Below are 102,781 nucleotides of genomic sequence, written 5' to 3'. Positions count from 1 at the left end.
TCCTCAAGTACACGTGATAAAAGGATGGCACACAAAAGCAGACAGCATTTTTGGTTTGGTGCAGGTGGACAATTTTGTGGCTCCTGGTGTTTTCTGTAGGAAACTGGCTCTTTATTTATTTATTACTTATTTATTTTATTTCTATACCGCCCTTCTCCCAAAGGACTTAGGGTGGTGTACAGCCTAATTAAAAACACAAAGACAGACAAAATTTAAAAATAATTAAAATTATTAAATAATAGGCCCAATTTGTAAAACCCCAAATTTAAAATCCCATTTAAAACCAATTAAAAATCTTTAGATTGATAGCCCAGCCTGGCGGAACAACATGGTTTTGAGGGCACAGCGGAACACACGGAGATCAGAGATTTTACGAATTTCTTTTGAGTGTTTAAGGTTGCTGACCCCTGAACAATGCCAATACCAAGCAAATTACTTTATGATATAGCCTGATAGGGGAAACTAGTCATTATGTTCATAGCACTTAATATTTTCAATAAAAATTATCTGAATTTGTTTTTCTCTAGGTACTTCTATAGACCTGCTTTATTTATTAAGCCTATCTGAACAAAACAACTTCAGTTTCCTAAAAGGGCATATTTTATGAAAAGAAATACATGTTTCTTTTTGTTTTAGTTTACCAGAAGCTCAACAACTGTACAAGCAGTCCTTGATTTATGTCTCTTTGTTTAACGATGATTCAAAATTTCCAACAGCCTTGAAAAAAGTGCTTTGCGTCCTGTACTCACACTTATGAACATCATGTCACCTCTGTGATCACATGATCGCAATTTGGGTGCTTGAAAATTGATTCACGTATATAATTGGTTGCAATGTCCTGCAGTCACATAATCATAATTTACAAACTTTTTTGCCGGTTTCTGGCAAAATAAATCCATTGGGTAAACTGGATTTGCTTAACAATCATGGGATTTGCTTAACCATGGATTCACTTAACAACCATGGCAAAAATTATGACTTATTTTATCATTTTCCCCCAAATTATGAGGGCAATTCCAGTCCCAACCATAGTTGTTAGTCAAGGATTACCTGTATCTCAGATTGCAAAAATAAACTTGGAACTTTCACATTCAGCAGTATTGCAATAAGAATATTTTTAGAAGAATAACATTTGTATAAACTGATTGCTTTTATTATTTATTTATTTATTTTATTAGTCTTATATGCCGCCCTATCTCCAACCGACTCAGGACGGCTCACAACAATAACACCACAATCCATAATACAAGTTAAAATGCCTAATTGAATCAGATGCAATTAAAAACCCGTAAAAAACCCCATCAGTCCAGGCCAGGGGACTCGAATAACCAAATTTTTAATTCGCCGCGAAAGGTGCGAAGGTCAGAGGCCAGCCGAAGCCCCAAGGGAAGAGGGTGGGCGCGCCCACAGAGAAGGGTCTACCCCTGGGGGCCGCCAGCTGACATTGTCTCGCCGACGGCACCCTGAACACGCCCTCCCTATGGGCGCGAACCGGGTTATGACCCAAGATGCTAATGAATCAGTATTGGCAAGCATGTATTTATGTAAAACTTATATTTATCCAAAGAAAACTGACCAGCATTTTTTTTAGTAATCTGTTTCATGTATATATTTTCAAATAACGGAGTAGTCTGTTATTTTTCAACTTTGGCAGCTTGAAAATGTGAACTTCACCTCCCAGAATTCGCCTTGCTGGAGAATTTTGTGAATTGAAGTCCACAGATCTTACAGTTTCTAAGTTTGAGAAGCACTTGGATAGTCAATGAAAAACACCAGATGTTGGTGAACTATAGTTCCCAGCAGCCATTTTCACTGGCTCTGCTGGAGTTACTAAGAGACTTATATATTTTTTTAATATAAGTCTAGTAAGTTGCTGTAGATGGAACAATTTTTATCCTATTTACCCTTACCCAAAAACAAGTACTTGCTGTGAAAATGTGGGTATCCTACTTATCTTTGTCTTAAAATTGATGATTTCATATGATTCTTAATGGATATTTAGCAGTTATTATTTTCTATTAAATATTGTGTTCTTTATACATCTAATTATGGGTATATGATTGGGGAAAGACAGCATATATGTTTTCTGCCATTCTTCATTAGGAAAATCATACTTATCTACATTTATCCAAGAAAAAATGTCTCAGAACTAATAAAATAAATCCTATACTGATTTTAAATATTTCAGATACAACTGATGGAAAGTGATGAGGGAAAAGAAATAATACCTAGGGAATGTCAGTATCAATATTTTAACTACTAGTATTCTGCTTTTTCAGATGCATGTCTGCACTTGTCTTAAATCTCAGTTGGCCTCAATGATACTTTCAACTAATTTTAAAATTATGTACTTTTAATTAGTTAATTAAAATATGTATATGTCTACCATCCTAAAGCCAAAGTTTGGAAGGCTCACAACCAAAGCATAATATAATATAATTAAATAGTAAAAACAGAAAACAAAAATAAATCTAGCAACAGAAGAACCTGGCACCACAATCAAACTTCCACAGTGCAGCTCACAATAGTATCCAACTTTGACTTCACCCTATCCCAATGATTGATGGAAAAACCAGCTCTTGAGTGCTTTCTGGATGGTTAAAAAGGTAGGCTTTCAAAGGGGAAAGTGTTCCATAGGACAGAGGCTGTGACAGAAAAGGCAGACTTTCTAATTCTTGCAAGATAGCAATAGACTTACATACTACTTCACAGTGCTTTACAGCCCTCTCTAAGTAGTTTACAGGGTCCGTATATTGCCCCCAACAATCAGTCCTCATTTTACCAACCTTGGAAGGATGGAAGGCTAAATCAACCTTGGCCCAGTGAGAATCGAACTGCTGGCAGTCGGCAGTCAGCAGAAGTAGCCTGCAGTACTGCATTCTAACTCTATGCCACCACAGCTCTTATGGAAACAAGAGAAAAGACCTGGACCATGCCTACTTTATCTGAACTTTTCAAGAGCCTTGGTAGCACAGTGGTCTAAAGCACCCTGTTATTAACACAGCTGCCTGCAATTACTGCAGGTTCGAATCTTACCAGGCTCAAGGTTGACTCAGCCTTCCATCCTTTCTAAGGTAGGTTAAATGAGGACCCAGTTTGTGGGGACAATAAACTGACTTTGTATGAATATACAAAAGTATGAAGGCTATTGCTTAACGCATTGTAAGCTGCCCTGAGTCTCTGGAGAAGGGCAGCATATAAATCAAATTAAAAAAAAAAAAAACTAATGAGAGAGGCAGATACCCTCTTTCCTTGAAAATAAGACATCCCCTGATAATAAGCCCCATCAGGCTTTTGAGTGCATGTGCTAAAATAAGCCCCCCCCCAAATAAGCCCTCCTTGAAAATATTTAAACGCATGCACAGCTGGTCCCCATTTCCTTTGGTTAGGGCAGTGGTGGGTTCCTCCCGGTTCGGCTGAGCCAGTAGTTGTGACGATATGATGTCACCAAACTGGTTCTGCCCCCCCACCCCCTACCCCCTCCCGGGTTATTCTTACCTTTTATTTGGCCCCACCCCCAATCTATTGCTGCCTCCTGAGTCCCAGCTGATGGCTAGAGGGAAAAAAATTGTTTAAACTCTTGCCGCAGGGCTTCAAAGGGCCGCCCTACAGCTGATCAGTGTTAAAAGAAAACAAATGAGTAGACCGGTGCCTGCAAAAATAAATGGGTAGATCCAGTGGTGGGATTCTACTTCCGTAGAACCGGTTGTTAAGTAGTTAAGTAGTTAAGCAGTTTGGAGAATCGATTGTTAAAAGAAATCTCCTTTTGTTTTTTCCCACTTTACAGGGTTAATCCTGTAAGGATTAATTACAACATTTGGTGTTGTTTCCTAGCCTAATCTTTATTACAGAAACTGCCTCTCCGGCAGTATGTCTAGACTTACTGTCACTTCCGGTTCTGGAGGCTGTTTTTTTGCTTGACTTTCTTAAAGGGGAAGGGTTGTTTTAAGCTTTTTACACCACTGTTGGGAGGAAATACTCCCCTGTTGGAGTTCTTCCAGCCAGGGTGCAATCATCAGCACTTTGAAGAAATAATTGAATCCTTTTGTGCATATGGACTACTCAGAGGGCTGAAAAAGTTATTTTTGACTGGTCCTCGCACTTTTGACCAGTCCTCAAACTTACGACTGTCCTCACATTTTACGTTTTTTGCCCTATCTTGTCATGGTGAAGAGAAGCAGTTGTGAAATGAGTGACATGGTTGTTAAGAATGCTGCACGGGCATAAATGTGAGGATGGTCATAAGTGTGAGGACCAGTCAAAAGTGCAAGAACCTGTTAGAAATGACTTTTTTCAGTCCTCTGAGTAGTTCCTATACATATAGCCATGGCCACCCGGTCACATGACCAGCTAGCCACGCCCACCCGGTCACATTACCTCCAAGCCATGCCCACAAAATAAGCCACGCCCACAGAACTGGTAGTAAAATATTTTAGAACCCACCCCTGGGTTAGGGTTAGGGAGACAGAGCTTGAAATCAGGTAAGACAGCAAGAAGAGACCCGTCTTGCTCCACGCGCCCCAAAATAATAAGACCTCCCTGAAAATAAGGCCAAGCGCTTATTTGGGGGTTCAAAAAAATATAAGGCAGGTCTTATTTTCGGGGAAACACGGTATTGTTAGAGCAAGGTGGCCCTGTTACATTTTATATATGATTTTTATTAAAACTTTTTAAAAAGAGAAAAAAACTAATGCAAACTAATTTATAAAGTAAGAAAGAAAAGACAAAGGAAAAAGTACCGTATTTTCCGGCATATAAGACGACTGGGCGTATAAGACGACCCCCAACTTTTCCTGTTAAAATATAGGGTTTGGGCTATACTCGCCATATAAGACTGCCCCTCTTCCAATGCACACCAAATAAAAATTAAAAAACATCAACTGGCTCACCTACAATGTAAAAGCAGCTGTGCTAGACCCAAAATGGCCCCTGTAACAAGCAGGAACCTCACACAGCCACAAAAAGCCCCCCCAAAAAACTTTCACACTTTACACACACACAACACAACACAACTGGCTCACCCACGATGTAAAAGCAGCTGTGCTAGACCCAAAATGGCCCCTGCAACAAGCAGGAACCTCACACAGCCACAAAAAGTCCAAAAAACCAACTTTCACACTTTACACACACAAAATTCCACATACAGCTTTGTGAGATTTTGTGTGTTTGTGTAGTTGGAGTGAAACACTACAGAAACACACTAAATCTCAGAAAGCTGCACAAATATTATTTTATTTTATTTTATTTTTATGTTTATATGAAAGCTAAATTTAAAACTTCCTAAACTTTAAATGGCTAGGTCTAAAAAAGAACAACTAAAAAAACCCCAATTGACTATTTTTTTTAAAGCTCCCAAAGGGGAAAAAAACTTACCCAATAGAACAGGGGTCTCCAACCTTGGCAACTTTAAGACTTGTAGACTTCAACTCCCAGAATTCCTCAGCCATCTTTGCTTTGCTGGCTGAGGAATTCTGGGAGTTGAAGTCCACAACTCCCTCCTTGCTTGATTGCAGGCAGGGAGTTGCTTGCTTGCCTGAATAGATTCAGGCAAGCAAAGCAAGGCAAGCGTTGCGACTAGCAGCTGAGGTAAGCAAGCTGGAGGGGGAAAACTTTTTCCCTTTTACGTGGTTTCTGGCGATCCCAGCTGAGTTGCAGGGAACTCAGCTGGGATCGTCAGAGCTGGGATCCTCAGAGTAAAAGGGAAAAAACTTTTTTCCTTTTACATGGTTTCTGGCGATCCCAGCTGAGTTGCAGGGAACTCAGCTGGGATCGTCAGAGCCATTTAAGGCTCGTCAGAGCCTTTCGGGCTGGTCTGCCTGATTACAGGAGAACGACACCCGGCGTATAAGACGACCCCCGACTTTTGAGAAGATTTTCATGTGTTAAAAAGTCGTCTTATACGCCGGAAAATACGGTACAAGGAAAAAAATTAATAGAAAAAAAAGATACAAAGAAGTGGCTTCTGATATTCCTCACAGGAGCTATATGCACAATTAAATTTTAACCTCACTCTAAAGTTACATATTGTTTTTTCTGTAATCTATCAAGGCATAAATTGCAAGTTTATTTTTTTCATTAATATACTAAAAGTAAAAAAAAGTTCTGTAGGCACAAATAAATTTATAATTCATAGTTAGGCTAAGATAATAGAAAAGTCAATCCCTTAATGCCCAATGTGGAATCCTCTTCGATGTCTTGTATCTCCTGTGGTGATCTCATCTGTCATTGTCACTTCCATTTGCATTCTCTCCAACTCTTTAAATTTTTCCAATCTCTTACTTTCTGCACAGAACTCAATCTGAATCTCTATGGTTTAAAAGTAAAAATCACTCTTTCCAATTTACCAGATCTAAATGGAATTTTCTTCTTCTGCTTAAGTTTGTCAGAAAATAATACATTTTTTTCTTACATACTCTAATTGGAATTTCCTTAAGTAAAAATTACATCTGTAATTTGTATTACGATTTCAGATGCTTTTCGTAACACAAACACGTGCCTTTATTTTAGAAACTGGTTGGATTAATACTGGCCAGCCTCCTAGTGGAGGGAGAGGCAGGAACACAATCTATGCTGTTCATCCCTTCAGCTTTCTGTATCATCTCTCACGTTGCTGCAGCAAATTTTTGAATCCTTCACTGTTACTTTTCATAGGCACACAGAACTGCAAGGATGAATTGCAGAGATGGCCTTTCTTCCCCACCTAACAGGAATTGTAAGTGCTTCTCTAATGCAATCCATAAAACTTACTTTGCAAACTATGGAAATCATCATTTTTGACTATAAACAATTTAGTACAATATCTGTCTTATTGATTGAGGAAGAAAAGGAATTCCCATGCTATAAATAAATGTTCTAAAAAGGAAGAGAGCTGGAGCTTTGTCCACTGAAGATTATAGATACTATCAATTAGGAAGTCTGAAGTTCTTGGAATTTCATTTTGCCAGGATTTGCATTAACACTGACTCCATTGATTGTGCCCAAGTGTAATTTTCTTCATGACTACATATTGTAATCTCTGTCACATAAGTATTAATATCTCTCAGAAGTAATATATTAATAAGATATGCCCGCAAGGTAACTGTCTGATAAGATGGCATTAAAATGTACTAAAAGTAAACAGTATTATTTCAAAACTACTTTAAAACAATCTGCATATTTAAAGTAAAATAAACTTTTAAAAAAATCTAAAATTACACCCAATATCTATCTCAACATTCAAGCTAGCACATTCCTGTTTTTTCTAAATACAAATTTCAGCAAAATATTCTAAAGACCTATGTAAATAGCAGCTGATGCAGCAGCTTCAAATAGATCTCCCCCTAGAATACTACTTTATTATTTGTTTAGAGACATTATGACATTTTCATGTCTAAAATTAAATAAAATCTTATAGAAAAATGTTGGCCCATAATTTTGCATATCAACTATACTCCCAATATGTCATTAAAAAATTGACTGGAATCCTTTTATGTGCAGTTGTCTATATATATTTATAGGAAAGGGGGCTATAATTTATGAAAAAGTCCTTTGGATTATTTATAAAAATGCTTATGAATTTACTTTATTCAGTCTCCTTAAAAATCTTTATAACATTTAAGATGCTACAACAGGCATTTGATTTATCCATGATAAAATTACTCTCTTGTATTTAAACTTAAAAAACAATTATATGATACATTATCGGTTGATTTCTATTTTTCAATGATTAAGTAACAGATGAAGAGGATTTTATTCCATGAAACATTATACTGTTATAAATATACACTATTTAGAGTGCAATAATATGATGTCAGCCTTTATAGTTTTAAGTTAGAGCATAAGATATGTTAAGAATATCAACATTTACAACTCTTCAACATTTTATGCTTGAATAAATGAGTTATGAATACCCCTTTCTGTCCTTGTCTCCACCTCCTGCATCCTTTCCTCCTGTTTAATTATTGCCTGTTGAAGTTCTCCAAGCTTCTCACCCATTTGTTTAACCTCTTCTCTGACTCTTCCCATCTCACTCTTAACATCCGTTCTCAAGTCCTTGAAATTCCTAAACAACATTTCCTGATTCTTGGTCATCGATTCCTGGATGGTCTGGAGCATGGCTTGGAGAGCCTGCATAGAGGGAGACTTTCCAACCGATGACATACCTTCAGCAGATCTTGTTGAAGCCAATGGATATGCAGATGCAGGGAAAGCTAAGATCTTCTTATTCACTTTAGTAACCGTAGACATTGTAGACATTTCTGGGTCATGCAAGAATTTCTTCCAAATCAGCATAGGCTATAGCCCTTAAAAACTATTTCCAACACAAGCCAATTAATCCTCTTTCTCAGTGACTCAGATTTTCTCTTCCCTGCTGTACCAGCTTCAGCCACAAGGTGGAAAAAAGAGCTCTTCCAGTTGTAGACAGCTCCGACAATAACGGTCAGAAAGCGAAAGGGAAAAATGTCAAGTCACTATGTATCCCTCAGTCCGGCATGCACCAGGAGCTCTTTAAACAGAAATCTCAAGAGAGTCTCAAATACAGTCAGGTCCAGAAATATTGGGACATCGACACAATTCTAACATCTTTGGCTCTATACACTACCACAATGGAGTTGGAATGAAACAAACACAATGTGCCTCCCACTTGTTAAGGGACCGAAGGTAATGGGACAGAATAATAATCATAAATCAAACTTTCCCTTCTTAATACTTGGTTGCAAATCCTTTGCAGTCAATCACAGCCTGAAGTCTGGAACACATAGACATCACCAGACACTGGGTTTCATCCCTGGTGATGCTCTGCCAGGCCTCTACTGCAACTGTCTTCAGTTCCTGCTTGTTTTTGGGGCATTTTCCCTTCAGTTTTGTCTTCAGCAAGTGAAATGCATGCTCAATGGGATTCAGGTCAGGTGATTGACTTGGCCATTGCATAATATTCCACTTCTGTCCCTTCAAAAACTCTTTGGTTGCTTTTGCAGTATGCTTTGGGTCATAGTCCATCTGCACTGTGAAGCGCTGTCCAATGAGTTCTGCAGCATTTGGCTGAATGTGAGCAGATAATATTGCCTGAAACACTTCAGAATTCATCCTGCTGCTTTTGTCAGCAGTCACATCATCAATAAATACAAGAGAACCAGTTCCATTGGCAGCCATACATGCCCACGCCATGACACTACAACCACCATGCTTCACTGATGAGGTGGTATGCTTAGGATCATGAGCAATTCCTTTCCTTCTCCATACTCTTCTCTTCCCATCACTCTGGTACAAGTTGATCTTGGTCTCATCTGTCCATAGGATCTTGTTCCAGAACTGTGAAGGCTTTGTTAGATGTTGTTTGGCAAACTCTAATCTGGCCTTCCTGTTTTTGGGGCTCACCAATGGTTTACATCTTGTGGTGAACTCTCTGTATTCACTCTGGTGAAATCTTTTCTTGATTGTTGACTTTGACACACATACACCTACCTCCTGGAGAATGTTCTTGATCTGGCCAACTGTTGTGAAGGGTGTTTTCTTCACCAGGGAAAGAATTCTTTGGTCATCCACCACACTTGTTTTCTGTGGTCTCCCGGGTCTTTTGGTGTTGCTGAGCTCACCGGTGAGTTTCTTCTTTTTGAGAATGTTCCAAACTCTTGTTTTGGCCATGCCTAATGTTCTTGCTATCTCTCTGATGGGTTTGTTTTGTTTCTTCAGCCTAATGATGGCTTGCTTCACTGATAGTGACAGCTCTTTGGATCTCATCTTGAGAGTTGACAGCAACAGATTCCAAATGCAAATAGCAACCTGAAATGAACTCTGGGCCTTTTATCTGCACATTGTAATTGGGGTAATGAGGGAATATCACACACCTGGCCATGGAACAGCTGAGAAGCCAATTGTCCCATTACCTTTGGTCCCCTAACAAGTGGGAGGCACATATGCAAACTGCTGTACATCCTACACTGTTCACTTGAGTTGGATATACATACCCTCAAATTAAAGCTGACAGTCTGCAGTTAAAGCACATTGTGTTTGTTTCATTCCAACTCCATTGTGGTGGTGTATAGAGCCAAAGATGTTAGAATTGTGTCGATATCCCAATATTTCTGGATCTGTAAATCTCAAATAAGAAGCAGCCTAATGATCACCAAACGTCTCCAATCTTTAACACACGAAGAGAATGTTTCCAGAAATCCAAATAAGAACCAAAAGGAAATAAGCGTGATTAACTCCAATCACTCCGCTGCCGCTGTTCCAAAAAATAAATAAATAAATAACAGCTGGCTCCACACCACAAAAGTCAAAAATGGCCAGTCTCCGCTCCAGCCGCTCACTTTCACTTGACCAATACAGTTCAAAGAGGCTAGTATCGTTCTCTTCTCTCCCACTCACTCAGCATGGCAATCTCAGTCCAATTGTTCACACCGTGACAGATTGGCTTCCCTCTCCAAGAGGATCAGTCACTGCTTCGGAATGGCGATCTGCCGCCCTCTTCCTACAAAGGCACCCCGGGGTGGAAGATGCCACCTCCATACACACCTTGGTATCTCCTCTCCTTCGCAAACCTCTCAGCGGTTTGCGATTGCTAAATAAAGCCGCCGTTTGTAGAAAAGGGAAAGCTGGATATAGAGCTTTCACACTGTCTAGCCATCCATTGCGTTGACGTCACCGGAAGTCCTCAGGCATATGCGGATGATTTAGTTTTCATACTGGAAGATCCATCAGAATCAGGATTGAAGCTATTACAGGTACTTAGGGATTTTGGGAGAGTAGCAGGATTGCTAATTAATGAGGAAAAAAGGAAAATATTAGTTAAAAACATGACGCAGAGGCAGAGATGTCAGTTGGAAGGACTCCTGGGGATGCAGATAACTAATAGAATAAAATATTTGGGAATTTGGCTGACAGCAAGGTGCTCATCGGTAAAGGAGGATAATTATGTTCCCCTTTATAATCTGACAGTTAGAGATTTGGAGAGGTGGAAAAATTTACAGTTATCACTTATGGGAAGGATTGCTGCCGACAAAATGTACGTCCTCCCCAAATGGTTGTTTTTGTTCCAAACTGCCCCGCTAAACTTGGATAGGGAATTCTTTAACACCTTGAACAGAGTTATTTCTAAATTTATTTGGCAAAGTAAAAAAATCAAGGATTAAGCTCAGGATAATGCAGGAACCTAAAATTAGAGGGGGATTTGGACTCTCAAATTGGGAGCTTTACCATCAGGCAGCTATTCTGATATGGGTGAAGGACTGGATCGCCCTGAAAAGGAGGCGGCTATTGGCAGCAGAAGGTTACGGCCTTCAACACGGTTGGCACCACTTTTTATGGCCAGGACAGTCAGCCCGATCGAAGTATTTTCTGAATACCTCGATCAAGGTATTTACGTAAGATCCTAGGAGATACCTGGGAAAGACTTAGGAGAAAGTTGTATCTGAAGATACCATGTTGGATCTCAATTCAGGAGGCCCTGGTATATCTGATGTTATATAAAGGAGAGAAGGTCTTGACCTAGGAAGATATTTTGTATACTCAGGGCAGACTGAAAACACGGGAACAACTGAGGTCGGAGGGGTGTAACATAGACTGGTGGGCCTACACCCAAATACACTCAAGGTGGAAGAAAGATCAGGAGAGTGAAGGGATATATCATGGAAAACAAGAATTGGATAAAATCTTATTAGGTAATGACAGGAAAGCCCTATCGAAATGCTATTCTTATCTATTATCACTGAAAGTGGGGGAGGAAATCGTTAAAGACTCCATGATTGCTTGGGGGCGAAATATGGGTTATTCATTGGATCTTCAAAAATGGGAGGAGATTTGGCTTAAAAATTTAAAATTAACTATGGCATCCTCTTATAAAGAGAATATTTATTAAAATGGTTTATCGATGACACCTACCTCCAGCAAGATTAGCTAAAATGTTCCCCGGGACATCTTCACAGTGCTGGAAATGTGGACATAGCAAAGGAACTTACTTCCACCAATGGTGGACATGCCCATTGGCAGCTAAATATTGGATGAAAATATGACGATGGTTGTTTGAAATTACACACTATAGAGTGGAATTGAAACCAGAAACTTTTTTATTGGGGGTTAGACCTGCAAATATTGGATTGACTAAATGGTATTTGATGCTGCACATAATTACTGCAGGGAGACTGGCATTCACACAAGAATGGAAGAATGAGGACTTACCAATGGACGCAAAAATAATTTATAAAATCATGGAATGTGCAGAGTCCGACAGACTTACAAAACTGATCAAGGGTAAAAGAGACTCAGACTTTTATGGTAGTTGGAATATGTGGTATGACTGGATCCAGAAACGATGGGAGAGAGACAAAGGATAATGTTGGATTATAATTATAGATGATTGTATATTTATGGTAATTAATAAGTATTGGAAAGGTAAATTTGTATACAAGAATCTGTAAATATTTTCTATTTTTACTCTCTGATTACTGGTGTGTGTGTGTGTGTGTGTGTGTGTGTGTGTGTGTGTGTGTGTATATATATATATATATATATATATATGTATATATATATATATATATATATATATATGGATATTTTGGCGATGTTACACTGTGATGTAACAAAAAATTACTATAGAAAAATTACTATACATTTGTTTTTGATTTTTCTTTTTGATGCTCTAATAAAAAAATTATTTTAAAAAAATGAGTTATGAATACCTATCACATCTACACAGAGCTAAAAATCCTCTTCTTATTTATTCAATCAATATGGTGGATATATATTGAGGAAGGTATTTACCCCCAAAAAAACATGTTTCTAAACCTGGAGGAAGAAACACCAGTAACTTGCACTAATGCTGATAACACTACTGATAGCTGAAAATGGAAGTGAAGTTCTAGTAAGGAAAGTGGAGCACAATGAACAAATGGGAGTAAGGCTAATTATAAAGAAGACCAAACTAATGACAACAGGACTTGACAGTACAACCTTGGAACAACCTTGGAATTGACAGTAAAGATATTGACAATGGTTGGTAGCTTTTGCCTTTAGGATTGACTCAACAATAAAAGAATCAGCCGTCAAGTAATATGCTGCAAACTGGTACTTTGTATGGTAGTAATGGAAAAAATTATTCAAACGTCATTACGTATCTCTAAACAGAATTATGCAACCACAGTATTCCGTGTGATACTCTATGAAGCAGAAAGTTGAAAACTGAAGAAGATAGTTGTGGCAACAACACAAAGCGAGATTCTTCCTTCCAAGAACAAGGACACTGTTTAGCTTTTTCACAGTTAGCCAAGGTTGGCTAAGGGCTTCTACTTTCTCTATGCATAATAAAAAAGCAAATATCTTCACAATTGGCTATGCCATCTCAGAGGAATAAAATAATGTTTTGACTAAATTTTAGCTTCTCATTTCCTAGAACCAAAAGGGGCAAATCTTTATGATTAAATTTATTTCAGTGGCTCTGCTATCATAACGATTGTCATAATTTGAAGCATTTGGCAGACAAAACATCTCTTAACAATATCAAAGTCCTGAAAATGGATATGGAGGCTGAAGCTGAAGCTGAAGCCCCAAGCTGATGGGCTTGATAGGAAGCCAAACAACCATACAGCACCCTTCTGTGGAGGATATCTGCATAGGACTGAGCTGATGTTTTGAGTTTGCCTATAAAACTCACCAGATTGCAAATTGAAGGGCAAGTTTTTAATCAATTCAAAAACTGCGTCTTGCTGCCCGTACTTTCAACAACAACTTCTAAATGGTTTCCTGCCCATCGCAACCCGCAGATCCAAGCGAACTTTTCATCGACTCAAATCAGCCGCTTCTGTTGCTAACGCGTTTTGCTGTTGTTGCTGGGATCTGCCTTGAGCCCATTCAGCCTTTTCGCGTAGTTTCTTCTACACCTCCGGGTGGCTCGGCTTCCTCTCTTTCGCCACCCCAACGCCTCCCGCCCCTGAAAGACTTTTTTGTTATTACCTCAAAGAACTGAGCGGGGTTGAGTTGCATCGCATCCTTATCCCACCTCTCTGGCCGAAGCGCATGCGCGGTCGGCCAGGCCCTGCTCTCCCTGCCTGAGCAGGTGCAGGGATGGGCCCCGCTATGGAGCGGAGGCAGCGAGGATGCTGCGGAGCCTCAGCCTGGGGGTGCCGTCGCCTGCTGCCCTTTCTCAGCGCCCTGCTCTGCGCTTGTGGAGACACTAGCGTCGGTCCGGTAGGGACGGGGAGCAGCGAGTTGCCAGCTATGGTGGGTGCTGTGAGGGACAAATAAAAGGAGCAGGGGGCCGCCCGGAGAGGCTTTCCATTGCGGGTGGGGGGGGAGCGCAGCCGGGCGTCGCCTCCCCACCCCAAGTGGTCGCCGCCTGGCCCGCGCAAGATGCTCACCAAGCTGGGCTGAAGACAAGGCAGGTTGAGTCATCCCTAGTGATGGGCGATAGAGCCATCCATACCAATTAGCCTTCTCCTGTCTGGGTATCAGGGAGGGGTTGGTGAAGATGTTCCCCTTTTCTCTGCCAGCGTGGCTCTGTCCTTACCTAAATGGAGGGTGGGGGGCAGATCGTAGTGCCCCAGTGCTTTGGTGGCCGTGGCTGCGGCTGTGGCTGTCTTCCTATTTCTCTCTGTGTTATAAAGAGGAAGGGGAGCAAGGGGAGGGGGGAGAAACAAGGACAGGGAATATTTGGTTGGGTACCACCGTCCTGAATGGGTTGGAGGACTTTACACAGAGGCAGCGATGCAAAACAGTGGAGGGTTGAGTGACTTTCTCCCAGTAGGAAAGAAGTGATGATGATACTGCAGGTCAAGGGAAAGCTCAGGTAATTGAAGCTCAGGGATTTAGGGAAAGTAAAGGCAAATGATTTCATAGACCTATGAAACCAGACAGATGGGCCGTACTTGGTGAGGTGGGGTGGGGTGGTAGACTGATAGACTGAAAACATTTCCTATATATCCTTAAGGATATGCTTCCAGTTTTCTATGGATTGACCTGCCAATATATCACTGTATCTGCATGTTATTGAATGAGTTAGTATTGCTTTGTGATAAGCAATAGGAAAAAAAAACACAAAAAGGAAGTCTAGCTATGTCTTCAGATAGATTGGGGTTTTTTTTGTGTGTTTTTTGTTTGATAATTATTGATGATGTGCTGATCGTAGTTTATACTGGTATTTCGGAGCTTTTCTGCGAGCTTTGATCGCATTGATGGTTTTGATGGTGAGACTGCTTCCAGTGGTATCAGCTCAGACAGACAAAAAACCGTGATGAAAATGCTGCTGTTGAAGATTTGCAGTGGGAATAGTGTAATCTATTTATTAGATTGTTATACTGCCTTTATTAGTTTATAAGTTACTCAAGGTGGTAAGCATGCAAAATGCTCCCTCCCCTCTCCTGTTTTCTCTACAACAACAACCCTGTGAGGTAGGTTGTGCTAAAAGAGAGCACAATTTGGCTTTCATGCGTAAGATGAGACTAGAACTCAGAGTTTCCTGGTTTCTAGGCCAGCACCTTTATCACTATACCAACCTGGCTATTAAGAAATAACGGAAAAGTTATTTGTACCATTTGTATTACTTGGAAGTATATATTGATAACACACATTTTTAGTATTTTGAACAGTATGAAGAAGGGTGCAATTTTGTTTCTATTCTTGACATTCTTGAATATATTTTAAGGTGGTATAAACTTATGATGGATCCCTATAAATAATAGGAAAAGGTAAACAAAGTCCATTTTCAGATTTTATTTGTATCCTGCCCTTATTATTTTTACTAATAACTCAAGGCAGCGAAGATATCCAACACACTTTCCTCTTTTTATTTTTCCCACAACGACAACCCTGTGAAGTTGGTTGGGCTGAGAGACAGTGACTGGCTCAAAGTCATCCAGCTGGCTTTCAGGCTTTCATGGGACTTGAACTCATGGTCTCCTGCTTTCTAGCATGGTGACTTAACTACTATTTCCCTTGGCTCTCCTAATAAACTAAGGAGATATAACAAGTTACAGAGGAGTGGTGGCTGGGCCAGCTAACCTATATATAATTCTTAATGCATGACTGCATTCGTACGACTGAATCTTCCAATGGAAGCTGATGCTATACCCTAAAGTCTTGCAATATGATGTTCAATAAACTTATTTTGAAACTAAAGAAACTTCCTAAAAACAGTTTGAAATAAATATTTGGCAGGAGAAAGGGCCTGCTGCTCAAAAAAAGTACTGTAATTTTTGGTAGACATGCCAAGTAATTATTTGGATCACATCTTTTATATTAAATAACAAAATGACATTCTTCTGTTAAAATAAGAAACAAAAATTGTAGCTATTCAGGTAGTCCACAACTTACGACCACAATTGAGCCCAAAATTTCTGTTGCTAAATGAGATATTTGTTAAGTGAGTTTTGATCCATTTTATATCCTTTCTTGTCACCATTCTTGTCAACAATCATTGCAGTTGTTAAGTTGTAACACAGTTGTTAAGTGAATCTGGCTTCTCCATTGACTTTGCTTGTCAAAAGCTGATCACATGACCCTGGGACAATGCAACCATCATAAATATGACCCAGTTGCCAAGCATCCAAATTGTGATTATGTGACCATGGGGATGCTGCAATGGTTGTAAGTGTGAAAAACAGTCAAAAGTCATTTTTTTCAGTGCTGTTGTAACTTTGTACGGCCAGTGAACAAACTGTTGTAAATTGAGGACTACCTGTACTCGATTTAGTAGAAAAAATGCTGATTACAAAATGATTTGTAATGATGCTTTATACATGTGGGGGGAAGAGATAAATGCTATAATTGATGGTTTAGATGTGGCTTCAATATGCTTTTTGAAGTCTAAAACTTGAAGAAGTCATATTTTGGCCCTTTTGACATAAATGGAGTATATTAAGCATAAATAACCTAAGTACAGATAGTTCCCAGTTTAAGAATGAGTTCTGTTTCCAAGGTTTGTCTTTAAATCGGATTTGTATGTAAGCTGGAATAGTATTATTGTACAATACTGTAAAAGTAGTATTGTGAAATGAATTTGAACCATTTTGCATTTAATTTGAATCATTGGGTACTTAACTTGAATTTTGCTACAATAAGCTCCATTCCTAACTATGAGTCGTCCTTAAAGCAGAACGTTCTTAATCTGGGGACTTGTATAAATAAATTTCTTTGGATGGAAATAAATGATTCTACAAGTACAGAAATTGCTGTAGCATGTAGGCTTTTCCAGTAATAGTTTTGAGTGACAACTAACTATATTCACACATTTAACCTAATACATACAAAAATAAATTTAAACTAGGGATGTCAAACTCATGTTGTCACTGCGGCATCACGTGACATATCAGGACTTTCCCCCCCCCTTCATTAAACGGGGCGTTGGCATAGCCAGCATGTGACGGATCTGGCCCATGGGCCGGGAGTTTGACAGCCCTGATCTAAATGATCTGGATATTTGATGTGGAGAACTATCAAATGAGGAAGAAAGAAAAACTATAAAAATAATTGCTGTATTTTGACTGAAAACTATAGTGGTTATACTCTAAGAATTCTATTCAGGTAGCTGGCAGGACACATTTGAGTGATGCTCTTCTGTATCCCTCAACATTTTAAACATTTGCTACTTGAACTCTAGAAGCAGCTAGTCTTTCTTTAATGCAAGATAATTTACTAACATAATTTGATAGTATATTGTGGAAGTTTTCTCTGGAACATAAAGATGGCAATATTTGGATGGATTGGCTCTGGATTACTGAATCCTAGTTTGTAGAATCTTTCTCTACTACTCATCTCTGCCACTTACTCAGCTAGATCTTCTCAACATTCAGGTGTATTCTCGTCTCCTATTATATTAGAGAGATACCATGTCATAGACTTTTAAGAAAAGCATCAACAATGGAACCAATGGAAATGAGAAGTGAATGCATTGCCTAGGGAACATTAACACAGAAGAGCTTTATAAGTGGGATTGTGAGAAGAATTGGTGAATGGGAAGAAGGGGTTGACTATTATTAGAAGAATCATTAAACTGAAACATTAGTTGAATTCATATATAATGCCAAACTAGAATTTTTAAGATTAAGGCTTGTTGAACAAGGTATAATTGATGCATTCACATAATGTAAAGCCATTGTGGTTAAATTCACACATCTTGCTAATCTGAAAACAAAGAATAAGGAGTAACTCAAGTCCTTTAGTTAGTCAATAATAGCTTGATGTAATAACAGCTACCTACCTGCAAAGTGGTCCAATAAGTAGTTGCCTTCACTAAAAAGAACCTGAGACTATCACTAATTTGAGTGTATTCTGCAGGATCCAATCTGGGTTGGTCATCGGGACCAGAGGTTTAGTCTTCCGAGCTTTCAGACTCGTGCTGGAGCCCATTCTCAGGGAAATTCTGATGAGCTCCAGAATGAGTCCGAAAGCTTGGAAGACTAAACCTCTGGTGACCAACCCAAATTGGATCCTGCAACATTCTCCTGGGAAGTGTATAGTCACCTTCATTCATAAATGTATTCTTTCCACAACTTTAAATTGGACAGATAGAATCTATGTAAGTTGACATCTTTCTTTTCTTGCCTCTAGAAATCTTCAGATAAGCTCCATAAGTACCTTCAGGAAAATGTTACGTTCGAATATATCAAAATACATTTTCTAGAGGGTAGCTAACTTTGGAACACTTTCTCACAGGAAGTTCAACTAGGACCAACTTTGCAAAGCTTTTCACACTTGGTCAAGGCTTTTTTATTTATCAAGGCACTTAAAAGCTGATGTGATTGCCTCCATCTTCATCATAGTTTGATAATATTACTACATTTGTCTATAGTAATAGTTGCATGAAATACTTTTAACAATTAGTAGGCCATGCAGTTCTTCAGTTTCAGTATCCAAAAGGTACTTTGGAGGTGGGGATACCAACATAACTCTTGACAATGACACTTGAAAGTTTCTAGGTCATTTCCTAGGATTCCATAGTGGTTTTAAGGTGTTGTAAACAGGTCCTGCATTTGCACTCCCTCAAACTCTGAACCACTTTTGGGAGATTGAATCTGAAGTTGTGTAGAGCTCTAGCAATTAGCCTTTGGTGCTGTTTTTGTATGCATTTGTTAAGTGGAGATCTATTTCTTGTAGATTGAAGCAACAAATCAAAGAACATACATTGAAATTTTTGTATACATTAAAATTAAATAGCATGTACCCAGATTCTCCAATTGGCAGACAACCTTTGAAATGCCCTAGAAAATTTTTTTAATATTATAATCAATATTTCCTTCTAAAGTAATATACCAGGAGATGTAATTCTAGAGAAGTAATTTACTAGTTGCAAGGGGCAATTATTGTTATATATATATATATATATATATATATATATATATATATATATATATATATATATATATATATATATATATATATATATATATATATATATATATATATATATATATATATATATATAAAGACAGAATGTAAGAGGCACAAAACAAATGTTACATACATATAGCTTGTTATTGTAGAAAACCTTTATTTTTGCTTTAGGCCATAATATAGTTTTGTAAACATTTATTGTAATGGAGCAATGCATTTTACATTTCTAGATGCTGTTCACAATTGTTACTTTGAAAAGCATATATTTTTCACTACAGTATCTATGAAGCCGCTGGTATCAAAAACACCTATAAAATTGGTTCTGTCCACTAGAAAGTTGCATCACAATCCTTCCCACACAGCAACTGGGAATTTGAACTAATATAATTTTTGGTGAGGATAGATTTTTTGGAAATTGGATAATTATTTTCAGTGACATATCTGTCTGTGATATTAGCCGAATATCCTATTTCATGGTATTATGCTGGCACAGCAGTCAGTATATTCCAAAGAGATTTGTCTGCTGATGCAGCAAGTATTAGGACTGGCTTGTTAGTCATTGAGGCATACAATCAAAAATGCACTGTGCTCAGAGTTTACATTATAGTTTAATTATTTTAATAGCTATAAAACTGAAATGGTTGCAAACCAGTAGTGTATGTCCTGTTCAATCTGCTGATCAGTTCTGCTGCTGACTAGTGCTTTGCAGAAAAAGAAGATGGGGAAAGTATTTATACATTACAGGTTGAAAGATATAGGTTTTAACTTGGGAATTGCTTATGATAACTTTTATATTTTGGTTTTAATCCATGCCTGACTATGACAGAGGAAATCTCTGCATCTGATTTCACCTCCCTTAGATACAAAACTTTTATTCTCTTGATCTTGTGCTGTGTAAATGGTAATTATGGTAGTACAGTTTATGAAAAACCTTTAGATGACTAGAATGATGAATGTGAAGGACCTTGCTGTAGACATCAGAATTGCTGCTTATACTTTGTAATTGTCATTGCTTAGTTTTTAGAGAGCTATTATTCATAGTCTTGTGAGGATTTTAAGTTTTTGACCTTTAAATACCAAACCCATAACCCAAATAGATTTACAAATTTGCTTTTGTTTCAAAAACCATTTGCAATCTATGTAAATTGGGGGAAGTTACTGTTGTTGAAAAATAAACACCAAACTCCTTTAGGCACATAAACTAAGATATTAGCTAAAGTTATTCTTATAATGTCTAATAAAGCAATACAAATATTATCATCCATGTATGAATTTTTAGTTCATGCATAAAATTTGCTATATTATTTCTTACTTTGATCAAGATTTTAACCTGATTGCCATTCTATTTCATAATTATTCTAAAGTATTTATTCAAATAAATAAATAAATGATGGCAGTTCTTATTTTAATGATGAAAAATGGGAAGCATATTTCTAATTACAGTGATGTGATTTCTTTGCAATTATCTATAGTTTTACAATAATTTGGGGTATTTTTTAGAGTCTTCAAGTCATTGTTGATTGCTAGTGACTGCCTGGGATAGTCCCAATTTTCTTGACTAGATTTTTTGAAAGTAGGTTGCTGTTGCCTTCTTCCTAGAGTTAGAGAGACTGGACCAACACACCTGGCTTTGTGCCTAGGGTGTGACTAGAATCCCCAGTCTCCCAGTTTCTAGCCTGGTGCCTTAACAATATCACCAAACCAGCACTATATTTTATAGTAGTCCATAAGTTTATAATTCTTCTTCTGCTGCATCTTAGGAGAAAAATGGGAACGCTTATGTTTATTTTCTTTATAGTAATAATTTAAATAGAATAAATCAAACTCTTCTTTTGTACCACCAACAGTTCCGATTTTAAGCTCACAGCCATACAAATATTTTAAACGCAAACATACATACTTGATCATTATAATAGATTATTATTTGATAGCCAGGTTCAGTATTAATAAATGAGAATAATTGCTTTTAGATACTTAGCATCCTTGCCTCTACTCCTATCTTTCCCATAGGTCGTAATAAGTCCTTGATATTGCATTTACTACAAGCAAACTAAAAGGCTTATCTTAGAATAATATGCCTTTATTATCCTTTGTAAGGACAAATAAAGGCCCTTCTCCATTATCTCTAAATGGACAGGTCACCTATAAGGAAACTTAAGTAATATTCATGACAGGATATTCTATGATGGGAAAATAACCAGTCAGCGGTTTAAAGGACTTTATAGAGGACAGAGTGTCTTTGTACATGTGAAAAATATAAACTTTAACCTTATAAGGCAAAAGCATACATTACACCAAGGGGAAATGGACACATTGTCTCATCCATAACTATCCTGTTGCTAGTTTTTGTCCCTAAAGGACAGGGCTATTGTTGGATCTCTCTTTATTGGTTGGTCTCCTCTACAGGTAGCCCTGACTTTACGACTGGAATTGTGACTGGAATTTCCATTGCTAAGCAATGCAGTCATAAAGAGCAATGTCATGTGATCCCAGCACTCCCTGCTGATGTTGTTAAGCAAGGATCACAGATCCTTAAGCAAGTCCCAGGTAGCTTGACAGCAGGCAAGTAAATGGCTACTGTTGGGTCAAGGAGGGTGCGTAGGTAATAGCTTAAACATGGCAGGGTTGGAGGTGGCTACTGCCAGGTAGAGGGGGGGGCTAGCCATTGAGGTGAAGTGTATAAGTGCAGCTGGGCTTGTGGGGGGGGGTAGCTGCTGTCAGGCAGGGGATGTGTAGATAGCCAGGAGGAACAGTGTGACCATGGCAGGACCAAATGCAAGCAACTTCTTGAAGCAATTTGAAGCCTCCTGCTGTTTTCCCCATTGATTTTGCTTGTAGGAAGCCAACAGGGAAAGTCACAAATGGCACTCACATGACTGTAGGACATTGTGACCTTTGTAAGTATGAGCTTGTTGCCAAGCTCCCAGAACACAATCACATGATTGCAGGAGTGCTGGGACTGCCAGAACTTTGAGGACTGGTCATTAAGCACCACTCATTCAGTGTTGTCATAACTTAGAATGGTCACTGAATGAGGGTTTTGTTAAACAAGGATTACCTGTATTCATTGGACACAGAATTAGTATTCCAGAACATGGTATTAGAAGTGGAATCAGAAGTGTTAGTTAATAAATTGTTGGGAAATAGGATCTGGTGAGTGATTGTACTCTTAATCACCTTTCCCTCATTGATTCCCTTCTCTCTTTGCTTCTTCAGTAAAGAGAATTATGTAAAGAAGCTAAGTGCCTGAGATTAAGAGACTCTTTCCCAAATCAGGAGAGTAAGTCAGAGAAACTCATAGGAGCAGTGGATCACCTCAGTCTGTACTCCTTCCAGCAAAATAGGGTCATGTGAAAATAGACCTTCAGTGGAGCTCAGTCCAATGTATGCAAAATACAGCAAATCATGCAATCATTAAGAAAATCTGGCTTCACTGACTTTGTTGGAGAAGATCATGAATGGTGATCATGTGACTTTGGGACACTGCAACTGTCATCAATACATGCTGGTTGCCAAGCATCCAAATTTATATCACTTGATTATGGGGACACACTGCAGCGATTGGAAGTATAAAGAACAGTCATAAGTCACTTTCTTCAGTGCTCTCATAATTATAAATGGTCATTAAATGAATGGCCATGAGTCAAAGACCACCTATATCCAAGAATATTACAAACAAGCCTTTAAAAGCATTTGAATGACATTCTGGCATTCCAAAAGCATTACAAATGATCTCACTAGCTATTATGGCTGCCTTTGTAAATGTTCTCTTAGCAAAAGTTTCCCCTGAAACTAAATTTATGAAAGCTAGTTGGGAAAGCTGAATTCATAATGACATGCTGGGTGTTGCTATTTGTTGTGTTAGAAAATTACACGTCGTGTAGTTTTAATATAAGGGCCAAATTTTTAATATATTTTAAACTGTTTTTTTAAATTGTGTGGGTATATGTTGTTTTAATATGGCTGTACACCGCCCTGAGTCCTTCGGGAGAAGGGCGGTATAAAAATTAAAAAATAAATAAATAAATAAATAAATAATTGGGAATCAAGAAGAAAAACGATAAAGAATGCTTTCTGGAACTCCAAACCATGTCCCTATAACAAATTAGAAGTCCTCATCTAACCATCATGTTCAAAATTTTCCCCACATGTCAGAGGGTGGGATGCAGTGATTTCTGCTTCTGTCTTGGAGGCTGGCAGTTATATCGTACAAAGTAACAAGCTTGTGTTGGGGGGAAAAGTGGGACACCAAAAAGCCCAGGGCTCTTAGAACTTTATCCAGCCTCCTCAAATGGTGTTGCCTTCCAGCCTCAGCAATCTATGGTGCGGTTGGGATTTGTCCAATAGAGCTGGCTCAGGAGACCTCTGTTTCCTCTTTGGCTTCTTGATTTCTCTGCCTCCCTTCCCCTTTTGGAGGATGCTGCCTTGTTTGTTTCTTCACTCTCAGCTATTCCTCATGTGGCACTACAATATAGTAAGTGCTGCTGTTGGTATTGGGAGTCCATCCATGTGTCATCAGGCTAACAGCTCAGTGGCTATTGTAATTTGACTTTGTCTAAGGAACCGGCTTTGTTTTGGGTGCTGATTTCCCTGTAAATTTATTGGGAAAGGATTTGCTTTGTTTTATTGGGAGTGGATTTGCTTTGTAAGCTTGGAGCATTGGTGGTTTTTTGCACCGAAAAGGCTTGTATTTACAGGCCCAGAGGAACACCCTAATTCAGATCTTGCTCTGATCTCTATCCTGGCTTCCCTTCCCTTTTTTGTTTTTTTATCCCCTGATTTCTCCTGATATATGTTCTTTCCTTGGCTTGCTTGGATTTTGATGTCCCTGGATTTTAAATCTTGCTTTTGAAGCTTAACTCTATCCAGTCTATTCTTTGATGAGATGCCTCTTTGCTTTGGATTGAGGGCATGGCCAAGTATTTTGTCATTTGAAATAAGCATTGCTTCTATCTCTGTCCTTGGACTCCTTGATTATTCTTTATCCTTTACCCTGTTTAGCCATGAACATGTGATACAGTTCTGGTTTCTTTGTTTATCCTTATGGTGACTATCTTCACCCAGTGATGTACTACCGGTATATTTACAAGTTAGATGTGATCGCTGCTGCCTTTCCACCTTTCCATCTTTGTGCTGTTCAAGCTGTGACCTTTTTAATGGACAAATTCTCTGAACTTCTTAGGGGATCTGTCTAAACATATAGGCTTCCCCCTGTGGTGGTAGGCTTCTATCTTATCACTCCCCAACAGCTGAGCAAATTGGAAATAGCACTCCTAAACTCTCCCATTGTTACTGTTATTAATTCTTCCTTCCAAGATCCTACCTTCCATTTACATCCTCAACTTACAACTATTCATTTAGTGACTATATCCTTACGATTTATATTGATATTGTTTCCTGATTGCTTATTTGTACCCTATGACTATCATTAAGTGTTGTACCTTATGATTCTTGATGAACGTATCTTTTCTTTTATGTACAATGAGAGCGTATGCACCAAGACAAATTCCTTGTGTGTCCAATCACACTTGGCCAATAAAGAATTCTATTCTATTCTATTCTATACGAAGTTATAATAGCACTAAAAAAAGTGTATTACAACATTTTTTCACACTTATGACAGTTGTCGCATCCTGTGGTCATGTGATCAAAATTCGGACATTTGGCAACTGACATGTATTTATGATGGTTGTAGTGTCCCCAGGGTCAGGTGCTCACCTTTTGTGACCTTCAGAAAAGGAAAGTCAGAAGCCAGATTCAATTGTTAAGTATTATTAATTTAACAACTGCATTGATTAACTTAACAACTGTGGCATAAAGTAGTAAAGTCGTAAAATGGGGGCAAATTCACTTAACAACTGTCTTGCTCAGCAATAGAAATTTGGGGCTCAACTGTGGTCATAAGTTGAGAACTACCAGTACCCTATCTTCTGCTGAAAGTTTTTCCACTCATGATAGTTTTTTTTATTGCTTATTAACTTCTTTCTCACCCTGATATTCAGTAAAACCCTACTGCAAGTGCTGATTTTTAATTTTATACTTACGTCACTTCTTGCCACCCTGGAAAACATGGTGCTGGATATGTGGGTATGTTCTCCTTTTGAATGTGTGTTAAATTAAATTCTTTGCTTCCCTTTGTTTCTGCTCAAGTTGGTGAGTTACATGCTGTGACTTAAGCTTGTCTTTTAACCTCTAGTTCCTCTATTAATATTTATACAGACAGTTGTTATTGTTTAGAAACTATATCACTATGGCCATCTTTGCCAAAACCATGGGTTTCTCACATCCTCTGGTTCTTTGATTCAGAGTGCTGATTTGTTTCCAGTTTACTTAGGCCATTCTTTCCTCTGCTGCTGCTGTATTAAAATGAAAGGCCATTCTCAGTGGCAATGAACTTGCTGATTCTTGTGTTAAATATACTGGTCTCCTGTGGTTTCTATACAGTTACTTCTTTTGCTGTCTGCTCAAAAACTGGACTTAGCCTGCAAGAACTAGATGCAAACGGCATATTTTCCTAGCCCTTGTAGAGCTCTTCGGGCTCCAGATGGTTTCCTAGTCTAGGAGTGTCAAACTGGTGGCCTGGGGGCCGGATGTGTTACACGTAGGCCACGCCCACCCCAGCTCTGCAAAGGCAAAAAACATTGCGCTATGTCACGTGACATCAATGTGACACGGCACAGTTTGATACCCGTGTAAAATGATCCCTCACATTGGTCTATCTCTCCATTTAAGCTTAGGCAGAACATATATTTTGTTAATGTAATGTAGTGGCATTGTTACAATACTGGCAAAAGGATTTTAGTTTGATTTGTGATTGATGGTGTTTATAAGTTAAAGAGTTCTGGCTTTTTGGAATAAATTAATGGGGGATTGACTACAAATAACTAAAGTAGACTGATGCTCTTTTCTTTGATTTAATATTCATGGACAGTTTTTAGATATTCTTATAATTGTATCTACATTTATCTGTAGAAGTTTGATCTTCTAGGTCAGGGGTGTCAAACTCAATTTCATTGAGGGCCGCATCAGGGTTGTGTTTGGCCTTGGGGGTCAGGGCGGGCGTGGCCAGGGTGGATGTGGACAGCTCGATGTCACTTGTGTCCAGGGTGCCTGTGGTGACTTGAGTGCTCTGCCAGTAAAAACGGGCTCCCGAGCTCTGTTTTCGGCTGCGACAACCTCCTGCAACCCTCTGCTAGTGAAAACGGAGCTCGGGAGGGCTGCACGCAGCTCTCCGGAGCTCCGTTTTCACTGGTAGAGGCACTGCGGGCTAGTCCTTCGCTATTTCCAGGGGGGGCCCTCAGGCCAGATCTAAGCACTCCGCGGACCGTATCCTGTTCCTGGGCTTTGAGTTTGATATCCCTGTTCCCTTATCTTCCTCTATAGGAAGATATACAACTATCTCAGGGGGTATAGGAAGAATTGGTATCCGTGATGCTTTTGTTCATGAACTATATTAGTCAAGCTTCAATGTGTGATGTTATTTGTTCATTCTTTAAAAGATATGAATTTCTGTTAATAGTCAGTGACAAAAAATCCGAAAATGCAAAACTCTACTGTACTGAATATTCAACATTTCCCCTTGAAACCTTAGAAATCTTGAACTTATTACTTAAGCAATGACTGAAATATTTTGCTTAAAATTGGATTACTTAGTTTTTATTCCAGGACCATTAAAAACACACAAATATATATTTTTAAATTGTACTTATTAATGAGTAATTGTTTCATTACTGTCAGTTATTTAGGGAATTTGTATTATTTATTGAAGACCAGTCGAATTTGATGGCAAAGCAAGAGGTGTTAGAATCTGTATCTTTTCCTCAGCTGCAACTAAAGATTTTTTTGTAGTTGAAAGGACTACTTTTGCTGTCACCTTTGTAATTTAATTTTAAGTATATCTTTTTTCTTAGCAAGTATATCAAAGCATGGATATTAAACACAATAGCCAAAACCCAGATATTCTTGATAAAACCATGATTATTGTGATCTTCCTAGTCAGTTCTTGTTTTTTATTCTTGTGGTCCAAATTGAGGCTAAGGAAGCTACAATATGAAGCAAGACAGCTCATCTCTAGACTTTTTTAATCTCAGTCCTTCAGTACTGCTGAAATCTCTAAGTTGCAAAAATGACAAGAGTTTGAAGTTTTTGCATCTCTTTGCTGCTGTCTGGTGGGTATCTGGAGTTTACATGCAGATCTGGTAACCAGTATACCAAAAAATTATTTTTGAAGTTACATATGCATCACCTGATTTTGTTAAGTCCATAAGGGTTATTTTGCGCTTTTTTAAAATACATTCTAATAAGGGTCATGAGTGATTTATCATATGGTATTATGGTGTAGCTTAAAATGTTTTTTTCAAATCTAAGTAAAAATATCCCTTACCTTGACATGTGATTAGTCAGGACAGATTTTCTCCTCCTACGAGTGCATCTGCTTGCTACTAAGAGGCAGATAAGGAAGTATATAAGCAGGTCATTGATAAAATCCCTTAATGTTCTATCAACCTCTTATTTTACACTAGTTTAGTGAGAAATATGTTGGATTTATTTAACTTGTGGTCTTTCTCAATGCTTGACAGACCTGCAACCAATCCAATACAAGGATTTGCAACTACTGTATATTTTATGCTGGTGATGCTTTTTATAGAATACCTAGGTAATGGTATCAATTAATTAAAATTGCTAAGTTCTCACACCAGGTTTGATGCAGTCAAAATGGCATCATTCGTGTATAGGTAGAAGGTATTACCAAGCTTGAGAAATTCCCAAGATTTTCAGAAACATAAAAGTGTTGTTGGAGAAAGGGATGGAGAAAATTTGGATTGGTGCAAAGGTTTCAGAATCTTCCCAGTGTGGAATAGATATGATCAATGGATGGCATGCTATTGGCATTGCTGGTGCAAAGGAAGTAATAGAAATTTGGGAGGAATAGAATGGGCTTTCTTCCATCCCTGGAATCTTGAAAAAGATAACACTGGATTATAGTTGCCATTTCTTCTGTACTATTACCAATTTTGAATGATTGAAGTCATACACTTGACCAGACAATGACTTCATATTATAAAATGGGGGGGGGGGGTTTGATATAAAATGCAGATGGAGTGAGTTTAAGAGAATATAAGTGCATTAGTGGGAAAATCACATTTATCTGTTACGTAGATTATCATCCTACCTTCATTTATCCAGACATTTGTTGAAACCTGGGCTTTCTGAGAGAGAGAGAGAGAGCAATTTGGGAGATATCTGTAGGGAGATATGGCACAGGACTGGGAAAAATTAAGGGTCCCTCGCTCATCTTGCAAGCTTTCCTTTAAAAAAACTCATTCCTTAGCAATATTTGCAGAAGTAGTTTGCCATTGCCTTATTCCTAGAGCTGAGACAGTAACTGGCCCAGAGTCAGTTGGTTTCTAGCTGAGTATCCTTAATCACAATATCAGTGTTTCTCAACCTTAGCAACTGTAAGTTGTCTGAACTTTAAGTTGTCAGCAATTCTGGGAGTTGAAATCCATCCATCTTAAAATTGCCAAGGTCGAGAAACACTGTACTATATCAAACTGGCTCTTGAATATAGTCTTAAATGATTTTGAATATTCATATTTCAATCCATTGTTTCCATTTTTGTCACATCTTCGGTCATATCATACCTTTGGTTTGATCTAGTATGCCTTCTTAGTGCTGATGTTCCTTAGCCAAACCACAATATAGAAGCCACAATATGTGAAACGCTCTCTTAGGAGACTTTATATTTGGAAAAATGTTGGACAAACTGAATCTGTAGTCAATCATATTTTTATGCATAAAATAAGCATAGCAACTGAGCTGAGAATTGTGTTCTGATAAAATATCTAAATTTGCACACATAACCAGAAAGTTAACAACACCTGCAAAGTTGGTAGGATAACATTGCCTTTTGCAATTATTCTTGTTGTCCTATGGTTATCCTCATATATTAGAAAGAGCAAGAAAGGTGAATATATCAACAATTGTGAATTCACGTTTCAACTAAAAAGGAAACAAGCCAATTTTATATATATATATATTATATATATACTGTTAAATTGGGCTGTGTTTTAAATCTGGGTTTCCTTTGTCTTATTTTTCAGAGTTGGTTAAAAACCTACGGTTATCTGCTTCCATCTGATACAAGAATGTCTGCTCTGCTCTCAGGAAAAGTTATGCAGTCTGCAGTCACCACTATGCAGCAGTTTTATGGCATCCCTGTAACAGGAGTGTTGGATCACACCACTATTGAGTAAGAATGATTTTTGCAGATACTGGAAAATAATGTTCTTGCCCAGATCATTATCTATAGCAGAGATGGACAACTGTGGCCTTTTTACAACCTGTGGACTTCAATTCCCAGAATTCCTGAGACAGCCAAGCTGGCTCAGGAATTCTGGGAGTTGAAGTCCACAGGTCATAAAGGGGCCATATTTGCCCACCCCTGATCTATAGCATCATGAAACTTTAAAATGTGAGCCTAATAAATTTACTTGGCATATGCATATTCTCTAAGAATGAATATGGTCTGAAATCTGAGTCAGATTGCCAACCGTGCCTCTTTCATCACTTAGATCAACATTCTCAACCTTGGCAATTTTAAGATGAGAGGACTTCAACTCCCAGAGTTCTCAGAATAGGCAGAGGTAATTAACTTCACATCTCAAAGAATTCATCCAAGGATTTGTACTGATTTAACAATTGATTTAGCAGATACTGCATAGGTCATCAGATAAAATGGCAATAGAAATTATATGTTGTATGTAATGGCGCTACCTTGATGGCTATTCATAGGTTTTAAATGTTATTGTATATGTGTACAGGTATTACGGTCGTATACTATAGTCATTCTATATAAAAGTAGTCCTTGCTTAATGACCTTAATTGGGACCAGCAACTTCATCACTAAGTGAAGTAGTCATTAAACAAAACATCACACAACAGCCCCGCTTAGCAACAGCAGTTCCGACAATCCCAGTTGTGGTCCTTAAGTAAGATACCGTATACAATTGCATCCTCCTGCTGGCTTCCTCCACTCACTTGCTTATCCGAAGACAGTTGGGAAGGTCCCAAATGGTGATCATATGATTGTAAGATGCTGCAACTCTTATAAATGCATGACAGTTGCTGAATGCCTGAATTGTGATTACGTGACTGCAGGGACACTGACTGTCATAAGTGTGAGTGCAAGTTGATTTTTTAGCACCATCATAACTTTGAGCAGTTGCAAAACAAATGATCATTAAGCAAGGATTATCTGTACAAAGAAGAACTATGTGCATGGAACCTGGTTTGCACAAGTCTTTTTTTTCATTTCCACCTGTGAATTGATGGTGTCAGCAGAAATAATGCTTTTACTGTGCAATCCACAATCTCAATTTTTTTTTTTAGAGAACCCAGTTTCCATTACCTTCTGTTACAACTTTCCTATTTTCCCCATAGTTTCATCCACTGAAAATCCATTATGGAGAGAAAGCCCATTATGGACTGGCTGTTTATCTATCTGAAAGTATTATAAAATTATAAATTTAATAATTATATACAATGAAGCAAAGCTCTCTACTGCCACACACAGTTGAAGTTCCAGAGATGGAATTTTTCACTTTCTTTTTGGAGGGAGAAATCTTGAGCATAGCTGCTACCTTGTAGTCTGTGCCAAACTAACTAGCTCCAAAGCTCAAACTTACTTCTCTAACCTACTTCAGAATTGCCATTTTAATCTATTTTGGTACACATTCTCTAGACTGGCCAGAATTTAGTCTCAGCCCTTACCTTGACCAACAGGTAGGCAAGCAAGCATGTCTAAATTGACTGGTGATCTATTTTCAACTACACCAACCAACCAGGCTGAAATGGCCCAAAGCCCTATTTTTGTACCATATATTCCTGACTCATCAGGAATCTTTTTACTTTCTAGGTGGATGAAGAAACCTCGCTGTGGTGTTCCTGATCATCCCCATCTAAGCCATAGACGAAGGATTAAGCGATATGCACTTACTGGACAAAAATGGAGGCAGAAGCATATTACCTACAGGTATAATCCAATATATTAAAAACCTTAATGGAGTTTATGCTTTAAATATTATGTACAGCCACCAGCCTTGTCATTAGTTCATATTCCTTGCTTGAGGGGAAACTTGACAGGGAATTCTAGGAAGTATAGTTCCAATACATCTGGAAACTTGAAGTATATTTTTTTTATTGTGGTTTCCTGTGAGCTATTTTATGGAAGTAACACTTCAGTTTGGTGACATAGCCTTTTCAAAAAGTGCATTTTTAAAAGCTTTAGTTTTTCTAAATTTAGCTTTCATTAAAAGAAAGTTTCAGATATTCTTCTACATAAAGATTAGTAGTGTTACTTGGAGTCTTTTTAGGACTGTAATTAAAATCAATATATAATTAAATAGTAAACATGTAAGAAAAAGAGGAAGAATAACAAATAATGTATATTCATGTGGATCACATTTCATTTGCCTATTTTGCTATGTCTGTTTCATGGCTTTTGAAGTAATTAGTCAAGATGCTTGCGTGCTATACAAGGGAGAGCCGAAGTATCAGTTAAATACTATGATAGGTAAATTTATGCATTTTATGTTCATTTAGACCATGTGAATTCAATGCAAATTTTTGCTGCCTTCTCTCATACAATTATAATTTGAGAGAGGCAATTTACCCAGCTAATGTCCCAATTGCTACTGAATGATTGTGTCTTTCTCCCTTTCCTGGTCTTAAATAAAATGTATTCAATTTTTTTAGTGTAAAAATGCATTTGTTGAGTAGAAGACAACTATTCCAAATGCAAATTTGACTGTTTCAACCATATTGATAGTGCTTTTTGCTCAAAACAGTGGAAAACTAAATTTTAAAATGGGGCATTTGAACCCAGGATTGCTTAATACTTGGATATATTTGTTTGTTTGTTTCCTATCTTTATTGTTTTCCTAAATAACTCAAGGCGGCTAACATACCTAATACTTCTATTTTTCCCACAATAACAACCCTGTGAATTGGGTTGGATTGAGCTGAGAGTCAACTTTCATGCTTATAAGACAAGACTAGAACTCAGTTTTCTTTTTTCCAGATGGATTCTATAACCACTAAGAATAAGAGATAGAAATACAATTAGAGAAAAAACTTTTGGATCACCCAAACTACTGTATTTAAATGATTAGGAGAAACTTTTAACCTTTAAAATTCTACATGGTATAGTTCTAAGTATTTGAAAGGCTGTCCTGATATATGTGCATGTGTTTCTTAAGATCTTTATGATATCTCTCTCTCCCTCCCTCCCTCCCTCTCTCTCTCTCTCTCTCTCTCTCTGTGTGTGTGTGTGTGTATGTGAGAGAGAGAATTTTAAGGGTTGTCTTCTGAGCAACTTTCAGCAAGTTCTGTTGGTTCTTGTTTTAAAGTAAGCTTCAAAATGGTTTTATTTTATCTACTTTTTAAATGAAAGCTTTTAGAGAATGCATTGATCTTTTTGCTTTTTTTGGTCAAAGATTTTATGTTGTTATTCGTTTAGTTAACTAGTTTACTATATTTAAATTACCTGATTATACATTTTTAATTGAATTTGTGTGATTCCTACTGTAAATTGATTTGAGGATAGCAGTCTGGAAAATATTTTAAATTTATTTTTGTAAAGAAAATTTCCCTCACAAATTGGTTTTCAACATGGGTTTTGTGAAATTTTGCAAGTTGCATAAAAGGTAGAATGTACATGTTTAGGGAACAGTGGTAGAGATCTTTATATCTTACTTACTATAAGATTTTTTTAAAGCTGTTTGATGTTGGAAATAAAAGTGAGTAAGCTATATGAGTATTCAGTTATTATTCAGTCATCTACTGTTGAAAGAAGATTGCTTTGGTAACATATCATCATGATATGTGCTGTTGTCATAATTAGTAAAAGCTTGAAGATCAGGTTTGATCAACTGATTTTGTTCAAAAGACAATGTCACAATGTGACTCTTCCTTTTCTTTTTAAAGCTCTTTAATCTTTTATTTTTGCTATCTTTGATTTAGTGTCTGACATGTTATTCTTTCTAAATATAATTCAAAGGTAGCTGTTTTCTCTTAATTTATTCTAGATTTGCAAGATAGAACTGATTACAGTACCAAGTGTCCTTCAGGGAAAATGCTACATGTCAATCTATCTAAACCAGGGTCGGGCAACTATGTCCCTTTACAACCTGTGGACTTCAACTCTCAGAATTCCTGAGCCAGCATGGCTGTCTCAAGAATTCTGGGAATTGAAGTCCACATAAAGGGACCATAGTTGCCCACCCCTGATCTAAATCAATAGGCTCAGCATGCTAGTTGGAGAATTCTGAGAATTGAAGTCCACACATCTTGAAATTGCTGAGGTTGAGGAACACTGATCTAAATGATGGGTATTTGTAAATGGCTATATATATTTTAGTCCCAAAATATATAACAAAGACAGAATTTTGTTTCAGTATTACCTTAGATTTAACTGAGATTAACCAATCCCATTAGTGCTAGGAGTGAACGATCTTCTGAGTGTATGAAATTATCTGTTGAAGCTGGAAAACATTCATGAAAAAACTACAGATTATCAAAGGGCTGAAGTAGCTATCCAATGAGGACATGTTACAATTTTAAACTTTGCACTTTATGACAATTTATGTGAGACCAAGATAAAGGCATATGCTATTAAGTATGATATATAATAAGTAGCTAAGGAGAAGCCTCCCCACCCCCAACAACATGTTGTTGCAACATGGGAACCAGTCACTCGCAAGCAAGCAAGAACCATTAAATAAACATACTAAAACCACTTGCCTTCAAGGACCCTCAGCACCACTTGAAGTCTGTTCATTCAGAAGAAGAAAAAAAGTATTGAGTTAAAACCTTGAAAATATATAGAAGTCCCAAACATCTTTGCACAGCAGTGCACAATCAGTTATTGTGAGGGTGGCATCCCTCTTGTCTGCAATAAAAATTCAGATTTAGTCAAGCAGCATCCACTAAGAAGGAAGGGTGGAGAGACCAGTGACTTGCTCTCAATTCCAGGAGTGAAAGCTGTCAACAAAGTTCACATTTAGGACTGTGCCATTGAACTGGTTGGATATTCAAAAAAGACAAGATGAAATATTTATTTTTGCATAGTTAAAGTTGCCAATTTAGATAGTTTTAGAAGTGTTTGGAAAAACAGTACAGAGTACTGTTGTTCAGTTTATAACTCAATGGACATAATATCACCCTGTTTATTTATTACTTGATTTTTTGACCGTTTATCAGTTATCAGTGTTATCAGTAGCTAGCCACTTTGTCTTTTGTCAGTCTCTTTTCTGATTGCTTTAAAGTATCAGGGGTTTCTCCAGCTTTTATATTAAGTGTCCAAAATATTTAAGCTTTAGCTTCATAGTTAGTTCTTCCAGTGAAGGATCTGCAGTTACATCTGCTATAACTGAACCATATGTTTTTTCTTCAGGTCCAAGATATTTTCTAGCATTACAATTCGAAGGTATCCTTTTGATTTTTCAACCTTTCTGACAATTCAGCTTTCACAGTCATTTGTAATAACTAAGAAAAACATAGATCTGATAATACATACTTTGTTTGTCATTGGGTTCTATTTTCATTTGTCTAGGCTTCTTGTAGCCTTCTTCCAAGTAGCAGATGTCTTGTTTCTTTCATCATCCCTGTGAAATTTTGAGCCTCGGAAGATAAAATCTGTTACTGTTTTAACTACTGCTAATCTTTTTCTTCCTTCTCCCCCTTTTTCTATTTGCATTGAATTGACATTGATTAGTGACATAACTTAGTTTTTTTAATATTTATATAATATGTATATATAGTAAGCATTAGAGTAGCTTTTGCATTCTCTTCTTTCACGTTAACCTTCAACAAGAGATTCCTTAAGCCTTCCTCATGTCTATTAGCAAAGCAACATCAGTATATTTGGAACTGTTATTTCTCCTTGCAATATTAATGCTAAATTACTTCTAGTCCAGCATGTATTCTGCATATAACTTAATTAAACAAGGTGACAGTATAAAACTGTAGCATTCCTTCCCCAATTGTGAATAATTTAGTTGCCTCATATTCCATTCTAACTGTTGCTTCCTGATTATCATGCAAATTATTCAATAGATCAATGGGATGGCCTGATGCATCCGTATGTTTTAGGACTATCTATAATTATCCCCCTTCATATAATCAATAAAGCAAAAATTAGCATATTTTAAGAACCTTCTTTTCTTTTCTGTTGTTCATCAGATGTTAGCAATGTGGTCTTTGATGCTCCTGCCTCTTAAATTAGGCTTATTGTTGAAATATCAGTAGCAAAATTTCTATCATTGTCTTCAGGCAAGGGAGAGAGCCATACTATGGTAGTTAAATAGCTTGAGCTTCCTTTGGCACTATTTTTTTTTAAATATTGGAATATTGGAATAAAAATGGATCATTTCTTGGCTATTGCTATATTTTCTGTATTTGCTTATGAACCATGAAATACTTTAACTGCATCATCTTGTAAGGTTTTAAACAGCTTTGCTACTATTTCATCAACTCCTGCAGCTTTGTTGCTAGTGATGTTTTCAAGGGCCCATGTAACTTCATTTTCCTGACTATCACTCTCTAGTTCAATGGTCACATTTATTTTTGATTTAGGAATTTTAAAAATAATTATTCTTCATATTTACATGATCTCGTCTTTCTTTTAGTCCTATTTGTTTTATGTTGTACCTATCGTTGCATAAAGGTTTCCTTGATTTCTGTGATTTTCTTAGGAAATAAGAAATAGAATTCTTTATTGGCCAAGCATGATAGGACTTTGTCTCTTGTGCATAAGCTAAATCTCTTGGCCTTTCCATTCCATTATTATCCTCAATTTCCTTGCAATGCTTATAATATACAACTATTTGCTTTTCTCGTGAATATAATATTTAGCTGGGCAAATTTTCTTCTCTCTGTGTTGCCTTTTGCTTTCAGCCTTTATTCAGTTATTTTCAGTGAATCAAGAGACAGCTGGAGGGTTCCTCCTCCAGTATCATGTTGACACTGTCCTGGTTGTAAATGTCTGTTTAGTTTTTTGGGAAGAATACTGGAGGGTATTTATCATTTTCTTATTCAATAAATTGTTTTTACTCTGACCCTTCTGGGAATATACATTCCAGTGATAAAACTCGTAGTATATTCATTGGAGTGTGCATCTCCTTCTCCATTATAAGATAAATGCCAGACCCAAGCAACCAGAATAGCTCCGAGGTTTAGGTCAAGAGATTTCTTTATTGTTTACAACAATCTCACCAGACTGTCTGCCTTCCCTTGAGAAAGCCTGAGATAGTCCTAAGTGTTTGATTGCAAGTGGTCCCTCCATTTTATGGGGTCCAAACTGGAATATCTCTTAACTCCTTCTACCAAAGCCTCCTTCTTTTCAGTCATTGATTCCACCACAGATAACAATCCATGTACGAAAATGTAGGACAATATTTGTTTAGGAATTCTAATATGAAAGACAGTTACACTTTTTATAAAAAGGTTTTAGTAACACAGTGAAGAGATGGATCAGATTACTTTGGTTTGTTTGGTTTATTACTGCATTTCTTTATTGTTTTATGTTTTCTACATAACCCTGTTTACTCCAAAAGGAAGTATAGTAGTATAGGTATATATGCATGTATGTACAGTATGTATGTATGTATGTATGTCAAAAACAGTATGCCTCTCAACGCATACTCACTATTTTTTGAAAACACGAATGAGGAGGTACTGTTGTTAAGAATTGCAGTTAGCCATATGGCAACTTAATGTTAGTCTGCTGTATAGTGGTGTTAAAATCCCTTAATGATGTTAAATCCCTTTGAAGACCTCTATATGGTAACTCCATACAGAGTTGCCAATTCCTCCCTGGAATGTTCTGGGACATAATCAATATGCATAATTTTATTATGCTTTAACCCCAGTCTTTCTGGTGTGCTGTGAGTATTTAGATTTACAGGAAATATTTGATGGCCAGAGTCCAGTTGCTGAATAACTTAAAGTTACAATTGAAGCACTGGAATTCACTAAAATATCTATGGCATGTACTTGGTTATCTAGAAGATGTTATAGATACTCCAGTATGAATATGATTATCTAATGCTAACAAATAATTTAACATCTTTCTGCCATCTCCATATTATTCTCAACATCACGATATATCTTTTCGATACAATTAAGTATGGACAGACAGATAAAAGCTATTAGATAAAAGTTGACGAAAACAGTTCTGTGGTATATGTTTCTAATAGAATATTTTATGTTCAATATTATATTTATGGATTTGAAATGGTTTGAATTAAAAACATTTCACAAATTTCTAGTTTTCTGTGACTACTTTTATAAGTGCCATTTATTCTCTTTCCACCCCCCTCATATGAATAGGTCAATTAAAGGTCTGAATCAGTTATGCTTATCCATACAAGGAACCCAATATTATTCCCAGATTCTGCAGTAAATATGTGGAAGGCTGAGCATTGTGGTAATTTTGCTGACCAGCCTTGTATCTTCCAAAAGTTTTAGACTTGAATCCTTAGGTACCTTTCAACCTTATTGATTTAGTCCAGTGTTTTTCAAGCCTGGTAACTTTAAGATGTATGGAGGTTAACTACCTGAATTTCCCAGCCAGTGCGGGATTTGAAGTTCACACCTCTTTAAATTATTGAATAGAAATTCAGTGCCATATTTCATATAGGCTTTTTTACATTAACCTAGATAAGAAACATTATAAAACTGTTAATACATACCTGAAATACTTTCAAACAGTATTAAAAGTTACCAAATTTAATGTTGCAATTGTATTAATCCAAAACTTGAATGAAAGTTGATCATGAAGAGCCTTGGTACTACAGTGGTTTAAAGCACCCTGTTATTAACACAGCTGCCTGCAATTTACTGCTGGTTCGAATCTCTCCAAGGCTCAAGGTTGACTCAGCCTTCCATCCTTTCTAAGGTAGGTTAAATGAGGACCCAGTTTGTGGGGGCAATAAGCTGACTTTGTATAAATATACAAAAGGATGAAGGCTATTGCTTAATGCATTGTAAGCCGCCCTGAGTCTCCGGAGAAGGGCGGCATATAAATCAAATTAAAAAATTAAAAAAATAAAATAAAAAAAAAATGTAAGAAAGCAATCCTTTATAAGTTTTAAATAAGCTCTTCTTCTCCTTCTTACAGTGTGCACAACTACACCCCCAAGGTTGGAGAACTTGATACAAGGAAAGCCATCCGACAAGCATTTGATGTTTGGCAGAGAGTGACTCCACTTACCTTTGAAGAAGTTCCTTACCATGAAATAAAAAGTGACAGAAAAGAGGCAGATATCATGATATTTTTTGCTTCTGGTTTCCATGGAGATAGCTCTCCTTTTGATGGGGAGGGTGGATTTCTAGCTCATGCTTATTTTCCTGGACCAGGAATAGGAGGTGATACTCATTTTGACTCAGATGAGCCATGGACACTGGGAAATTCTAACCATGATGGTAAGATCCTGTGTATATTGATATGCTATTGTAGAAGAAAAATTTTAGAAGATATTCTTGATAAGGCTTCAGATTTTCACAAGGAAAAAAGTACCCTCACTCTTATTATAATGGGATTTCTGATGTGAACTGAATCCAAATGTTGAGAATGCTACTGGATAAAACCAGAAAGAGACTTATTTGATTGCAGTCAGAAAGAAATATAACAAATAATTACATAGCATTCAGTCTTCCAGGCAAAGTGCTATATTTATAGATTGCTAAAATGTACAAAACCATGGTTTTATTCCCTTGAAACGAGCAAAGTGAACATGTAAATCCAACTGACATAAACTGTCAAACATATGATGTGATACTATTAAATGACCAATCTCTGATCTGTGCGTGATAATTCAGAAAAATTATTTATTTAGAATAATTATCCATTTGAAATATATTACTTGTAATTACTAAACACTTACCGCATAAAATGTTTTAATTGTTTTTTAGATTTCAGAGGCAAAACTATATGTGATACTAAATTCATTACTGAAAGCATGTTTATTACTTATTTAGTAAATGGAGTCAAGAACTGCAATTTTAATTCAATAGATTAATGAGTGGGTATTGTTATTTTTAAAAAAGAACATTATATGCTTCAAATTCATTAATCAAAAAATATCCTTTCCACCAACATGGTTAGTCTCTGTCTTCCTTAATCTCGGGTCCTCTAGTATGAGTGTTCTGCATAGGATCTTAGCTGTTCCGAGCACTGCAATCTTCTGAACAGAGAATTCTGATGTTTTTCCTCAGCTCTGTTTGAGCCACTCTCCCAGCTTAGGAGTCACAGTCCTGAGTGCTCCTACCATTACTGGGACCACTTTGGCCTTTACTTTCCTCATCCTCTTCAGTTCCTCCTTCAGGGCTTGGTACTTCTCCAGTTTGTCATGCTCCTTCTTCCTGATGTTGCTGTCATTTGGCATAGCTACATCTTTCACCACTGCTATATTCTGGTCTTTGTCTACTGACACAATATGTGGGTGATCGGCCAGTACTTTCCTGCTTGTCTAGATCTGGAAATCCCATTTTGAGGAAATCTTATTTTCCTCAACCTCCTGTGGAAGTTTCAATTTAGACTTAGAAGCGTATAGCCCATGTTCTGTACAGATGTTCCTGTACCCAACGCCAGCTATTTGATTGTGCTGTTTGGTGTATGGTATTCCTGCCTGTATCTTTCACCCTGCCACTATGTGTTGGATTGTCTCTGAGGCCTCTTTGCATAGTTTGACTGTGGGTCCTATCTTGTGTGGTAGACCCCTCTTCTATAGATCTTCTGCTTAGTGCCTGTTCTTGTACTGCTATGATCAGTGCCTCTGTGCTACCTTTTAGCCCTTTCCAGCCACTGGTAGAATTTCCCAATGTCTGCCACTTCAGCTAGGCATCAATGGTACATTCCATGCAGGATCTTGTCTTGCCACTGCTTGATCTTCCTCCCACATCTGCTGCTGCCTCAGACATTCTCTTGGCAGCTCATCTTGGGGTGCCATCTTACTGATGGATACTTTGGGTTTCATTCATGACAGTGGCTTTGACACTCACCAGACCCCCAACTGTCCTCCTTCTGCCTAGTGTACAGCCTCTGGATATTGGACTTGGGGTGGAAACCTCTGTACATTGTGAGGAGCTTCCAGGTTTTCACATCGGCAGCTTCCATGTCCTTCTTTTGCCAGCTCACTATACCAGCAGGGTATCTGATGAACGGTAGAGCATACGTTTTGATGGCATGGATCTTATTCTTCTCATTGTGCTGGGTCTTCTGCTGGATCCTTTGATGGTAATAGGATATTGCTGTCTTCCTTGCCTCCTCATTGTAGTTCCCGTGGATACCTAGGCACTTGTAATGATCTGTATGTCTGCTATGTGACCCATGATTGTTCTATACAGGAATGCACACCTTACTTGCTTGTTTTTCTGTTGGGTTTTTCTCTGAGAAGTAGTATTAGAGTCTTCTCCATCCTTTCCTGTACTTTTAGTTTGATGATTGTGTTTCTTCCTATGATTATCGTTTCTCATTTTGTGCATCATGGTCATCTGTTTCCTGGACCATGCAATCCTGTGTATAATTCTGGAATAGGCAGTGTATTGCTAAAATCGAACACATGTAATTGAAACAGAATAATGAATTTCTGGATTTTAAAAAGGAAGAGGGTTATAATTTATATTTATATAACTTGGAGAGTAAGCATATGCAACCTGTACTAATTTTCATAATTCAGAAGTCACTAAGGAACAAAAATACTAGATGTTGTCCAAGAAAGCTAATCCCACATGTCCATTATGCTTAGTATGATGAGCAAGGAAAATATTGTCCATTTGGATCTGAAAGTATGATATCAACCTCCCCCACCAAATCTAATTTGGAGAAGCAGTACCCTGTAGTTCTGCCTTTCCAGAAATGCTGGGCTATAAATATAGTTAATTTTTTTAACAATGCTTCTGTGTAAAATGTTCTCTAATTATGCTGATTATATTGGAAATACAGATCCTTTAAATCCCTAGTATAAGATTCATTTCTGTAATACCACAGTATGAAGTCAGCCACCCTCTGAGACTGTTTCACAGCACTGGTGAAAAATAATTGGACTTAAAGTGTTCAGCTGTGCTCAGAGTGCTACAGCAAAATAGATTCTTGATTGTTTCTGGGATTTAAAAATTATTTTAATAAGTCTCTTAGTTTCTTAATTTCTAAGAACCATATTTGTACTTCTAGTTTCATTTTACATATTTTCCTTTTTGCATGCTAACTTTTATTTTGTATATTGAGGTTGCCTTGCTCTGTTAAAGATGAAGAAAGTATAGAACAATAATAATAATAGGTGGGCATGGAATATTGCAACTAGATGATGGATGAAGAAGAAAAAAAATGTATTGGGATAATAACTGAAGGACAGTGAAGAAGATGCACTGAAGCCAGTGGTGGGATTCAAGTAATTTAACAACCGGTTCTCTGCCCTAATGATTTCTTCCAACAACCAGTTTGCCAAACTGCTCAGAAAGTTAACAACCGGTTCTCCCGAAGTGATGCGAACTGGCTGAATCCCACCACTGACTGAAGCTAATATACCAGAAAGGCTTACTGAGTACTGGAAAGACCAAACTGGTTCACAATAAAGAACAAACGAAGAACAGAAAACAGACATGGCAAGACAAGGTGTTACATGGTCAGCACATTAAAAAAATAGCAGGCAAAGCAGATAATAAGACGTAGCAATGGCTAAGAGCACGGGTGTCAAACTCAATCACATCTTGATGTCATGTGACGTATCGTGAGGTTTTTTGCTTTTGCAGGGCTGGGGTAGGCGTGGCCTGAACATGATGCATCTGGCTCACGGGCCTCCAGTTTGACACCCCTGGCTAAGAGCAGGAAAGTTGAAAAAGAGACAGAAGGGCTAATTCTGGCTGCACAATACCAAGACTTAAATGCATACAAAGCAAGAATTGAGAAGACAGAAACCGACAGCAAATTCTACCTCTGCAAAGAAGCTGAAGAAGCAGTAGATCACCTGGTTAGCCACTACAAGATGATAATACAGACTGGCTATAAACAACAACATGACAAAGTAGCAGCAATGATATATTGGAGGATTTGCAAGAAATACCATTTGCCTGCAAGTAAAAACTGGTGGGACCACAAAATAAACAACATAATAGAAAATGAAGAAGCTAAAGTGTTCTGGAACATGAGAATTCAAACAGACACATAATACCCCACACTTAACAATTGTCAATAAGAAAGACAAAGAAGTCTGGATAGTGGATGCAGCAACACTTGGAGACAGCAGAACAGAAGAGAAAGATAACAAAATATAAAGACTTGAATTCATTCAGCGACCATTTGAAGTTTTATCACAGCGCTGAAAAAAAGAGACTTAGCACTGATTCTCAATGTTCAGGCCATCACAGAATCCCACCTCCCCCAGTCACCTGATAGTGATCTGATGCTTGGCCATTTGCTGTTACACCAGTTGCAGCATCCTGCAGTCACATGATTACCAATAGGGAAGTTGGCAGGAAAGGTCATAAATCACCCATTAGTTGCTTGCACCGTTGCTTGCGCCTCGCCCGTAGCCTCGCCACGTTCATGCTGCTCCTTGCTGGCCACTTATGCACCCTCCCCCAACTGGCAATAGCCACTCCTTTTGCCCTGCTGCACTTGTGTCAGGTATCAAGCCTTACTGCCTGCCATCCTGCTTGCAAGCTTCCTGGCGTTTGCTTAATGATCCATGATCCTCCCTTAACACTGGCAAAGGGAGGTGCTGGAATTGCTGTTGCTAAGCGATGTGGTCATGTAACATCACATTTTATCACTGCATTGCATACAATGGATATTCCAATCTCAATTACTGTCTAACTGTGGACTTTATGTAAAGTGCTGCCTGAATCTGTATGTCAAATATACAAACAACTTTCTGCCCTAAATAACTTTGCAGAGCAAGTCCTTTCAGAGTTCTTCTTTTTAATTAATAATGTAAAGGGGTGTGTGCCCTTTTCTTTGAAAATTCTGTTGTGTGCTTTGATCATTGATATACAGACGCTTTGATCTCTGCTTTGATCTTTAATATACAGACTCTTATTTGGTATAGACTTTTTTGCAAGGGAAGAGAATAGATCAGTCAGAATGCTTTAGATTTCTTGATTGATATGTAATATTGGATTTCAAAATGCCCTGCAACCATACTGCATATTATACAATTCATTAGTTCATTGTACAATTGAGATCACAGAAAAAATTGACTGTTATCAAATCTGATGCTTTTACACGCTTCTATCCAGATGAATATCCAGATGAAACTTTTATTGTTTGTGGAATCTTTGTGGATCCATTCAAAACATTCTTTCATTGACCACAAACTAGGCAGAATTTTCTGATGGATAGCATTTGGAAAGTTACATTTGTAAGCACAGCTATAGAGGCAAAGGATTATTTTGTTAGGTTTAGGCACCCAGAAAAATGGATCCGTTTAGTCCATTACATTTCCCACATATCAAGTTAATGATGTGAAGAAGCCTATTAAAAATTCTGTAAATTAGATGGCTGTCAAGGACTGCCAACATTGAAAATGACTGCCAGGAGTGGCAAGATGCCCCTTTTCCTGAACTATATTGAACTAGGAGTTTATGCTTATATATACTTTAGTGGTTCTGCATTCCTAAATCTGAGCAAGTGTTGATTTGATAGGTTGCTTTGAAATAAAAACAGGTATATTAGTACTGCTTCTTTTGAACTGTCCATTTGAGCATTTATATTTTAGCTTTTTTATCCATGCTTAATACTTTCCTTTTCTATTGTATAAATTGATTGCATGTGCAATGTGCATGTTAAATACATGCATGTGTTATACAGGTATTTTTTTATTATTCTATAAAATAAGCAGTTAAACAAGTCTCTCATTTATTTCAACATGTCTGTCTCCCAGTCTCATGTTTCCTTCCTATTTGTGATATTTCAACATGCTGCACCTAGACTAGGATCGTCTAATGCTTGTTTTCAACATACACATCTGAAATACAATATATGAAGAATTTGGCTAACCATACTATTATTATGATAGCAAAAGTTAATATAGCTAAATAACCAAAAAATATTATAGGCAGATTAGAATGGTTTATACGGATTTTATATAATTATAGTTTTGGTATTATTCCTATTCATACTAGGGATTAATTGTATTGCCTGTTATTTTTTCTTCATTTTTAAAATTGGTTCTCACCTATTGATTTACCATATGCTAACCCGTTCCCAGACACGTTTTCAATTAGCAAAAAATATGCAGATTCCCCCCCCCCTTTTTTTGTTAAATGGTGTTTCCTTTTATGTTTTGTCTGCCTGTCAATTTAAAGCCTAACACCCCAGCTGTTCCTGCAGTTAGCTAGATAGAGTTGAGAAGGAGCAGCAACTGAGAAGAATGGGCAGGAGGCACATAAATCTAATAAATAAAAATAAGTAAATAAATACTTGCAGTCTTGCCATTTAGGCTCTCAAGATAATTTCTTACATTTCAAGATGTAGACTTAGTAATACAGCAATGAACCAGAGTTACAGAATTTATATAAGACGTTTGCTGACAAATAATGGCACATATACTATTATACAGAAATACTTGTATGCAAAAAACATCTGAAGGACAATTATGTTGATATGTTAATTGAAACATATTTCTCATTTTTTAAGATGACAAGAAACAAAAAAGTGCTGTGTTCCACTGTTTTTATTTTGGAATACATAATAAAATTAAGAAACAATAATGTAATAGAGCATATAGAGGTTGTTAGTGTTTTTGTGTGTTTAGTGTTCACTTACACTTTTAAAAATGTATATTCTTCTTCAATTTGTTAACAAAAATTATTTTCTAAACGACCTAGATAAGTTCTTCCATTTAGGGAAGTCCTGCAAACTATAAAGATACAAGTTAATCTGCTAGAGGTCATTTGCAATAGTATTTTTATTGTTAGCTTTGTTTAACATAACATTAATAGAATGCACTCCCATATATATTTTGATGCTGTACTGAAAAATCTGCAACTTCTACACTCTTATTATAAATTCTACAACATTTTGTAGCAATATATTAATGTACATTATTTTGTGTTCTTCCCCCCACTCGCATCCCAAATGTTAGTTGTTTTATGCATGAAATTTTCTGACGCATAATGAGAATATTATATACAAATTAATATTTCATGCTATTTTTTCTATTGTAGACAGCTTAACTTATACATGTGCCATTATGTTTTAGAAAGCCAGGAAACTTAATCATAATTAAAACTATTAACTGAAAAGCCTAAAATACAATATGTTTTTGAGAAAAGTGTGCTAATATTTGAATAACATACTCTCTTAAAATATGGTTTTGCTAAAGTCATTAGATGATCTTCTTTGCTGAGTTGTCATTACTAAAGTCAATTATTCTTATTTATTTGAATTTACATTTTCCCACTCTTATGGAACATGGAAAAATAAGTTAGATACGTGTTCCATTGTGAGTCCTCATGTAGACATCAGAAAGCACTAGATCACTTACATATTATGTGTTTTACATTGGATACAATGTACCTACATAAGCATCTTGAAAACCTCTAGCTCTATAGATTTTAGTGGCTTAAGGTACAAAATAAGAATGAATGCCTAAAACTATGGTAAAAGAAAAATTGATATTGGGCTGTCTCATAGTATTGTAGGATGTCCTCTTTATTCTAAGTGCTACTAAGAATATTTTTTCTAAATTTTACCTGGATATGGGGCATAATATTATAAATTTAGGTTTCATACTTTGTCTTTTTGGACTGTACATTTCCTAAAACTGCCTGTTTATATACTCTGTGGCTTGATAAATGATAAACAGAAGACACTTTGACCTCTGAAATTCTTTCCCCTCGAATTAATTGTACATTTTACAGTGTAATACAACTAATGTCTTTCATAGCTTAGTCACATACTATCAGCAGCCTTTTGCAAAATCTTGTTAGCAAGAATCAAATTATCTTTAATGAGCAGCATTGCTTTGTGGTATGCTTACTAAGAATGGTGTAAGTCATAGTCCCAAAACATGTACAGGGCATCATATTAGAAAATCGTCTATGAATCTGAACTAATTTGCGTAGCTGATACTGGTTTTGATATTGTTGCCAGGACTATTGAGATGATATTGACTCAATTAAATACACAAAAATTGTTAATTCTATTATACAAATAGAAACAGCATACAAAAGACACAATAACAATAGATATTGCAATTATATTCAGATGTAGCCTGAGTTTCTTTGTAAAGCCATAACTGCTATACCGCTATAATGATGTGATAATAAGAATTTGTGAAGCTTGTGATTGGAACTCTTGTCCTATTAATGCAGAAGCTAATAGTTACACACTTTGCCTCTATAGGAAATGATCTTTTTCTGGTTGCAGTACATGAATTGGGTCATGCATTAGGCCTTGAGCATTCCAATGACCCTAGTGCTATTATGGCTCCTTTTTATCAGTACATGGAGACACACAACTTTAAGTTACCCCAAGATGACCTTCAAGGAATTCAGAAGATCTATGGTAAGATAAATTCCTTATGCCATAATTTCAAATAGTTTTTCTATAATTTATAGAACCAAAATTGTGATTCTGAAGAATGGGGGCATTTCTCAAATTTGTTTCATGAAATTTACTGTGGGAAAATTGTCAGTTAAAATAACTTCATTTTTATTACCAATATTTGATGGGCTAACACCTAAGACATCCATTTTACCTCTTAAATTGACCTTAGCCTCCTCAAATGTAATTTTCTTGCTTTCCTGGTCTGCACTGCTAAGAGTATCATGAACCCCTTGAATTTCACACCACTGAAATAAAGGCATGTCTTCAGAAAACTGCTCAGGCACTTCAGGTTCCACATTCATTATTGAATTTAAAATGGTGTCTTTAAAAGTATTCTATTTTGATATGAGATAAACAAAAATTCCTTCAATAAAAAATATGCAACACGGAGCTGGCTGCAAATGAAGGTTGCCTCTATGAATGCATCAATTGTAAGGAAATGACATTTTGTCAAGCCAAAACAAGCTGTTGTTGGTAGCATGCTATTTCACCACTATAGCAAGGACAACTATTGAGTATAAACCATAAAATAAAATGCAGTTACTGAAATGTCACAAACATTTATTGACTAGCACATGTAACATTACATAAGGCAAACTTGGCACCCTTTGTCCTTATCTCATACTTGGGTTAGTATTATGACCAAAAATATTTAGGCTGCTTTGTCAACAAACCTCATGCCAAGGGATGGACTTTTAATGCCATTCCTCATGGAGTTTCTTTCATAAGACCATATTTCTGTTTCTTGATCCTTTCTTTCCTCCCTATTTTCGTGTAATCACTAAGAGTTCCCTTCTGTAGTATTGGAACAATTTTCCCCTTCAAAGCAATAAGGAAAAGAGGAACAGAAAGGAAAAGCTTTAAAAAGATTAAGAGCTACAGCTTTCACCCTGCTTTGTACCCAACAACCTCTGTGTAGCAAATTGTTGAAGTCTGCAGGGTGTAAGGCTGGAAGTCCCAAAACTGCGTCTCAGAAGCCCTGATCCTGCTCTGGAGTCATGGCCTGGTAGTTTCTGCTACTACTGCTTATCTTCTAGAGAGCTTCACCCATCTGGCATCCAATTTATAAGCCCAATGTATTTAAGAGATAGATCTCTTCCGCCATTTACTGCCCTTCTGCTTAAGCTTTTAAGAGGAAAAAAAAAAGCTTTCTAACTTTAAATATATAAAACTACAAGCATTTCATTGAAGAAGATAAATTGCAGACATGCCTACCTTATAGTAATACCACACCCAGGAAATCAATTGCAAAATGCAAAATAAATATAATGCTCTGGATATACCACAAATTGGCCCTTGTCTGCTATAAGCAAAGCACCCTTTCCTGCCTCTCCATGCCAATATCTCCACATCTCAGTACCCTTAGTCCATCCAAAATTATAATTGAATGACAGCTTGCAGTACCATGGCACTTCTATCTTGCATTAGTGTGCAAAAGCACTGCCAGGTTGTAGCAATCCAATATAAACATGTCCCCTGAGCACTGGAGTGACTCATAACCCAATAAATATCTTCTCCACACTTGCAAGAAAATAATAAATGGCTTTAATTTTTTAAAATTTTCTTCCAAGCCTTACGCACATGTGATCTGCAATACGTTCCACAGCAACTATAAAAGGGTTGCATCCATTGATAATTAGACTAATAGCTGAAGCACTTTATGTAGAAAAATCCAATATTGTTGGTAATTATATTATCCAAAAGTATAAATACAAGATGCTGCAGGACACTGAAAATTATATTGCAGTTTATAGACAAAGGAAATATTTTGATAAAATCTTTAGAAAAACATGCTCAAGCTGGCTGACAATGTTTAATGTAGTGGGGAAAATACTCCCAACAGCTTTTTGATTTCCCTCCTTCCTTTTTTTGCTTAGGTCCCCCTGCTGAGCCGCTGGAACCCACCAGACCTTTACCAACCCTTCCTGTCCGCAGAATCCATTCGACTTCAGAAAGAAAACATGACAGACATTCACGGCCTCCTAGGCCTCCTTTAGGGGACAGGCCTTCTGCTCCAGGCAGCAAACCCAACATATGTGATGGAAATTTCAATACTGTGGCTCTGTTCCGAGGAGAAATGTTTGTTTTCAAGGTAGGAAGGACTGTTCCAGAAGGGCGGTTTTTATTAACCTCTATGTACTACAAAGGAGTGTATAATTGATTGCCTGTCAATCAAGTCATTTGGTGTTTTGATATCACTAATCACATTCAATAATGGTTGACTTGCAGTGAATTTGCCTGCATTCTTTGTCTTAGGTTACTTTGATATAGCAGATGACACAATGCCTTTCCTTCTCAACTAGTTAGATAACCTAAACCTAAACATTTTTAATCTAGAATAAGGATTGTTTTCACATTGTTTCCAAGAGAGTGCTGTGTTCTGTTTTCGGCTTGTTGATGTAGCAATTTTCTGCCTGTGGGAACTGCAGTGCATGTGAAGAGTTCTTCCAACTTAGAGTATTTCTGTTTCACAAATGGGGCCTAGGTATCTCCAGGGCATGAGGATGGGGTTTGTAGCAAGACAAGTATTTTCATAGCTGATATTTTGCTTTGCAAACATGAGAAGTAATGATGCTATGCTTTTATATTAATTTTCTGAAATGAGTTAGACCGTTAGAGCAGTGGTGAAATTCAATTTTTTTTACTACCGGTTCTGTGGGCATGGCTTGGTGGACGTGGTGTGGCTTGGTGGGCGTGGCAGGGGAAGGATACTGCAAAATCCCCATTCACTCCCCACTCCTGGGGGAAGGATATTGCAAAATCTCCATTCCCACCCCACTCTGGTGCCAGCCAGAGGTGGTATTTGCCAGTTCTCCGAACTACTCAAAATTTCCGCTACCGGTTCTCCAGAACCTGTCAGCATCTGCTGGATTTCACCTGTATGTTAGAGGGTATTTGAACCAGAACAGACCTCTTTTCTCTCAGAAAAATCTGTTTCCTGATTAATTTCTCACTTTTTGCTGATTTTCTAATTGAAAAGTTTTGTATCAAATGATTTTTTTAAAAATCAGAATATTAAATCTTAACAAAACAAAGGACCATAATGTACTGATCTTAGTATCACTGATATATCAAATTGTCTTACGTCAAATTGCTTACACAAATAGAAACAAGTTTGCATATTTTTCTTTGTGATTTGGAAAAAGCAAGATTTTACAAGTACCATTACATCCTATTCCAAAGGGCAAACATTTTACAGTAGTCATACTCTAGAATTTATATCATAATATGTAAATCTGCTGAGAAAAGCAGGATGTATCATTAAGCTGAGTAAGCTGTAGAGTTCAAATGTATTTCCGGCATTGGTTTAATTGTGAAAAAGGAAACTGATTGCTGCTTCTTTCAAATGTTCTCTTGAACAGAGTATCTGACTCGGAAAGAAAGATAGATTAGTCATGTCCTTAGATAAAGATTACAGATCTAGGCCAATGGGTATTCATTATATTGAATGAGATGATAGCCCAAGCTGCTAACATTTTGAATTGTTGCATGTTTAATGTCTCCATGATCAGGGGTGGGCTTCAAAAATTTTAGCAAAGGGTTCTCTGCCCAGTTGCTGGGTGGCGTGGCCATGGTGGCCATGGCCTAGTCGGCCTCCTGCACCACGGTGGGATGGGGCATTTTTGCTGTCCTTGGGCTCCAGAGGCTTTCCTCAAGCCTCCAGGAGGGCGAAAACAGCTCCCCAGGTTCCGGAGGGCCCGTTTCCGGCCTTCCTGAATTTCCGGTAGGCCAGTTTTTCACCCTCCCCAAGCGTCTTTGCGCGCCCTGCACTTACCTGCATCCAAAACGGGCCGCGTGGGGACTCCTGGGAGGGGAGGGGAGGGGTGGGGTGGGCGTGACCAGCCAGGAGTGGGATTTGGGGGTTCTCCAAACTGCACAGAATCTTAGCTAGAGGTTCTTCCAAACACCTGCGAACCCCTAGCAGCCCACCCCTGTCCATGATATTCTTTTAAAAATCTTTTAAGAACACTTCACCATCTTACATATGTGTTACTGTTTCTTTCTGTTTTTAAATATTGTCTTCAATAAGGGTTTTTATATTGTTTAATACTGTAAACTCTTTTGTTGCCTTATGTCCTGTTCTGAATTTCTTTAAGAAATTCTTTAAGCCTTTAAGTAAAATCAATGGGAGTGGAAGGAGAGCAAATTTGTGCATCATTTGATACTTGATTTGAATGTAAAGATGAACATAGAATGTAGAAAAAGGAAGGATATGGATTTGAGATGGTTTTCTTTTGGAAATCAATGTTATCAAGTAATCTTAGAGGTGGGGAGGAAAAGACTGGAGTCAGGAGCTAGTTCTATTATTAGACAGAGTGAGATAGTCCGTCTTAATGTTTTACTTCCAAGGAGAGACAGGTATTGATGTTAGAAATAATACAGATATCTAATAAGTACCACTTTTTCTGGAAGTAAAATTCCACTAGTGCCAAAATACCTGGGTGGGCTTGAGTCCTGTGCAACTCACCCAGCTGCTGTGCCACAGGTAGCAAAATGTCTTGCAGTGCTTTTTTAAAGAATGCAGTATAAAACCTGCTTTGCTGTTTTGTTTCCTCTTATCGGAATCTGAAGTATAATCCTAGGAGGTGGTTTTCTTTTTTTAGGACCGCTGGTTTTGGCGCCTTCGTAACAGTCGAGTACAAGAGGGTTATCCCATGCAAATTGAGCAGTTCTGGAAAGGGCTCCCAGCAAAAATTGATGCTGCCTATGAAAGATCTGATGGAAAATTTGTTTTCTTTAAAGGTATTTTTATTTTTATTTTTATCATGGAAATACAAACAGTTCTACAATAATATGAATATTACCCTGTTTTCCCCAAAATAAGACATCCCCTGATAATAAGCCCAAAGAGGCTTTTGAGCGCATGGCAATAAGACCAAGCGCTTATTTCAGGGTTCAAAAAAATATAAGACATATAAGGTCTTATTTTTGGGGAAACACGGTATCAAAACAGATGCTAGCACGCCTTGAAAACCTGATCTTAATAAATTTTTGTTCAGTTTTTCATTTTTGATGATTTTTGAATAATGAAGAGATTAAAGAAGGTTAGTCATTCTAAAAAATGACTTTAAAATACTGTATATACATAAGAAAACATGTATGTGAAATACAATATGTCATCGTAGTAATGCATGTATTTATATGTATGTTTTCTTTACCTTCAAAATTTCAAAACCTGGCAATATTTGGTCAGCATCTGTGAAAATATATCACCTAAGTCTTTTCCTTTGCAGTTTCTTCCTCCATTATTGCTAGAGGAACAACTAGCAATAATATTGTTATAGGTAACAATTTTCTAAGGAAGATACTTTTAAAGGCCTTTGTTTATATTTCTCTGGTCTTTTCAGGCTATATCTAGTTTTCTTTGGGTTTTTTTTTTTATTATAAGCTATATCTCAGAGAACCTTCAATTTTCAATAAACTGCTGTCAGCTTGGTGTCAATCTGTCATGTTCTTAAAATATTGTTTGTATAGCATGAGAAGCAGAAACAGTAATGTAATAGAAAAATAAATAGTGTGCGTTGCTTGCAAAATTGGGTTGTTGTATTGAGAAAGGCATAGATTATGAATTAAGGTATTGAATTCCCAAATGCTTTGCAGTAAAATGGGTCTATGTACCATAGAAAGTTCTGTCTAGTTTTGAGTGGGAACTGATCAGAGCTCTCAAGATAAAGAGAAAAGAAATTTATGGAAGCAAGTCCTTGTTGACCTCGGTGATGACTGATCCAGCATGGGTTTCTTTAAATTACATCTTACCATTTTGTTAATGGGAGAGACACTTGTCTGTCTCCTCTAAGACAGAGCAAAGAGCAGGTCCCATCACGGTATTTTTATTATTTAGAAAATTTGGTGATGTTCAGGTGTTTTTATAGAAATTAAAAGCATAGGCAAAGTGTTCTCATTGTGAAGTAATTTTTTTTTTAAATCTGTTCTTTAGATAAAAAGATCATCTTTACCGTAGCCCATATTTGCATCAACTTTCTGAATTGTGGATTATTTTCCAGAAAACTTTTAAAATTTCCAACACATTGCAACCAAACAGTCAACTTTATGGAAGGCAGTTTTCAACTGCAATTTGTTACTACCCAAAAGATTAAGCTCTCTGGCTGATTCAGCTATCAAAAAACCCTTTTGAATCAGATAAGGAAATCAGTGAAAAATGATTGCCTGCTATTTTCTGAACCTCTAGCAGAAAAAAAAAACAGCTAATGATTTTATTAGCTCTTAGTAATTATGTATTATGTGTGTTCTTTCCTCCTCAAATCTAGGAGATAAGTATTGGGTTTTTAAGGAAGTGACAGCAGAACCAGGATATCCGCATAGCCTAGTGGAGTTGGGCAGCTGTCTTCCCCGGGAAGGGATTGACACAGCTTTACGGTGGGAACCTGTAGGCAAAACATACTTCTTCAAAGGAGATAAATACTGGAGGTATAATGAAGACAAGAGAGCAACAGATCCAGGCTACCCCAAGCCAATCACTGTATGGAAAGGGATTCCACAAGCTCCACAAGGGGCTTTTGTCAGCAAAGAAGGCTGTGAGTATAAACATTTCGTTTATAACATTTGGTTCAGTATTTTTTGCTAAGCAAAGTGTTTGGATTGCTGTGACCAAGCAATCGTAATAATGCAAAGACACATGCTTATAAATGGATTCCTGACCAGGCAATACATATTCTGTTCTTGGAAATTTTGGCTAGACTTCTGATTCACTAAATCCTGTATTTCAGCTAGCTGGATTGATTTCATCAGTGGTCCTTAAACAATAAATGGATGCTTATTCCTATCCTCATTCTTTCGGATGCAAATGAAGGAAATATAATTGTCTACATGTAGGAAAAGCTAAATACTGTCTTTTCCGGCGTATAAGACGACCCCCGAATTTTCCTGTTAAAATATAGGGTTTGGGCTATACTCACCGTATAAGACTACCCCTCTTCCAACGCACACCAAATAAAAATTAAAAAACATCAACTGGCTCACCCACAATGTAAAAGCAGCTGTGCTAGACCCAAAATGGCCCCTGCAACAAGCAGGAACCTCACACAGCCACAAAAAGCCCCAAAAAACAACTTTCACACTTTACACACACACAACACAACACAACACAACTGGCTCACCCACAATGTAAAAGCAGCTGTGCTAGATCCAAAATGGCCCCTGAAACAAGCAGGAACCTCACACAGCCACAAAAAGCCCCAAAAAACAACTTTCACACTTTACACACACACAACACAACACAACATAACTGGTTCACCCACAATGTAAAAGCAGCTGTGCTAGGCCCAAAATGGCCCCTGCAACAAGCAGGAACCTCACACAGCCACAAAAAGCCCCAAAAAACAACTTTCACACTTTACACACACACAACACAACACAACACAACTGGCTCACCCACGATGTAAAAGCAGCTGTGCTAGACCCAAAATGGCCCCTGCAACAAGCAGGAACCTCACACAGCCACAAAAAGCCCCAAAACCCAATTTTCACACTTTACACACACAAAATTCCACATACAGCTTTGTGAGATTTTGTGTGTTTGTGTAGTTAGAGTGAAACACTACAAAAACATACTAAATCTCAGAAAGCTGCACAAATATTATTTTATTTTATTTTATTTTTATTTTTATATGAAAGCTAAATTTAAAACTTCCTAAACTTTAAATGGCTAGGTCTAAAAAAGAACAACTAAAAAAAACCCCAATTAACTGTTTTTTTAAAGATCCCAAAGGGGAAAAAAACTTACCCAATAGAACAGGGGTCTCCAACCTTGGCAACTTTAAGACTTGTAGACTTCAACTCCCAGAATTCCTCAGCCAGCTTTGTTTTGCTGGCTGAGGAATTCTGGGAGTTGAAGTCCACAACTCCCTGCCTGCTTGATTGCAGGCAGGGAGTTGCTTGCTGATGGAATGGATTCAGGCAAGCGAAGCAAGGCAAACGAAGCAAGGCAAGCAGCTAAGGTAAGCAAGCTGGAGAGGGAAAACTTTTTTCCTTCTCCTTGGCTCTGGCGATCCCAGCTGAGTTGCCTGATTAGCAGATCGTCAGAGCCATGTGAAAGGAGAAAACTTTTTCCCTTCTCCATGGCTCTGGCGATCCCAACTAAGTTGCCTGATTAGCAGATCGTTAGGGCTTGGATCATCAGAGCCATTTAAGGCTCGTCAGAGCCTTTCGGGCTGGTCTGCCTGGTTACAGGAGAACGACACCTGGCATATTAGACGACACCCGACTTTTGAGAAGATTTTCATGTGTTAAAAAGACGTCTTATACGCCGGAAAATACAGTAATTGTTTCTTTTTACTCTTATCTTCTGAAGTATGGCTAGTGTTGCCATATGCATAATTCTCCACTTTATCTCTACTCCTTAGCATGCAGATTTTCTATACCCTGACTTGCAGCAAAGCATTTGATAAAATACTCCATGACATTTTGATTAATATAACAAGCTAGTTAAGTGTGGATTGCATTGCAGGACAATTAATTGGAATTGAAAACTGTGATTGTATTCCAAACTCTGTTCAAGGTATTCAGAGTTCTCGGGAATAATTTCTCATTCAACTATGTTGAGTAGGGTGTCACAATCAGTTTGGGGTCCTCTATTTTTCAGTATTTTATTTTTTGGTTAAGATGATGAAAAAATACAACAGATTTGCAAATGATACAGTATTGACTACAGTAGTTAATAGTCTACAGGAGAGAAGTAAAATTTAAGATTATGCTGATAGATTTGAGAAATGGGCTGAAAGTAAAAAATAAATCTTAAAAAGACAAGTGAAAAGTTATTCACTTATGAAGCAAAAATAAATGCAGATGTGTACGATGATGGATAGCTGCCTTGTTAACAATAGTCACAAAAAAGATCTTGGAATTGTTGTTGATTGCAGACTGAATATGAGCCAAAAATATATTGTGGCTGGAAAAAACAGCAATTCAATTTTAGGCTGCATCAAAAAATGTAATTACCAAATCATAAGAACTATCGTAATCATTTCACTCTATTCTGTTTATTAGGCTCCACTTCAAAACTGTGCCCAATTCTGGACAGCAATTTGTCTGAGCAGCTTTAATTTGGTTTCCTATACATAATGGCCTCAATGACTGATTCCAACTGTGATTCTAGTGGTGCATAAATGAAGTAATCTCTGCTTTCTTTTTCAGTTTATACTTACTTTTATAAGGGTAAGGAATACTGGAAGTTTGATAACCAGAGGCTGACTGTGGAGCCAGGGTATCCTAGGTCGATTCTCAAAGACTGGATGGGTTGCAACCAGAAGGAAGTTGAACGAAGCAAAGACCGACGCCTGTCTCATGATGATGTTGATATTATGGTAACTATAAACGATGTGCCTAGTACCGTTAACGCAATTGCAGTTGTGATCCCCTGCATTTTATCTCTGTGTATCCTTGTCTTGGTATACACAATCTTCCAGTTCAAAAATAAAGAGGTCCAGCAAAGCGTGACATACTACAGAAGACCTGTCCAGGAATGGGTATGACAAGTTCAGTAGCTCATTTGGTTCATGAGATGATGATGATGGGCTGCAGACATTAGAAGGCGGTTTGATGGATAGCCTGCCAAACAACTTCTTCAAGAGATGTGAGTCAGAGAATTCTGGGACTGAAAACAAAAACAAAAATCAACTAAACCCAGGTGGCCTTGCACTGTAGAGCCGCTTTCCTTCTGACTGCCTCAGTGCCGTGTGTCTCAGTATGACATATTTGACCAACCCACTCAGTGAGTGTTGGGAGACCTCAAGAGAAGTTTGCTTCAACCTTTTTTCAATTCACTTGAGCAATCTTCTTCAGTGCCCTCTTTTAAACCCAGCATTTGCCAGTGTAGCCAACCACCTATTGAGTCTTTTTTTCTACACTTGCCTCATAAAAAGAGACAGTTCTGTGGGTCACAAAAGGAACATTTCAGTACCTTCTGAAGAGGACATTCTGAGGCTTAGTCATTCTGAAAGATTTTAATTTATTACAGGATCCAGGCAATTACCTGAATACCATTTTTTTTCCAATACCTGCTGGTCAGATGTTTTGTACATTCATGGTAATGTTTCCACTCTTCAGCAACAAACACAAGAGCTCTTAAGAGGTAATTTTGTGTAGACCACAACTTCCAACAGCTCTGTCATTTCAGATCACCAAAACTAACAGAAATGAAATTTCTGAATTCAACTAGTCTGCAAGACTAAAAAATTGAATTTACAAACACTAATGATGTGAATGCAGACCTTAATGATCTTGTTTTTAATAACGTGTCATGTAATAAATATTTAAATGTCATATTACCACTATTTTAAGTTGGCAACAATAAATTGTTACCATTATAAGATGAAATGTATGTTCCATGATATTTTCACCCATTTATATAAGAGAAAATAAATCACATATGCATTAGAATAGTAAAATTTGTGGGCAAGTTTGCAATGGGAATTTGGTTTGCAATGATGGAAAGGGTGACATAAATCAAGAAAGATATTTTAAAGCTTGTAATTTTAAAATTTGACAGTGTAATTAAGTCACTGTTTATTGACATTAGTATATTTAAATAGAAGGAAAATTAGGAGTGCAAAACATGACTAAGGGGGAGATAAAGCCCTTCAGAAGATTAGAACTGGATAGAGCCCTGCCTGTCAATATTCTTGGCTTCACCTGCAGCCTGCCTTCCCTAGTTCCCGTTAGGTGTTGCAGCCCAGAATGGGACAATTTGCCATGGCCAACTTGCCGCTGACAACTTCCCATGGCCAACTCGCCACGGGACAACTCGCTGTGGGACAATTTAACCATTCAATCTAAAATAATTAAAAAATATTTTATTTTTTGCCATTCACATTTCATTTTGCCCCTCCTTTTGCATCCTTTCTTTAATGATTCTATTCTACCATTTCTTCGATATTAGTGTACCTCTTGTCCTGCAGCGAGTTGCCAATGGTGTTTTCTCATGGAGAGTTGGCTGTGGCAAGTTGGCCATGGCTAGTTGTCCTAGACCTGTGATGGCAAACCTATGGCACATGTGCCACAGGTGGCACACGGAACCCTATCTGTGGGCACACGAGTTGTTGACCTAGGTCAGCTCCAGCGCGCATGCGTGTGCTGGCCAGATGATTTTAGGCTGGCCTCGCCCACGCCGCCCCTCCCCTCCCAAGAGTCTCCACATGGCCTGTTTTGGATGCCAGGTAAGTACAGGGCTCGCGTGGAGGCTCTGTGAGGGCAAAAAACAGGCCTCCCCAAAGTCCAGAAATGGGCCGTTTCCAGCCTCTGGAGGGCTGGGGGAGGCCGTTTTCACCCTCCCCAGGCTCCAGGAAAGCCTCTGGAGCCTGGGAGGGGGGACGAAAAATGGGCCTACCGGAAGTCCAGAAACGGCCCGTTTCCGGCCTCTGCTAGGGAGTCTGCTAGGCCCAAAACAGGGCACCCGCAGGGGCGGGGGGGTGTTGCGCGTGCATGCACTGTGTGTGTGGGGGGGGCATTGCATTGTAGGTGTGGGCATGTGCAAGACGCGTTTTCGGTACCCAAGGAAAAAAAGGTTAGCCATCACTGTCCTAGACCCATTGCAGCCAATGTCCAAAGATTCAAACACAGCTTGAAGGAAGTAAGAAAAGGAAGGTGCTGAAGTCAATGGAATTAAATTTACGATTTTTGTTTTATATGGCATTTTATTCAATGTCTGTAAATTGCCCTCATCTTTGGTGAAATGGGTGGCATACAAATTTGACAGATAAATAAATGGATAGGCCACCGCATAAATGGAAGAGTGGGAAAGAGAAGCAGGCATACCAGCCTTGCCCTATTCAGTCTCCCAGTAGGCCTTCTCTGGAATTTGTCTCAGCCAAAATCCTTAAACCTCTAAAATTGCAGACACTCAGGCAAATTAGAAAAAATTTATAAGTCAGTTTCATATTCAATACAAAATATTTTGTTTTGGATAGTGCTTAAAGAAGGCAATCCTAAACATCGGTATGTTAGATCCAATTCGTGAAAAGGTAATGGACAAAAGGTAATGTTTTTGTCATGTTCTCATCCTAAAAACCCTGCCTCTTCCAAAGGAATGCTGAATGGACTATGTTATGGGATTATGGGAATCTCCCCAAGTGGCATAACAATTTATGTGACCAAGTTCTCACACATGGAAGGTAGTATGGTCCTCTCCTCAAAAATCTTTCTTACTCTTGTCAGAAAAGTTGAACTAGATGGTGGCTACACAATGCCAATTCTATCAAGACAATAGGAATATACAATCCCTTAGCAGAATGAAGGCTGTTCCCAGATTTTGTGATTTTTACGGAGATCTACTGAAATTAAAGTGGCAAGTTTTTAATGAATGCAAATATATTGCTTTCAATCTTTCTACTAGGCAATAACTAAATAAAGAATGAAAAGGTACAGCTTTTCCAAATTTTCACTGATTCTATTCTATAAATCCACTCCAAGCTGTCTTTTTTCAGCTGGGCTGAAATATTAAGGCTCAGCTGGGAGAAAATGATTGAAAATTATTCAAGAGAAAAGTTAAAGAAAACAAGATATGGTAAAGATTAAAGACCCATAAGTATTACAGAAAAAAAAAAAAACTAGAATGGATAGTTTGTTTTTGAAATTGTTAATTCTGTCTCAACCCCAACATTGGAATTAGTAAAAATTATACTAATTTATATATATGTTATAACTGAGAACATACCAAATAGTTTAGCTTTAAGAAAGATTGTAAAGCATTTCTTTAACAATGCAGATTAAAAGGCAATGGTTTTTAGGGGAAGCATGTTGATGTAGCCTTGTGGATACCTTTTTTGTGCATTCAACATGAAATGCAGTACAGAATGTACGTGATAGTAATGTGCTATTATTATGTACCAAATTGGTATGAGCACACCATCATTTCAAGCACGATATGAAAGAAACATGGGTTAATAGCACATGCATTTTCAGTCCTAATGGTCAAGGTCTTCAGCCATTTCATTTCAAAGACATTTTAAAGATTTGGGCAGAGTAATACCCACTTATGTTGCAAATGTTAATCTTGGTTTTAGGCTCATTTGTTTATAAGATTTTACTGTACCCGAATGCTATTAAGCAATCTTTCAGTATATTTCTAGACCTGTATGAATTGATCTAAATATAGCTCATACTTTGAAATTAATCCAGTTGAGACTTAGAAAATGACCATAGCAACTTTTTCATAGAAAATTTAAGAACCAGCTTAACCGTTTTTCTTTAGACAATTTATAAAGTGGGTATGATTGAATTTGATCACTGAGAAGCCAAAGATTTCAAAGTCCACCATATTCAAAACTAGTAAGGTCACTAGAACCGTATTTGTTTTCTTTTTCAGCTTTTTTTTTGAAAAAAATCCAATCGGGTTTAATGCCAAGTTATTAAACTACAGTGTTGGTTAATAGAAATGTATGCTGATTTGATATTGCTTGGGGATCAAGTTTGTACATCCTCTCTTTGATATTGGGTTTAGTATAATTGGCTAGGATAGTGTTGAGGGGTCATATCTCCCACCTTCAGAATACAGGTGTATTGAGAATTGCTGCTGCAATTTATAGAAATGGAGTTCATCTCAAGCCTTACATCAAATAAAATACTTTATGTACTATGCTCATGCTTGGTTTATAGTACGAACGTGGATTAAATTATTTCAGCCTTAGTATTTCTCTCCTTTCAATCAGATAGGACTTAATAGACGTTTTCTGTTTTCAGCGCTGCTATGAAAAGGCCTGCTTGCACATATATCCCAAACTAGCAGCTAAACCTTTCTTCAATGATATTCTATCAATGTTCTTGAAATATTTTTCCTCCCCTTAGTTTTGGGCCCAGATTAAAGCTTTGTAAAATAACTGATTCATTCCTATTTGGTATAGCTGTAGTTATACTATAAATAGTATAGTATAAAAACTTAAATATAGGATTGGTAAAAGTGTTGCTATTATCCATTTCACAAGCCTCCAAAGTGGATAAAACAAGTACATAGCTTGTCTTATTTTTATGCAGAGGGACAGAGGGAGTAAAGTGGGTGCTCTAAGTCTTGCAGAGGTTAAGATGCTCTTACAAAAATTAGGGGGGGAGGGGGAAACCACAAACATTGGAAGCCTGACCTCACCCACTGTTAAGAATATGCCACACACCAGATTCGGCTATTAACAAAAGCTGTACACTTCTACTAGGATACAAATGAAATTCTCATGAAATCAAAGACCAATATATTTATTGAAAGAATTTATTTTCCAAAGGGCTACAATTTTGTCAAATTCATTCTATATCAAATATCTGTACCACCTCATTAAAATTCTTTAAAATCTATTAGAAGGCTGATTATTAATGGTCCAGGAAATCTGTCAGTTTCTAAGATGCAAGTTTGCTGTTTATTTTTCTTTACTACCATAGCAAAGATGTGAATTTCAGTTTACTGCTTTTCTACTTATACTCCGCAAGTAGAGCCAAATGATGGAAACAATGTCTGGCCCTGTAAATTCCCATTTAAAAATACAAACATTTCCCAGATTATGTACAACCTGATTTACATACACTCAGCTTTACTGAACATTTTCTAAATGCATACAAATGTGAACTTTGCACAGAACACAAAATAGTATAGCATCCAGATGAACACGCAACCTGTAGAGTTATGCAAGGTTTTCCAGAACAGTACATAAATTGGGAATTGGCCACTGGACTCAATAGATTCAGTAGTTAGATACTGTGGTTTATGTTGCAGCCTTTAATCATGGTCAGAGCCTTCCTTGGGTGCAATATATAGTTAGCAACTAATTGCTTTCCTTGATATTTTAGTTAAAGAATTGCGATACCTACAAAGGAATTTTTTATTACAAAAGTGTAATTTATCTCTGTTGTCATCCTATAATCTTAAATTACTAAAAGTCTATATTCAATTATATTGGCTGTGAGTTAAGTCTTTCCTAGCTTCTCTCAGCAGTGTCAAAGTATGAAAACTGCAGGAGTCCACACACCAGTCAAGAGAGCAAAGGTCAATTTTGTTGAAAGAGGCTATGCAATAGGCAGCAGTTGAAGGCTAAGTATGTAATATTTTTCATTTACCCCCCAGCTTACCCCATTCTTTTATCTATGTGTGTCATGCATAAGCTACACAGAGAACAGGTGACTCAGAGTCAGTCTGATCACTTACAGCACAAGTATCATCACTTCAAATGGAAGATACAAGGCAATTCTGCTAAGGAATACATATACAGCAATGAGAGTTTTTATCATTTTAGTGTATGTTCAAGATAGCCAACTACGGTACATTAATTTGGTAGAGGATTGATAAAGCAAAAACTGCAGTCTAACATGACTTCAATTTGATACAGCTCTTGTTGTTTCAAGTCCACCTCAGTGTCCATACCAATTATTTCAAGGATTAAGGTTTATTAAAGCTTTAACCTGACTGTGTTGCTATCATAAAAGTTCTCCAATTCCAAATTATATAACTGCAAGTTCTTTTTTTAGCAACAACAAAGATTGTATCCTTGGCTTTAAGATTGGAGCAATATATTTTGATATTAAAAGATAAGCATGAAGGCATCAGAAAAAACCGTTTCAATTTAAATATATTTTTCCTGATAAAGACTTTCATTAAAGAACATATGAGAGTTCTCTTTGGCTTTTCAGTGACTTCACATATGGACAAGCCGGATTCTATTTACGTAACTTCCTAGAAATCTTACTTACTGAATGTTTGGCTTTGCTGAAATATTCCATAGATTCTTTCAGCCCCTTAAAATATTATGTTCTGGATACAGAATGATGCATGATAGTAACATGCTACATTGATCTGGTCTTGCTGGCTTAAGTGAAAGTTATCTTGAAAACTTCCAGACTGAAACCACACAAATGCCAGCCACTTCTGAACAGAAAAAAACCAGCATTCTTCAGGAAGTATTCTAGTGAATACTGGAAAAAAATAATTCGTTTCCTTATTGTGATTGCATGTATGTATTAAGTTCCAAAATTACCTCATGAATTAATGAAAGCAAAAGAACGCATTAACAAAACAAAGGGACATATTGTTTTTTTTTTCTTGTTCAAGTCTGGCTTGCCAGAGGGAAGGGAATTTAGAATAACATAATTTTGAAACTATGACTGTGGTAGAGAACTTCTTCTTGGACTGGAAGAATTTGCTTTAGTGAGCAGTCAAGATCACAATTTGGCATTTCACACCTGCAGTGTTCCTGGAGCACATCATGTCAAGCTATAAAAGGGAAAAGAAATTATTAGCAAAAAATATACTTGAAGGGTTCCAGTTTTAGTTTCATGCTTGATCTATAAAATCAGAAAAAATCCAATTGAAAACCCGTATCCCAAACTAAAACTAAGTGAGATGCATATAAAAATATCAAGTCTCAAAATTAGGAGAGAGCCATTCTGCACACAGAAATAGTAGTTATCAGTGCAGTACTTGTGGTCCTCACTTGATGGCTGCCCTATTTAGCAACCGTTCGAAGTTATGACAGCACTGGAAAAGTTGAACTCTGTGGTTAAATAATTAAGATTCCAGTACTTTTCAACCAGAGAGTTATTTAACTGTCATAGCTTTCCACAATCTAGTATTTGCCATTTGCGCACTTCACAGCCAGCTTTTGAGTCAATGGAGAAGCTGGCAGTAAAAATCACAAGTTGCAATCGTGCAATGTCTCACTTAACAATCACATCATTTAGCAATAGAACTGTTGATCCCAATTTTGATTATTAAGTTAGGACTACTTGTAATAATAATAGTAATAATAATAATAATAATAATGCTGAACTATTTCTATCCAGTTGACCTGACATATCATATTAATGCAATTTCCCAATTGGTTTTTCGCCTTTACCAGCGATTAAACACTATGTGCTCTTCTTGGGAGCAGATACAAGCAGGTGGAAGAGGGGGAAACCCATTTACATATTATTAATGAGAAAGTAGTCTTATACATCTTCTCAGAGTGCTGAATCCCTTGGGATTTCCAGAATATTAGAAACATAAGACTGAAGAAAGCCATTGCTAGTATAGTTATGTTCTGGCTACTATCAATTGCTAATAATTTTTGAAAGTAGATTAATGTCTGACTTACCTGTCAATCAAAGAATCTCTCATGGTGGTAGCAATGGTACTTGGCTGTGCTTCATTAAGTTTGAAGACACTCTCAATAACAGATAATTCTGTGCTGGTTGTGTCCAGACCACAGAAGGCACACCAGTCATTCACAACCATTCCAGCTGCAATCACCTCACTGCCACGATTAACAGTTCCAGCCTGATAAGAAAGATAGCTAGTGTCTTAAGAACTTCTTTCTCATGGGTATTATCAGCTCTTCTTGCTTAAGACTGCATGAATATAAACCTTATTTGTAACTATTTAGTAGATCAGAGGGCCAGGCCTTTTGTAGGCATGCATGATATTCCTGATGTTCAACATTGGCAGTTTTCTCCATTTTCTAAACCATGCATTCTAGCTTAGTGTTATGAACACAACCACTCTGGCTTATTCAATAGATCATGGTTAGAAATCATAGCTCAGCAAAATGTGTGAACCACAATTACCATCATTCCCACTGGATGATCTCATATGCTATTAAATACAAGTAACACAACTATACCAGAAGTATTTCTCAATGTCTCCACACTGGCATTGTTCATCTAAATTTTCACTGCTCCTAATTTTATGGTTCATTTAGGATTACGCTTCAATACGTTATGCATATTGGGAAATAATTGTTTTGCTGTCTATTTCTTTATACTGAGAGGATCACATAACACTATTTAAACCAAAAAGAAGTTGAAGGAAAAATATTGAAACAATTAGAAACACCATAGAAAGAGATCTCCTGCATTGAGTTACAGTGTCTATGGAGATTCTGTCATCCAGGTCATGATTGTCCCAAAGGTACTTTTTCAAGAGGCAACTGGACTTTCTGGTTTTTCTTTGAAGACTTTTCATTTCTCATCCAAGAAGTTTCTTCAGCTCTAAGTTACAGCTCAGTTACAGTGGCATATAGATGGATGAAACTGTGGATGAGTATATTCCCAAGTCATAAGATATTAAAATTCTATAATTTGGCTCAAAATATAGTTTAAAGTAACTGAACATTCCAAAATTTGAAAAGAAAGAACATTTACCACAAGAGGAACTTGCAACAATGAGGAAAGCTCATCCTGATCTTCTATAGATGTCTTAGGATGTACCAATCCTCCCTGGTTGCTGAATGTGCAGTAACTTCCCACAAGTACTTGGTCTGCTATTGTCTGTCTGAATACTTCGACTTTTAATACATCAGCTAAAATCTCTTCTGTCTCCTGTGGAATAAAATTAAAATAGGGTTGTTAGAACACATTTGTCTGATTTTAAGTGATCATAAAAACTAATTGAAATGCCTATTTAGTGACAGCACTGATTAGCTGTCAACTAAATCTTGTAAACCTATTTCAAACAGATTTTCTATCTTTAGATTGCTAAAACATGAAGTATTTTAAAGTTCCAGCAACTGACAACTGTATTGAAGCTCGATATCCTTCAAGTTGCATTCATTCCGAAGTCTGACATTTCTTCAGTTCTTTGCACCAGCCAAGTGCTATAACAATCTGAAGACAGGATGTCAAAATATAAATATTGGGCATCTGACATTAAAGGCACATCTAGGAAGTCCTTAAATGAAATTTAAGTAACTCCCAAACTTTCATTTTTTATTCTATTATTTATTATATAAGTCCTATTTCTAGGACTTGTGCCCAAAATCATCACACTTGAATTAATTGTACAATCCATTTTCACCCTGGCTCAAATACTAAATACTTTTGATACTGCTTATGAAAACTATTCCATTATTAGGATCAGTCATGCTTGTACTTGTTGGTCTACTTGTGCAATTTTTTCCAGCTGTACTTTTTCCAATAACCCATGAGTGTCAAACTGATGTATCATGCTGCTTTTTGCCTTTGCGGAGCCGGGTTGGGAGTGACCTGCACATGATGCATCCGGCCCATGGTCTGCCAGTTTGACACCCCTGCAGTAACCTAACAATGGATACAACCTTCCGGCCACATCCTTCCAGCTCAAGTATTCAAGAGAATTAAGAGCAAGGTCACTAATCTAAAGAATATAATCACTTCTCCAAAAAGGATTTCTTAAAAAAAGAAGCCACCTTCCATAAAACGATTCATCCATATGTATTTACATATGCAGATGTGTTTACATTCAGCTATTTTGTACTGATTGCATACTCCTGATGTCTGATACCTAATAATTCAAAGATCAAATAATCATGAAATATGATCACATACAGAGACTGAGAAAATATCCAACAGGGCATGTCAGTAAAGGTAAGAGACAGAAGATTTCCATTTCCCACTTTTTATTTCCCAATTCTTTTATTCATGTTCTTACAAGTTTTTTTCTGGTATCATAAAACTTATAGCAACGTTATTTACCTGGTTAGGTAATAATTACGAGCTTCTTGGAGACTGCGTATGCGCAGGATTTGCCTTCACACCTGCTAGTGGGACACTTCAACTACATTAGTCCTCTTCATTCACTTTAAAAGTGAGGCTGAGTGAGCAGAATAATTGCAGACTTCAGCAAAGGGTGGAGTTGGGTCCAGCGTTGATAGAGCTTACCTACAAGTCCAAACTTGCCTCCTGCAAGGCCTTGCAAAGTGCCAGTAGTTGCCTCAGCTGGATGTACCCTTCCTCCTGTAGGAGTGGCTCCAGCATCCACCCAGAGAGCCTATTGAACAATAAGGTCTTCAGAAGCACTTCCAATGTGAGCTGCAGAGCACGCACTGCACCTCTGGAAAGCCCCTGTCCCTCTACTTTGTCCAGTTCTGTCGCCATCCCAAATGGCACCCACACACAGCCACTACCTTCACCAGGGAACCGTAGCCTCTGCTGCCTTGCCTAGCAACAGAACATGCTGCATCTCGCCATTCCATCCCACTGCACTCTGCACAATCTGCAGGCTATTGCTCCTTGTGCTATGGCAAATGTAGCTCTTCTGCAGAACCCTACTGGTTCTGTCCTGCTGCTTCCTCCTGACTGGGCCAGGCAAGTTCCCATCTGCAGATGAAGTTCTGCCACCCTGCTGTGCTTGCTGCACATGATCTGGGCCCAGCACCTGGATCCAAACCATCAGCAGAAGGAACACAGCAAAGGTCAGTTGGAATGGGAGGCAACAGAAAGGTGGCATAGTGCAGGACAGTCAAACAACAGAGATAGTGGGAGAAAGGCAAGCGAAGAAAGTTGAAGCAAAGGCAGTTTTGCACAGGGCAGAAGGATGTGACCTTGGGACACTGCGAAGATTGTAAATGTGGGACAGTCATCAACTGCCCAAATTTCAAATGACCATGGGGGTGTTGCAATGCTGAAACCTTGAGGACCAGTCTTAATTATCGTTCATTCAGCGCCATCATAACTTTGAATGGTCGCTGAATATGTCAAGCAAAGACATATAGCAAATGCTCAACAAAAAATATTAAACTGTTGTTCAAGTTTAGTTACTGCAACTATAATGTTTAGTACTAGGATTTATTTTTATACTTACTCTGTCAATGTCTGGGTGGGCAAGTGCTACGTAGTCATTGCATGCAGTGACATTGCCCAATGCAGAAAGACGTTCTTCCACCCTCTGGATTCGCACTGAGTCAGGAAGGCAGTTTCGCATATGCTGAAGTTCCTGGTCAGTTGTATTGTTTGGGACTAGTAAACCATGCCGGTTACCTAAAATATAGGGGGAAAAAAGCCTTCAATTCCTGTCTCCAACATTTTATGTCATAAAATAATATCTCAGGACATGATGAATCTAATCAATGTTCTTTAACAGCATCTGACCTTTAATAAAGTACTGCTAGAGTTGGTCTTCTAACAAAATACATCTGCAGCACAAATGCAAGCATATATTTTTTAAAAAAGAACAATATTCTGCTTACCTATCACCTCTCTCAATTCCACTATCACTGTTAGGCATAAAATTGAATTTAATAAAAGTACTGTCAGCATTCCAGAAAAACCTCTGCTCCAATTAAAAACTCTTGAGACAAGCATTTTCTCAAAGTTCCATTTATTAGAGTAGGTATACTGGCACATCTTGGGAAAACCCAAATCTGAGAGTTCCAGGTTTTCTCTCAGTAAATCAAAACTCCCCAAACCATCCCCTCACTCATCAGTCGATCAAGTGCTCCAATCACCATGTGTCCCATCTCGAGACAGCATTCCAACCCTCCTTCTCCAGATGCAGGCTTGTCCTGACCTTGACCGACGGGAAGAATGCTATTTTGTCTAAATGCAAACCCTCAATTAAATCCCCCCTTCTACTTTCCCACACATGAAAAGGTGGCAGCTTGGAAGCTTCTGGCCTAATATGGCTTCCAAAGCTGACAAGTATTATAGCTCAACAACAGATAGTAAATGGGAGTGGGCAACCGTAATAAATTTAAATAAAGATGATTAATCAGTTTTATATTATAAAACACATTTCTATTAGTACCTCTTACAATAGATTAATATAAGATTTTGAAAATAAATAAGGCAGTGATGAGAACATCCATCCCATCCTCCCTATTTAGTCTCTGTAGGCACTTAGATAATAAGTTTTTCCATCTTCCCAGAAACTGTAGTAATTGATGCAATGAGAACCCGTAGATATATGAATAGACACCCCCCCCCTTAACAGAAAAAGATTGTTGAATACAATCCCATATTAATGTTAATATTTCAATTCCAGAGCTTGTATAATTTCTAATGGTAAGCAAAAACATTTAACCTTTAAACTTTTTCTAATGATCTCATTCAAGCTATTGGGATAAACATGTGCTGAACTCAACAGTAGTTGAGTTCTGTGGTCCACCCCGGATGTGCAGATCTGGATGGGGAGAAACAGACTCAGGCTCAACTCATCCAAGACCGAGTGGCTGTGGTTTCAGACATCCCAATATAGTCAGTTGGTGCCATCACTGACTATTCGGGGCGAGTCATTGGCCCCCATGGAGAGGGTTCGCAACTTGGGTGTCCTCCTGGACTCACGGCTGTCTTTGGAAGAGCACATGACGGCCGTGGCCAGGGGGACTTTTTATCAGGTCCGCCTGATTCGCCAGTTGCGTCCCTTTCTGGATCGGGACTCGTTAAATACGGTCACTCATGCTCTTGTTACTTCCCGCCTGGATTACTGCAATGTTTTCTACATGGGGCTCCCCTTGAGGAGCACCCGGAGGCTCCAGCTTGTCCAGAATGCGGCCGTGCGGGTGGTTATGGGAGCGACGTGGCACTCCCATGTGACCCCCCTCCTGCGCGAGCTGCACTGGCTCCCGGTGGTCTTCCGTGTGCGCTTCAAGGTTTTGGTTACCACCTTTAGAGCGCTCCATGGCATCGGACCGGGGTATTTACGAGACCGCCTTCTGCTACCAATAGCCTCTCACCGACCAGTATGCTCCCATAGAGAGGGGCTTCTCAGGGTGCCGTCGGCCAAACAGTGTCGACTGGCGGCCCCCAGGGGGAGAGCCTTCTCTGTGGGGGCACCTACCATCTGGAACGAGCTCCCCCCAGAGATACGGAGGATCCCGGACCTGCGCACGTTTCGTCGTGCTCTCAAAACTTTTTTATTTCAGCAGGCTGGCCTGGCCTAACTCTCCTCTTTTAAATTTTTAATTCGTGTGATTTTATAAATTGGGTGTTTTAATCTATGTTTCGGCCAAAATATTTAATAACTTTAAGGGATTTTTTAAATATTTGTATTATCTGTATTTTATCTTGGCTGTTCACCGCCCTGAGTCCTTCGGGAGTAGGGCGGTATAGAAATTGGATTAATAAATAAATTAAATAAATAAATAAACAGTACGTTTAGGCCAGGGTTGAAATGCTCCCAGTTCGGACCGGATCGCCTGATCCAGTAGCGATGGCAGCGGGTGGTTCGGAGAACCGGTAGCAAAAATCCCTGCGCCCCCCCCCCCTCAGCCCCCCCAGCTGAGCCGCAAGATCATCAGAGGCTTTTTTTTTTTACTTTTAAAAGCATTTTTTCTACAACCTCTTCCGACAAAAAAATGCTTTTAAAAGTAAAAAAAAAAAAAGCCTCTGATGATCGCGCGGCTCAGCTGGGATAGTCAGAGGCTTTTCAAAGCATTTTTTCCTGCAACCTCTTGGCCGAAGAGATGGTAAAAAAATGCTTTGAAAAGTTAAAAAAAAAAAAAGTTGGCCACGCCCACCATCACATTAACCCCCCCAAGCCACGCCCACAGAACCGGTAGAAACAAATTTTGCATTTCACCCCTGATTTAGGCTTTATAAATGAAGGGTGCAATAGCAGCTTGTGTTCCTTTTCTGAAATATTACAAACTACATAGTCAAACTGCTTGTCACAATATATTAAGGGATGAGAATTCTGCATTTTAAGGGAAACTCAAAATAATTTATATGAAAAAAGCACCTCACCCACACACATTCTGCCAATGATTCGACATCCAGCAATAGAAGCATGAATTACAGGAATAGTGTCAGAAAGCTCTCCTTCGAACACACTAAAATACAATAGAATAAGATTTAAACATGCAAGGAAGCTTCAAAGGCTACATTTTCAAAAAGTTTAATAAAGGAACAATATGCAGAGTAGTAGTCTCACTGGCATCTTGTGACCTAACCTATTCAGTACAGGTAGTCCTCGACTTACAACAATTCATTTAGTGATGGTTCAAAGTTACAACGGTACTGGAAAAAGTGACATAACGATTTTTCATACTTATGACCATTGGTCATGTGATTTATTATTATTATTATTATTATTATTTATTAGATTTCTATACCGCCCTACTCCCGAAGGACTCAATTTAAATTCAAATGCTTGACAACTTGACAACTGACTCACACTTATGACAGTTGCAGTGTCCTGGAGTCATGTGACCTTTAGTGATCTTCTGACAAGCAAAGTCAATGTGAGGAAACCAGATTCGCTTAACAACCATGTTACTCATATAACAACGGCAGTGATTCACTTAACAAAGGTGGCAAGAAAAGTTGTAAAGTAGGCCAAAACCCACTTAACAAATTTCCCATTTAATCACGGAAATTTTGGGTTCGATTGTGGCCGTAAGTTGAGGACTACCTGTATAGCTCAAATAAAAGAGCTGATCACCTGTGCTGATCCCTGATATAGCCCTCAATACTGGAGGGAGGTTGGAAAGTCCCACATCGGAATCTCCTCTCACCCACGGGTGTCACTGGGCCATTTTTGTCTGCTTGGTTTTGCCCAACCCAACCTGTCTCAAAAGACGCTGAAAGTAATAATCACAGAATTGGGGAGGGGGAGGCCCAGTCGTGCTCTTTCGGTACAAAGGAAGAACCCTGCAGCCTTTCCCACTTATTCTTGTTTGAATTTATTGATTATTATCGGATAATCAAAGCAAATCCCGGCTAAGACCCGGAGGGGAAGAAGAGAAAAGAGGTCGAGATTCTCTATAATGACCTGTAGAAGCCCTCGGAGCCTCCAATGGCCACCAGGCAGTAGGCGTTGGTGAGCTTCGCGAAGCAGCCGATCTCATTGTTGTTCTCGAAGCTCGCCCGGACCGCCATAACCGTCAAAGGACCGGCAAAAAAAAAAACAGGAGGAAAAGGCAGAAAACGAGTCGACGCTCCGACACACGAGGACGGGCCTCTTCCACCGCAGCCCGGAAACGGACAGTGACGTTATTCCGTTTGTGATGTCATCTCTCCTGGATTGATGCTGATTGGACGATTGCAACCGGGCCTTGGCTCTCGTTTTTTTTCCTCCCTCCTCCCGGAAACTTCCGCCCACCAAACTGCGAAAAGATGCGGGAGGGAGAAGGGGGGGGTTTATGAGGGAGGGCGGCGGATTTGGATTGCGAAACTGCGGGCGCCGCTGGATGAGAGCAAAGAGACGGAGCCTTTTTACTCCACCTGTAGAGGGAGAGACGGTCCGCCTTTTGGCTCCTCTCAGAGACTTCGGGCGCAGACGGCCAAAATGAGGATTAGATTTTGTCACATATACATACACACCATATACAGAGACATCATAGAGATGAGAGAGAGAATGTAAATGTTTGCAAATATGTATTTATTTGTTCAACTATTTAACCGCACATCTCCCTCATTTTTAATACACACACACACACACATATATATATGAAACAACATAGACAGACAGACAGATACAGATATGTTTGTGTGTGCATGTGCACATGTGTATAAAATAAATATATGCCCAGACCACTATATATTGATTTATATTTATGTATTAGTCAATGTGTGTGTGTGTAATATTAGGTATGTTCATCACCTTGTTCTTTATAAATTAAAGGCAGATATAAATAAAGGTCAGCTCAAGGTGGTATTTCCTATTTCCCCTCCCATCCTGTGAAATGGGCTGGGCTGAGAGAAAGAGAGACTGGCCTGAAGTCACATAGCTCTCCTAAACTGCCACCCCCATTAATCTCTGCTGGATCCTTACATGCACAGTGGCCATTGCTGCCTCTGTCCTTCTGGGACAGCCACTTGGTGGGGAAACTGACAGGGATTTTCTAATGGGAGAAGCAGATAGCCTTTTAGCGAATTCTGCTAGGAGAATTGCTGATACCAGCAGTAGCAATAAGGTGGAAGAAGGGAAAAGGATATTAATAGAGAGGAAAATGTTTTTGTATTCTGGTTGGTAGTGCTCACCACCTGGGAACTATCTGCTAGATCAGTGATAGTGAACCTTTTCAGCACCGAGTGCCCAAACCAGAACATGTATGCTTGTATGTGCATGTGTGCACATGTGCTGGAGTGTCAGAAATCCAAAGACCCGTTTTTGGGCCATTTCCCAAAAAACAGCCAAAAAACGCCTGGAAAACAGCCTTGAAAATGGGCAAAAAACAGGTATGTGCGCGCCAGCCAGCTGGTCTTCGGATTTCCGACACTCCGGTGCACGGCTTGTTATGGGAGCACTTTTTGGGCCGTTTTCCAGCAGTTTTCCAGCACTCCAACACCTGTGAAGACCATGCACCCTGGAAACCAGAAGAGCAGCTGGCAGTGGCGTGGGTGCCCACAGAAAGAGCTCTGCATGCTACCTCTGGCACGCGTGCCACAGGTTCACCATCACAGTGCTAGGTCAAAGAGTGAATCCTGTGTTTCTGATGAAAACTTAAGGTACTGTTTTGGAAGTGAAACTTCATCATTATAAAATATACTAGTACAAATTTGGAACTAATTATATTAAAGAAATAGTTTTTAAAAAATCATTATTTTCTGCCTCCATCATGATTCTCCATACCAATCATTGAGAAGGTGGCTGAATTGGCCCTTGCTCTGTCAGAGTACTGCGTAATGCAAGAGCTGCCTGCTGCAAGCCTTGTATAAGCATGTTTGATTTGAGTTAGTGTCCCTCAGTGGTCGGTTGCCCCCGGTTCGCACCGGTTCAATAGAATCGGTAGTAAAAGCGGCGGGAGGCTCCGCCCACTGAACCTGACATCATCACGGACCCGTTGTGAACTGGTAGTAAAGGTAAGTAGAACCCACCCCTGGTCTTCCCCCTTTGTCCCCCCACCCCACCCAAGTGCTCCAGACATCTTGGATTACAGATCCCAGAGACCTGATAGGGATGACTTGTGGACATTGTAGTGTTTTCAAACTTGGCAACTTTAAGATGTGTGGACTCCAACTCCCAGAATTGCTGGCTGGGGAATTCTGGGAGTTGAAATCCACACATCTTAGAAATTGACAAGTTTGAAAAATATTATTGTAGTTCAATGTAAAGGAGGGCATAGGGACTTTTTTTGACCTGCATTCAACAGAAAGGGAACTTACTGAGCTGTACCTAATGCGACAGAATAATGTAATATCCACTGAATGACATCCATTTGCTGGATTTGAATTGCTGAGTTTGTATAAGAGTAAAATAAAATCTTCTTGACTAGTTTGTGGCTCAAATGTGTTGTGCTAACTAAGCCATTGCCTGGCCAAACTGAGGAGACAGGTTTGGGCTACAAACAGATACTGTACTCTCTGTAGTTGGGAAGAATGTGTTTGTTGTTGTATTTATGTAACCATAGTTTAATAACCTGGTTGGAGGGAAGTGTGTCTTTTATTCCCAATTGCCCCTTTAAATCAAAGAGTAAGTCATCTGCAGCACCTTCCTAGCACAAGTTACTTAATCACGCAAATAACATACATTGATGTAAATACCAGAGAATTTTTGTTTTTGTTTTTTTGGCTTGGGAAATCCACTGTATTACTTTCACTGTAAACCCTCATATAGTACAACTGAAGTTGTGTTTGCATGATGCACTAAAGTACACACTAGCCAATTACTATTTAGCTCACTATACTGAGTAAATTAGTTAATGCACTGTGTTATGCAGGCTTACGGCATTGGTTAAATTACTATTTTATAATCCTTTAATTCGGACTAACCATAGATAAATGTATTATATGGAAATATGCTTACACTGTATGCAAATAAAAAATCACCTCATGCCTAATAAGAGTTACAATGGAAAAGGAGAGAATGGACTCAGATATAGAAAAGCTGATTTCAAGAATGGATTAATGTTATGCTAATATGACTATAGCCTTAGGCTTTACAACTTTTAGCTCACTTGTTTTGGGTCAAGAGCTGCACGTGGACTGATGTGTATCTGGTCATACTCTAAAAATTATTGGGTATACTAATCTGCTTTGAGTTCATGTTCTTTAATTAAAATTGTTATAATGAATATAATTATTTCCTAGTCACAAATTTAATAGGACTGTGCAATGCTTTAAAGTCTGCATCAAAAGGATGCATCTGCCTATAACTACACACCTTAAAATTGCTAAGGTTGAGAAACACTGATCTAGAGTTTCACAGTCCAGGTATAACATCCCTACTTATTCCAGGGCTTATCACAATGTGAATGAACCCTACTTGTGCATTTATGATTTGGGAGGCAGGTTTGCTTTTACAAATGAATTTGGAGAGAAATAGCACAAGTTGGAAGCTGGAAGTTGCCACTGAGTAGAGATAGTTCTCAACTTACGTCTATTAATTTAGTGATTATTCGAAGTTACAATGGCACTGAAAAAAGTGACTTATGACTGTTTTTCCACATGATCAAAATTCAGACATTTAGCAACTGATTCATATTTATGATGGTTGCAGTTTCCCAGGAACATGTGATCACCTTTTGTGACCTTCTGACAAGCAAAGTCAATGGGGAACCATGTTACTAGCTTAATTGCATTGATTCCCTTAACAACTATGGCAAGAAATCTTCCCATCTTTGGTAAGTCTACCACTCCCAGTCCACCTGGTATTGCTAATTCTCGAAATATGAAGATCATAGTTGTTAAATTTGCATAGCACTTATGAGAGTTTCCCACATTGATATAAAGATTGAACTTTCCATGTTACAATTTGTGTTATAAATTTTGCACTAAGTATCAATCTACAATCAACCATTGTATGTCCTTTCAGCTTTATCCCAATGCCATCATGCCATGGTTTAACATTTCATGCTGTTGTTGATTATTATGATTATCATGTTCATTGCAGTTGCTATGATCACTATAGACTTTAAGTTTGCTTGCAGTTTCTTTAGCAATTTTTAGGGTTTTTTTTATGGGTAGGAGTGCTAACCCTACACCCAACCCTCCTCACTTTATCCGGACTTGGGACTGGCTCGGTTACCTCAAAACTCAGTTGTCCCAGGTGGAGTTATTTATTTTTTATAGCCTATATTATTTGCATATAACTACTATACTTTATTTAGTAGATGATAGTTAAATAAATTACATAGAATACTGTTTATTTCAAAAGCACCATCAGATTATACATTGTCAAAGTTATGATTAACCAGAGAGAAAGAGACAAAAAGAGCAAGAGAGAAGAAAAAAGAAAGAGTCCTTAAGGCATTTATACATTAAATTGCTATTGACAGAACTACCAGTTTTTGAAATTAAAGCAATGTTACATTTATTATTAAAATAATCATAGCTTTCCTTGTGATTCCTTCATGAAATCTCAAAAATCTAGGTTAAAATAAACTCCCTCAGGAAGCATATCAAATCTTGATTTTCAGAAATAACAAATGTCAATAGTGACAATTTGTTCTTCCATACAAAATAAGACCAATTAATTAAAATGTTTAACTGCTGACATATACTTAAGCATTCAAAGAACACTGTCTTTGAGTTCAGAGGATTTACAAGAACATCACTTTGGCTGGACAGAAAATGGCTTCTTCTGAAGTTACTTATAGTGGAAATAAATTGAGCTCGGCTTTGATTGTATAAACACATCATTAAAATCTGATTGACCACTTTGAATTACAATATTATATATTAATGAATTTAAAACATACAACATATGAACAGAATTAATGCAGTGTATCTTAATTTTCCAGTTTGTAAACAAAATTTTAAGACAAAAGTCTTATTATTCATATTATTTATCGTGATATAATGCAATCATTGCAATATTATTGACATTTCTTCTGTATCTGCCAAAACACTTTTGCAGATTTTTTGCTGAGGCAAAGAGATTAGATTTATTAATTTCATAGAGTTAATGTTCTGATATTTAAACTAAGAGTTGCATTTTATTTGTCTTTTCCTATTTCTGTCATGTTTACAACAGAAGGAAACAACTGAGAAGGTTTTTTTTCTATGTCGGGGTGACTGTAATTTGGATTCCTGTATTGAATATGATGAGCTGATCAATTGAGTGAGCAGCAATATTAAAAGGAAGTTAGGAATTATGTAATATGATTTCTGCAGTTCTTTATTTTCTGCTACTTTGGTAAATGGATTTCTGTAGTTCTGTCTTAAACAGAATTGCAGAATAATCCACATTTGGCAATTGAGATGTGTGCTTTTATCAAAGAGATGCCTTATAAACTCTCTACCAACCCTTTAAACCAAATTGTTTGTACTGTACATTATATATCCGATTTTATTTACATAGTGATAATCATCAAATAGTTTAAATTGGTAGGTAGTTCCTCTCTCTCCCCAGAGCTATTAAACTGAGAAATAGTCTTGTTCTAAACATGCCTCTCCAGTATTTCAGGAATTCTGAATTATGAAGAATCCTCATTATTTCTGTGAGGCAGACAATGTTTTCAATGTTCAAAATGCATGTCCTTTCAAATTAGAGGTTAGTAGTAACAATCTTAAATCTCTTTCACAGGTATGTGATTATTTTTCTGCCTTCATTAAAATTCTTTAAACTTTCCCAATATTTTTGAGCTAAATCTGATGTATTATCATAGTTTCATTCTACATTTGAAATATTTTTGTTAGATTACATTTCAAATCGACTATGAACGGCTTTTGATTTTGATTTGTTATAGTTGGTAATCAAATCCAATTTGCTGTGACCAAGAGTCATCCTTTTTTCACCCCTATTTATATTGCTGTTGTTCTCCATTGGCATATCCTCAGAGGCATCAAAGTATCTAGGAACTGTGCTCTTCATTTCATAATTTACAGATTTAATAGGATTGTTAATGAATTCTAATTTGTTGTATCCATAAGTTACTGGTTTGTCATCCTTATATAATTTGCTTGCATTTTCAACTGGTTGAGTATAAAGGAACTTCTTGTTATCTTTTGTTCCCATATTCTCAGGAAGATGTCCATTTCCTATGTTGTCATCTAATATCGGTGAAGATACTGATAGTAAAGATGTCTTAAGCTTCAATAAATTAGAACCATCATTGAGTGGAAGCTTTAATTTATCTAATACGCCGCAGTTAGAGTCTAGCAACTCCCTGGGCTGGTATCTCAAGTCATTATGTCCCATTAAGCCTGAGATGGTCTTTCTTGTTTCATCTGGAGTTAATTCCTTCTTTTCACAGATTACATTGGACTTTGTTTGGTTATGATATGGTGATTTCTTGATGGTCACAACACTGGAATTTGAAAGGGTACTTGACGGACTGAGGGCTTCATACTCATTCCGTTGAATATGTTTTAAAATGGGCTCAAATTTCTGCATGGTCTTGTAAGGAGAAGGTGTGGAATTTTCAGCAGTGGGGATTCCAAGTTGATTCACTGATCTAGATTCAGCATATATACATCGGAACTCTCTGTCAAAATCATCAACAATTTTTCCTTTGAAGTGCATCATTAAACAGGTATGTACCTGGCTGCAGAGCCATGTAAAACTGAAATGAAAATAATTCAGGGACAACATGAAACATCAACATATAATTAAATTGTGCACATTTAAAATATTGAAAATTCATTGGACAATAAAATTCATTTACAACATTAGTACTATTTTAAGTATCAGTATATCTTTAGCACTATTGCTGCAATACAACAGTGTACCATTATTATTTTAAAGCCTTGAGAAAATAAGTGGAACAGTCTGATGGTCAAAATCTTAAATTAATGTATATGTATGTTTATACTATGTTAGGCAATAAATGAAGATAATAGTCAGTATGCAAACAAGTTATTATGGTTGAATTGTTATAGATAAACATTTAAATGACAGACTCATAAGAATTATAAGGAATTGGGGTTGCAAGTTAATTATAGATTTCAAAGGTCATACTTATGGCTCAAGAGGAGGAGCTCTGTAGCCACCCAGTGTGACTGGAGCTCATTTAGAGAAGAGTTACAAAATGACACTGTTGAGAAGAATTCTTGAGCATTTAAAAATGGTATAGAAAAATAATTTTATTAAACTCAGAAAATATAACCCTTGGTGGGGGATTTTTTAATCAAATTATCAGTGATATCTAATCCCCAAATCCCTAGAAAACAGCAGACTGCCAAATTATATAACCATGGTCAACTTCCTACTGGAATCTTTTTAAGCTGACATTTTGGGCTGATATATTTTATACAGTAAAATACTTTGAGATGGCGTAATGTGGTGACATGGCATGGAGTTGGCAGGCTTCCTGTAAGTAAAGAGGGAGGACAAAGGTAAAGCTGCTATTAAATATTTGTGTTGGTGAGTCAAGTGTAGATTGTTCAGGTGGAAGAAAGACAGTGTACATTATCAATCAAGGAAGTAGTTGCAATTAAAGCAAAGAAAAACCATTTCCTTTCAAAATGTAGTCAAAGGTTTGCTAACTAAGGCAAAAATAACTGAAGGTTAACTAGTACAATATGTAAAATGAATATTGTGCTGCTGTGCTGTATCATTTCTTGTGGGGGAAGGGTACTTGAAAGTAAATGTATTGACTGTGTGAGGTGAGACTTTCCCAGGCCGTGTTGGTTCATGATCCGGGGATTCTCCTGGAACAGGAGGTAGCTGGACCAGGAGACCTTTCAAACAAATATGTCTAGTGTGCTATTCTGAGGTGAGGAGGCACTGCTCATGGTTAGTTGCATCTTAGTCATCTCGCAGTTGGACTGTTGCAACACACTATATATGGGGCTGCCCTTGAAGAGCATTTGGAAGTTGCAGCTGGTCCAAAATGTAGTGTATTGGGTGCATCACAGTACACCAATCTAATACTGCTGCTGTGTGAGCAGCAGTGACTCCCAGTAGGCTTCCATATATAATTCAAAATGCTGGTTGTTACTTTTAAAGTCCTACATGGTATGGTGCTGGGTTACTTATAGAACACAGGTGTCAAACTCACAGCATCACATTGCCATCACGTAATGTATCACAATGTTTTTTCCCTTTGCGGAGCTGGGATGGGTGTGATCTGCATGTGACACATCCAGATTATGGGCCGCCAGTTTGATAGCCCTGTAGAACAACCTATCCCCAATGATTTCCCCTGTACCACTAGATCTGGAAGAGGAGAGAGGCTCCAGGTCCTATCAGTGAAGCAGTGTTTTAGGAAGCATGACTACTTTGTCATGCTGTCCCCAAGAGATATGCACAGCTCCAACTTTGTTGGTTTTCCAAAGGAGGAAAGACTTCTCACCAAGCACTGAGGCCAAATTGTTAATAAAACTCTGGCATGCGAATGTGCATCATGTTGGCAATGAGCTTTTTATAGGGACCTTAACTTGATTTTTTAAAATTGATTTGGACTATGTACTATGCTTTCACTTTTGTTGACTGCCCAGGAGCCATTCATTAGATGAATAGCCCTGTAAATTATTTACAGGGTTGATCCTTCTTGGAGGTATCTGCCTGTTCTACCAGATGAGATAGGGTGGCCATGTTCCAGGTACCATTCCTTAAATGCCATCCGGTAGGACCTTGGAGACACATCTTTTCCATGGCTATCCCAGCCCTTTTTAAAAGCCTCCCCCATGAAATTTTGACACCCCCATCCCCCCATTCTTAGCCTCAGATGCTGTGGCACTTTGGTGGGAAATGTTACATCTTTTGCAAAGGTTTGTGGGTTTATTTTTTTGTTATGGAATGTTGCTATGAGCCACCTAGGATTATCATCTATGTAAGATAGGCAGCCATATAATATTCTTTTTAAAATAAATATATGAATATTAAATAAAAAAACATATATAATGACTTGATATGAGTCAACCAGGATGTATTTTTATGTGAAAGTTTGGGTCACTGTGGCCTTATATGTATTTACTTGGGAATAAGTTGGGGAGATCCTGAATCACTTCTCAACCTAGTGTGTTGTACAGGCTTGTTTTTAAGATAGGAAGTTGTATATAGGTAGTCCTCCCAACAACCATCTGTTCAATGACCATTTGAATGTGTGATGATCTTGAATGAACGATATTTATAACTGGTCCTCAAAGCCGTTGTAGCACCCCTGCGGTCACATGATCAGAATTCAGAGTTTTGGTAGCCCACCCTTTTTTACAACCACAGGGCGCTTTTCAACTCTTTTCAAAAGAGCCTTGGTAGTACAGTGGTCTAAGGCACCCTGTTATTAAGCTGGTTATTAAGACCAGCTGCCTGCAATTACTGCAGGTTCGAATCTCACCAGGCTCAAGGTTGACTCAGCCTTCCATCCTTTCTAAGGTAGGTAAATTGAGGACCCAGTTGTGGGGGCAATAAGCTGACTTTGTATAAATATACAAAAGGATGAAGGCTATTGCTGAGCACATTGTAAGCCACCCTGAGTCTCCGGAGAAGGGCGGCATATAAATCAAATTAAAAAAAAAAAACTCTACCCACGCACCTAACACCCCTCACCATCTCTGCTTTTTGACTGTCCTGCCCTCCACTGCCTCTGCCACTCCTTGCCATCCCGGGTGATTTTTCACTTCTTCCTCCTGCTGCTGCTGAAGCATGCCCAGCCTGGCCCTTTGTGAGGCAGCAGCTGGTCACACATAGCCTTCTTGAGGCCTCCAAGAAGGCCACATGCAGCTTCGGGAAGCCAGCAGCTGCCTCACAAAGGGCCAGACCAGGAGCACCTCATCAGTACTGGGAGGAAGAAGATAGCCAAGGTCGGCTGCGGGTAGCAAGGACAATGGAGTGTAGGGTGATATGGGTGAAGGCAAAGTGCAGGGCAGCCAAAAGAAGATAGATGGGTAGAGTTGAAGGAAGGTGACCATAGCAGGGCAGGAGAAGCATGATGTCCTGGCCTAATGACCATATGGTCCTGGCCTAATAATGACAATAAGGAATACTGAAACTCTAAGCAGTGCAGTCATGTGATATTTTGCCTAATAATTGTTTGCTTAGCAATAAACATTCCGGTCCCAATTAGAGCGATTAAGCAAGGACTCTCTAAATGCTGCTCTCCATTCCTTGGAGCTAGTACAAGACAAACATGTAATATAATAATTAGGGGGATCAAAATTCTCTAGGATTTGTTTCACTTTAAGGATATATATATTTGCAATATTACAATGTGTTCCTGTGCTTGTTTTTGGGGTGGAAATGCCATAGCACTTAATAGGCTTTTATCCTAGAATACTTTTCCCTAAGCATATTCTTTCCAATTGTTGAGATTTCTGCTTCCATAACCTTCAGTTGACTAGAAAATTATGAAAATTCAGAATCTCTGAGAAGTATTAGACTGTGGGGCTGGGGTAGGAGTTAGAATGTGTTTTTCAATTTGGAATCCTAAACTCCTGTTATAGGAGACACATTTAAAAAAAATAATTTAAAAGAACTGAACTTTTTTATATATGTTTTAATATGATTTTTTTGTACATTTACATTCACCATTTGCAAATTTCATTTTCCTTCCACTGAAATGGAAGATACAGTTTTGTGTAGCACTAAAACAACCTTAGACACCTGACCCGTAAGAAGGATACAAAGCACTATAATTTTAAATAAAAGTAATTTAAACAATAATTTAAATAATTTGCTACATTTGTTTAGTCAAGAGTATCTAAAAGGCATGGTTAAAAAAATCAAGTTGCTAGCTGTAACTGTGCAATAGAAACTCTGGCATCTTGCCTTTTTTTTTAACCATACCCTGCAATCACTCTGAGTTAGGACATATTAGTCCCAGAAATCTCTAACAAAGAGACAGTGCCCTTTGCAAATGACATTATTCTGAAGTATATTTCTTATGTCTCACCTGTAAGACCCTGCAAGGACTTGTTCACAGTCTATCAACACAAATTTCTCAAGGGCTTGTCCTGTAAGCTTCTTGCCAGCTTTACTATAGTATGTATCTCCACTTACAGATCGTATGCGCATATTCTAAAATAAAAAGAAAAGCATAAGAAAGATTCAAAACAGATACTGCTGACTTTCTGTGCAGAGCTTATATATGCTGTACTATGACTGAATGTGAATCTTGGAATTAATGGTTGCAAAACATACCTAAATCAATAAATGTTTTAAAAAAATATTGTAAAATCCACCACTTATGCTTCGTTGATGGTATTTCATTTTGCAGCACACATGCTTCCCCATTATTTTTAATTAAAAGAATAAATAAAACAATAAAACTAGGTAGCATAGAGTATTTGGAAAGCACTAAGTAAGAGGTTGGTGGGCACACAGTAGACTGCTCAGTCTCTGATGATGGAAAATTAGAAATCAGTATCATTTCAGTAATTTCCAGCCCTTATTTCAATCTTTGAAAGCTGCAGTTTCTCTGGAAGAATGGAAAATTACTGATAACAGACAAAATGACAATGTTCCAAATGGCAGGGGTTGGGGGTGATGGAATAAGATGATGCTCTTATAGAATAGAGTATAGTTAGTCCTCTAATTACGACCATAATTGAGCCCAATTATATTGCTAAGTGAGACAATTGAGTTTTGCCCCATTTTAGGACTTTCTTGCCACAGTTGTTAAGTGAATCATTGTAGTTGTTAAGTTAGTAATTCAGTTGTTAAGTGAATCTGACTTCCCCACTGACTTTGCTTGTCAGAAGGTCGCAAAAGAGAAACACGTGACCCCAGGACACTGCAACTGCCATAAATATGAATCATTGTCAAGCACCTGAATTTTGATCACGTGACCCTGGGGATCCTGCAATGGTCGTAAGTGTAAAAAATGGTCATAAGTCACTTTTTTCAGTGCTGTTGTACCTTTGAACAGTCACTAAATGAATTCTTGTAAATCGAGGACTACCTGTAGTTAGTAGTTAGGCTTATACTCACATTGAAAATGCTATAGTTACCCAAAAAGAAGATATCCATGAATTGAACATAACTCTTGTTCAACTAAAAACAGGTTGAACAAATATGCAATATAAATCCAAATTCGAAGTAATACTTTACTTCCCATCCTAGGTTTATACTCCAGAAGAACAATCCCAGAGATTCTTTTTCCCCTGCAAACACATGTATGAGAGCTCTGCATGTGTGTTTGTGTGTGTGTGTTTGTGTGTAAAACAACCGTATTTGATTAAAATTGTTTGCAAAATACAGTACCCTAATAACAAAATTAATTGATCTTCCATTTGCAAATGCCAATCATTTTCACTCTCAGATATAAATGTCACTGCACACACATTCCTTTGCCTTTTAAACAGAAACAACAGCAACAACAGCAACTAGAATAGATAGGGTAAATGGAAATGACGGTTATTTTGACTCTTTTAATACACACACACAAACACACCCCACACACACGAGACATACACCTGCAGATCCTCCTGATCTGTTTGAATACAGTCTTATGCCTAAGGTATCTTTCTCTCAATTTTATTGAGCATCAGAAGTAAACTTTGCTCCATTTGTAACATATAAAGGTGGCAAGCCTGGATATAAGCAAATGTGTCTGTGCCATCTTTAATTTTGCCTCAGCCAATCAATTAAAATAATTGGATGAAAGCAACATACTTTATACTGAAGCACAAGGTTAAAAATATGGACAACTGTGATTGTGCATTGCTTTTTTCAGCAAATAAGGTTCATATATTAACTTCAGGCACTGTTTTGCTCTGGGCTTTTGTTTGTTCAATGGGTATGTGAAAGGCAAAGGTTGGAAATATGATATCTATCAGCACATAATTCTTTGAAAAGAAATATTTAAAATTTCTACTTGCCATCCAGTTGCACCTTATGCTTCAGCCATGTTGTTTTACATGGAAAATAGATTATAACACAACCTTCAATCATCCAATAAAGCTGTATTACTGATATCATACCACTTAACAGAAAAGGGGTAAATATGCTTCAGAAAGTATCCTAGAACTGATGTTTGATAAAAGAATCATTACAGATCTCCAAAGAGTCAATGGTCTATCAAGGACCCTAGGAAGGAAGGAAGACCTTATATTGCTATTGTTGTTTTTGTTGTTGTTGCCCTTTGATTTCAAGTATTGCCTTTAGCTGAACAAACCAACCCATCTTCATCTGAGTAATGAGAATGATTGAAATAAAAGCAGATTTAAAATTGTCTTTTTTCTTCACTTTCATGTTCCATTACATCATATTTTAATATTGACATTAAGGAAAAAAAAAAAAAAAACTAAAACTGATTGAAAACATACCAGCAAGTCATCCATGGTGACTTCCATTTTATTGCACATTTCTGTAAACTCCTTTAGGTTTTTTTCATCAAGGATCAGATAAACAGGAACACGACGTTTGTTTGAAGCTTCTATCAGATCACTGAGTATTTCCATATCTGTGAATTGATCCATCACAATTGCAATCACCTGCACAATTTTTTGGTAGGTTGGGGTAAAATGGAGAGTAGAACAGAAGACATTGTCAAAACATGATCAGTGGATCTGCCCTATTAAACAACCCAAATATAAGACCCTTTTTAAGTGCTTCTGGCTGCAATTTTTAAAAACTTTCATCAAGGCTTTTTCTGAGTAAATATGCATAGAATTGCACTATCAGTTTGCTTTAATAAAACAAGGGCAAAAATAGTTAGCACCTAAAAGAGTTTCAGTTTTGAAACTCTGTTTCATAGTGCTTCCTCATTTGTTATTATTTCTGAATCTTTTTCTTTTTTTCACTCTGCTTTTATGGAGAATCCAGAGAAAGCTATGGGCAAATGATTGCATTCCAAAGTTAATGAGCTTTCACAACATATATCTTTTCTATCACACAGAATTATGAGAAGCTATAATCTAGTGACACTTCCCCCTGCATATGCATGATGTAAGACACCTTGCATGTTATAAGCTGGTAGATTTGTTCCAGAATTGCTTTTCATGTCCATTAACATTTTATAATGATGAAATTCCAGATGACAGCATTCCAGGAAGGAACCAAGTAATTAGTCTCTATTATAAATCTTGATTACCATGAAGTGTATGTACAAACTGGGAGTGCACCTAATCCTTCTACTCTTTCTACATTTTCCTGCTGCTTTCTCTTCTGACAGAACATTTCCAGGAAGAATTGATGGAAAACTTGGCTATAAATGTAGTAGAATAGGATGGCAACATTTTGAAGAAATTACAGTGATGTAAATATTGTGAAGATGGAGAAGCAGTTGCCTTGGGGCCCAGAGATCCACTGTGCTTCCTCTGGCAGAGCATTACTTGCCCCTTGCCTTCCACAGCCTTAATTAGATGGTCAGGAATGCAAAGGAACGAGGGGAAAGGAAATAGTTATATCAGGTCTGAGCTGCAAAACTCCAGATGCCCACTAGCAAATTCTCGATTTTGAGAATCTTGCCTTGAGGTCCAGAGAGCTCTCCTTACATTTCATTTTAAATGTTTTCCTATATTGAAAAAAATCTTATCAACTAAGAAAACAGTTCAGAGGACAAAAGCTAGGTTAACTTTGTCCTATGATAAATTTATTTATTTATTTACTTATTAGTCATATTTCTATGCTGCCTATTCTCCGAGGACTCTGGGCGGCTTACACCAAAAACAGTATACTAAATAGCATATTGCCCCCAACAATCTGGGTCCTCATTTTACCCACCTAGGAAGGATGGAAGGCTGAGTCAACCTTGAGCCAGTGAGATTTGATCCACTGATCTGCTGAACTAGCAGTCAGCTGAAGTAGCTGCAGTACTGCACTCTAACCACTGCACCACCTCGGCTCTTTGCTTTGTTTTCTATTTGCAAATAATTTCAAATGTAGATGAAGTATTCAGAAGTGGCATCTCTTGCAATTTAAAATTATCTATAATTATCCACTCCAAACACACAAATCACATAGAACTTCTTTTAAATACTTTTCAAAGAAGAATTTAGGCAATTTTCTGACTCTTGGGATTCTAATATGGCATGCCTGAACACCACTTTAGCCAGTGGTGAAATCCAATTTTTTTTACTACTGGTTCTGTGGGCATGGCTTGGTGGGCGTGGCATGGTGGGCATGGCAGGGGAAAGATACTACAAAATCTCCATTCCCACCCCACTCCTGGGGGAAAGATATTGAAAAATCTCCATTCCCACTCCACTCTGGGGCCAGCCAGAGGTGGTATTTGCTGGTTCTCCGAATTACTCAAAATTTCTGCTACCAGTTCTCCAGAAACTGTCAGAACTTGCTGAATTTCATCCCTGACTATAGCCCATAGTAATCCTACTTGGGGTTGCTTAAACTTCTTGACCTACCTATGGGTTTTTAGAAATTGTTTTAATTAAATCAGCATTCTATAAAACAGAGTGTCCATCTCAAACATTGTTCTTACTTTAAAACATGTCTCTGTATTTCACACTGATCCCAGAGACATCAAAAAAAAAAAAAACCTAAATAATTTGTTTGGAAGGTGCCTATCCACCTCCCTCCACAAAAAACTCTTGAGTGAAATGAAGTGGGAGAGAGCCTATTTGAATTAGTGGGAGTGGCAGAAGCTAGTAAAACTTCAGTGTTTACCTGCTGGTAAATGAATATTTTGACATCATCCATGCCTTTCCTGCCTCTTATTTTGTAAGACTTTCCTGTGCCATGTTGTCAAAAAACCACACATGCCCACTGAATCCAAAAAGAGCCGAGGTGGCGCAGACTGCTAGTTCAGCAGATCAGCGGATCAAATCTCACCGGCTCAAGGTTGAGTCAGCCTTCCATCCTTCCGAGGTGGGTAAAATGAGGACCCAGATTGTTGGGGGCAATATGCTATTTAGTATATTGTCTTTGGTGTAAGCCGCCCAGAGTCCTCGGAGAGTGGGCGGCATAGAAATATGAATAATAAAATAAAAAAATAAAAATAAAAAAGTTACAAATTCCTGCTCTGAAGATTTGATTTTAGACTCTTATCAATCAGAGAACAGTCTCCACCTCAAATTGATGAAGCCCTGATTATATAACCATTCATTCATGCCTTTCTCTTCCGCCTACCAAGACTGAAGATGGTTTACATTTAGAAAGTAAAATCACTATCATAACCTAATTAAACTATGGCAACCTATTTACCATCTGTGCCAAAACATCCTGGAGAAAAATTTGGATTGTGGTGCTTAATCCAGAGCAAAAATTTGGGAGCACTTCAACTTTCAGGAGGCATCCTGCCTGCTCATTGCCTGTGGGAATCACACCCTCTCTGAAAGAATGTACAGAGCAGCCTAGATTTAGCTAAGAAAGAGAATCCTATAGGTATTTAATCCATCAGGTTTACTGGTTTTGGCATTGGCATTCATTCTGCTTTGTTTTGACCAACATTTCTGTCAGCCCGGTTACAGCCCCCCCCCCCCCCCGCCACACACACACAGACAGATTCTCATCCTGTGTATTTGAGATAAATTTATAGGAGTAAATTAATGGATAGGAGAAAGATATTCTAAATGTCTCTTTTATACAGAAAGCCTTTAAAAATAAAATCCTTATGTCCTTCCATTGGGCATTTTTCTTCCATCTTTTCTTCCATCTGATTTTGAATTATTCAGAATTTCTAAGGAAAAGCCATTTGCAAAACAGAATTATACTTTTTAAAATAATAATTCCCATTTATTTTATGCAGTATTCTCAGACGTAGTTGTAATGTATAGCATTAGCCTCAAATAGTATTCATTATTTTTAATTTAAACTAATTTTGTTGAGTAGACTAACTATGCTAATTACCCAAAACCTTCCAACATTGACTGAATAAAAATCTATTTAAAATTCAAATCTCACACATCTCTTACAATTTCCCATTAAGTAATTTTAATAGGGACATGAATAAAGTCTGGAATATTTGTTTTGATGTAGCTGTCTCCCTTCCACAGAGGTTTTGAGTGGAAGTGCACACACACACAGGAATATTTGGGGATGATTTCTATACAAATATATATCAGTTTGGTGTAATGGTTAAGATATCTGGCTAGAAACTGGGAGACCATGAGTTCTAGTCCCACCTTAAGAACAAAGCAAGCTGTGTCATGTCCTCTCAGTTGGGGGAAGGAGGCAATGGCAATCCACTTCTGAAAAACTTTTGGAAAAAAAAAATGCAGGGACTTAGTCCAGATAGTTCCTGGAAATTGGATACAGTTGAACTAAAGAAAAAAAGCACACACATTTATAGAGCATATATGTGTGTATGTTCTATAAAGTATGCCAAAGTGGGGAATCTATTTGGATTTTGAAGCAAATATCTTGGAAAACAAACAAAAGAAATTTGACAACTAATTCATAGACATTCCCTGGGAAAGTCACATTGTATGCAGTGGTGGGATTCAAGTAATTTAACAACTGGTTCTCTGCCCTGATGATTTCTTCCAACAACCAGTTTGCCAAACTACTCAGAAAGTTAACAACCGGTTCTCTGCCCTGATGATTTCTTCCAACAACCAGTTTGCCAAACTACTCAGAAAGTTAACAACCGGTTCTCTGGAAGTGGTGCGAACTGGCTGAATCCCACCACTGATTGTATGCAATGTTTTCCATGTTTATTACTCATCAAACTACTCCTTCAAAGTACTTCTTTGTTTAGCCTCAGCTGACTGTAACAAAGGCTGCCAAATTGAAGGCTCAATAATTAGGTGTGTCTATGGAATATTTTTATCTACCACCTAAGGGCTATACCTACTTTAAATATGCAGTCATAAGCATTTTCCTCACAGTTTAACATAATATGGAAATTCTGGTTCTAAAACAAAGAGCATATTACTCCTCCGATCTTTGCATAAGATAGCCAGGACATGCTCAGACTCCTTTGCTCCATAACTGTGAAGTATAAATTCCAAAGCTGCTATGATTTCATTTTAACAAATAATATGCAATGTAATCATTGGGCCATCAAACATTGTTCTGCTCCTAAACTTTTTTGAACAGTCTTCAAAATAAAGTGTGTCCAGTTCTGCTCACTTATTATTGCGAACATGTTCCAACATAGCTCAGAAAATTAAAAGTCAAAGAACAAAGGAACAAAGAGTCATCTGCATAGCTCATTTCTTTCTTCATATTTGTTAAATATAAAACTCATACAAACGTAACAAAAATAGATCCGTCAAGTAATACATTAAAGGTATATGCAGAGTAAGAATTTTTAAAAAAATAAAAAGGGGAGCCAGTAGTTTTAATTTTTTTATATATTTTGAAAACCACACCAATTAGCTTTATCTCCTCTTTTTAAATGCCTTAAAATGTTCTACTTACTGTCTTGGCCTTGCTTATTAGAGATCGAAGTAATTCTTTCACATTGTTTGCTTTGTCCCTTTGGAAATACAAACTGACTTCCGTTCGGTTGAGTGCTGTGACAGAAGGTATCATTGGCCAACCGAGCTCCAGTTGAGGGGGATCAATATCTGACATGAATGGGAAGTATGTCCCAGATGTCACCTCAGAGAGGAGAGATTCCCTGTCCATGCTGTCAGCTCTTGAGAATCCTGCCTCCAGCCCCTTCTTTGGAGATTCTGGGATGCTTTGGATGTGCTGGCTCATGTAAGCCATATCCATTGTGGAGAGGAAGGGTAGTTCTTTTTCTTTAGCGATGACTTGCAGATAGCCAGCTTCTCCTTGTTCCAGAAAGGCATCCACAGCTAGCCTGGCGGTCTCACTATGCTGTAGCATTGAAGGGCTGGCTTCTTTCTTCCAGGGCTTTTTCAGATCTTCCAGTCGATTTTTCAGTTGCCCGGTGCTCCCTTGGGAATTCCCAAGGCTTTTTGAGAACCAACTCATGCCTCTAGAGCTGGGTGATAAAGCACCACAATCCTTGGTGTTCCCTTGTCAGAGGGATATTCTGAGCTTGAGATGCTGTCTTGATTTTATAAATCCTTGCGATTCCACAATGAAGATGTCGAGATGAAGAAAAGTCACCACAAACAATTTTGTTTTATTCCTGGTTTTACTTCTGTTTTTCTAGATATCCCCCTGTTCCTAGTGAGAAAATTAGCTCAAAATTCTAATTTCCATGGCTTGTTTTGATGCTGTCTTTCTTATGGAAACGCTAAGGAAAGTTTCTTCATCTTCTTTATAGGAACTTGCTGCTTTTAGGTACGCTTCCTCAAGCAATAAGACTCAGTTATGTTCCCGCCCAAAAGTGATTTTTCTCTTGTAGTCAAACCACTGAAACCTGTTTTGTAAGTTTTATTGCCTTGAGAGGAAATGGGAATGTTGAAACTTGTTCCAAGGTCAGTGTGGTTTATGCAATACCTACAAACATGCATAAATGTTAAAACAATGTAATAACCTGAAAATGAGAGGAAAACTGCAATGCATTTATTAGCATCCATTCTATTTTTCTACTGTATTGAAGAAACAAAATGAGAATCGCCAGTGCCACAAGACTGCAAATTGCTTTAATTCAGAGTAGTTGTTGTTAGTTGCGAAGTGATGTCTGACCCATCGCAACCCCATCGACAATGTTCCTCCAGGCCTTCCTGTCCTCTACCATCCTCTGGAGTCCATTTAAGCTCATGCCTACTCATTCAGTGACTCCATCCAGCCACCTCATTTTTTGCTGTCCCCTTCTTCTTTTGCCCTCAATCTTTCCCAGGATTAGGCTCTTCTTCAGTGAGTCCTTCCTTCTCATTAAGTGGCCAAAGTATTTCAGTTTCATCTTCAGGATCTGGCCTTCTATGGAGAAGTCAGGGTTGATCTCCTCTAGGACTGACATGTTTGTTCGCTTTGCAGTCCAAGGGACTCGCAGGAGTCTTCTCCAGCACCCTAGTTCAAAGGCCTCAATTCTTTAGTGCTCAGCCTTTCTTATGCTCCAACTTTCACAGCCATACATTGCAACTGGGAAAACCATAGCCTTGACTATACGCACTTTTGTTGGCAGGGTGATGTCTCTGCTTTTTAGTATGCTTTCTAGATTTGCCATAGCTTTCCTCCCAAGGAGCAAGCGTCTTTTAATTTCTTGGCTGCAGTCCCCATCTGTGGTGATCTTGGAGCCCAGGAAAATAAAATCTGTCACTACCTCCATTTCTTCCCCATCTATTTGCCAGGAATTGAGAGGGCCCGATGCCATGATCTTAGTTTTCTTAATGTTGAGTTTCAAGCCAACTTTTGTACTCTCCTTTTTCACCCGCACCAAGAGGCTCTTTAGTTCCTCTTCGCTTTCTGCCATTAGAGTGGTATCATCTGCATATCTGAGGTTGTTGATATTTTTTCCCAGCAATCTTAATTCCAACTTTTGATTCATCTAGCCCCGCCTTTCTCATGATGTGCTCTGCATATAAATTAAATAGGCAGGGTGACAGTATACAGCCTTGCCAGACTCCTTTCCCAATTTTGAACCAATCATGGTTCCGTGTCCAGTTCTCACTGTTGCTTCTTGACCTGCATACAGGTTTCTCAAGAGACAGAGAAGTGTTTATTCACAATGCCCCAAGCCCAGATTTTGTTGAAATGCCACAAGGAGGATCAGGTTGTTTAACTTTAAATCCTCATGTAAATTTCCTTCTCTAATTTGCACTCCTATTTGTCTCCTGCTTCCATATGTCTCTCTGTATGTGTGCATAGAAAGTAGGACTATAAGCATGATACAGAGATTTGTGGAAAAAAAATAACAAATTTGGTTTAGGAAATTTAGATAGAAAGAAGGGATTATGATGCTTTCTGGATTAAATTTGCAGCTTCCACCAATGAGGAAAAATCAGGAGCCCAAGCATGCTATTATTGTTAATAATTTCTCAGTATTTTTACCATCTGCTAGGGGCAGGGCTGGGAAACAGAAATTTGAGTGTGTTGGTCTTTACTGAATAAAAATGATGGAAGCTGTGCACCATTTGTATTCTTGGTTAACACTTTAATGTTTATATGAATAATATTGGGTAGAGTGAATAATATCTTCAATCTCTTCAATAGACTTGGATCTGAAGGTTTTGCCTTTGTTGTGTGTGTGTGTGTGTGTATGTGTGTAAGTGTGAATGTGTGTAGCTCTATTACCTTAGGCCAATCACTTTCTCTCAGTCCTAGGAAGGAGCCAATGGCAAAACACTTTTGAAAGCTTTCAGAAGAAAACTGCAAGGACTTGTCCAGCCAGTCTCTGAAAATTGGACGTGATTGAATGGAAGAAAAATATTGATATGAGAGTCCAGGTTTGTCCAAAATTGTAAAAGTTGCTGATTTAAGAGTTTTAAATTCCAGCTATATCTGAGCTAGTTCTGTTTCCTAAGTATGGAAGAAAATGCACTCTGGACACGCTTGGAGATACATTGTTCCTATCCTGAATGCAAAGCTTGACCCCATTTCAAATTAAATTTTGATTAAAGCACCGAGTATAGAATGGATGAGCTAGAAGCCATATTGTGAAAGTATGAAGCAACTGGACTACTGATGGACAGATTTGGATTTTCAAGAAGTTCCCATTGAGTTTACCATGTGTCAATGTGTTGTGTGGCTGGTTGCTCTGCAGCACTTATTAAGATGATAGAGATAGCTACGGATGACCAGCCTTTGTCAGTATGAAAATTACTCTCTGGAACAAAAGTTTTGAGTGAAGCAATAAGTAGTTGAGTGAATACCATTTTAATATTCTCAGTCAGTCACGATTAGTCATAAAAACTAGAGAATTTGAAGGAAAGGGAGTGTTTGGACTGCACTGTGGTGGAAAAAACATTCTAAAACTCCTTAAACCCAAATGTTTTTTTTTCCCCTTAAGATTGTGTGGCAGCTGCAGAGCCTTAATAAATCTATCTTGCTGAGTTAGACCCACCAAGCTTGAAATTTTATTGATAATTTGCATGTTTCCCCATCTAGCCTTGTGTTGGGCTACAGTTCTCATCACCCACAAGCAGCAGGGTTTTATGTATTGTAGTGTTTTGCTATCTTCATGATTGACTCAGATTGCTATCATACAACAGTGGATATCCTTTCTTGCCATTTCATTTATCATAAGTAAGAAAGATGCAGAAGTGAGAATGACTTGGCTGGAAATGCCTGTTTGAAGATCTTATTAGGATTTAAGTCACTTTTCCCAAATTATTGATTATCCCCCAAAGCAAATAGCAGCCACATCTTGCTCTGACTGGGATACAGTGGATCCTGCTATGGACAATAGAATATCTGAAGCAAATAGCACAAGATATTGAAGAAGAATTAATAGGAATGTCAGAGGCAATCAGCCCCGTTACCTTCCTGGGGTAATTGCCTGGATCGTGGCATTTTCTTTGTGTATACTCTTGAAAAATAAAACCGGAATACATTTCTTCTAAGAAAACTCATTTATTTGTAAAGAAGAAAATAAAACACCTAACTGATCTAATAAGTTACATTTTGAATAAAAGTTCGTGCCGGCTGCTTCTCAGCCAGACTTATGGCAAGAGAACAAAAGAAAGAGGAGTGTGTGGAAGGAATGCAGATACACGTAGCTTACTGATAAGGATTCTTGGCAAGCTACAGAAAGTCTGATAGTCCAGAAATGAGAGCTCAGCTGGTAAATACAAAAACTCAGTGACAAGGAACAGTCTTTAAAAGAGAAATGAAGGGCGGGAGCAATCAAGGTTCTTATGTATCATGAACATTGTCACACAAAGTAGATAATTTTCTAAAAGGAGTATTTTCTTCAGTTTTTGACAGAGATTTCTAGATGCTAGTATATTTATGAGTAGATAAGGCCACTACAGTAAATTATAACTGACTTGAAGAATGAAGAATTATTGTATTAAATCATAACACCTCCAATGAAACATCATATCTGAACTCTAACTGCAGCCTCCTGCGTTTTTTTATCCTTGTATCCCAAATAATCCAAACAAGCAACTTTTAACAAAATCCATCCAAGAACCAGTATTTACACCTCGAATATTTTCATATGACTTGAGAAAAGCTATGAGTTGATTGAAGTTTGATTGAAGTTGATTGAATGCTGCCACACAGACAGCATTCTTGGCCAGACATTAATATAATCTGCCTATCGAATAATTATACTTGTCTCTAAACAAGATGTTAGACCAAACTCAACATTTCAAAGGCTTGGCTATGAATCACCAAATCAAAGAGAAAGAGAGAAGCCTTGGAGTTTATCTTATAGCACTTCTCTATCTAAGATCAGAAACAAGCAAAACATGTTATGAATGAGTACACTGAATAAAGCTAAACAAGTTCAAAGTATGTTTAATCTCTATTCTCCAGCAAAGAGATGAAATATAGAAGAGGCAAGTAAACTCAGGAAATAATAATTGTCCCACCCACCTCCTGTTTACGGGAAAGAGGCTTTTTCCACAGCCTATCTATGTTCTGAAGGTTCTGCCTATGACTGCTCTTAATACCTGATGTCCTTCTGGACTTTGAGTGATTGCAGTTCCCAGTTGCTGTTTGTCAATTTCCTAGTTTTAGCAGATAATTCCAGTGTGCCGCCAGACAAGATTTCTTACCAGGAGCTCAAAAATGGACACACTCTCTCTTTTTTAACAGCTTATGTTGATAATCAAAAATTGCAAACTGAAATCATTTCATCTTTCATAATTTCATCGGGCCAACAAGAAGAATTAATACCCCAATCAAGGAACTTCCAAACAAGTTAACAGTAATTAGCCCAATCGAAGAATCTCCAAAACCACTCCCATCAACACTGACAGGGCATGCCACTAGAATATAAATTGAGAGCAAACCCCACTCCTTACTGGCACTGATGATGTTACCAAATCTGGGTAATGAAATGTCTGCAAGCAAACAACCAAGCTCAGAGGCACCAAGGCCCCCTCATTTCACCCTGAGCTAGAAATATTATCCTTTATCAATTTCATCTTTCTGAACTGAGTGCATTTACTTGTAATCTGGAATTTAAAGGGGTAATTTTAATTTTTTTCCCCTTGTGCAATCTATGTTTGTTTGCAGTTGAACATTTCCCGGCTGAAGCATTTCCTCCTCCTGTGATTAATTGTTCTTACCTATAGCCTAAAGTCTAAAGATAAAAATTTTCTTTCTTCCTTTCCTGATGGAAACCTGCATGAGTAGGATGAGGAAGGAGGATGTATTCTCACTTATAACGTGAAGCTCTTCTTTTTTTTTTTCCCCAATAGACAGAGACTGCCCACCTGAAATTAAGATTTAAAGATTTTCCCCCTTCTCTTCGAACGATTGGGTCTCCTCAATGAGTTGCTGTAATTGGTAGAATTTTTTTTAAAGGTTAGGGTTTATTGTGAACTAGCCCCATGTCCTCATACTTATTTATGGACATAAGAGCAGTTGCACTGGGAACATTAAGGATTATTCTTTACAGCATTTTATGTCTTAGTCATGCAATTATATCATTGTATAGAAAGTTGAACAAACCTATGGAAGGATTAATTCTCTTTTGGTAATTTGCTTTTTTAATTGTGTGAATTCCACATTTCCTGTTTACGGGGGAAATGCCCATTTCTTTTATGTATATTGTCAACTTCTAGAATTGCTCTAGATATGACTGCTAAATTATTAAATTTGATTCCATTGCCTTTTATTTATATGGCATTGTATTATCCGCTAATGCAATTGCCTTGCTTTAGTCCTTTGTTAATTTTTCAGCTTTTTTTTTTAGTTGTTTTGACTCTAATACTTTTAATACTATTGAAAGCAACTATCTTCACTCATTTCAACAGTTTTACAATTGGTTTGGGGACAGAAATAAATGCTTTTCTTAGTTTAGTTGACTTTTGTGAGGAGCATTATACTGTAGATGACAGTTCTGTTGGCCTCCTATCATTTTTAATACTATCAGGTATGGCATCTTAGTAAGCAGCCTTGCTAGGAAGGGAACGTGTCACTTTTGCAGTAGCCTGAATCCTTCTTTTCATTTCAATCTCAGAAAGTCCTAAAGATGTCTCTTGCCCATATAACTTGTTGCTAGATCACTGCCTATCATCTGTGAAGTCTAGAGTGTCACTCTACTGAGGTGATTCAATGTGTAACATCTCAACTTTCAGTCCATAGAATGACCTATTTCATTAGTTTGTGAGAAGTGTGCCCAAAGATTGAAAAATACTCAGCAAGTTAATATGTACCATATACTAGCAATGGACTGAATTCTCTAAGGTGGCTGGTATTTTAATAATTAATTATTTCTTTTTGATTGAATAACAGAAATTACTTCAGATTTTAAAAAAAATCAATAAATTTGCACTGTAGCAGAGTTTTTGGAACAAAACTCAGCCTCTGATTCATCATTGCTAACTGAAAATAGTATCTGTATGTCACCTTGACAAACATATTGCAGATATATTTCATATTTGTTTTGTTTTAAAATGTAAGAAATATCTCAGGATCAATTGTGTCATCTGGGTTTTCCCCAATTGAATTGAGGACTCTTTCAGGAAGCTTAATGACTATTTAACTGCAAGAGGATGTACTTTCAAAACCAGATAATGGGATAAAAATATAAATAAAAATGGTTAATTACCTAAGTATAGGAAACCAAACTTTAAACATGAGCACCTGTCTGCATAAACAGAGAAAGTGATATTACTGACTCCACTTCTTTGATGCTACAATAAAGGCCGTGTGTTTGTGTCAACAAACATTTTAGTCATAGGTTAGTGTTTTGTGTATATTATATTTAGCATTTTAATGAGCCAAGTATTCTATTATTTTGACATACCTTGCCAGTTATGCTCAGCAAAGACATTCCAAAACCAAGATAGTACTCTGGGCAGGGCATCCTAATAATATTTATTGTTTAATGTTGCTTTGAAGATTGGACCAGATCTAGAATTTCAGACATGCACAGTGGAAAATGGGGGAGCAGGGGTGGGGTTAATAAGTAATAAGAAAACTTACTACTTCAGTTCCCGAAATTCATTCTTTATTAAGAGCAACTTTTTAGAAGGAAGGTTTTTGGATTCTGATCTTGATTCCCAGTTAAAAGCAAGTAACCTCAGATCCAGAATTTACACTTGGACTATCTGACAAAGATAGATAGATAAATAAATGGATAAAGGTTACACAGCTGGAACAGAGATCCCTGTAGAAAACGTGGCTTTAATTCAAACAGTATTGAGCATCCCCCCCCCAAATTACCACATAACAGCAACCCATTTCCTAGATCTAGGTTATTTCCAAGATCTGTATTTTGTAATTTTATTCTGTTTTCTAAATGTCCATGTGTTTAACCTAAGAAAAAGACTGCCACTCTCATTTTTTTCTAACCTGGCAATTCACTACCATTCATTGAGAACAAATGCTGACCATATCACATTGGATTTTTTTTACAGTGAATTTATTTTTGATGTCGGTCACTTTAGTTGACAATAATCAGATTATGTTTGAGGTTTTCCTTATTTTCCCCCATTTTTCTTCTGGAGAACCCTAACAAACAAGAACCAACATAAGGCAATTGTTTTGTGCAGTCTCATGAAGAACTGAGGCATTGGGATGGTAACCTACTCCCATTTATTAAAAATTGGAGTATTTTTCTGAGTAAGAGTAGAACTGTGATTTGGGTCTAATTAAAAATACTACTTTACTGGTACATATGTGAAACATTTAACCAGCTATCTAGAACTCTGGCCAAAAGAAGAATCCAGTTTTTAATGATACTGGGCTCAGAACTGATCAAGAAATACTTTCTAGGGTTTATTTTGTTCAAGGTATTCCATAACTCTGCCATCTAAACAGCTTAGTTTAAGATGCATCAGGCACAAGGAACCAGAAACAACACAAGGAGCTAATCAGAACGATATATTTATTGCTACTTGGCCTCGTGACAGGAATCTCAGCAGACAAATGAACTCAGTACAGAAACTAGATAAACACTGAAAAGCTTTAGGGCAGATCACCTTTCAGCCACTTCCTCCCCGTAATTCAAGGCTAGTTAGCCATTCCATTCCTCCCCTCAACTCAGGATTAGTATTAGGCTAGGCTCACATATCACTCAAAGCTATGATTATTTAACCTTAGTTGACTAAATTAAGAGTTAGCTAGTTACTTCCCAGTGCTTTGTTGTATGTAAAATAAACATGTTGCTCTATTCTAATATTTATCTACATTATCTTTCAATGTTGCCTATGAAATGTGCTTGTTTAGCTTTTTTCATCTTTATAAGAATCTTATACATATGCTAAATTTTCTTAAATTAGTCAACCATAAATAGGTATATAAGCTAATACTGCACACATCTAGTGAAGTGCACTAGTTTTGATTAGCTGCAGGCAATATACAAGTCCAGGCAATATATATTGCCTGCTTAAAATCAAAGATACTTGGGAACAAATGGGCCAAATATTAGTTATTGACCTGGAGGATCAAAGTTCAAGTCCACCATGTGATAAAACCTTCTTGGGATACTTAGAGCTGCTCTCTTCCTCTCAACCTAGCCTACTTCATATAGTTATATAGAAAACATGGAGATAATGCTCTCTTGAACTCTTGGAGAATATTGACTAATATCATAAATCTATTAGTTCTAATTTATCAGAGTCAGTTTGGTAAAGTGGCTATGGCATCAGGCGAGAAACAGGGAGAATGGGAATTCTAATCCTGCCTTAGGGACAAAGATAGCTGGATGGCCTTGGGCCAGTTACTTTCTCTAGGAAAGAAGCAATGGCAAACCACTTCTGAAAAACCTTCGCAAGAAAATTGCAAGGACTCATTCAGGGATTCTGTGAGAATTGGACACGATTTAATAGAAGGGAAAATGGTTTTACCATATTCAAAATGCTTAGTATAGTTCTGCTTTCCAGTATACTGAGGCTCTTGTGGGTATTATCATATAGCCTGTGTTCATGGGTAATACTAATAGGCAAGGAAACTGAAATATGGCCCATTTTTCCTTCTGTACATATTAATTCAGCCAAGATGTTTATGTGCAACTTTGTGAGCTTTATACAGATAGTCCTCAATGTACAAGAGTTTGTTTAGTGACTGCTTGAAGTTACAATGGCACTGTAAATAACTTGACTGTTTTTCAAATTTATGACCGTTGCAACATCTCCATGGTCACATGATCAAAATTCAGTTGGTTGGCAACTGACTCGTATTTATTACGGTTGTAGCATTCCATTGTCATGTGAACATTTTTGCGATCATTTTTTGACGAGCAAAAAAAAAAAGTATGGGGAAGTCAGATTTATTCAACAACTGTGTTACTAATTCAACTGCAGTGATTAACTTAACAACTGTGGCAAAAAAGGTCATAAAATGCAGCAAAACTCACTTAACAAGTCTCATGCTCAGCAGCAGAAAGTCTGGGCTCCATTGTGGTTGTAAATTGAGAACTACCTGTATTGTAAATTCCTCCACACACCAATGTAGAAAATATTACATAGCAAACTTTATACATTGCAATGTTGTTTTGCAAATCACTCTTTTATTTGCATTCCCACATATAACAATTAAGATAAAAAGAATACTGTAGTGTGCTCTCTGTCCCTAATCTAAATCTGCTGCTAAAGGGGGGGGGGGGAAATAGATGTTGCACACAAAAATTTTCCATAACAATATTATTACCAAAGTGACACTGTAGGGGTTCCGATGCTCTCGAGTTGCCAGACATTTTCCTAAATTACTGATAACATATGTCATTGGCTTATCCCCCCCCCTCCGTCCTGGTGTTGTCTTCCAGGAATCCTACTATACCTAAAAATACCCACAATAGTGAGACAACTTCCTGAAATTGTGACCAAGCCCTCTCCAGTTCTGGTTCCTTAAATTTCCCCTTATGAAAAATATAGAAAGATGGCAAAAGCCTCCAACATTTTAATTAACCTCCATGTCTATCTTTAATACCAGGAAGGTGCTGTATAATTCCTGGTTCCCATGATCTTTGGTTATTTTTGGGACATCTAGCAAGCTGAAGCAACATGGATTGTTCTACCCTTCTTTCTGTAACACTCAAATATTTATTCACAATAAAATCCTTTTTGGCACTTTGGCCTATTTATCCCTAAATCCTAAAGAACCTTAGCTCCTGAAGTGCCACCAGATGGCAATATATCTATATACCTATATCCTTTTTTTTTTGGTTAAGCAGGAAAATTCTAAAATTGTTTTGGAGCTAAAGCATTTGTAATCAGACTATCCCAATCCATATAATAAGAGATACCATTTATATACAATCTAAAGCCAAACATTCAAAGCTCAGGAAATCTTGGGTTCTGTATGGTCCCAAGTGTAGGAAAGAAACTTCAAGGATTTTGGTTACAGACTCTACATACCTATTTTTTTGTTGAACTTCTATCACACCTTTTGTCCAAGAGTTCAAGGCTGTATAGATTCCTTTTCCAAATTTTTCCCACTTCAATTCTGTGTAATAGACTAAGATAAGAGAGAGTTCCTGGCCCAAAGTCACCCACTGAGTTTCCATGATGGTGGACTTGAATTTGAATTTTCTATTTCCTAGTGCAACATTTTAAATTACTACACTTAACTTGTTCCAACAATAAATTGTTCCAAGACTAGTGCCTCTCAAGTCACTTGTGTTGACCGGCACCAGCTAAAGAAGTCAACTCTGAACACAGAAAGGGAAATATTTTAATTAATATCCACATTAAGAATTAATGTATTCAATTTGTTCATTTTTTCTGTGAATTCACAGAGCAACAAGAGACACAGTAAATTTATTTTGGTTCTTCATTTATATTAAAAAAATTAATCAGCTGTTTTTTACACAGCTAGGCCTTGTTTTATAAATATAATACAGCCATAATAAATTGCAAGGTATTACTCTCACATATACTCTGCATAGTATTTCATATCTAAGCTATATAGCACAGCTTATGACAAAGGCATCTTAAATAAACTGAGGAAAAAGTGCTTGATTTGTAATGTTTTTACAAAAGTAGAATGTAATACATCATTTTATTATAGATTTAGCTGAGTAAGCTTTATTTAGAAAAAAAATAATTTAAATACTTGGGGCTGCATTTAGCGGGTTTAGTTTTTGGGCAGAAAGGAAATTGACCAATACAACAATAGAGCAACTAAAATGGCATATTTGCCCCATTCAGCATAGAGAGTTTTGCAATTGGATTTACGGTATCTTCCTTTCTATTCAAATGGTTAATATAATTGCTTACCATCATTAACAGATACATTAGTGAAAACTCAACCTTTTCCAAAGATGTTCCAATAATACATGTTCTAGGAGCAGATTATGCATTTGAATTGAATTACAGATATTGGCTCTTTAGTAGAATTTCCATTAATTTTCTTTTCTCAAATATAGCATCTTCTGTTTGGCTTTTTACATGATCATCCAGAGCAAAATATATGCAATAACCCAGTAACAGCATTGCGTGCTGGAAATTGTATTTTGAACTCCTTAAACCTCTGGAAAGAATTGGTCATTTTCAAAAGTCTTGCCTCACAGTTCATGTAGAAAAGTACAACAGCAGCTCAAGAGCTTTTGGAGAATATATAAGAGCAGAAGGGCATTGACAGAAATTTGATTACATATTACACAATTGTAATGCAGATATACATCAAGCTATAAAATGTCTGGAATGAAGCACTGCTTAAAATGTAAAACAGACAACTATATTTTAGTATATTTAGTGGCGTCAGACCCTAAATTTGTCGAGAATAAATCTCTCCCAATTTTTCAATTAAAGCAAAACAAAACCCAAAAGGTGAAATAGGAGGATATTTAGTGCTGCCCATGACAACAAAACAACAAATTTCTCTTCTAAAAAGGAATAATGTGTCAACTTGCTTCATATGAACAATTCAGGATAATTTCTAAATGAAATTTGATAAGCATTTGATAAGCAGCAGAGAAAAAAAGCCTTTAGAGTTGTCTTAATAATACCAAACAATGGACCTTGATACTATAATTTCTAGCCATGGTAATAGGACCAAAGTAGATGGTAAAATTAAAAAGTTGCAATGAACATAGATTTTTTAAAAATGCAAATCACATCTGCTAGAAGAAAAATCTGATCATTGCTGGGGCTAAATTAATTTGGCCTTTTCTTTTCCTCCTATAGGCCCTAGAATAATCATCCTTTGAAGATATCAGTAGGTGAAATTTCAATAGAGATTACTCTTTCAAAGCAAATACTAGCTTCAACAAATGAGTTTTCTCCAAAATTAGAAGGGGGAGGAAAGATATAAATTCTACTTCCCAGACATCAGATGAATCCAAGCTGATTTTATTTGCATTTCTAAAAAACATTCAAGTCATTTATAAATGCTCTTTTAATAATTACCTCCAGACTGGTTGTGAAAGTTATGACTTCTACAAGATCATTAAAATGTTCTATTCTTGAATTGCAAAGTAAGAAAGTGTTCCCCATTCTATATATTACCTTGGATATGATCTGAGACGGGAAATTGCAAGCAATCCTTTAAGAAATTTTATTTCAATCCTTGCAATTCCCACGATAACATTTGCCTACAGACAGACAATATTTATACAAAAATAT

General features: G+C 37.6%; 3 protein-coding genes across 5 annotated transcripts; 1 reads left to right on the top strand and 2 right to left on the bottom strand.

The window, feature by feature from the left end:
* The first annotated feature begins 13,985 nt into the window (after positions 1–13,985).
* Positions 13,986–57,318, top strand: MMP24 (matrix metallopeptidase 24). Of its 2 annotated transcripts, none has more exons than XM_034414140.3 (9): positions 13,986–14,196; positions 29,406–29,554; positions 31,220–31,336; positions 38,483–38,787; positions 46,709–46,870; positions 48,790–49,004; positions 51,517–51,655; positions 53,182–53,448; positions 56,066–57,318. In XM_034414140.3, exons 1-9 carry the CDS (start codon positions 14,041–14,043, stop codon positions 56,401–56,403), a joined length of 1,848 nt encoding a protein of 615 aa, XP_034270031.1. In that variant the 5' UTR covers positions 13,986–14,040; the 3' UTR covers positions 56,404–57,318. The 2 variants fall into 2 exon arrangements, with proteins under 2 accessions (XP_034270031.1, XP_034270032.1); XM_034414141.3 differs by having other exon boundaries at positions 14,015–14,163.
* Positions 57,319–61,110: 3,792 nt separating this feature from the next.
* EIF6 (eukaryotic translation initiation factor 6) lies at positions 61,111–71,677 on the bottom strand. 2 transcript variants are annotated; one of them, XM_034414139.3, is made up of 6 exons: positions 71,343–71,596; positions 70,316–70,401; positions 67,437–67,612; positions 65,021–65,197; positions 63,976–64,157; positions 61,111–63,113 (listed from the first exon to the last, which is right to left on the bottom strand). In XM_034414139.3, the coding sequence occupies exons 1-6, from the start codon at positions 71,447–71,449 to the stop codon at positions 63,104–63,106; spliced, it is 738 nt and encodes a 245-aa protein (XP_034270030.1). In that variant the 5' UTR covers positions 71,450–71,596; the 3' UTR covers positions 61,111–63,103. The 2 variants fall into 2 exon arrangements, with proteins under 2 accessions (XP_034270030.1, XP_087745401.1); XM_087889275.1 differs by lacking the exon at positions 70,316–70,401 and having other exon boundaries at positions 71,343–71,677.
* A 3,959-nt stretch (positions 71,678–75,636) lies between these two features.
* Positions 75,637–90,554, bottom strand: SACK1C (scaffolding CK1 anchoring protein C). Its single transcript, XM_034414138.3, has 4 exons — positions 89,658–90,554; positions 84,662–84,829; positions 82,288–82,412; positions 75,637–78,018 (listed from the first exon to the last, which is right to left on the bottom strand). Exons 1-4 carry the CDS (start codon positions 90,177–90,179, stop codon positions 77,154–77,156), a joined length of 1,680 nt encoding a protein of 559 aa, XP_034270029.2. The 5' UTR covers positions 90,180–90,554; the 3' UTR covers positions 75,637–77,153.
* Positions 90,555–102,781: the final 12,227 nt, after the last annotated feature.

This window comes from Pantherophis guttatus, chromosome 3 (assembly GCF_059756535.1).
Source record: "Pantherophis guttatus breed Tessera chromosome 3, ASM5975653v1, whole genome shotgun sequence".
Lineage (NCBI taxonomy): Eukaryota > Metazoa > Chordata > Lepidosauria > Squamata > Colubridae > Pantherophis > Pantherophis guttatus.
Note: the sequence above shows the minus strand (reverse complement) of the source record. Positions and strands in the feature narration are given on the sequence as shown.

Bases quoted from the DNA above. Each gene is read 5' to 3' on its own strand.
- MMP24 (XM_034414140.3), top strand. From the start codon at position 14,041: ATGGGCCCCGCTATGGAGCGGAGGCAGCGAGGATGCTGCGGAGCCTCA. The intron at 49,005-51,516 runs GTAGGAAGGACT...TTCTTTTTTTAG, and splicing joins GAGAAATGTTTGTTTTCAAG to GACCGCTGGTTTTGGCGCCT. The intron at 53,449-56,065 runs GTGAGTATAAAC...TTTCTTTTTCAG, and splicing joins TTTTGTCAGCAAAGAAGGCT to TTTATACTTACTTTTATAAG.
- EIF6 (XM_034414139.3), bottom strand. From the start codon at position 71,449: ATGGCGGTCCGGGCGAGCTTCGAGAACAACAATGAGATCGGCTGCTTC. The intron at 67,613-70,315 runs GTGAGGTGCTTT...CCTATATTTTAG, and splicing joins CATTGGCAGAATGTGTGTGG to GTAACCGGCATGGTTTACTA. The intron at 65,198-67,436 runs GTAAGTATAAAA...TTTATTCCACAG, and splicing joins CCCACCCAGACATTGACAGA to GAGACAGAAGAGATTTTAGC.
- SACK1C (XM_034414138.3), bottom strand. From the start codon at position 90,179: ATGAGTTGGTTCTCAAAAAGCCTTGGGAATTCCCAAGGGAGCACCGGG. The intron at 84,830-89,657 runs GTAAGTAGAACA...AAAATTGTGCAG, and splicing joins TAATAAGCAAGGCCAAGACA to GTGATTGCAATTGTGATGGA. The intron at 78,019-82,287 runs GTGAGACATAAG...TTTTCATTTCAG, and splicing joins GTCCTTGCAGGGTCTTACAG to TTTTACATGGCTCTGCAGCC.